This window comes from Diadema setosum, chromosome 2 (assembly GCF_964275005.1).
Source record: "Diadema setosum chromosome 2, eeDiaSeto1, whole genome shotgun sequence".
In the NCBI taxonomy this organism is placed as follows: domain Eukaryota; kingdom Metazoa; phylum Echinodermata; class Echinoidea; order Diadematoida; family Diadematidae; genus Diadema; species Diadema setosum.
This window is the reverse complement of record NC_092686.1, coordinates 48,638,880-48,760,775: the sequence shown is the minus strand read 5'-3', so window position 1 is coordinate 48,760,775 and position 121,896 is coordinate 48,638,880. Positions and strand designations below refer to the sequence as shown.

Here is a 121,896-nt window from a genome sequence, read left to right as displayed (position 1 = left end):
AAAAAAAAAGTACATTAACGGTCATTAAGCTGATGTCATAGATATTAAAAAAAAAAAAAAAAAAAAAAACAGAGACACGCAGAGAGAGAGAGAGAGAGAGAGAGAGCAATGTCTAGCCTGCACATCTATTATTATGCTTGGTGGTTATTGATGGTTCACAAACCTTAACATACAAGTTGCATCCTACCAAGGAGATCTGACCTGGAGAGCTATCATAGCCAGATTCTTGCATCTAGCGATTTGACTAGTATTAATTGATTGACATCAAGCATGATGAAACCACTGCAAAAGAAAAAAAGTAGTAAAACACTTTATTTTCTAGCTTAAAGGGCGTCTTTCAAACAGTAGCGTAACACAAAATAAGGCTATACCTTTTTTTATGTGAGACGTTGGCTTTTTTTCAGACTGTTTTCGCACATAGACGAATTCTCAAACGCCATGCTGATATCGCTGATATTGCAGACACCATGTAATGAAAGCTGTCTCGACCATCACATGGTCTGAACGTCGCACCAAAAGTGTTATTAAAAAGCAGCGTATTGTGTATACAATCCCAAATGAAAATGTGCAAAAATGAATAAAAAACCTCTCTGTATAAACATGATACGAAGGAATGCTTTGTGGTGGGCTAACACTTCGCCGACTAATGATTGAATAAAGATTGCCAAATGTTTGCATTCCAACCGGTGTTGACTGAGTAGGTAATGAAATGGCGTATTCCTGCTGACGGGCGAGACAAACTTGTGAGCGATAAAGGGATGCAAGCTTCTCCCATGGCAACCATACCAAATATTTGATGATTCTGAAGGAGGAGTAAAACAGACCACTGTAAAATTTGTTTCGACAATGCCAAGGACAGGAATATTTTGTCCACGAGAACGTTACCCGTTTGGAATTGTAGCTCAAAGAGCGCACTTTCACGAATCATATTCAGATGATACCTTATAGATGATCTCAAGGCATCTGTACTCTACCTGAAAGCGATATTAGAGTTTAATAATTTGTGTTGTGAGGCCCTACACTGCTTGACAAGCACTTATATTGACTTAACACTGTAGTACTATATAGGCTAGGTTTGCATTGATGGCACGACATTGTACCTATCCAAACATTGGAGTGCTTTTAGCAGCTGCTCTACCTGACACTTTGTGAGTTCACCTGTCATCCTACTATGTGAATTATTACCTCTCGCTTGGGATTTTTTATTTCTAATTGGACAGTGTTTTGGGGTGTCGTTTGTTTGTACGTTTGTTCGTCTATTTTTTATGAATAAAATCCATCTATTGCATAGGTAGCTGTCAAGTGAATTAGAGTGGTCGGTATGATGAAATACATGTAATGACGTACTAAAGCATGGAGATAGTTCCATGGCTCTAGGAAATACAACCTGATTCTCAATAGCGACCGAAAATTCCCTCCTCGTACAGTATTCCGCACTGAGACATAGCGTTCTATCAATGATATTCCAGCAACAGCAGCAGACATGATTAATCATCGAGCCCCGTGAAATGTCAAATGTGCTCCAAATTAGATTTACTGTCACCATGGATACGGAGGGGATGTATGTATCATTGAAAGGAAACAATGTTTGCTTTTGTTTAAATTGTTTCTTTGTTCGGCTGTAGGTTGAGAGTGATTTGTAAGGTGTGAAAATTCAACAGCCCTCTGTGATACGAGAGCTGCAGAGGAGGAGGAGGAGGAGGAGGGGGAGGAGGAGGGGGAGGAGGAGGGGAGGAGGAGGGGAGGAGGAAGAGGAGAAGGAGGAGGGGAGGAGGAGGAGTAGGAGGAGGAAGAGGAGGAGGGGAGGAGGAAGAGGAGGAGGAGGGGAAGGAGGAGGGATAGAAGAAGGAAGAAGGAGTCTCGAGGAAGAGGAAGATGAGGGGGAAATGACGAGGAGGAGAAGGAGGAGAAGGAGGAGGAGGAGGAGGAGGAGGAAGAGGAAGAGGAGGAGGGGAGGAGGAAGAGGAGGAGGAGGGGAAGGAGGAGGGATAGAAGAAGGAAGAAGGAGTCTTGAGGAAGAGGAAGATGAGGGGGAAATTACGAGGAGGAGAAAGAGGAGGAGAAGGAGGAGGAGGAGGAGAAGGGGGAGGAGGAGGGATAGAAGAAGGAAGAAGTAGTCTCGAGGAGGAGGAAGATGAGGGGGAAATGACGAGGAGGAGAAGGAGGAGAAGGAGGAGGAGGAGGAGGAGGAGAAGGGGGAGGAGGAGGGATAGAAGAAGGAAGAAGGAGTCTCGAGGAAGAGGAAGATGAGGGGGAAATGACGAGGAAGAGGAAGATGAGGGGGAAATGACGAGGAGGAGGAGGAGAGGGAAGGTTGAATGACAGATCTCATTATGCAGCCAAAATGTGCGGTATTCGTTTCGAAATTAACTCCATTGAGAGCTTGAGTGCGGGCCATATCGATCACTGTATATCAGCTCTGACCCACAATTGAAATGACCAAAGCATATGGATCATTTACTTACTATGTAAAAATGGACAAGCGTGGATTATCTCCGATTTTTGGATGGCCAAGGCGTAACACACTAACAGTTTACCAGGTGATTATTGAACTATAACAAATGACAAACTGTGCCGATGGGTTCACATTAATTATACATTTTATCATTCTTCATATCAGACTTTAACTCGAGATTTAAGACAAAAACAACAGCATTATACCATGTCTTCTATGAAATTCATGGTAGAAGGACACGGCTAATAAAACATAACTTTACATAATACTACAGGAATGTAAAACAAACAAAAACAGGTATTGCAAATAATTGAAACATATAAGAAAGTCTAAATATACGCATGTTTGTCGCAGTGCAAAGAAAGAAAATACATCGGCATTCTACACCAGGAGGTGTTTCATAAAGCTGTTCTTAAAGTTACGAACAACTTAAGAACGACTGGTGGTCAGTTCTTGTACTTAATTATTGAAATTCTGATAAGTATAGCTAATCAGAACTGATTGCCAGTCAATCTGAAGTCGTTCGTAACTTTAAGAGCAGCTTTATGAAACATGTATATTTGGTTGCTGTTTTTTCCCCCTTTTTTTAATCCACATATTTTGTCTCAATGGCAACGAAGACTTTTTTGGTTGTGATCTTTTTTTGGTTATTTCAATACCCCCTTCCCTAATATCAAATGAGGCTAATGAATATACATAATTTTTGATAGTGTTAACAGTTATAAATAGAATTCTGGTTGGTGAATTTTGTATTTCAAACAAGATAGGTGAACACTGTTCTCATACTCGCCGTTTGTTTTTGTTTTTGTTTTATAAGTCAATATGATGTCAATGCCATTTGTTTTTCCTTCTCTCTCTCTCTCTTCAAGCTTGCTTTTTTTTTTTTCTTTCTCCCATTGTACTGGCCAGGCTTATGGTCGCCTACTTGAATGTTATTTGTATATCTTCAAAGGTATAACCCTGTGAATGCATATTGATAATGTGTGTGTAAACGCTAGCGTGTGCTTTTACCCATGCGTGTGAGCTAGTGTCAAGCCCCTTGTATGTGTTCAGGTGCACTAGTCTACATCATGTGATTATAAACACACTCTAAAGAGCGAAAAGGAATGTGCAAACATGCATTGTCTGCTTGGGTGTAGATGCAAGTGTGTCCATAACGCCGGTAGTCAGCTGGTAGTCGTTTACGTATTGATTATATAATACCCTTTCGCAATTATCTCGGTTACGCTATGTAATGCGGAGTAATAATGTGTATGCTTGTGTGGGTGTATGAAAATATGTGATGTATGTGCCAAAGTTTTTGCCAAAGGGAGGTGTGCGCTGTATGTGAGGGGTAAAAAATGTTCGAGTGTGTTTAAGAGTTTAATTGTATCCGTTTCTATCTGCATTTATGAATGTTTTAATGTCTGACGGTTTTTATTGTTATTTCTGTATTTTGGAAACAGAGTTGTGAAACGAATAAGCCAATACTACAACGTTATCATATAACTATACCTGTTCAGTAATGAAAGACGTCAATGCCATTTTTTTTTTCTTCTCTCTCTCTCTTCAAGTTTGCTATCTTTTCTTCCCCTCATTATAACTGGCCAGGTTTATGGTCGCCTACTTGAATGTGTTTCTTCATCTTTAAAGGTATAACCCTGTGAATGCATATCATGTGCACTAGTCCACATCATGTGAGTATAAAAACACTCTAAATGAGCGAAAAAGGGAAGGTGCAAACATGCATTGTCAGCTTGGGTGTAGAAGCAAGTGTGTCCATAACGCCTGTATTCGTTTACGCATCGATTACATAATACCCAAACGCAAAATATTTGGGTTACGATATGCAATGCGGAGTATATAGATGTGTATGCTTGTGTGGGTGTATGAAAGTATGTGATGCATGTGCCAAAGTTTTTGCCAAAGGGAGGTGTACGCTGTATGTGAGGGGTAAAATTGTCGAGTGTGTTTAAGAGTGTAATTGTATCCGTTTTTATTTGTATTACATGAATGTTTTAATGTCTGACGGTTTTTTAATGTTATATCTATGCTTTGGAAATTGAGTTGTGAAATGAATAAGCAATGTTACAATGTGGAGGATCACATCTGTTCTGTAATGTAAGCTGTTTTTTTTTATAAGCAATTTTTATGTGATATTGTTATGTTATGTTGTATTACTGTGTAAACTACCTCAATTCGGCCTTGTTAGGCTGCCATGGTAGTTGTTTTTTTTTTAAACCATGAATGAATACATAAATAAATAAACCCCCTGGTTATTTACAAACGAATTGAAGAATGACCCAACTTTTTTTTTTTCAGAGATGCTCCTACCTCTTGCCTCCACGGGGACTGCGTGAAGGATCGTTGCATCTGTCACCCATGTTGGGAGGGGAGTCGATGCGATGTAGCTGGTAAGACGTGGTCATGTAATAAAAATGCACATGTCGATGTCAATCAAGTCATACACTTTTATTCTGATATTGCAAATGACTGACAAATCCAAAATTAACTAAACGCTGACTATTCAGTGTTCCGCCTTTTATTTTTGGTGGATGTCTTGTGTGTGCCATGTAGGCGCCGTTTCATGACCGATTTGGTTGAAATTTTGTACTTGGCAAGTACAATGTATAATGATGGTCAAATCTATAGACTTAAAATTTGTGGTGCTGCCCTCAGTGTCCCATCTTATGTAGGGTCAAAGGTCATATTTATGTTGCCGATTTATTTCTCCTCTTCTGAACACACTTTTTGACTGTTTTTACTTTTTATTTTTGCTATGCATGGTATGTATGTCCATCATGGTATACTCTTAAACCCCAACTCAAATAACCCTAACCTTTCCTTATTATACTTCCGTTGCGTATATAAACGGATATTTCTCGCTTTGTTGTATACGTTAGCGCAGCGTAGATCCATTTAATAACTAATCAATGTCACTCAAAGGGAAGTAACAAACGCAAACAGAAGGAAACTGACCAGAAATGAATATAATTTATTAGTAGAAAATGATGATTCGAACCCGAAACCTCCGGATTGCTAGCCCGCTGCTCTACCGACTGAGCTGTAGAAAGCCCTAATACAGTGTTCGTCCCAGAAATCCTTAGATACAATTTATTGACAAAATTTCTGTGTAGTTAACAGCAACATGCAACAGATGTCATAAAAACAGTTAATGCATACATACATACAAACATGCATACATGAAATTTCGGCGTGAACAAATGGAAACTCTGAAAATTGTGTTAGTCGAATTAAATGTTATCGCTTAATGAGTTGAAGCACTTCGTTCCCAAGGACTTCGACTCATGCAAAGCTTAAGGTATTCAGTGCTCGAGCGGTAGTCCTTAATGTCCATACATCCCTGTATGGATTAATGGATTACCTTTCATCGTTATGAATTATATAATACGAATTCCTGATGGCATCATTATATCAAAATTTGATTGGAAATACCACGCGTGCGTTAGCCCGTCGTGTCATTATTCTTGGTCGGTATTTAGGAATTTATTGGGCGGCATATATAGAATTTTTATGCTCCCTGTAGATGAGTAATTAAGTGATTTATACCCTAAGCCTGATAAAAGCCTGTCGTATTGCATCAAGCATTCCCAATATAATGGAATCTGTCCTTGGCTGCATTACTTATATGAACTGGTATATGAAACGATATAACGCTAACAATAAGCCCGGGGTAACTGAATAGATATTAGATGAGTTGCCATACAATTCCCACTACTGACGTCACTTGGGACCAGTGCCGATTGGATTAATTAGAGCGGACTCTATGAGTTATATTGACTGATGTCATTTGAGTGTGGGATGCGCTCTCAAATTTGTCATTCTAATTAAACAGTGGGGGAAGATATCGAGAAAGATAAATCACAATGAGTATTTGTTTGCTCGAGGCAAACGGAAACATGTTCGCGTTCACCAGTATGGTGAAGTCTACCACTTCTTTTAAAGGTTAGTCAATATCATCTGTTCATGAGTGATGATAAAACTTCAAAAATATCCATGTTGTTTCACAAGGAAGAAGAACAAGTCTGCACTATCGCTAGCTCAAAGCAAGAATGTTATAATGATAGCTTTCCAAATTTGATTAGTCTCAATGGTCAGCGTTAATATTAAACATAAAATCCCATTACATGAGAACAACTATAACATTCTGAACGTACTCATATTTCAAGGTACACAAAATAAATTGTATAGGATTTTACATAAGTTCATACACGCATTCTAATCCTTCATGGAAGGTAAAAAAAAAAATGGGTGAGAACGGGTGAACGATATCAGCTCTAAGACTGGGGAAAACACTATGATTTGTTTTGTTATTCATCTGACAAAATGGTCGGTGATTGGTACTCATATTAATCTAAATTATACCTGTTAAACTGCGTCACATAACATGGCTTGAAATCAGTTATTTGTATGGATACATGGTCATAATATCCCCCCCCCCCTTCTCTCTCTCTCTCTCTCTCTCTCTCTCTGTCTCTCCATGATAAATGACATAAATGATTTATTGTTCTCCGATGCTTTCCCTTTCCAGCCAATAAGCACGCACCCATCGTAGAAAAGATGGATGATATTTACATTAACCGTGGAGACATAGTGAGAGGACGGGAGGACAGAACGCTTGCTTTTGTCATGGCAACGGATGGTGACGCCGATATCCGCTGCAGGGAAATCACATGTGTGTGTGCCGAGATGGTATATAGCGTTCTTGACCACGACGGCAAAAGGAGTGCCGCATTTCAGGTAGCAGCCCCATCAATAACATGGCCTTATTTATGTTTTGTTATAATTCTGTCAGTTGTAAAATTGAGGTTTTTGAGAAAGAGTGAGATCGATGCGTGAAAATATAGATTTTCTGCATTGAAACGTTAATGAAATATTAACAGAGACCATGGAGTGGAAGTGAAGTACACAACGGATTGTTAATGACATTACCCAAGCGAGGACCGTGAATGCATGAAATTAGATCGAAAACATATTTTCCCTCTGGAGATGTTTGCAAACATCAACAAACTACTGTTATTCTAGCTTCTGCGATTTAACCTGTGCATATTTACCTCAGCAGTTAAGCTCCCTTATCATACGAGGTTTTTGAGAATTCTTCCAGAAGCCTTAATGGTTCTGCATACATAAAGCGTTTTCCATCTTGACCTTTCATAACGATTCAAACAGCAAACAAACAAAATTATAACAAGTTTAAACCGTCATTTCAGCAGGGTCCAATTACTGAGTCTGGCTTAACCCTTCATGATGTCTAAGCACTATTCATCTGGCAATCATTTTAAATTATGTAATATTTGCATCCCTAAGATCGACAACATTGGTGCCTTAAGTCTGCGGGATCCCATCCAAGTGTTAGAAAGCGACTATGTGGACTTCACTCTTACCATCCGTGTGTCAAACTCGGATGGGCAACAATTTACCGACATTCCACTCGTCGTGCACATCGTTGAGGATGATGACTCGATAGGACCGGAGGTCGAGCGTGGTCATCGAGTCCGTAGAGCGGTGTCTGACGATGTATGTCATCGTTCTTTATCATTGAGTACTTTTCCCTGGTTATAGGATGGCAAGAATTACTTCCTTTTCTTTTTTAATTCAGTCAATCGGTTTTAACTTAGTCAAGATTAGCTCAATTTATATGTGTGAATATTCTTTCATATTTTGTGTTTTAATAATATTAGATATTCTTCTGAATAAATGGGGTAGGCCTACTTTTTATAATCCTGGATTTATCCGTTCTTTGCTTTGACCCTGTATTTATGTCTTTAGAATGTTTTTGGTTGCTATGATCATGAGGATAATGAAAGCTTTCTCCAATGGCAGAAGTTGTTTGTAGTCTGAGCGTTGAAAGAGGTGGATGAATTTGAAGACGCTACTTTTATTCTGCTGATAATTTTATGTGTGTTTGGTGTGTTTTCTTTGCCATGCTGTTGCAGCTGACCTGGAATATTTTTCTAGTGATAATTTTTATTGAGATTGGTCACTTGTTTGTATCTTGAATTTTATCTAAGGACCTTAATGAGAACTAAACAGAATAAATTGCTCATGCTGATCAAGCATTCACGAGTAATTATGTTTTGATAAGATTTTTTTAAAGTAAAATCCATGAATTTTTCTTTGGCTGCAGGATCTCACACCAGTGAACGAAAACAATACCATCGACTTCACACTCACCGGTGTGTCCAGCGAGACGAACAGCAGCCAACTGAGGGCGGGCATCAAAGTTGTATTTCAACTGGCCATGACCGTCCCTGCCGCCACGTACACAGAAGACGTACGCGTCGAGTTGTACGCCGAAGAGAACGAGTTCAGCTTTGGTGTTCTGTGTCCGCCCAATATCACCCACGTCGGTTCCAACATCAAGAGCGAGAGTGCCACTCCTTCGTACGATTTCGACTCCGAAAATCCACTTCTTGTGAGTTAAACATAGAAAAAGAAAACAAATAAATCAATATGAAATGTGATATCATATGCATGTAAATCCGACAGAATGATAACGACACTTTAGGCGTGTGTTGCGACATGATGCCATAAACAATAACGATCGACAGTGACAATGAATGCAATGTTTGTTCCAATTCACTTTTCAATGCGATAATGGCATTAAGAAATGTATAATCTTACCCTACTATAAGATATTTTATTGTGACTTCATGACCTCCTGTGTGAGATCACGTGTCCGAACAGTGGTGCACACTATGACCGCCTGCTTAGACTTCTGAACTTGATTCAAAATCAAAACAATAATACGAATCATGCGACCAACCACCAAAGATTGTAAGCCTCCGTTATCTATAGAGCTGTGAAACGGAATTATATCTCTTATCAGAAGAATGATATATCTCTTTTCAAGACCTATGGTCACTAGGATAAACAGTCAAGGCAATGTATACTTGGATCTGTGGATGACGCAAGTATGTATGAGACTGTCGTTTCGTCAGCCAATAACGCATGTCCATGTTACCCCAATAACCAAGGGTTTTCAAACATGACTTTGATGTCATCGTCAGGACAGACGTTCAGAAACGTGTTTATTGAGAGTGCTCATGAAATAGAATGTTCTTAATATTATAAGTTTATCATTTCGTGTATGAATGATTACATAAAGATGATGCAGTCCAGTTTAAAATGACGAGAAGTTTATATGATGGATTATCAAAGTGCAATAAAGTAACAGTGCACATGATAATGAGCCGATAATTTAGCGATTTAAATGCCAAGTTAGCTTTATAGACGTTTCCAAAAAGCCGTTTTTGTTGCCTGACTGTAATGTTGACAGCATAAGATATGATTTATTTCGCAGTATTTCATTCATTGTCAAATTTTCTCGAAACGTAGTGTTTCTTAAAATCTTTTGATCTCCTATCAATACTTTCGATTACTGTGCTTGAACATGTGCTCTGATACTGTTTCTCATCGAACCCCTTGGATATGGGCAAAAAATAAACACGTCTTTTATTTATTTATTTATTTATTTATTGAAACATATTTATTCAGGATAGCTTGATCAGCATGAGCTGTTTTTCATCAAGGTCCTGAGATAGAGTCATCTTGTTTACTTTCAGAATTGTCATTGTACACCCTAAACTGAATAAATTGTTCATTTGGAATCTTTTTTTTTTTTCATTTTTCTACTCAGATAATCATTACATAATTCTCTTTGTGCAGAGAAATATCTTCTTTGACCAAAAATTGATCTATTTGTCTTTAATCTTGTATGATTTGTCATCCCACTTCTGCATTTACACGTTAGGCAACGGCAGCGTATCTGAACCTTGGCAACGTCACAAATAACAACGCGAGCTCTGCGACCGAAGATTCTCAGATCGTCATTGAGTTCGCCTTGACGGTACTCAACGATAGCCGCGTCGGTTTCAGTGACGATGAGCTCCGTTGGATCACGGCGGGAGTAGAGTTCGCCAGCGGGATCCTGATCTGGGTTGGCCAGCTGGGATATTACCTCCAGCCCGCTGAGACTGTGGTGTGTAGTCTTATACTCTTTGATGACACTTATTTCTACTGATTCCAGCAATCGAAATGATATCAATTGATTGATATTATCAGTTATATCATGACGCTAGAATTACACATAATTTTGGCGAATGACATTAACTTCTTCGAATGGTTTCTAAACAATAATCATCACAGACAATCATTGTAGACTTTTACTTTGATCATGGGAGAATGATATTTGAAGCATACGTAGGCATACTGATCAACAAGGACTACACGTACCTTGGATAAAACTGTACTTTTAATGATTGATGGCCTACTAGGTTTTCGAAATCATTGCGCATTAATGCCCACCTATCTACATTATTTTGATAATTCGAACCCACACAAGATCATCAAGCAGGAAATGAAAACATTTGCTGTTGTTTGTTCAAGAGCCTGGTTTCAGCATTGTGTGTTAAATTGGAAATCACCCATTTACACTAGCCTACAGACTATAAAGACCGTGGACTGTACTGATATGGCATTAATAAGCATTGTCCTCAGTAACTGCATATTCATCTTATTTTTCTTCGTCCTTTCCTGAATTTTTATTTGTTTGTTTGTTTGTTTGTTGTTTTGTTTTTACTCCAGAGTGTCAACGCGTCAGCAGTGTCCCTCACTCCTGGCCCATTGGATATCAACATTCTTTCTTTCGGGGTGTTCACACTCGATATGTACATTTACGACATGACGAGTAACGTCACGGTGAACGTATTCACCACGGAAGAGGGCGTGGCCAGTATCTGTAATGTGGGAATTCAGTCCACTGGAGGAGGCTACTGTCTCTTGAATTATGACGTAAAGGCGCAATACTCACAAGACAGCCGCTACGGCACGAATAATGCAGCAACTTTCCCCTTCAGTCAAATCATCAACGGAGGTAAAATTTATTTCTTCCTTACTGCCATCAAACATCCTTTTATTATCCGAATTTGTCTCAGTTTTGACGGTGTGAAGTTGTGAGGGGTGTTTCGTTATACACATTAGTTTATACGCTCACATCGCAATCCTTATCTCGATACAAGAGGTAGGCTTACATTCAATGTTTCAGTTTCTGTCTTTTGCATAGAGTACATTTCGTACTTTCATTGGTGCATGCGACGTATTCGCTTATTGATGTTACACCAAAGAGGTACTAAGCAAACCTCGTACCTCCTTGATTACATCAGCGCCTATAGACTCTGTTGCTTTACAATAGCGCTGGAGCTTAAACGAACCCTATACTCACAAATGTTCTAATTGTTATTGTAATGTTTTGACTCTTCCATTGTTAAAAGGAAACACTGTTCCATATTCAGAGCCATTCTAATAAAATGAGCTCAGTCAAACAGAAACTGATTTCGATGTTTATGGTCACAACTCTCACATTGCTTTGTACAAGCTTCAAATCTCCCACAGTGATGTATTTTAGTAATTTAGTTTAAAAGTAGTCAGTGGACAAGTGGAATACATTATGTGCAAAGATCAGAATTAAAATTTAGTCAAGATTTGTGAATAATATCATGAGAATCTTTTGAGGGTGTAACACCATTAGGCCTACTCACCCATAATTTGCATTCAGGAATGGTCAATGACCCCTCGGATAGTACTATCTCGATGGAGGTAGTGGTAAGGCTCCCAGGCAATGGGCAAGCTGTGGTTGGTTCGAGCTACAATCTAGGTGTGTCGGTGATTATTAACGACGACCAATACAACGCCTCAAGTCAGCTAAGAGCCCAAACTGAGAACAACGCAGTCGATGTAAGTTAAAGCCTCAAGTACTTGTCTCACATTACAAACTTGCACTGCAAAAACATCGATGTTAGATTTAACACCATGGGTGTTAAATCTAACACCGATCAAGTGTCAATAGAGGACGACACCCACAGGTGTAGAAAGTACGTTGTGATGGTGTTGAAGTGTTCACCTGGCACTTCGTGGTGTTAATTTGACACTGTAGCTGGTGATACTTTTGACACTGCGCTGGTATTAATTCAACAATGACACCGCATGGTGTTGATTTGATATTGCTGGTGTCAATGTCAATGGTATAACACCCGTCCAGCTTCAATATGAGACCACACCAACTGGTGTTACTATGGTGTAAATGTGTTCACACCTTTTTTTCAACAATCAATACTTTATCGGAAAATTCTTCATCGTCTTGTTGAAGTTCAAAATCAACAAGAAAAATAGTAACTAAGAGTTTAAAAATAAATTATATATAATCCAATCTTTTTAATGACACCCGGAGGTGTTAATCTAACACCATAAATGAGCACCGGAAATTTAACACCAACTCGGTGTTTCACATATAACACCGGACATTTGCAGTGTGTGTTAAATTTTTTTTTTTTTTTTTTTTTTTTTGTCCATGGGAATCGCAGTGTATGATCCATTTAATCCCAATAATCTCTGTGAAAAAAAAAATACATAAAATCATATCTCTACTTGCTTTTCTGGATATCTAATATGACCATCATAAAATTGGTATCAAAGTGTCAAAACTCTCAACAATGTGTGCATTCATTTATGTACTGCTTGGAAGCTATGAAGGGGTAGTAGGTCGTTTTCCGGTTACGCGGGTTGATTAAGCATTGTAAGGGAATTTGCTAATGCTTGGTCCAGGCAGCATGATACTGTATGATATCTTTTGAGAAATTAATTGGAAAATATGAGAAATCCTGACAACTTTTATTTTCACCGACAGACACCAAATGCAGCAGACTTTGAAATAACGAGTGTTAATCCGATGTGGAGCGAAGTATTCGTTGGAGGCGCCATTTCTTTTCGCGTGACGCTTAAAATACCGGAGGGAAAGTACAATTTGCAATTGGAGTCTACAGTAACGTCCCCGAGTGTGCTGGACGCTACCATGTGTCGTGCTGTGGTTAGTTCGTCTGGTTTCAACCTTCCCTGCATCTCATCCACTTGTCCAGACTGTAGTAATGACATCACAGCGGTTGACGGCCAACTAACAAACACACTCTCACTGGGCGCCATCCGTAACACCGGAAGTAGGTCTGAGGAAGGTGACGATCAAGTGGAGTGGGACGTTTATATAGGAATACCTAACAGCGCCTCCATAAACACGGAGTATGACGTCACCTTTAAATTGAAAGATGCTACTAACGGGGATCTCATCTCATCATCTTCATCGTTTACCGTCTTGAATACTGTCCCTTCCGACCAGGTGAGTCTAGAAAGACAGAGGGACCTTGATGACTGAAGACAAGATTTGAGAAACACAGACAAACAGGCGGAGAAAGGTTGACATGATTAGAGATCGATTATTTCGTTGCCGTCTTTCATTCATTTAATGTGCACGTATTTCAAATTCAATTGCAAATTTGTGGTTTGAAGGTGAGAAGGTCCAAGAAAAATAATTGGAAATATCACGCTCGACGAAAACGTCATAATACGTGTTTGAGAACAGCTGGTCAGTGTAAGATCAGATGTCAAATGCTGCTCTCATGATCATCTACCATGTCGGCATCAATTCTGTGATTGCTGTGATGTTTCATGCCTATTAATGGCTCATTAGGTTTTCAATATCCTCTTCTCGATCTTTGAGATTGAATTTGTGTTCTTCCTCTTGCAGGAGATTTAGGAAGAGAATGTTATAGGCCTCGGGTCCAAGTTTAAGCAGAATAACGGTTAAAGTATTAAATAATAACAAACATTTATATTGCCTTGCCAAAAAGATAGATCATGCCTCGAGTCACTTTTCGATCAAAGATATTTTGATAAAAGAATGAAGCAATATTGTCTTATCATTCAAAGACTCCAATTTCTTATTACTAAGATTTCTCTTATCACTTCTCGTCAACTCATTAAGGTTTCTGTTTTTTTCAATCAACTTCTTTCAATCTATGATAAATTTCCTTAGGAGGCAAGTCTTTCTATATACAATGTCATAGATATTTTACATCAGCTCAAGACAGCAATGACACAGTGTTCGCCCACCTTAAATTTGACGGTCATTCATCCCTTCCACTCGCCAGCAAACCGGTTCTCTTTTCTTCAACACAACGGTGACATGCGGCAGTGGCTCAAGTTGTCAGCTTCCCAACGGTGCCTCTGCCAAGGTCAACGTAGAGGTCGTCCTCCCCGCCGGTGCCACCTTCTCCGACATCAGTATCACGGTTGCGACGACGCTTCAAGACAACAAGGAACTGGTGGGAGTATGTGAGGGACGCGTGAAGAGCGCCACTCCGGGAATGGGTTGTTTTCCTTATAACTTGGAGAATGTCGATGTCACATCAACCTCATCGTAAGTAAATTGTAGGACAGACAGTCTGATGTGCAGGGGTGAGAAGGGGAAGAAAAAAGAGATAGAAGGGAGAGAAAAGTAGACCGATCCTTGTTGCTGTCATGGAGTTCATCACTTTATGGCAAAGCTCATCACTTTATGGCAAAGCAGCTGCCTTTACATATCATAACCATCGATTTCAGAAGTGTTGTGACAGTCTCCAACCAAACAAAAGATTTTACCTTAATCAGCCAATCTACACAATATTCATTTTGATGCAATATTTGGTTTGAGAGATTAGGTAGAGTTAAAGTGAGGGGAACAATCGTAGAAGTTTGATATCAGACTGAAATTGCAAAGAAATGCACATCGCCCTCTCTATAGCAAGTTTGCCATTGGCTTCTGTACACACGCGCAATCTACGTATTCCTCTTTTAAAAGGGAATACAGTTGTATAGCCTGTACATTTATTGTATGCATGCGTTTCCTAAAATCATTCAAGTGTTGTAATAACTTGGTATCGACTGTCTATACATGGGGGTTTGTTTGTTAGATTTTGACAGTCCTCTGCCAACACATAAAGTCAACGAATCATTATTACGACCACCCAATACAATATTTGATACAAATATCAAAGCAACGACAGCCAAACAAAATGCTAAACTGTTACTAGTCAATGCGTGCTTGACCAAACACAAATTACATCCTATACAGACAGGGGACGTATGTTCAGGAAGAGGTGGAAGTCAGCTCAGGCATCGTGTCCAACCTGAATGCAAACACGAGTAGTATCGAAGAGAGTTTCGTTGTCGAGTTCCTCATCAGGCGAGTCGTGCAGGATGACGCTGATCTCACGAGCCAGAGAACGATCACAGTATCGGCTTCGTATAACGGCGGAGGGAACGCAGTCCAGGAGACTTTTACAGTGGATGGTATTACCGACGTGACAGAGTGGGAGAAAAATGTACGAAGAATTTTCGTTGTACAATTACTTTAGTCCAAACTTACTTTAGCAGAACAAATCAATATTTTTTCTATTTACATAGACTAATCTTCTTCTTCTTCTTCTTCTTCTTTTTTTGATAATGTAGATACAGAGGAATCAATATCTGAACCTTTTATTTCATTTTAAGTTCTGACATTCTTGTTTTCATGAGCACTCAAATTTCAAGTTTGATTAAAATTAAAGTGTCTATTTCCCATCATCGATGTAGTCGTTATCCGCAATAATTATTCATCCCAAGCTAATCATAAGTTTATAAATGAATATGGCCACAACATGGACTCAGTCAACGTGCTTTGAAACACCTAACTATGTAACAGTTGTCACTGAACCGCAATTCACTTGTTATTTACAGTGTACGAACTGCATAGGATCCGATCTGACTGTCACCGAACCAGCAAACAATCTGGTGGCGCCTGGCACACTAGCTACCATTCTCCTCACCCTTACGTTTTCCAGCGATACCAGTTTGGCGTGCAGCGTTAACGTAACAGTGGCGGAATCTACAGTCAGTATATTGTCAATGGAGGGTGTGGTCGGGGGTTCTAACCTCCCCTGCGGCGATCCAATCTACAATGAAGCTTCGTATTCGTCCTTCGATGGGGATAAAACCAATCAACAGGCTTATCTAGACTTAGGAGTTATTAGCGCTGCTAGTAAGTATCGCCCCAAGTGAGTGCCATACCATTTGCCCTTTATCCCGGGCTCTTACACACCAACGCCATGTAGAATTGTTTTTGATGCTCCCCCTCTTTCGCTCAGTGTATGCTTGAAATTCTATAATACAATGCAGGATTTAGTACTGCACCAAAGTTACGTGCTGTCTTATCACGTGTGATAATTACGATTATGTTCTTGATTGTTGCTACATACTGCTATCATTTCCTTAAAGGGATGGTTTAGTATTGGTCGAGATGAGGATTCAGGTTTTATTTAGGATATCTCAGCCATTTCAAAACCAATTTCATCAAATAAACTTTGAATTCCTCTTAGAATTATCTCTTTCTCATATTTTTAAGAAGTTTCACATTATCTCCCAAAAAAAAAGAAAAAAAATAAAGAAGTTGAAAACCTGAAGCACCATCTTAACTGAAACTATACCATTCCTTGAACATCATAATCCCAAATCATTCACACAATAAGTGCCTATGGCACAAAAACAGAATTCAAATCAAGTATGTGTCTTAAATACACAAATTATCAGTCAGCAAATTGATGGCAATGTATAATAAATGTCACTCCTATTTACAGTGACAAGTTCGTCATCTATCAACCTGACTCTGACGGTCATGTTAGAAGGAGATCGAACCATAGTCAGTGACGGGTCACAACATTCCATCCGTGTTTCTGTTAGCTCTGGACCCTACACCGATCTAGCGGTCGCTGAAACCAGCATTACAGCAGATTACAATTCTGCCATTCCGATAGTGGTAAGTGCTTGTTGTTGTTTTTTTTAAGCCACAAATTCAACATTGATAATTCAAAATTATCTACATTTTCCAGGTATGTTGTTCCAGTGGCAGATCCAGGCGGAGGCGCACCGGGCGCCCCCCCCCCCCTTTATCTTTTATCAAAACAAAAAGAAAAAGAAAAATGGGGGGGGGCGTGCGTCCTCTTTAATTTTGTAAAGGCGCCCCTCTTTACGGAATTCCTGGATCCCCCTTTGTTGTTCATTTCACGTGAAGCAAATTGATGTTTTTAAATAAAGCACTGCGATGTTTTTGGGGGGGTTTTTTGATAAAGCACTGTTCCTTTTAACTATATCCACACACTGTGTGCACTATTTTCAATAGGCTACCTTACCCAACCATGAAGTTGACTTCGTGTCAGTGCTCGCCCAGGACGTCGAGATCGGTAAAACATCGTCGTTCATCCACTCAATCACGCTCTCAGCAGACACGTCGCTGGGTTATCGTCTTGAGTATGAAACAAACATGGCGTGGCTGGAGATCACTGACCTCACACTCACTGCCACCGGAAGCAGCATAGGGGGTCTGACGTCAGCAGACTTAGTGACAACATACGGGCAAGTTTGCTGACGTAGGAGTATCTTGTCATCAGAATCATTCCTCTTTGTCCTTTTGTCGTATTTGCATATACCGCGGAGATCAAACGTTTTTCAATCCAGTCCACCTTATGTTATATACCCCAGTACGTGAAAGTCTGAAAGAGTTTTCTTTAAATCACCTGGTTTGTCTACATGATCTAGGCGGTTGAAGTTCTAGTTTTTTGTGTTTGTGTGTGTGTGTGTGTGTTTAGTTGCTGTTGTTGTTCTCTGCAATCAAAGTTCTCATTGGAGGTATCTTTACACATGTAGATCGCCTGCAGATAAAACGACTGGACGATAGCCCTGTCGAAATAATTTAAAAAACTACTTGTAGAGGATTTAACAACGTAATGTGCTCACTCACACACACACACACACACACACACACGGACAAGTGGATTCGATTTGTTTTATCACAATATTTAGTATATCCTGTGTTTTTTTTTTCTAGCTCGACAGCTGTCTCAAACATAGGATTTGTGGCGTGTTTGGACGATGACTCGACAAACTGCAAGGTATAGGATGGAAGCTCTGTTCTCTACTTACAAGGCTTGCCTTTCACGTGATTATAATTACTCAAATGACATCAGGCCTGTTTAGAGCGGTCAAGAATGCTTTAGTGCCTCGGTTTGAAGGGAACAAAACGGGTGGAAAATCTGAATATAAAAAAGTCATAAACAAGTCAAAGTAATTAATCATTTCCTATTGCAAAAAGTAGTTGAGTTCACAAAATGAAACTATGAAAAACACTAGTGCAACTTGCGACGAGTTATGTTAGTGTTATCAATGATAACTAAAACGAAAGCAGTACAGATCCATGATAGCATCTAGCGAAATCCAATACTAGTACCAGTAAGTTATATGCCCTAACAAACAAATTTGAAAGTCATGGGACATGACATCCCATTGGTCACCTCCGTCATAGCCTTTTGTCAAGGCCCTCTCGCTGTAATGGGCGAGCGAAGCGACCCCAGCCGAGCGCGCCAGGGCGAGGGCCTTTTGAGATCTGCTTCACACATTATTATTCATGACACGTGAACCCTTCTGAATACTCATTTTAAAGGTAGGGGATACCTTTTACTGACCTCCCAAAATGCGGCAAAACATTAAATATGAACCTCAGGGGACTTGTTTAGGCCACTGCTGAGAAATTTGGAAGTCAACAGTTATCTACAATTTGAATAATGCACAACACTCAACTACTCAGTAGTTCTGTGTGTCAGCCACACTTAGGCCTTTTTGTTGCAGTCTTCTGTATTTTTTTATCTATAAACACAAATCTAAAAGGATAAGAGCTAATGTAATAACATATAGAGTGTGTGGCAAGAATGTATATAGAAATTTTGTAAGTTTTGATGAACTTTCTTCACAAAATATACATGATGGACAAAAAAAATTCAATTCAAAATCTAACCGTCAAAAAAATGTACTAAATGTTACCTTCCACTTTCAATACTTTGTGGGAATTTCTAAAATGATACTCTCTTCAACATACCACTGTATTTATACAACTCTTCATTTAAGGCATGCAAATGGGATTCCCTACCTTTAATGGTTCCGGTCAACCAATGGAATGGCGCGCTCCCCGCATCCTCATCCTTGGTGTTGTCATGCCTGTTCGCATGCATCGCTGACCACCCGAGGAAGTCTGCCACGGAACTCTACACACTCTGTGTGTTGAGTTCTGTTAGGTCTGCGGCAGCGGCGTGCATTCGCTCTATTCAAATCGGGTTCGAGCAGACAGACACGCTGATTGGTCGACTTTTGCTCCCGAAATCGGGGAGCAAAAGTCGGTAATTCAAAAGGCTAACAAAAGGATGCGAAGCAGATCTCAAAAGGCCCTCGCGCAACCCCACTCAGCTGGGCTCTCTTCACCATACAGCGAGAAGGCCTTGACAAATAAAGGCTACCTCCGACAAAGCAGCCGTCTCCAATAATACCAACGGGACTGTCTTGCCGTTTACTAAAAATCATCATCTTAGTGTATAGAGAATTCTACGATTTTCATTGAATTGAATGTCAAAATACACCTTTTTTCTTCAACGATGTGTGGTAGTTTTCATGGTTTTCTTTTAATCAAATGTCATAACGGAAACTTTCTTGGTAAAAAAAAGTAGTAGCATTTTAGGATAAAGTATACAGGAGTAGAATAGAAGTGATATCACTGTCACTTGATTAAGCAATTCTTTTAAGATTATAATTATAATAAAAACGGCTTATCAATATCCGCGCGTATCATTACGTTTCATTAAAGGTACTAGCCCACATTTGCAAACCCACGAAAATCAAAACTGCATAAAACAGGTCCAATATGACTTCAAGTACAAGTTATAACAGTAACATAACTCACCTGTTGCTCTTTGTCTATACCATTCGATAAAAGAGAGGTAATCATCGTTTTAAAATCAATTTTCAAACCGGGTCAACCCGACCCAAAATCAAATTACGAGCGCAGGCTAGCTACGTACATTAACTTACACATGTATCGCATGCATGTAGTACGTGCGTGGACCGGAGCTAGCGAGCGTTTTGCATTTTCATTTATTTTTATGAAAGTAATGGACTAATTGCAACGAATTTTTGCACAGGTGTTACTGCAATCATACCCAAACTCCATGCTAACTATGAGACCAATTGCTGCAGGTTTACAAATGTGGGCTAATACCTTTAAGACCCCGTTTACAGTGCGGGGCTGGGCCGAGCCGCGGCCGAGCCCAGCCTCAACTGCGAGGCCGATCCCCGCAATTTTGTCCGTTTACATTGCCGGGCTCGGCCGCGCTTTTGATTCAAACCTTTCAATATATTGTCGTAGTGGCGCTCGCTGCTTGTAAACAAACGCAATTTCGTATTGCCTGGTTTTCAGACCCTTTGCCAACTGAATTCTGTGGCGACGAAGTCGCCGTTCGGGCAAAGGCCTTTGCCGAAGGAAAAAAAAAAAGTCCTTTGCAGGACATAGCCACCATAAACTATACTAGTTTTCGACGTTGAGGGGGCTAATATCCTGAATAGCGAAATATGCAGGCAGAGGGTTTGGAAGCCAGACTAAAATTGGCCGCGCATTTGGCCCAGTTTGCGTTTACACTGAGAAAAGGCCGGGCTCGGCCGCGGCCGAGACCACCTCCAGAGCGAGGCCAAATGCGAGGCCAATTTTGGCCTCGCATTTGGCCTTTTGCGCGTTTACACTGAAATGAAGGTAGACTCGGCCGCGGCCGAGCCCGGCCTCAATTGCGCGGCCGAGCCTCGCAATTTTGTCCGTTTACACTGCTGGGCTCGGCCGCGCTTTTAATTCAAACCTTTCAATATTTTGTCGTAGTGGCGCTCTGCTTGTAAACAAACGCAATTTGGTATAGTCTGGTTTTCAGACCCTTTGCCAACTGGATTCCGTGGCGACGAAGTCGCCGTTCGGGCAAAGGCCTTTGCCGAAGGAAAAATCTTTTGCAGGACAAAACCACCTTAAACTATACTAGCTCTCGACGTTGAGGGGGTTAATATCCCCTGACTAGCGAAATAGTACGGGCAGAGGGTCTGGAAGTCAGACTAAAATTGGCCGCGCATTTGGCCTAGTTTGCGTTTACACCAAGTATTAAGAGGCCGGGCTCGGCCGCGGCTCGGCCGCGGCCGAGACCACCACCAGGGGGGTGTTTCATCAACGCTTGTCAGCGCCGACAACTGTTGGCACTGACCAATTTCAGCAAAATCCTTGGTTTTGATTGGCTGAGATGCTCTGGTCACTGACTGTTACTATGGTGATTCAAGTTGTCAGCGCCGACAAACGTTGATGAAACACCCCCCTGAGCGAGGCCAAATGCGAGGCCAATTTTGGCCCCGCATTTGGCCTTTTGCGCGTTTACACTAAAGCGGGGCTGGGCTCGGCCGCGGCCGAGCCTCGCACTGTAAACGGGGTCAAAGTTTATCAGGGTTAACATTTATCAGTCGTCTTTGTTTTAACAGTGACAGAGAAATCATTTTCGTCTGAGTTTTCTCTCCTCTAATATCTCTTCTGTTGGTTTATTTTACCACAAAGATTGATTTCACTGTGACTGTATCCGCGCGGAACGATTCTGGAGCTACTCATGGTGATGAGGCTAATGTGACGTCACGAGTGGTAGTGTACACGGGCGCAACGGAAGCTTCCGATTCTGAGTACTTGGAATTCTTTGCGATCAACGCTACCGAAATCAAGAATTATACCGTTAGTACACCCAAGTGTAACGTTATTATGTGTATTTCTCTTTGATTGATTGATTGATTGATTGATTGATTGATTGATTGATTGATTGATTGATTGTCTATAATGGGAATTTTTTGTACATTGGATATTACAACAAAATAAACATCAAATAAATCATAAGTACACCACAGACGTATCGCAAATTGCAACTGAAACTAACTTTTATTTAACATACAATGTTGCATACACCCAGTGGCGTATCTGGGGGGGGGGGGGGGGCAAGGGGGGCACGTGCCCCGGGCGCCACTCCTTGGGGGCGCAAAAAAAAAAAAACGAAAAAAAAACACCGAAGAAGACAAAAAAAAGAAGAAAAAAAAAAGAAAAGAAGAAGAAGAAGGAGAAGAAGAAAAAACTCGCCAGGAAGGGGGGAGGGAGAATGGTGGGGGAGGGGGGTGGCAGAAAACCAAATCAAACAAGATAAAGACAAAACATGATGATGACGCGGACAAAATGACAATTTTTATTGTGTTCACACAAGAATTCCATGTTCTGTAAGCTGAAATATAAAAATTTTCGGCTCGCTCGCTGCGCTCGCTCGCCAAAACTTTTATAAAAAAAGAAGATATAAGAACAAAACGTGATGATGACGCGGACAAAATGACAATGTCTATTGTGTTCACACATGTCATTTTATATTGAGGCAAAATATTTCACGGAGCAGCGGCTGCAATTTCTTTCGTTCTGAAGCGATCGCCAATTGGATCAAAAGAACGCGCCAACGGGGGGGGGGGGGGGGGGGGGCGCAAAAAACCCAAATCAAACAAGATAAGAACAAAACGTAATGATGACGCGGAAATAGGGCCTATACAAATTTCGGCTCACTCGCTCGTACTAATCTAGAGTATTTTTTTCAAGTCCTCAGTTTCTTGGTATAAATCGTTATCGATAAGGCCGTCACTATATCTTTATTAGAATAAATATTGTAAGATTTAATAAGCAAAAAATGACAAGAGTTCCATGTTTTGTAAACTGAAATACAAAAATTTTCGGCTCACTCGCTGCGCTCGCTCGCCAAAATTTATCTAAAAAAAGAGAAGATAACAAAACGTGACGATGACGCGGACAAAAAATGACAATGTCTATTGTGTTCACACATGTCATTTTATATTTAGCAGGAAAATGTTACATGGAGCAGCGGCTTCAATTTCATTCGATCAGAAGCGATCGCCGATTGGTTTTCGAACATAAGCTGAAATATAAAAATTTTCGGCTCGCTCGCTGCGCTCGCTCGCCAAAATTTATCAAAATTCATTACATTTAAATCACCCTCAAAAAGACCCCTTTCAAGTGCTTGAAAAAGCATATCATGTGGACTTTGTTATGTAAAGTCCCTACCGGGATGGGGTTGGGGTTGAACACTTTTTCAGAAATTAGGGGCGCAAGTTTCGCGCTTGCCCCGGGCGCAGTTTTCCCTTAGATACGCCACTGCATACACCATAACAACGTGATGCATTAACCCGCTTTCTTGGGAATTCAATCATTTGTCGTTGTTCCTTCTTTTCTCTTGTTATGTTTTTGTTTCATTATAACGAAATTTCCGAATCAAAGTATTTTGATTTCATGTGAGCTCTCATTTGTGCATATTGTGCATTTGCAGTGCATATCCATCGACAGCATACCATGTCGATTTGCCTCAGCTTTTGTCAATCTTAAAGGTGCAACTTGGATAAATCAAAACGCAAAAGTTTTTTAACCACAATGTAGTGTTCGGGGTTTTGTGTGTGTGTGTGCTTTTTGTTTTGTTTGTTTTGTTTTTTTTGTTTTGTTTTGTTGTTGTTGTTGTTGTTGTTGTTGTTGTTTTTGTTTTTGTTTTTGTTTTTGTTTTTTTTTGGGGGGGGGTGCAAATATACGAATGAGTTGCTAACTAGCAAGTGTTTTCTGCTGTTCTTTATAACTGGCACAGAGTACGTTCCAACTTGGCTGTCCCGACTCCATCGCCACCATGTCACCAGGAGAAAAAGAAACTTGTAACATCACAATCAATCTGACTGACCAGGACGTACAAACGTCGGTTGAGATCATCACTACTCTCAATATTTCCTACGTTGGTCTGGTAGTTCGAAGCGTGGTCGTCTCCCAGGTCGGTTCTAACATTGTCAGCAGCCTAGGCGACATCGTAGGACGAACAGCAACTTTTTCGAGTTACGTCAACCCAAGCAGCAGCCAGAAAGATCGGGCTAAGATGTCCCTCGGAACACTCTCTAATACCGGTCAGTTTTATTCACTACCTTAAAAAAAAAGGACCATGTCATAATACACTACTAGTTCGTTTGATTTAGTTTGCTTGTAAGGCTTTTTGAACGAATGTCTGTAAATCTCTACTTTGTGATGATTTTCAGGATTAGCAGAATTCACTGCTCTTTTTCTGAGGAAACGATTTTGGACACAGCCAGTTTGACTTTCTTTGATTGTTTGTGTATGTCTGAATTTCAGAAACTTCGCTTGATGCGGAGGCTAACGATATCGTGATTGAGTTGACAGTACAGCTCACGGACTCGCAAGAAGTATTTGAAGCCTCTCAGCACGTCCTGGCTTCCGGTGTGAGTTTAGACTCGGCGTATGTGTGGGTTTCGAATCTCTACATTGAAGCATCGCGAAATGGTGATGAGCAGCCAGACCTCAATGTCTCATACGCCATAGACAGTAATGATGACAATCTCCTTGTCGGGTACGGATGTCACACAGAATCCATTTATTTCATATTCATTTAGTTTAACTTGATTAGATTTAACTGGATTTCCAGACATCAAAATGTATTGCTAGATAACACACGATATGCAGTTCTGATTGACATATTGAACAATGACGTACTGATGATCGACTGCCCTGATGGTGCTGGCAGTGATGGCATTGGTATCTACCATTGTTAGTCTGATTCCATCAAAAGATCCTGCAAAAGGGCTCATAGCTTTGATATAGGGTAGAGCAGCATGTGAGATAATTCTTACATGGTAATGTGTGCAGAAAGTCAATGTGGAAGACGGGAAAGTTTAAACGAAGGCGTGCACTAACTTTTTTTTGGTTTTTTTTTGGTTTTTTGTTTGTTTGTTTTGTTTTGTTTTGTTTTGTTTTGAGAACCACACGACTCACGTTGGCTTTTGAGTGATGGGTAATGACAAAGCTATGATAGTTCACTTTTGCTTTGCTATGTAAGGGCATGTTTATTATATATATATATATATATATATATATATATATATACATATAATTTAATATACTTAAACTGTTTGATGAATGGACTGGATTCAGGGTCTGGTGTACACAGGACGTGTACATTTAAACCAATTATCTATTCAATCGAAGTGCGTCTATTAACCCTATAAAGCCCAAGCTATTTTGATCCCTTCCAGGCCCAAGGGGGGGGGGGGGCACATTGTGCCCCCCCCCCCTATATAACTTCTTTATTATATGATGTATGACTGTCATATTTGGCACGTGGGTAGAACAACTCATACTCTACATGACACAACATTCGAAATTTTCCAAGGTCATCCACTGAGGGCGCTATTTACCAAAATATAAAGAGATACATAGGAAATAAGCTAAAATCATGTTTTTTCTTTGTATTTCTTTATCCCCAGTATATATGTTTTTATTTTATATCAATCATTTTCATATTTACCACAAAGGAAAAGCAAGCCTACTTTCACTATTTGTTATGGTTGAAATTTCTCAAGGTCAACATGTGGGGGCGCTATTTATTACAATATGAAAAAATATATGAAACCTATCATGTATTGCTTGGAATGGGTACATAATATTGGCATCACATTTCATATTTCCAAAATATTGAAATTTTGAGTTTGAAGATTGATAATATGATATACAAATGATATTACCGGCAAAGCTTGTGTGAAAATAACACAAAATAAAAGGGTAGTCTTTCGAAAATGCTGTATTTTCGATTATTTCTATTATATCTATTGTTTGATGCCTATGTCATATAAAGAATAAAGGAAATAATAAGAAGACCATTTCGGGGTAATGCACAACCATAATTACTTCACAATTTGGTCCTTCAGCAAATTACAGCCAAGAAAACCACCATTTCATCCATTATTATATTGTTAACTGAACTTGGAATGGAAAATCATGCAAAATCTGATGAACATGGTTGTCAGTTTATGGTTGCCATGGCAACCAACAATATTGGAGATAGCTAAATTATACATCAAAATGTTTGCAATAAGATTTTAGGAAAAGTCACCAAATTTGGTTGAAATCGGGTGAAGGGTGTAGGAGTGGCAAACGAAAATATGGTAGGGGGGGCACAATGTGCCCCCCCCCCCCCTTGGGCTTTATAGGGTTAGGTTGTCTACGTGTGAAGTTTACTGACGCTACATCCAACGTGTCCATGACAATCATTAATATCTTATGAATTCATAATTTATCTTCTATATTGTTCTCTTCTTTGGCCTTCACGTAAAGTGACATCGTGCGGTACAGAGTAGTTGTTCAACACAAGGATAGCTCATCGGCCGAAGCACTCAACGCAAGGCTTCGCGTTTTTCTTCCACCTTACATGAACTTCGAGTCGGTGGAGGAGGACGAATCAACAAATGATGCTAGCTACCCTGTGACGGCCAATGACACGAATGGACTCCAATTTCAGGCAGGCCGATCATTATTAACAGCTTGTCCCTCTCTTCCTCTAGGCCTCTCTTCCACGGACAAAGAGAAAAACACATTAACCAACGTTATCTCACTCATTCCATCCTGCTGCCAGAAATGTTTATACACTTATTCAAAAAAGCACAAACATAAAGATGGAGCTCGTATATAACAAAGGTTCAAAGGATCATGTTAATAACAAGTGATAAAATATGATTTTACTTAAAACATTTGATGCTATGAATGTGACGGGATTAAGGCGACCATCCATAAACTTCGGTTCTGATCCAAAGAGTACTGTTGACATATATTGCATATATATATATATATATATATATATATATATATATATATATATAATACGTTTAGTGCTAAAGATTTGATGAGAAATATTGATGAAAAGAACAAAGCAAAACACCAAATATAACCAGGGTATGATAAGTAGCACCAGGTCAGAAATGTCGATTTTGTTTGTGATTAAAAAAAAAAAAAAGAATTTGTATTTAAAGTACACATGTATGATGAGAAATTACACATAATTTTATTGGAGAAGTAATGTGTTGTAAAGGAAAATAGTTCGACAGAAAACAATCAAGCCTATCTATTATGCCAAACATTCCTGAAAGAGTATAATAGACATGGTTGACATAACTTTTCCATATTTCATGTCAATTTAAACTGTTAAAAACATACATATGTTTTGTTTTTCATAAATCCCCTGTTGAAAGGAAGCATATTCAATGAGATCGGATTAAATTCTTCGATAGCAAGAATAATAAAAAAAAAACCAACAACAACAACCGATAATCAGGTATCAGCAAATACTATCAGCAAATCCTATACCAGCAAATACTATACTATGACTGGAAACCATGCATTCTGAGCAAATAAGGGTGACTGATTCCCTAAAGGTCACAAAATATTCTGTGTGATTTACTTTGGACAGTTCCCAAATGTGTACTTCACCGATGTGATCGCATTCCTGATAAACTGCTCCATTAGTACAAGCTACTCGTTCAAAGGCAAATCAACATGGCGTTCTGTCACACCAATGCAAACATCGTACAATATGCTCCACCGTGCTGGCAACAGTGTGCCGGACGGAGAAACGCTCTTCGCACCCATGGCAGAAGTTTCATACTCGTTCACCACGTCGTCAGCAACATCAAATAGTTAGTTCTCATTTGAATTGACCTAAGCAGAAATCGGAGACTGTAAAGGAACGTCATGTCTAATGTAGATTTATACCATATATTATTCGCATAAGATTACCACGTTCATAGCACGACTACTAATAGGCTCTTGAGTCTTGTTGGTTTCCTCATTTTCTCCCTATTAATTGTTTGATCAGTGTATGGTGATATTGAAAATTGATATAATCTGACCGTCATTCTATAACATGTGAGATAACTTTGTCATTCTTGAGTGGGCCCTTTTGCTAATAAAGGTGTAATTGGCAGTGCACTTGATACTAAACCTGACATATTCGCATTGGTTTTCTGAACAGAATTGAAAATACAAGGATTCTTGTTCAGTTCCTTAACAACTGCTAGATTCCGCAATGTTACTTTGGAAGTAAAAATAATCGTCTCCACTTTACATGAGGTGAAAATTCATCTACCTTTTTAATTTTGGTCATTCTCCTTGAGGTTACATTCCCCAAACGACATGCGAATCCCCGTCCTCTCTGGGTATGGAAGATGGATCGATTGCAGACTGTCAGATATCGGCATCGTCTGAACCAGACACAACGGCCGCTGCTCACAATGCTAGACTCAACACAGATACAGGTGAGTACTCAAAACTTCAACCCCTGAACTTTAACCCAACAAAGGTAAAGCAGGTGCACAAACTTTAACTTATCACGGGTGTTAGGGAGTGGCCGGGCGGGGCGAACTTTGCCTTAATACTAATTTATGTATTGAATTTTGATTGTATAGGCCCTATTATAGCAAAGGTGACGAGCACTAGATTGAATAGTGAAGCATTTGCTTATACTGCAAAATATGTACCATGCCATAGTACACGCTAGAATGTGTTAGCTGGATATGTTTAAGCTAGAGTTCGAAAATATTTCGCAAGTATCCAAAAATAAAACATTTTACATTTCACTTGCACTTCAGTTCATAACATCTACAAATAAATAAGACCTAATCGACATCTTCATGTCCCGTGCAGACAAACAGAAAGACAGAAAACTGGTCTAATTAAATGGCAGCACAGAAGACCTCAGTGGGGGGGGGGGGGGGGGGGTGGAGGTAGGGGATTCTCACATGTTACCTCGATACTCTGAATAATCTTCCACAAACCAACGATTATATTAGGACAGTTCTTGGCTCTGGAATCAAACAGAAATGATTACAAAAAAAAGTAAATAATGCATTGAACAAGTTGAAGCAGCACACCCTCATGCACCACAATATCGGGTTCACAGTTCGTTATTCCGAAGGTTTGTTAACCCAAAATGGAAAAAAAAAGTTCGTTATTTCGAAGGTTTGTTAACCCAAAATGGAAAAAAAAAAAGTTCGTTATTACGAACATGAAATGAGGTTCGCAATTCCGAAGGTTTGTTTGTACGCACTATCATTGAATTTTCAGATCAACGAACGTTATTTCATTTTTTTTTTTTTTTTATCATGGAACTTTTTTCATTTTCGGATTAATGGACCTTTCAAATAACGAACATTCCCCGAATATCGGCAGATGATAGTCTTATCTTTTACCAAGACAGGGTCAACTCCGCTCTGCAATGCTCTGCCTTGGCTTTCTGCCAAGATCAAATATACTGCATCAAGCATGGCAGCATCGCACGGTACCTACAGCTGGGGAGGAGGAATATTATTGTAAACAAAAATCATCGGGTGGAATTCTAACCCAAGATCTTTTGTTTCAGATCCAGTCTAAATAGACATTTCTCACAGAGTGACAGCTCTGAGTAATACATTGCATTATACAGTTGTGCTAAAATATGTGTGGGTTTTTTTTTTTTTTCTTTCTTATTACCTTATTCTTTGACGGATCCAAGGCTGGAAGACAGAAGCTCGTGCAGGGGATTTCCTATTCTCTCGCTACCTCAAGGTTGACCTCGGTCGAAGAGTTGGTCTGACCGGCTTGGCTACTCAAGGAGGGGCCAAGGTGACGGGTAGTGACCCTACGCCAGAGTTTGAGGGTGACATCGCCAAGTTCGAGCTGTTGTACAGTACGGACGATGTAGTGTACCGCAAAGCACAACCAGCCAGTAACGAGGTACACTATTTCTTCCACTATCCCTTACTGACTTATACAGGCGATGTTTTGCATGTCATTAATCTGCTAATTGAAACCAATGTTAAAACTTTAATTGACTATAACACAAATTGAATGCTCACTTCTTGGAATCAATACGAGAGATACTAGCTTGATCGAGTAAAATGACATTTTGTAGTTTGCACCCTATACATGACTGTATGACAGGGCAGAAATAATTGGCATTACTCAATTGCCCTTACTCAAACACTATCAGTTTGATATCTTCTTCATCACAGCTACGATACTGATGGCACGATCTTGTCTTTTTCCTTCAATTCCTGGTGATTTGTGTGGAATGATGGATGTAGTTTGACCACTCCACTGTGTATGCGACCCCTGATTCTAGTACCAGTCAGTACAATCGTGTTGCTACTCACAACTTGGCCTATCCGGTGGAAGCACGTTACGTCATCATAAGACTCGGGGAATATGACTTTAATGCAGCCAACCGTCTTTTCAACGTTCTCAGAACAGAGTTTTACGGATGCCCTCTCGAACCTATGCAAACCGGTATGTGCAGGATTTATCATCACTTACACATTGAAAATGAAATTGGATATGGCTGTTAAGCCTATATATGGATGGGGAATAACTAGATGCAAGTTTATCAAGTTCTTGTACCTAGATCTCAAACACAGAGCTTTGTGTACGTTCTGTCTGTACTTGATGGAACTCCCACAGACATTGCTTGAAGACTTGGCCTTTAAACGTACTGTCATAACCAGATAGGGCAATTATTCAAAGACGGAATGCATAATTTTGACAAGAATGCATGAAAATAGTCAGTGACACATACACTGTATTATCAATATTCATTTGTACGTGCAATGTTCAGGGTAAACCTGCTGTACTGCACGTAGATTGCCCTAAAGATTTAGCCATTCCTCGTGTTTGCAGACACATGCCCGCAGTCCGCCAGTCTGCCGGAGGAGTTCGAGCGAGGTGTACTGCCTGACGACCAGAACTCTCTCGGTTACGTGTGTGACACCCAGACTGATAAAGCAAGTGGTCTTCAAAGAGACCTCGATAGCGTCACGTCTGTCTTCAACAAACGGTGAGTAGAAAAGTTCTATGTGGTATTCTAGTGTAATCATATTTGATGTATGAACAGGTCAGGAGCTACATTAATCTATAAAGTGTGAACACTATTGATTGAAGCAATCACTGGCGATTCACTGCTGATGATGTGAAAGTTACTTACAGACATTGATACACCATTTGATTAATGCAGAAGCACAAGAAATTTGAATGGTTGCCATACCTCCTATACTAAGCTAAATACTACACGGATTCGAGGTATGGGGAAAGGGCACTCATACAAAAGATTGCCCCCCCCCCCCCACACACACACATACACATACACAACTCGCGTCAGTCTCTCCTTTCTCAGCCGAACCATTTCACAAAGTGCCCTGATTATACCAAGGAGGTTAATTATACTACAGCATAATGATATGCGTTTTTATAATTGATGTCCACTTGTTTCAATGTCATCCGTGCAGGTTACCAACTCGAAGGTGTACCCGTTTGCAAGGAGGATTGTCACTAGCCGCCAATGGTAAGACGCTACACAGGGACATGCCTTTCCGAATCATCATGAGATTAAATAGACGGGGAAGAAGTGATCTTTGGATTATACAGCTTCCCTGTACAGACTGCTTTGTACAATGATCAACAATTGCTCGGACAATCTAGATAACTTTTTAGTGTGGTCATTGTGAAAGTAGCATAATTTCAGCAGATTGCGGGGCATATCTGTCAGGCGAATACAAGAGGACAAACGTTCCAAAATACATGTACATCAATTCAAATTCTTTTCAATTCTTTCAATTCATTCTTTTCAATTCTTCCATTTCTTCAATTCTTTTTCTAAGGTCTGAAGACTTAAGTCTGGCACTTTCAGATGTGTTTTGTTTGTTTGTTTGTTTGTTTGTTTGTTTGTTTGTTTGTTTGTTGGGGCGGGGATATCACTTTCAAGTCTGCGCAGTGCAGTATGAAATTTATGACATAAAGCAGCTCTAGTCTAACTTTCCATCAAACGCGAACATTCCAACAGCGTTCTCATGAAGTACTTTTATCACAAATGTCTGCCTAAGTCTCTAAATCATATCAATAGCTAGGCCCACTGTTTTCGGCATTCCAAAGAGAGTTTCAAGCATTGCTAATGTTGATGTCATTAGATTTTGGTTCTATCTTTCTGACAGCTCTCAGCAGTAAAGTGCGTAACATTATTGGCCTTGATCCCTCGACCAACGCTCTCTATGGGATCGCTCGTGACTCGTCCGCACCCTACTACATCAGGAGTAGCGACTCGGGCCTATCCTGGAGCGCCATTCCAGACAGTAGTTGGACTGACGCCCAGTCAACTCCAGGGTTTGTCAGCTATGTAGACGTTCCAATGGAGTCGACTGAAGAACTAGTGATTTCTGATCTGGGCTGGCTGGTAAATGGTACGCTGGTTGCTTTATGTATTTCAAAACTATTCATAAATTCTGACACATATACACATTGTACCATGCTAACATGCTACACTTGCTTGAGCTGTCTCAGTTTGTCTATATTGATATAAAAAAATAAGTCCAAATCATCAAGTATTATACGTTGTCCAATCCCAAGTTTTTCTGTGCTTGAGATGCGGGAAAGTCATTTCATTTGTCGCAAAATGGGTATGTATAATATGTTATGTTTAATTGATCTTTTAGAATTTTGGTATATCATAGATTACACTTGGTAAGCTCCTCTTTTGCATCTGATTTAAACCCAAAAATATGAAATATCTGTACCTGGATTTCTACAGTGTTGCTGTACGATACAAACTTCCCTGGTGGCCAATGATGACATTTGCGCCAATCTTCAACCCAGCTGTTCCAAAGACATGATTAATGTGACTGTTTCACACAAAGAAAAAGAAGTGAGATCCTAACAAGTGACACTATGCTATGACCTCTTGTTTACAGGTGATATTGATGGCATAAAGAACGGAGCTATCAACTGGAATGGATGTTGTCAAAATGACTGCTTCCTTCAAGGAGACTGGACATGTGCTTAAATAACACTCGATAGGCATACCACCAAGGTTTGGCACAATCACTACCAAGGCTGATGTCAGTGTCACCAGACTACTGCCATGGCATTTCAAACTTCTTGTGAAATGATATGATTTGCTTCAAAGCAAAGATCAAATCTTTATGAAGATTTCTGCTGGTGAAAAGTGCAATATCAACAAAATAATCAGGCCAACAGAATTGAAATAATTGTAGATGATTTATTCAAGGCACATGAAGCCACACTCAATGTACAAAAAAAGATGTATATTAAAAAGAGCGAATTTCGTAATGTACGAGTAGTTTTCCAATCATGGCTTTATTTTCAGTATTGAACTGCAATATTAATTGTTATTAAAAGATCTTTAGATTGATGTACAATTATTTATATCTCCTTTGGCTTTGTTTTATGAAGTTGGTGAGCTTACCCTATAATTCACCTGAATATCTATCAAGCATTTAAAATTCTATTTACACCATTTAGCTTGTGTGTTGACAGCATATGTGCCAACCCTGAGACTTAATAAATCGGACAAACAAAGAAAAATTAGTTAAAAATCTGAACTGTCATAAATTTCATAAACTTTACTATTAACAAATATTTCCCAGAAATCAAAACATACTGAAATTAATGCATTTTCTTTTAGTGAAAATTAAAACTGAACAGCTGGCACGTATGTGACAGTATGAAGTCGCAATAAGATGTCTTTGAGATGAATTACAAATGCAGTTCTTTCAGCTTGTTTTCCACAATATCAATGGGACATATACATGTATGTTACCATAACAGATTTCATCACTGCATACATTAACAATGCTCAAGGAATGTATGTCTTTAGATGTATGCATTCAACAGAATTTACCCTCTGCAATGTATCTCAAGAGTCTTGAACCAAATCAAGCCAGTCACAGCAGACACTTCAGACTTAAACCCCTCCACTATTTCGTCGCTGGGGCGACAAGACCTCGTATCTCAAAAATGTCAAATGTTCAGAAGAGCCAAAAAACATGGCGGCCAAAGCACTATACTGAATGGGATAGCCGTTCCTTTGACATGCCGTGGTGGCTTCATTTTGGGGGTAAGACAGCTGGGATTTGGACAGGACATCACTTAACCGATTATTTGACCACTAATGCAAAAAAGTCATTTTCACCAAAATTTGAGATACAAGGTCTTGTCACCCCAGCGACGATTTGATTCATTTGCTTACTTTAATTCAAGCATATTCATTCTTTCTTTTTGGCAGGTTTTGTTTTGTTTATCATAAAATCAACCTATATTATCTGATAATCAATTTTTGCTATTAGTCTGTGACATACTTGTATCTTGTGATTATGTAAATTGCAGAAATACACTGTACATGCAAAGTCTACAATTCATGTGCCTTTATGCACAATTTAGACTTCTACAGAAAATGTAGCAAGTTGATTAATCATATATGTAATAGGTCTGTAACAACAATGCAAATGATGGGTATGCTTGCCATTGTATGAGCAATCAGTTAGTTACACGGCACAGCTTTTTGTACAGTTAAAACACGTAGGGCAATATTTCCCATATTTCAAACAATTTCTGCACGAGATAAGCCATGTAATGCTTAAAGAATTCTCACTTTGTCATGAAAGTACATGGTTTCTTGAGTAGTTTTATAAGAGAACACCCTTACTCAGGGTTCCCAGCACTTCAAGAAAACAAAATTCCCTGATTTTCCCTGATTTATCTCTGACGAAGTATCAAATTTTCATGGTAACTATTTCAACTCAATTTCCAGTTTCACATCCAATTTTCACCCAGTTTCATCCAATGAATGTTGTTTTGATATGCAACAAAATGTAACAAAGTCTTACTACTTTCAATTTTGGGGCAAATCAAAATTTCCTGATATTTCCCTGATTTCAGGCATTTTTTATCAAATTCCATGACTTTTCCTTGACTGGAAAAAAAGTAAAATAATTTTCCCTGATTTCCCTGATGGACTGGGAACCCTGCTGGCTTTCACAATGATTTTTCTCTTGATATTTCTCACAACTAATTTGTGAATGCTAAGTAACAACTGACTGCGTAGTGAAAAATTAACCTGACTCAACCTTTGGTTCACAATGAAAGCAACACTGCAATGCAATCTTACATTGAAGAGCTACACTGAAGAAAAAAGAACAACCAGAATTTAACCATTGATTCAAAGTACATGTATTAAGCATCTTAAATGTGAAGCGATCATTTCTGACATACATCTATAATTTTGGCATAGAAAAAAAATCTCCAGGAAAGATTACAGCTCGATATCACTTGTTCTTAAAGCTTCTAAATGACCAAATTTTCATGCATATGATAAACTTGAAATGTGTACATTTTGATACGGCAACATAAAAATGATCAGATATCTTTTACTGAAATCTACAAAGTAAGTATATATTGGAAATTTCATGTTCTGTATATATCTTTTGGAGGACAGTTCAGAACACTATGTAAATGGTTGAGAGATTAAATGTCAAAAGCATTTGGTAGGGCAAAAGTATTAGTTTTTCATACTAAACTGTATCAATAATTCTATTGCTGATGTGCATAGCACTTTGACGTCTTTCAAAAAGTAACTTCATGTCTTTCAGTTTATGAATGAACTTAAATATTATCTTGGTTTTTGTGGTAATGTCTTTCACGCAACTTCCTACTACAGACTTGACCTTGATGTTGAATATGTAGATCAGAAATTATGAAAAGTGAAATATCAATAAATGACAAACAGCCTATGTTGAAGACAACTTCAGTCTGTTCTTGTGGAACAATGTGTCTCATGGTGTTTTGTTCAAAGTGAAGTGTTCTATCAAAGAAGAACAGAACCATATCTCTTAGATATTTTGACATTTCATCACTGATAATGTGCAGATGGAAGCAATTACAATAATATTTATATGTATCATTATAACTTCACTTGCTAAGCAAACAGTGACCACATGCTTTCTCAATATAACTTTTTACTTTAAAGCATTCTTTCATTCAGAAGAATGCAACTGCTTCATCTAAGTCATTTTTACATTTTTTGCTAGTGCTGATGTTGGTGTTGCCTCCAAACAACCACACTAAATTGAGCAACACTGCCATGCTGATTAATGTTAAGTGAAACCAATTATTTTAGCAATCCCAAACACATGATGTTCTCTTTCGAGCAATGCAATGTTGGCAGACTAGCACTGGAAGTTCATGAAAAAGAAAGTGGTTACATTCGATTTACATCTAATAAGACAAGATTCAGCCATAAATGCTTTAATCTAGACAAATGATGTGGAAAGTGGGTTCAAATGCTACAAACATCTGAAGCTCTTAAAAATAACAAGTTTTGCATTTGGTTCCCACACACAGATTCATATTGTCATATCTCTGCCAATATTGCATAAGTACAGTATATGCAAATACACATCGTATGTACATGTTTACCAGTACAATGTGAGTAGGGTTGATACACTTGTATTCCTAACTAAACTGGAATATGAGTCTATTTCTTCTCTAGCCAGGTATATAGACAATTAAACACAGTACAAACTGTACTAATGATTGAATCAAAAGCTAATATCCTTTCAGGTTGATATCAGGTCATATTTTACCTCTGACACAAGGGAATGCTAACAAAATGTTTAACTTGGGAGAGACATATTCAATCATTCTGAATGGCCAGTGTTATGAAATAGGGAAAGCACATGTACATCAGATTCATCTATCACAGTGAACCTCTGTTCAGACTTCACAAGACAACATTTCACACTTTGTCCCTCTAGCTATCACACTATGTCAAACAAATTTGAGTTGTACCTGCTGGTAATGACTGATTTCAAGGACCATCACTACTGCAAGTGTTGATGGCAGCACTACTAGGGTCATTGTACTTGAAGCCACATGTTAAGGAAGAGTTGATCCAGCTCCTGTTGCTAGGTGATAATCCTGGAGATCAAAAACTTTCACTGCAGGACACTTCACTGTCTGACTGGTTGCCTTTTGCTGGAGCAGCCTCCTCCTGTAACATCAACAGTAATTTGATGATAACTACAATATCAAATGCTTCTACAGACTTTTGTTAACCTGTAGAAGACGAGTCCCGAGAATACTTGGGCAGGTGTCTATGGGAATTGGGTGTTATAGCAAAATCAGTCTGTCCTCAACAGGTTAATAGGGAGCTTCATCAAACATCAGAGATACATGAATACATCAACAGAGGGTGTTGCATAACAAAGCACAGACCACAGAAAATAGAGAATAAAAGTGAGGCAAACATTGTGTTTGAATGGCCCTAGTGACCAGTATTGTGATGATATGATTATGTGTGCCGCAGTTTTCATCACCATGTTTTTTGTGTTTTCTATAATTAATTATGTTTTGCTTTTTTTATGTATGAGTTTTGTTTTTTGTTTGTTTGGTTTCTTTTTTCATTTCTGTATATCTATGTTGAATTTTATCCGCACGGACCTGCGGAAGAACAGTCTTCGGACTGAAGTATGTGCCGTGCATAAATAAATGAATGAAATGAAATGAAATTAATATAACAATTTAGGGATACTTGAAATAATAACAATGACCTTCATTTGAAAACTTTCTGGGTCTTTCAATTCAATGCAAAGACTATAACAAGATAGGAAATAAATTAGATGCCAAGTTTCAAGCACTTCTGTATCCATTTATAGAAATACAAACAGAATTTAGTTTGTTTCAACAGTACAAAAAGTAATAATCTCACAGTCATGGTAGTCTTAACCAACAGAGGATTAGTCTCAAGTATACTCGGGCAGGAGTCTACGGAAAACGTGTTCTAGCTATTTAAAATCAGCTCGTCCTCAATGGGTTAATCTAGGAAAAAATTACAGAAATATTCATGTCTTTTTACCAATACTAGTATGATTATCACCTGAGGAGGAGGACTCAGACTTGGTGGTTCCAGTACTCACTTCAGCATAACAGGCTCAAATACAGAACACTAACATCTCTCTGGCTGCATTCAAAATTTGATCGATTTTACTAAAGTTTGGAAAACATTTTCACTTTTCCAAAAGATTATTTTCTAACTCCATACAAAAGTAAAACTGGCCTTTGAAGGAGAATATAGAATATGACAAAAATCTCAATGGGTTTTTTGTAAAGACTAAAGAGTAAAGACTACATTACATATGCTACACAATGTCATTCAAAATCAGAGTATTTCCACTTATCTCTTCGCCTCTATAATTCTAACGAAAAGTATCCCATAAGAATGATGCATTCTAAAACAATATCTGAACTAAAGGGTCATGACAATTAGTAATTTAAACTTGATCATGCAATAAAGAAAATATACCTCATGCAAAATTTCCCACATGACTTTCTACAGACCTCTTTGTCGCCTTCATCATCGCTGTCATCTGAAGAGAGTAGCTGACTTCCCAAATCGCCATCGCCATCCTCCTCCTCCTCCTCTTCATCTTCCTCTGTGTCCGCACGCGACATCTGGGACGGAATCTCATCTCCCTGTGTTTAGAGTTTCATACGGGGAAACAGAAGATATATAGCAAACACCTGTCTGAATGATGGAAACTGAAACACAACTGGTTATCAGTTAACTCAAAGCATTGTATAAAACAATGAAACAAAAACAAAGAGTTTAATGAGGGAAAGAGCACAAGCCTTAATTTCAGGATGTCCTTTTTTTTTTTCTGTTATCTTTGCTCAACACCCGTATCTTTACTCTAAAAGAAAAAGAAGAACTCTTTAGAGAGGATGAAATCTACCGAGTCTTAGGCATCCGACAGGGGAAAAATCCATCAATCAACGAGTACCTCACATGACCTCACTATACCATTGAGAAGAAAGATTTGTAGAATTTTAGGGACATACTGTACCTTCAAGTCTCTGTTCTTTAAATTGCCGACCCAAAATGCATCGAGACAGTTGTGAAGCGTAAGCATGGCTTTCACTCGGTACACGAACTGCTCCAGAAGTTTCTTCACTTGTGGCACATGGCTAGTCAAAGCAATGTCCTTAGCAACCTGATGTGGGCAAAGAAATTCAGTAATGACACACACAGCATAAAGAATAGCACTATCTCAACAACCTGATGTGGGAAACAAAAACTCAATGACAGACAGTATGGAGAATGGACCTCCTCTGTAGCCTGTGTGCATCAAACAGGCATGCATGGTTCATCATGTATTTGGAAGTCAACATATTTAGAGTTAATGAAAAGTACAAGTTCATTCTTTTCCAAACAAAAATCTTTGAAAATCCACATACAGCATTCACAGTCATAATGCCATTTTGCAAAGTAAATTTTGCAATATCTTAAGATGTACATTCTGGGGAATATAGATGTTACTATAAAAAACAAAGGGGAAAAAAAGTCATTCAAGTCTGCTGATTGGTATTTGTCATGTATGATGACCAACGTTTTATCTAATTAGCACTCAAGGTTCTTGGTTCAAATCTGGAGATAGAAGTACAATTTTAGATAATGATATATATCTAAATTTGTCCTACATCATACATTACATAATATCATATATATATATATATATATATATATATATATATATATATATAAAACATTGTGCCTATTAGCAGATCCTTCATATGTTGGTATAATAAATGCCTTACCTTGGAGTGACTGCACACATGCTGCAGAGATCTCGTACCCTGCTGCAATATTTTCAGCAGCGACTGAACATCATCCCTCTGTGTCCTGAACAACTTATCCATGAGGGGCATTCCCTGTCGGAGGAAAACTTCCAGGAAGACACGCCCATACTGGGAAGGAGGGCGTCAGGAAAAGAAATGTTATGCCATCTCAGCATACTTTACACATAAGTGGGGAAAAATCCAACTAAATACAGCTATATACAACTCTCCACTGAAGTCCAGTAATTGGTATTTATTCATCACTTCAATGACTTATAGTTTCTACAAATTTCACAATAAAAATCATAGCAATAAGGTTAACATCAGGCAACACTGTATAACTACCGTGTGTCATCTATGGTGCTACTAGAGTTGAAGGTGTCAAAGGTTTATCCTGTAATACATAAACAGGTGCAAGGAAAAACAACAAAATCAAACAAACAAATATATCTATGATTCATGAGTCAAAGACCATTACCTCACTGAATGCAGCTAAATGACACCAGCATACAAACAAGACTTGAGACACATTGTGATGAGTCTACCTTTAGGAGTGACTTTAAGTTGGTCCTCATATCAAAAGCCTTGATGATGCCAACCAGACCTCCAAAGACCTTGACCGCAGACCTCCAGCGGTCAAAGACTTCTCCCTGGTCATCAGCTGATGACTGTAGAGATGGCTGAAGATGCTGGACATTGGAGACCAGTTCCTTCAGCATGGTGTGATAATAACAGCTGAGTGAATTCCTGATGGGGGGAAGGGAAACCATACAATCACTACAAATCGTCATAACAGAATCAAACTTTTTGATATATTCCTATTTTCCCTTCTATAGCACAACAGACTGAAACATGCTGTAACATTATCATGTAGCTAAAGATGTTCATACTTCCCATTCATTCTTTATTTTGACATTTAATGACAATGTCCATCTTTTACAGTCATTCACTTTGAATCAAGCTAAGAGTCTCTTGTGTAAAATGTAAAACGGTAATGATTACTAGGTATGTGCCACAGGAAATACAGCATAAAGGGAAACATCCTTTGTCAAGGAGATCAGTGATGACTACAAAATAATCAAGGGGATTCTCTCAACGTTTAAAGAGGCTTATTTTCTGACAAGCAAATAGTAATGACAACAAAAAAAAAAGAAAATACACTTAAATTGATCTTAATTCATTATCAGATATGTCATGATGAATCATTTATAGTAAACTTTAAAAAAAAGAGGGTGCCATGATTTCCCTGCATGACAGATAAATACCTTTATCCACCTATCCTCCTCCCCCCCCCCCCAAAAAAAAAAAAAACCAACCCAACAACAACAAACAGGGTGGGACAACTGATACAAAATACATGCACACTAAATAGATGAAGCTTATTTCCCTTTTAATTATGAGAACTATTTTATTGTTCATCTACCTGTTGAGAGTAGGGAAGAGTGCTGATACTGTATTCTTATTTCCTTGGAGTAACTCTGGAATGGCTTCAGTGGTCAGCATCTCAATGGTGGACAACGGGTCGTCCACATGGTGTAGATAGGTCCTGTAGGAAACACATAGAGGTTGACTCACATCAACAAGTGAGTGGTACACACCTTCACACACTATCAAATTGAAGCGTTCTAAAACGAAAACACTGATAATCTATAACTGTGGCCATAGCACAACTTCTCTACACTATTGCAGACAATGGTTAGGAAGAGCATGTTTTTTATTCTTATTTCATTTTTTTTTTTTTTTCATTCTGGATTTATTTCATTCAGTGATATCAGAATTCCTCAGTTGAATAATTGTGAGAAGTAAGAGAAGCTGAGAACCAGATAGACATTCATTTTCTACAACTTCCTGCCATATTCATTGTCTATTGTGATCTCTGACTGGCCACATGACATATCTGACTTTAACTTGTTTTGATATGACACTCAGAATGCAATCTGAATTGATTCTAAAAATAAATGGGAGGCATATAAATCAAATTTATGATTTCCCTGAGAAGCGCAATGAAAGCTTAGGATATGTTTGAGGTGGAGAAATGAATATGTATCTTGTAACAACCACATGAGAACCCAGCCTAAATATGAACAAGAAACATTAGCTACAGGCAACAAGTAATGAAAATAAAACATAATTATCAAACTTATGACAAGCACATCAAATAAACTAGAAATGTCGCTACGGCGACTGGTGTATGCCTCCGCCATAATACATGGTTCTCCTAATAGGTCTATAGTACAATGTTTTGACAATGTGTTATGACACTTTCACACAATTGGCAAAATATTAAAATGACAGGTTTGCCACAAATGTGCTGAATGTTCACTTTCCTAGAACTAGGTTCAATTGGATGAATGATTAAAACGTCAGAGTGCAGGTATTTGGGGGAACTGATGATTTTCACTTGACTTTTGACCCTTTTACAAGTTTATGCATTGAGTAATTTTCAAGGTATTGAGAAAAAGTATAATTTCAGTATCAAATGGTAAAATAGTATTATCGAAACCTGGCCTTTGACCTTTGACCCCACAGTTCCAAAGAGAATCACTGTTAGGTAGAACATGCATAAATATGTAAGTTTCATGACAATACCTTGAGTTATTTTTGAGATATGGAGGAAAAAGTGCAATTTAGCACTTTCACTTGACCTTTGACCTTTTGACCTTTGACCTTTTGGCAAGAAACTTCCCACAGAATATATATTGGGTTATACATGCATACATCAAGTTTTTAAAAAATCCTTCAGGCATTGCATAAATATAAGGAAAGTAGTTATATTTTGAGGAGTTGACCTTGACCTTTGACCCCTGACCTTTGACCCATGACCCCCAACTTCCCTAGATAATCACTGCCCATTGGTACAAGCATATATACTAAGTTCCATGAAGATACCTTGAACCATTTGCGAGATATGGAGAAAAACATGAAATTTCAAATTTTTTTTTCACAAAATAACCTGTGACCTTTGACCTTTGACCCTGTGACCCTAAAATCCACACAAAGTATCATCCCCCAAGGATATACCCTCATACCAAGTTTGACGCAAAACCACCACACGGTTCTTGAGATATCGACAAAAACAAAACGGGACGGACGGACATACGTACGGACGTACGGACAGACGGACGGACGGACGACCCGAAAACATAATGCCTCCTGCCACTTCGTTGGCGGAGGCATAAAAAATATATATACTTCAGACAAATGAGCTAAACCATAGACAATATTTGATAATATACTTGTACTTGATATGCCGAGACTCACTCCAAGACTTGCTGCAGCTGTTCATTGTGCTCTGCTCCTTTCAGTGGAAGTCCATCTTCAGACATCCAATCTCTCTTCAACAGAGACTCGGCCAAAGAAGCTAAAAGAAACACAGACTTTTGTCATCATGCATGGTCAGTTGTGATCTAGAATTCTTCAAAAATATGCATTCAAAATCACAGGAAGAATAGTGCTCTGGTGTGACAGACTATGCAGCAAAATATGCATCACGTGAAGCAATATCCTCTCGTCTCACACATGTACACGTATACTTGTTCAAACTATAGCAACATGAAGACCAGAGGCAATGTCGCATTGGTACAGTGCACTCCCGTGGTTGTAACGAACATGGTTATAACAAAATTCTGGATATAACAAAGTAAAAATTCAGACCACAACATTATCCGCTGTTTTTTTATTGTTTATTTGTTCAGTTACCTCAAAATTTCAATATAATGAAAGAAAACTGCTGGTCCCAAGGACTTCGTTATAACAGGAGTCCACTGTAGTCACAAAATCAACTGATAACCAATCCTTCAAGGTGCCATTATACAAGCACAATATTTTGCCCCATTTACATCGAGTCCCTTATCCTTTTACATAGCATTTATAAATCATGGAAGACAATGCTTCTAGAGGTATTGTATTGAAATATAAACGCTTCAGAACATGCTTGGTCCACTGGCTTTGATCTTAAAAGCATGTGAGACTCACAGCTATAAGTCTTACAGTTTGACAGAATTTTACCAACATTTTATTACTTTACCAACTTTTTATTACTGTATAGTTGTATGATCTCAAAATCTAACGTATGAATATATCTTAATCTATCCCAAATGCTTTCACTTGATTACTTTAATTAACCATGTTTTTCACTTCACACATGCACTTGTACTCACCTTATACTCCCTTGATAGTTATGTGTATTATGATTCTAAGGCCAAACAAATAACAGTCTGACTGACAAACACCCACAAATGCCTCTGACTTCATCAAATGATGCAGGCACAAGAGTAAACTTCTTTTATTTTTCATCAGTAGTAGAAGTCATTGCCATCCACTCTTATTCTAGCATGTTTCATTAAAGAGAAGAGGATGGAAGAGTGATAATGAAGTGGGTACTCAAAGAGAGCTAACATTGACTGACCTATATTCTTGCTTGCCTTGCTTGTGGTTCCCCTCTTGTTCAGAGTCATAAGAATGGAGAGAATGGTGACTCCAATGCCAAGCTTTGGCACAGTACCAGAGAAGTTCTCTATGTAGTGGAAGGCATTTCTGGATAGACATGGATACCAGGTTAAATACCATCATTGAATCTTAACAACTCTTATGACAACTGAAAAAAACAACTTTTTGCTTTATTGTACAAGCATCATGAGCTTAGGTCGGGCAGTGATGTGGTTAGTGTCTACATGTTGGAAAGATGCATCAATATTCCAAGGTGATCTTGCCATATGAGTGCACTGTGTTGGATCATGCATGACATGTAACCATGGAAACTATTGCATACAGCACTTTATCCACATTAAATCTGTTCACAGGAAACAGCAATATAAAGATCAAAAGTATGAGATAAATCCCAAATTAAACCTTTAAAAAAAAAAACGTGTCAGCAGCAAAAATGCAGTGTCATGCAAGGTATTGCCAAATAGAGAAAAATCTTGTTATTTCACTCATCAGTCTGCTGATTTCATAGGAACTGCACTCAACAAAGGTTTGTCTTCCACTTGTCCTCTTACATAATGGTGTTGTATTTCTTACATTGATATCTTGATGTTTATTGTCATAGATTTCACTTTCTCATATTTTGTTTTGTTATGTCTATTTTGTCAATATTGATGTTTCTTTTCATCATGTTACGTACCTGCAGATTAATTCACTTTTCATAGATTTTTTTTTTTTAATAAATTTTATTTTTCTCTGCCTAAATATATGCAATCATCATTATTCCATAAAGGTTAATGTTACATAAAAAGTAAAAACAGGGGAAAATATGACATACTTGAGAATCTCTGCTTCTGAGAAGGTTGTCTTCCCTGCATCAGCAATGCGAGAACTCAGTGTACTCAGAGCTTCCTCTATCATACTCTGGTTCTCTGATGATACAAAACCACTCCTGTAAAACAGTCAACATTCAAACATAGAAAGATCATTGTAGACAATCCTAAGATCAACTGTATAATCATACACAAATCTCTCATAACAGAGCACTCAATGCCCTCATTCTCATTGAGTAACTTCTATCTCCACTATCATGGGAAGCACACAGCATCTTGCTTGTCTGTAGACTTGAAGTTGAATGCATCACATACTGTTTCTATTCACTCAAATGGTTGCAAAACGTAGCAACTTTCAAAATTAAATTTTGTAACTCTTAGTCCTACAGTACTCATAACTATACTACTCTTAAATGGATCTAGGATTGGAGTTTTCAGCTATTTAGATGTATCACTAACAGTTAATTAATAGCAAATTGGTTCTCTCTTTTCTGGCAGAGCAATAGCAGAAACATGTTACAGATGACATTTGTTTTCAGTGAATTAATTTTGCATTTGGTGGGTTTTCATGGAAGGATAATCACAAAGACTGAGGACCACAAACACAAAGAAACATATGGTCCAGTAATGCTAAACAGAATTTTTCACAAATATATGTCTCACTTAATAATATGCTCAATCATTCCATAATAATTTTTCCTCTGATTTGTTACTTTTTCAGTAGGTAAGGACCTGGGGCTATGTGTTACACTGACTCAAGAAGCCAATATATTGTAGATAGTGTTCAGTGAGTCTCCTATGAGGCTTGGCTAGGGTAACCTTACCATGAGAGGATGGTATGGACAGCCTTGAGCAACAGGTGAAGACATCTTCCCATCTGACCAGCCTCCTCAGAGTTCCATCCTGGTCCATCAATCATTCCATCATTCTCAGCCATTAGGGCCTGGTCAATTATCCAAAGCAGATATAATCACAGTCAAGATATACAATGTTTTGAATCAGTCATTCATAGTCCATATTGATGAGCAAATGTGCATTTAGCACTGTTCATATAATAAAATGGTGATATAGATCCTGATCACAAGACTGACTGACAGCTATCATCAGACTAGTCTTTTACTTAGTCTAAAGACCACAATTTACTATTCACTGAGCATCAGTATGCCAAAGAATAATATGAACAACTGCACGTCTGCACCCAGCAGCATTGTCTGGGTATTATAATCACATTGTAATTGTTTATGTGTGTGTTTAGTTAGCTTGAAGCCAGGGCTGACCTAATGAATGTTGTGAAAATGGCTGCCGTGGAATTTATATCACGTCACTGTTTTATGTAAAAATAAGGAATATCATAACTGGTTCAGGCATTAGTAGAATTAGCAACACTCCAAAACTTCTGCACAGTATCAGGACAATTACGCACTGAGGACAATTACCCCCAGCTAAATACAAATCAGTGATAGGGTTCGAGTAAAGATTGAGTTTAGGGTTAGGTTTGGAGTTAGAATTTAGGTAACGGTTAGAATAAGGGTCAGAATTAGGACTAGGGTCAGGGGAAGGGGAAGGGTTTGGGATAACTGTCCAGGGGGCAGTTGTCCTAGAACTCTTTTGAACAGTTCAAAATACTCTCAGCTGAATTTTTTTTTTTTTTTTTTTTTTTTTTTTTTGAGGGGGGGGGGGATCAAAAGTCTCTTTCTCTGTCATGATATTGATACAGCTCAAGTCCCAATAGATATCACATGATAAGAGACAAAGATTGCAGACAGACCTGAAAGAAGCCACTGGTTGTCTCAAGATGTTGACAGAGCAATGGAAGCATCTTAACAGCTTTCTTGGCCGCCTGACACGGAGTCAGCTGATCAAGGTGAGAGAAGCCAACTGTCTTGTCCCATTTGGCCTAAATATGCAGATAAATTGTGTACAATGAACTGAACACACACAGCATGACATTACTATCGAAAAATCTAGTTCCTTTCAGGCATGTAGTTAGGTACTTTTAATATCATGAGATGCATAGAAATAGCTTTAATCAAAATCAAGCAAAATATTTCCATTTATAAACAAAGTATTCAAAATTTTCTGCTCAATTCAAAATCAAATCAAATCTCGGCAACAACAATGGAGTCCACATAATTATAATGTCTGATCATTAATACTGTATCTCCATACAAATGTTGAACTGGTTATCCACATATTCAGATCTCCAATGAAAAAAAGAAAAAAAAATAAGAATTGGTGAATGCATGCTGGGAAAAGAAAATACTAACACTTGACAAAAATGCAAGAGCCAGCAGGCCCTCAGTATATATAATTTCTAATTAAACATCACAGTATATCAGGCATTTACCAAAGGTGCAATGTGCTACTGTAAAAGTTGATGATATTTTCGCGCAAGTAATTTTTCGTGTTCAGCCCGGTAAGATGGATTTCTTGAGTTTTCAATTCCATATGGAATCAGGACTTTAATTACTGAAATAAATGGCATGCAAAAATATTCTCGCGTTTTATTTTTGCGCTAGCATCTGATTGTGCGAAATGTGCGAAAATTTCCACTGCGAAAAGTACCACTTTTACAGTATTTGGGAGAAAGCAAACAGAAAAGTAATGACTTAATATGTTGTGAATATGTATCACCACGCAACAGGAGCCTTTCACAGTTGTCTAGTCAATTATTAAGCTTCCTTACTTACAATGCTGCTAACATTCACACATACAAATGAGGAAGATTCGACTAGACCAGACCAATCCTGTAGAAGTAGAGACTTGGCAGCTTTTTCCCTGCAAAATAGTTCTGGAAACAATCTTGACTGTTAAACATTAACCAAAGAAATTTGGTAGACCATTCAAAACAGGGTGAATGATAATGCAATCTTCATGAAAATATAAAACATCTTTTGTCTCCATAAAACCTGCCTTAGATTAAATACTTACCTTGAGAAACGTCCTCCTACCAACTGATGCTGGAAGAGCATGGTCCAGTTTGGAGTTCAGATCTTCCAGGAGAAACTCCAACTCTGGCGGCTGAAGCTGGAAAACTTGCACATCCTGAATAATATTGGTATTAGTGAAATTTAAATTTTTTTACACCTTGAATCCTTGGTACTTGTAAACTATTCTAATCTGCACTTATGACAGTTTCTTTTTTTAATGTCTCTATTTAATGACACTTCCTTGACATATGTATACCAAGAAGCAGAATCAGATGTGGAAAAAGAACAAATTTTGAAAAATACATGAGGATGAAATTGTCAGTGTACCATCCTAATTCAAAAGACTCTTAGAGTTGCAATAAAGCATAAAACAACACAAGGACATGAAATCACAAACAATAATAAAATAATATATTACTTTATCTTGTCAGAGCTTTAACGCTCAATTCTGGTTGATAAATTTGTTAATTTTAGTGCAGAGCTATTAGTTTCTACACCTAATTCTCAGCACATCATCTCATGAAAGAATAAGCTATGGGTGTGATCCCACTTGACACATTATGACACAATGAAAAAAAAAAGAAGTAAATACTTTTATACTGATGTTTGAACCTTAAAACTTCTGTTTGCTGCTATTGCTACTGGTAGTGAAGCAAGTATAGAACACAAGCCAAGGGACCTTGGCTAGTGGGAACATATCTGTTACCAAGGCAGCTTTTTCAGGTACCAATAGAGCACTTTTACTGACATTCACAAAAGGTATAACTTTGCTATCATTTTCTCTGCATTTGCTTCAATGAATAATCATCAAGTTGTTTCTCTGTCCCTGATTACATATAAGTTAATTTTCTTTCTAAATGTATCCTCCTTAATGATAAACATTCTTTTCTACTATGGGGCAAAAACCCAATATAATGATAAACATCACTACTTCACACAACATTAGAGCTTTCTGATTACAGAGATTCACAATAAGAAGACTGTTAAACTCAGTATGTCAGTTGAGTAATGCATCTGAAGAGTCTCTGGAAAAATGGTAAGATATGACAGGCCTCTATGTTAAATGCTTGGTACACAAATTGATAGTTGCTGTGCAGTGAGGGATGACTTACCTTGGTGTTCATTTCAGTGTCTAGAATGGTCTTGGATACAAGTCCACACCCAAGCACAGAGAACACATCAAGATCCATTTCTCTCAAGAAGGCCCTAGACTTGGACCAGTCTACGACAACACTGGTAGAGTCACGTCCATCTTTTTTAGCTCCATCTTTGTTTGGTGAAGCATGTTGGGTGTCGGACGCCTTGTTGTTATCCTGGGAGATGTAGTCATACTCAGTGAGGATGGTGCTGTTACAGGTGTCATCAGCTTTCTTTTTTTCACTGTGTAGGAGAAAGACGCATGCAATATGAAAAGTCTGGTCCAGTAATGATGTATCATTTCACAGCTTCAGATGGGCTCTAAAAAGTGTTTCACCAGCAAAATATACTCACTAATTTGAACAAATATTATGTCTTTGAAGCTGAGCTTGTTCTGCCTCTAATGATTAGGTTGGCAAGATGGTTCTTGCTTTGCCCAATTCATGGCAGCGGAGATACATAAAGTCAATATGCACAACAGTAGACTCCCAATAGGAACTTTGACGAAGGAAAATGTGAAAGTTAGATAACTAGAAATGACATAGAAACTTTTCTTCAACAACAAACAAGCCTGCATCAAAATTCTATGAATGTAGCATAACTTGTGACATATATAATACAACACATTACAAGCAGAAGTTTTCTCTGCATGGAATGAGTGTTTCTTTGCTCACTGAAGATTTAACTCATTGAAGACTAGTCCAGAGTATACTCAGGCAGGTGTCTGTAGGAAACATGAGTTATAGCAAAATCAGCACGTCCTCAACGGGTTAAGACACTTATTTACCTCTTGGATTTCTTGCCCTTCTTGCTACCTCTGGCCTTGCTTGATGAAGCTCCACTGGATGCAGTGAGAGTCACACTCATCTCAGGCTTCTCACAGTCAAAGTTTGCAGGAGGAGGCACAAAGTCTGGTGTGGCTACAACCAGCAAATTACACAAGCATCAACTATCATCCAAAGTTTGTGTCATTTGAAATCATATGTGATGACCATAATGAATGATCAAAACGTGTAAATCTGTATTACTGCCAGAATGTGTACATTTTTCTTTACTAAACATTTAGAGATTCTGCCATGAAAACAGAATTATATCTTCATGCGCTACACAAATCTATGATCATTATTTCCCTTTTCTTTTCTTTTTTGAAAATCCCCAAATAAAAGTATCAAAATACTTAACTGATCAAGAAAACCTTTTATCGATACTCATACACTTTCATTGTTGTGACTATAATTCTTTCAGTAGAGTTGGAAAAGAATATCCTCCAAAATATATTTACAATATATATCATCTCACTTTTTTTTCACTAAACTGATTCTTTTTAGACCACTCCAGACCATTATTTCTAGCAGTCATGGATACTGTTTGACAATCACATGCAAATAAACCCTGCCCTTATGCCCTCGCTTCGAAGGCATTTAATCATATAACTTTAGACAATTCCATCTATCATCTCAACATTACGCAGGATAAAAGTTAACAGTGTTAGCATCAATAAGTATTGCAATGTATGATATGTCCAGATTTTTAAAGTAAATCAGTGACTACAGCCATGTGACAATGCCATAAGAGATGATTGGATGAAATGCATCTAACAAGAGACCAGTCTCCTCAGGACTGGTCTCTGGGAGACTGGTCTCTCCCTCAGGAGGACTGGTCCTGGGAGACTGTTCTCTCCCTCGGGAGGACTGGTCTCCTGGAGACTGGTCTCTCCCTCGGAAGAACTGGTCTCCGGTAGACTGGTCTCATCAGGACTGGTCTCTTCCTCAGCTGGACTGACTCACCATGGAGACATGACTGGAGGAGAGACTGAAGGTGAGTGATGTGTTGGAGTCTACCAAGCACCTTGCTTCGCATCTCTGCATCTTGAAGGGAAGCAAATCCATTGATGGCCTGATGGGGGAGAAAAAACATTACTAGTAGTCACATCAACAGGGCTCTTCATAAAGGGTGGTGTGATTTCTGATTTGAACCATATCATATCAGAACAAGTCAGAAAAGTTATTTCCCAAGTTTATGCTGGGATGCATAACATATATACAAATATGGACGTTTAACAGATGTCTTATGTTGAATGAAGGCAAATTACTGTACATGTCATATATTTAGCGAGCCTAATTTTTGGCGTATCAGGACTTTATAATTTCGCGAGTGGTTAAATTTGCAATCATGGAGTTTAGTACTGAACATAAAAATGTATGTGTGCACAATTCATGTCAGGATTAGGAGTTAATATTTTTGCGTGTTTTTGAATTCACTTATAGCATCCAACCTGAAAAATTCACGAAAATAAAAAACCTTGTAAATATATGGTGTATAATATAATTCAGGCAAAAAGTACAGTTGTAGCACTCTTCAGTTTCAACAGTGAATCATAATTACTGTAACAAAAACATTTGTTCTAACATTAACAGCTAATGAGTGAGACATGCAGAAAGCCTGCTTACATTGCCTCCATACTACAAATTTCAGAAGAGATCACCATGTCAGAGCACAACAATCAAATATTTTTTTGCTGAAGTTTTCAAATTGTTACTCAGTATGGATTTATGTATCCAACAATACTGCAAGTGCATCACCTTTACACAATAGCTAGGAGGGTGGGTGAGTTGATCTAAACGTCACTGACCTCTCTGAACCAATTAAGACAGATGAAAAGGTTTGAGCACAGCATCTCCTTTTCTTGAGCTGACAGTGAGTGTATCTTAGCAACCACATCCTCCTTTGCAGAATAGAGAGGGCATCCAAGGAGAGCATCAATTCCCTCTAGGCTGCCATCATGTTGGGCCTGCTCACACACCCTCAGCAGGCGGAAGTGTGGAGCCAGACTTGTCGGTGACACAAACCTGGTAATAAAGAAACAGACTGTAATACCAAAAATCTGTACAACATATTCTACACAAGGCTCTTTGCTCACTCAGAGCCACATACATCTACTTGACTGTTTGAATCTCCGGACAAAAAATCAAGGGTGTATACCCTCATAAAATGCAAATATCAAGACCACATACCGTTACATCCTGGACAAGTAAATCAAAATCATAATATGATTCACTTGAATCCTACAGAAATACAACATGTGGATTGGAGCATAGTACCAACCACCATTCTCTGTTCGACATAGTCTGAAGATGTCTAAATCCCATTTGATTGGTTTAACCATGATCTTCACTGATGACCATAAAAAGTAAGCTGAAGTGCTAGCTATGATTCCACCACAACCTCACCTTTCCTTCTTTCTGCCCTTGGAATGCCCATTGGCCTGCAGTCTCTTGGCCTTGTGGAGGAGTGGCAGAAGATTGATAGCCACGCCTATCTGAGACTCCTCCCCCTCCAAGCTGTACTGCTCTCCCATTGGCAGACCAAAGTCCCTAGGGGAAATGTGGGTAGTCATTAGTAACACCCCTCTATCACCACACCTCCATGGAGATAGCTACCCTGTATATCTGTGCAACAAACTTCTTTGAGCATGTTGATGTTTTCTCGAATAAAATGCAAACAAGTTTTAATACGTAGGTGTTTGTTTGCTTTTTGAGACACATATCACCAGCCTGATGGATAAATCATTTCTCTTGTTTGATGTCACGCATACGTAAAGCATATCTTAAGAGAATATAATGGATACAAATTATGCAATAGGGTCATAAGCTACATGATAACTTTAGTGTATGGAAATATGAATGCAGTATTTGATTTAACTTACAGCTGAATATCTATCAAAATTAATACTTTGAATATACAACTGCTGCTGCCATATATATGTATTTACTTTGCTTTAAATCATCAATATCTCTTTTCAATTTAATCATGGCAATACTGTAAATACTCCTTGATAAACAAGAAAGCAGTGATCAAGATACCTGGTCAGTATTTCTGCTTCGATGTCGACAATGAAGTCAGACTGAAAATCCTCCAAAATATTCTCCCCTATTGTTTCCTTAGAACAAAGAAAAAAAGGGAAAGAAGGGAGTGAAAATTAACTGAAAATGTCAGAACTTCTTTCATGAATACATATCAAAACTTGTGAAGGAAACCTTGCTCTTGTCTGGTTTGGCTGAGAAAAAATCTAAACATTCATGTATTGCTGAAATAAATGGAAAAGATAACACTTTACCACATTTGACAATCACCTAAAGTTTGGTGTGGTTTTGCCTTAGTGGTAACAAAGATTACTTGCTTGTATCAAGGGGACAAGAGGCATGATTTTGGCTAGAAGGTTATAATGATTGCACAAGCAAACTGATTAAACAAAGAGAGAATTCCTGATTTCAAGATAACAGGTCTCACATACATCCTATGTCTTGATACATTTATCCAATTTACAACCAAATAATGAATTTCATATAAAGTGCACATCACTCACAGAAAGAATCTCTATGCACTTGGAAATCTCCACAAATCAAGGTAGAAGGGGAAAAGGATTGAACAGAATAAAGGAAAGAAAATATAAGAACAGGACTGAACTAGTGATGAAATTATCAACATGTAAACAAAGGATTTCAAAAGACGTTGAAATGTTTATAGTAATAAGAAGCTTACAAATGCTTTTCAATTGCTTATTCATTGTAAGGAATCTGCTACAACATAAAGATTTCACGCTATCTTAACTGTCATAATATGAGGTGACCCAAGGGTAACAGAGTTTTGAGGATACATCCAAAACGTATGCCTCGATGTCCATGACTTGCAAGGACCAATAGAAGATACTTACGAGGACCTTGGGATGTAGCTCTCCTTTCTGGATAATGTTGGCCATCTCGTCATAGAAAAGGCCAATTGCCTCTGGGGAGTGGTTACTGCTGGACTTGACAAGGTCCAGGAGACTCATTACCTGTTTGAGGACATCTTGTGGCAGGGCCGGGATGGTGTGGGTGGAGAAACGGCTGTCAGGTCTGGACAACAGGTGTAAACAACCATCAATAATAGTATTTATTGGGAGACATTCTACTCATCTTCCACAAGTGAAAACAGTTGCAGTAAATTGAAGAAAAATACTTTTGGTGTCTGCTGAAAATGCAAAAGAATTTTTATGTCTGTTTTGCCATGGTGAATTAAGCAGGATGCTTACTTCATTGCACTCATTGGATGACATAAAAAGAAGGATTGATATAAATCTGAAAGATTGATTTCAGAATTTTTTGAACACTTTAACACTCCTTCACTCTCATTTGAATATTGGTGGTGTTGTCCCAGTGCATTGATTCACTGAATTTGATGTTGTTGCCCACTTAGCAAATATATCTACAAAATGTGAATCTGTCTTAACTCAAACTAAAGGCTACTGCAACAATGCTTTGACGCACTCAAAAGACATGTGGTTTAATGACTACATCTACAACCTCGTTGACTTTGCTGACACTTTGCAATCTGTTCATTTCTCTCCTACAGCACCACACTTGAAGTAACATGAGTATAATGTAGTTTTCATGGGAGAATACGTATTAGGGTTGTCCAATATTTCTGACAGCATCTTAACATTATGACATTATACAGAACCATCACCGAGACTTGAAAAAGTATGTTGATCCTCAAAGACGAATCGATAAATCTTATGACACGGTTATGTGAAGATCACTTTGACGTATCATAATATATTGGCCTACATACTGTATCTCTGATTCAGGTCAGTTTAAGTTCTTGTCAGTTCTATTAAGGTAATATGACCCCAACACACCTCTTGCTTGCCATATTCTTGATAACCATCAGAGCAGCCACTACACCAATTCTCTTGTACTTTGGACTGTTACTTGTCAAGTTCTTCCTGACAACAATGTGTAGCTCATCCTGGGAGAGGCAGAGGAGAAAGACATGAAAGTGAAATGAGTACCTTGAGGTACATGTGTAACATCATTTCAAACTACAATTTACAGACTGGTAGATATCACAGTGGATTTTTCTTTATGTTTCGCAAACCAAAACTATGATATCCACTGTCAGTGCAGTCATACACTAGAGGAGTAATACATCATTTCTAACTCAGATTTCACTGACATGAAATTATGTTGGCTAATATACAGTATGACAGTTTTTCATTGATATCTGAACACAGACTTAACATGATCATAGCAGATATTTAGTTTCTATGATAAGATACCATCTACAAATTCAACTTCAAGGGAAGGCTCACCCACACCTCTTCAACATGAATAAGTTAATACTACATATGTAACTCATACCTTAGCACACAAAGCCTTGGGGTGAATAAAGTGTGCACTTTGTTACTTGTGTGCTCTGCAAACCACAAAGTGTACATATTATGCAATAATGGAAAAAAGGTTCAGACAAAACTGGACAGAGCACAGTCATAAATATTTGGTAGACAATGCCCAAATCTTTGGCGATGCAACAGCTGGAGCAAAGTAGATGTGTGCTGTACCTGAAGAGTTGAGCCAACTTGTCCTCCTGTGTAAGCCAGAGCTGCAAGCACTGAGAAAAGTTTCTTGACTTGACTCATTGTCAGGTTGTCTAGGTAGTCCAACACTCCCTGGTTGTAGGGAAAAGGGAGACATGGACCATTAGGAATTAAATTGAGTACAATCCTCGAATAGGATTACTGATAAAGTGGGAACTTTCTCACAAATAAATTTGTGCACTCCGTCGGGTAAGACAAACCTCAAATTTTTAATTTTACACACAGTTACAACAATTGAGCAAGCACTACCAACAGCTCTGCCACTGCAGCTAAGGCTTCAGCAGCACATATTATATACTGTAAAAGATACCTAGTCCACATTATCATAGCTTCACTCACATCGCTAACCTGCAGAAAACTACAAATATAATACAGCAGTTATACCCCTACAATATACCAACCTAGAAATCAAATATTTAAAACAATATTACTTACAACAAGCAAAAAAATTTTTTTTTAAATACATGCTTTCATTTCCATGATAGTTTCATGTTATGTGTGTTATGTGATATGAGAAGTTTCAACCCTATGAAAATTACCATTTTTATCCTATTCTCCAACACTGATAGGCATTGAGTTGAAATAATGGGCCGAATGCATAAAACAAGCAATTGCTTGTAAGCAATTGCTTCAAGCAAAAGCAGAAGCTCGTCTAGCAAAAGGTCTAGCTCAAGCAATTGCTCAAATCCATATGCATAATCTTTTGCTTATGCCAATACCTTTTGCTTGTCCCGCACAAGCAATTGCTTGCGTTTTCAACAAAAGGGATGTCACGCCTGTGCGAACACAAGAACAAAGGCGAGTGTGGCAGCATGTATTTGAAAGGGCATGTGTGTGTGTGGAAACATTTCCTGACATAGCAGAAGAGCTATGAAATGCACACACAGACACATACACACACATCTATACACACACACGTATTACTGGCTGATTCCCATCACTGCAGCTTACAGCAGCCCGGATCTGCCAGATCGCACGTGGAGAGAGGTCTCCTCGCTCTCCACCGAAGTCAGACATCCTACCTGTTTTTCATCACATTTTGCGTGCTAACCACCGGACATTCTCGTTGTTGAAATGAAAAAGTTTATTACACTACTTATGAGTAATTTCTTGTAGATTTATACCACTCCTTCACAAGTGTGGTCTTTCTTTCATAAATATGAAAATGATACTTAAAAGGGAACGTTCCGGTTCAAGCAAAAGCTCAAGCTCATTTTACATAGCTTGGAAAATCGTAAGCAATTGCTAGCAAGAACTAGCAAATGGTATGTTTTATGCATACGTTTTTAAGCAAATGCTTGGTCTCTAAGCAATTGCTTGCGGGCAGCAAGCAATAGCTTGTGCTTGCTAGCAAAAGCTTCTGCTTGCAAGCAATTGCTTGTTTTTATGCATACGGATTCGAGTAAAAGGCTAGCACAAGCAATTGCTAGCGTTTATGCATTCGGCCCATTATCATTCTCTAAATCAACAGCAGGTTTGTGACTACAGAGCCATATGGTAGTAAATAAATCATATAGAAGACAAGAGTGCCAAGAAGAAAACTATAGTCAAGATTCGGTCACATCCTGTAATTAGCGGCACCACTGACCTTAATAAACACAGCAAAAGGAGCAAGGTCACTGGTGTGTCCAGTAGCCAGAGATGTCAAGATGTCCAGTGCCATGTCCATTTCAGCTGACAGACCACTACCAATGTGGGTCACCAAGGCCCCTATCACCTCCTGAATTAAAATATAGTCAGTGGAAGAAAAAAAAAATCATCAAAATGTATACAATGGGAATGAAAACCAAGTTGGGATTCAGTAAAAAGACTGATTTAGAGATTTTAGGAATGTTTGGTAATGTATGTGAGGAAGTCAAAGTTATTAATACTACAGATAAGATCTGTCATGGTAGAGATGAAGTGCTGTCAAAAAGCTGATAGTCAATTTCTCAAGTCAGAAGACTGGATGACATGATAAGCAAGCCAAAGTTTTAAGTTATGTAGTGGTAAGTTGGCCATCACTATTAACCCTAAAGGGGCCGGGCTTTTTTGGCTATGCTCAGACCGGGGGGGGGGGGGGGGGGGGGGGGGCGGATTCCGCCCCCCCCTGAGATCTCGGCCATCGGCGGTGCGATCACGATGAAATTTTGCATGCGTGAGACCCGCGTCATAATCTACAAGATTGTGTTATAAGATTTTTTGAAACAATCAATTTCTGATTTTAATTAATTAATTATGCAAATTAAGCTCAAGGTGATATTTTAGCTTAATTAAAAGCATTGAGAGTCTATTTTTTGATCTGTAAATCTGTTTTAGCATATTCAACAATTGTACATCACAAAAACTTCCAAAACTCATTTAAATTCTTATGTATTTTATTGTTTTCAGAATTTCTTATGTATTTCTTTGTTTTTCAACTTTTGTTTTTTTCTTTGTTTTTTCATTGGAAATTGTCACTGACCACTTTTCTACCATAATTAGCACAAAATTAATCAATGAAAGTGATTAATTGTAAAAATAATCAGGTTTTTATGCCTTTCATGACAGAGCACTGTTTTCCATAGGAAATGTACACAAAATCACAAAATTGTGCCCGTTTTGGAGCGACATTCCGTTACAAAAATGGGCGTGGCTTCGCAAAAGTATGCGCGGACGTGGCAAATTTGGTCTCAAAAGTTGCGCGAGACTTGAACGAAGAAAGTCAAGAAGCCTCGCGATGAGGCCTTCTCGCGTTACAGAATTATAGCACAAAACGTCGAGGGGGGGGGGCGGATTCCCCCCCCCCCGGCCCTTTTAGGGTTAAATCTGATCATTACCTGTTTGCAGTGCATGTCAAAGGCAAGGAATGCTGTTTTGTAGACCGTCGCACCAAACTGGCTGACTTGGGGCTCTGGTGACCTCAAGAGCTTCTCAGCAATGCACAGCAGAGACGACAGATAGCCTCTGATGACCTGAACAAACAAACAAACAAACAAACATGACAAAACATGTGCTTGAAACATGACCAGGATGTTTTTGTATTGTCTGGAGTAGTCTAAAACTGAATATGAGCTTATAAGCACGAGCAAATGAAGTACAGTAGATATTCTCATTTTTCTTAGGGTAAGAAAGCTGCAAGAGGAGAGAATGGATAGTGACATGTGAAGCCAACTGAACAAATTCTTTCAACTGTATTTTAGGTATATTTTCTACCATTTGTCACCAATATAATCTTGCCCTGGTGGGTATGGACGGGGCACAGGAAGGGAAAAGAGGGTGAAAGGCAAAGATTTCTGATGTTGAGTGACGTCTAACTACTACCTTGGAGTGAGATGTGAAGGTGGCTTGGAGGAGTTCCTCAGTGAAGTGACCTTGTCTCACTTTCTTCCTGAAGAGTGCCTCAACAGACTTCTTGCGATTTGCTATGGCATGAGAGATGAGAAGGACAAAGATGTCCACCACTTTGTGCTCAGCTGAACTAGAAACATTCTCAATGGCCTGGAGAAAATAAGAGAAAATAAAACAAAGCAAGCATTACAAGCCTAAGATTCAGATTCATCACATGATCTTTGGGAACAAAAACTTCATCAAATATTTAGCAAACCCCTCTAGAAATTATCAAAAACTAAAGTCAAGGTACCACGGAAAAAATGGGAACCATGACAGGAGAAGCATCTTCTGTTTATCTTCTTTCATGGCCAGTTTCTTATGAATGCAGCTGTCTGAACATGAGTTATACCTCTATAGTTCTTTTCATTAAAGTCATTCTTATTACAAAATGCATGACCTGTTGTGAATGTGCAACACTACCAACCATTTTGAACATGAATTGTGTGTTTTTAGTGCATACAGACACAGAAATACAGCACTGACACTCTACAATAACACATTTGTCATCTCAATATCAATAGGGAAGGGGGACAGTGATACAGTCAATGTGAACTCTAAACTTATTGACTGTAACATCAAATATTTAATATTTCAACACAGGAATACATTGAATAATTGAAACAAAACAATCCAGCCCAGTCTGACATATTCTCATTAAATTACAAATGTATGCATTTTTTTTTCCTGTACACTGATCATGTATAAATAAACCATGTTGTACTTTCAATATCATTTAATTTACCTATGCCAGTGAGGGTGAATTTCTGTATCTTTAAACAATGAATATTCTAGAATTTTGAATGTAGAATCTTGAAAAGCTTTGTGTAAGGTCTTGGCAAGTTTTACTTCACAAATGACTATAAAACAGACTGCTCTAGTTTCTTCACCTTCTGCCAGCCATCAGCCAGTACTTTGTTGAATCGGATCGTTGATTTGATGGTATCCAGAATCAGTAACTCACTGTCAGCTGTCTTCTTGTTGGTCTTCTCATTGCTGTATGTCAATCATCAAATTGGCAACATCTGTCAAGCAGCTACAGTCCTATATGACATATCAAGCTACCAATACTTCTCAAATGTGTTGAAGCAGTACATCTATTATATTGTTAAAGTTGTGACATCTCATATTTCAGTATATCAAGGATATAGATTCAATTTCATGAAAAGCATGATGTTCTGGGGTGACAAGACTTTGTATCTCATTGGCATAATATCAAAAAACCTCCTTACTCAATTTTGAATGTAAAATACTCTGATTTGAGTCTTAAAACAGCACACTTACTAATATAATCCAAATGATGTTTCTACAACATTGATGTTATCTTGCTGAAGTGTTGCAAAAAAAGAAAAAAGAACAGGTTCTTTCACTTGACTGAAAATCATTAATGATTTTTTTTTCTTTTTTTGAGAAACAAGTTCATGTCAGCCAAGGGACAATGCAATGAAGTAACATTTATGGTAATAAATGTTAAAACTAGCACCATTCATACTCACAGATCATGGGTGATTGCTAAAGACTAATTTATTGATCTGTAGTTATTGCAACCCTTTCAAACCCTCATACAAGTGAATATATCAATACTAACTTCGTACCATTTCAAAATATGGACATGCATATGCATGAACATTCCTCACAATCTCATCAAACAAAAACTAAGGTGCACTTAATAATGGGCCTGCAGATTACTACATATATAAACAATGATGTGTATCTGAATGCTATTAATAGGAACTAAAGAACAAGGTAAAAGCTGTTTTCTTTGCAAGCATTTTCCAGTGAATTAAAGTTCATTTATGTAATAAAAGTAGACATTCTCAAAGTGTGGTCACTGCATATACGAACACAAATACAGCATAATCAAGAGATCACATACAACACTAGATAAATCTGTGCAAACTGATGAATTCATTGAAGTTAAGGATCATTTAGCTTAGTGATTTACTGAAAGATGTTTTAACAAATAAAAGGGCCAACGACAAAGTACTTACCCAGGTCTTGTGGATGAGGCAAATGGAGTGGAGGTGGAGGGTGAGACATTTGTTGTTTGGAAGTCAAGATTCTTTCTCAGTTGACTGATAACCTAGTAAATGAATAGACAGATGTATTTTATTTATTCATCTATTTACTCTGTATTCTTTATCCAGAGTAGCCCCATCAGTGGTTTATACACTGTTATTCTTTGGGGGCCCTGCAACAGAATAATAAAGTACAACAATCAATTAAAAATACACAAAGTAACAAGTCAAGGACATTTTCCTTCACAAGATTCAAATAATACTTTAGAAGAATTAGTGCAACAAATCATTGACGAGGTAACCCAAAAAGGCATGTGATTTCTCGAGTATTTCCTTGAAAAATTGAAAGGAAAAAAAAAAACTAACATTAATTTTACCAAACCTGCATTTCTTGCTTTCTCATCTCATCAAAACTTTAAATTAATCCAGGTTACTAGTATAAAATGAAAATAACTTGCAATTTCAATGAATTATGCATGATTTCTTGACAAGAATGGCTATTCAGATTTAAATGATTCAGTCAGATCTATTCCCTGTATATAGTTTTTTTTATAACATAGTGACAATATGCATTATGATTCCACCATTCTCAACCTGCATTCTGCTTTTGTTTGCTAGTATTCATTTGTGCAAGCAACCTAAAGAAGTAGAAAACGTCAGAATGTTAAAAAAAAAATTAGAAGAATCTCAAGACATGGACAAAAACAGCATTGTGGGACAGATATTACAGTCTCTGCTACGCTCATTAGCACTCTTACCTCTAATGCATCACTGGAATTTACTGATTGGAGAATGAACTTGATAACCACCGGAAGATCATCTAGATCAGCAGAAACCAAGCTCTGTAATGCAGATACCCGTACCTGTAGTCAGCAAAAACAAGTTACAAGGTATTACTTTCTTTTTTCCATCAAACAAGATTTCATGTCTGCCTTCAACAATTGCTCCCGTGAAATATTTGCACACTAAGCCAAACATAAATTCTACCCACAAACATAAACATAACCCTCATTCTCATCCTCACATCAAACTAAACCTAAAACCCTATCACAATTCTAACCCTAACACTAAGTCCTCAGAGAATTTATGACCACAGCAATTGTAGCAGGAGCAAATGTTGTGTCACCCTACCAGCCAAGCTGGACATTTCAGTACAATGATCTCAAGAGTGCCTATCATATTATCATTGCATGAATGCAAATATACAATCACACATCTAACCATCAACACCCTGGACTCCACGGATTTTCTAAGAGAATATGAGGATCAGTCAAAGTAAATATAGCTCTGGCTTGGTCTGGGGTCACTCAGTGATACATGAACTATTATGATAGTCACAGAGAATTGTATTCTAATGGTAAAGATTTATTTCATTCATTTTTTTGGAAAGTTCATAAAGCTATCCACTTTGCGATCTCAAATAATATCCTTCTGACTTAGAACTTTATGACCTTTCTCCCTAAAGTATACTCATCATTTTCTCATCTGTGACTTTAAAGTTAAATTTGAATAAAGACATGAAACACTGATCAGAGATCTATGAAGTGCATATCATTACAAAGCAGAGTATAATCATAATTAAATGATGAATCATATATAATTATGTGTCTTAATTAATGCATGCCACGTTCTCCTAGTAAGAGTGAGAGAGGTGTAATGTGTAAACATTAAAGTTGTAGAGAAAGTGGAAAAGTTATTCAAGCTTGCCATGAGCAAATGTGTCAGATTGGCCTTTCTCCCAATACATTTCTGTATCACTCCCTTGCAATGGAATAAAAGCTATCAGAATTCAAGTGGTAGAAACATACTTCTCTGACGAGTTCTGGGGTCAGGTTGAGATTGTCCAGTGCATCTATGATGGGAACTGTGAGCTGGGTGTTACACTCTAGCATGTTTCTATGCACGAAGACAACACAGACACATCAAGAAATTGTAGAGATCATGATGAGAAATCAAAACAAATCACTCAGTCATCTTAATATGGAATATAAAACACTTCCCCAGTCAGTTTTTAAAGGGATCGTACAGTTCTGGTTAAGACCTAATTTCCGGTTTCTACCATTTTCAGGTGGGATAATGAGAAATCTCATATAAAATATAAAAGAGCATGCAATTTTATGAGGAATTCAATGTTTATTTGTTGAAAATTGGTTTTGAAATGGCTGAGATATCAAAAAAGAGCGATTCCAATAAAGTGTGGGACCCACACTTTGTAACGATCGCTTTGTTTTTCTTTGTTTTTGAATGTTTCAGTTATTCCAAACCCGATTTTCATCAAATAAACTTTGAATTCCTCTTAAAATGGTATGCTCTGTACTATATCATAAGTGTTTTCTGGTATCTTGCAAAAATTTAAAAGCTCAATTTTCATCTCAACCAAAACTGTACTATCCCTTTAACAGTTGATGACATACCAGTATGGTGTTCCAAGAACACATGGAACACTAGCATCATAGCATATACTTCAATATAAAAATCATATAATCTGACAAAATTTAGAACATTATTAATTTAGGCAGTGTAGTGATTATAAGAATATAATCATAGTCAGAAGATCAAACTAGAAATGTCGCTACAGCGACTGGTTATACCCCCGCCAAACAACATTTCATAAGCTTTGGTCAAAACAACATTTCATAAGCTTTGGTCAAAAAACTGAGGAAGTAGTTAAATCCGCAAGATCTTTCCTTGATCATCTGCCATTAATATGCCGTTACCATGGCAACGTACTTTCGGGTACTGTCGAAAAATGCGTCTTGCACATCTACAACCAAAGGCACACATCTGTACCAAGTTTCATGGAAATTGGGCAAAAACTGAGGAAGTAGTTTGCAACACAAAATTTTCCATCATTTTGGCTCATAATATGTGAGCTGTTACCATGGCAACATACTTTTTGTCACTGTCAAGAAATGTGTCATGCTGACCTATATCCTAAGACAAACATTCCATATGAATTCCATGAGAATTGGAAGAACACTGATGAAGCAGTTTTGCCATGAAGCATTTTGCCCTATATTTTACCAATAACATGCCGTTACCATGGCAACGCACTTTTTGCCACTGCAGAAATATGTGTCTTGCACATTAACATATTCAGATGAACATCTGTACCTAATTTCATAAAAATTGATCAAAAACTGTGGGAGGAGTTCGCGACGCAAGATTTGTACCCATTTTTGCCCATAATATGCCGTTACCATGGCAACGTACTTTTGGGTACTGTCAAAAAATATGTCTTGCACATCTACAACCCAAGGCACACATCTGTGCCAAGTTTTATGGGAATCGGTTGAAAACTGAGGAAGTAGTTCGCGACGCAAGATTTGCAACGGACCGACCGCCCGACCGCCCTACCGACCGCCCGACCGACCGCCCGCCCGACCGCCCGACCGTCCGCTGATTCCTATATACCCCCTTCAAACTTCGTTTGGCGGGGGTATAACTAGGGGTTGAAATTTTTATACAGCTCTCACTGAACTAGAAGAGTCTTTAAGCTTGAAATTCTCAGGGAATATGGCCATATTGACAGAAGTTTGCCATTAGTATTTATATGAACTTAATATGACATACACGATTATGATATTCATATCATATTACATGGCTGCTCTAATTAAGAATAATTCATGTTGTTCTCTATGTTTATTGTGTGGGGGTTGTGAGGTAAGTTGTGGATATGATCACTCTGTGAAAGTGATATTATGACCCAATATGTAGCATGGCTGTTACCAGTACCCTTCTCATAACTTTAGCCATAATCTAACTACAGAGGGCTCACTTCAATCTAGTAGTGACCTCATGATGCTCCTGGTCACTGACCACCTCTGGGATGCAGGCAATGATCTCCTGTTGGACAGACAGGGATGAAATCTCCACCATCTCCAGCATTTTATCGGTCATCTCCTGGATCAAATAAATGAACCAAAGGCAGGGACAGATGAATATATAAATAATTTTTAGTGCCTGATAACTCTACTTGGAAAAAAATAAGACTCTGTCAATCACATGTATGATTCAATTCCACCTTAAATGGAATAAGGAAATAATAACTCTGTGATAATATAATAATATCATTCTGCAGCATCTAACCCAAGTAGACAAACATTACTAAGCTATCATTATCTTTGAGGAACATCATGATGCACATTTGCAGTTATTAGTAAATGTGTCAATGACTCGGTAAACGATAGCTGATTCCAACAACAACATATACAAACTAGATATATCGCTACAGCGACTGATATGCCTCCGCCATAATGCATGGTTCTCCTAATAGGTCTATAGTACAATGTCTTGACAATGTTTGATGACAGTTTCACACATTGGTAAAATATTAAAATGACAGGTTTGCCACAAATGTGCTGAATGTTCACTTTCCTAGAACTAGGTTCAATTGGATGAATGATTAAAAATGTCAGAGTGCAGGTATTTGGGGAACTGATGATTTTTACTTGACTTTTGACCCTTTATAAGTTTGTGCATTGAGTAATTTTCAAGGTATTGAGAAAAAGTATAATTTCAGTATCAAATGGGAAAATAGCATTATCTAAACCTGGCCTTTGACCTTTGACCTCACAGTTCCAAAGAGAATCACCGTTAGGTTGACCATGCATAAATATGTAAGTTTCATGATGATACCTTGAGTTACTTTTGAGATATGGAGGAAAAAGTGCAATTCAACACTTTCACTTGACCTTTGACCTTTTGGCAAGAAACTTCCCACAGAATATATATCGGGTAATACATGCATACATCAAGTTAAAAAAAAAAAAAACCTTCAGGCATTGCATAACCATAAGGAAAGTAGTGATATTTTGAGGAGTTGACCTTGACCTTTGACCCCCTGACCTTTGAACCATGACCCCCAACTTCCCTAGATAATCACTGCCCATTGGAACAAGCATATATACTAAGTTCCATGAAGATACCTTGAACCATTTGCGAGATATGGAGAAAAACATGAATTTTCAACCTTTTTTTTTCACAAAATAACCTGTGACCTTTGACCTTCGACCCCGTGACCCTAAAATCCAAACGAAGTATTATCCCCCCAGGATATACCCTCATACCAAGTTTGATGTAAACCACCACACGGTTCTTGAGATATCGACAAAAACAAAATGGGACGGACGGACGGATGACCCGAAAACATAATGCTTCCGGCCACTTCGTTGGCGGAGGCATAAAAAAAATTGGTCACGAAGCAAGGCCAGCGTCGCACACACAAACAGACCCTGTTAAATTTACTTTGTCATGTGTAAAGACGGAACAAGCGAGGGCACCATCACCAAAAACAATAGGCGTCTTCGTTTTACCATAACACACCTTCATGCCAAATTTGAAGATGATCTAAGAAGAACTGCAGCCAGTAGAGTGCTCACAAGAAAATCTCTGCGGCGGACGCGGCGCAACGAGGCCAAATCCATAGTATCCTCCGAACTCTGTTCGGGGGATACAATGAGTGGATGACCTATATGTCAACACTCAGCATACTTTCACACCCCATGATAGCATACTATGCAAATGATATGCAAATGAGTCCATTATGCCCATTGCATATGGATATGAAAGATTGAAAATACTGAAAAATGTGAAATACATACACTTTGTATGACTACGTTCCTCATTAACTGGAACATTTTCTCTGTGTGTACAGCTATAATTGTCATCTACAGAAACATTCAAATCCAAACTTCAAAACGTTACCTATTCCTCTCACACTGAGGACTAAATTGCAGTCTATAATGTTCGGAACAATTGTATTCTTTATCTGGTGTTTGTTGTTGTTTGCCATTTTCTTCTCTGTTGTCATGCTTGAACATGTGTTATATCTATCTTTTCGTTTATGAAGCGCCATAAGCACTAAAAAGCGGACCTGTGCGCTATACAAGTAGCCACTATTATCATTATTATTATCATTGCTACTTCTACTACTATTACTACTACTACTACTACTACTACTACTAATAATAATAATAATAATAATAATAATACTAATTGAACTCTGCAATACATCTTGTAAAACTATGTCTGCTGATTCTTTAACTCCTTTACATGTACAGTTGAACCTCTCTTGTCCGGCCTCCCTTTATCCGGATCTCTCTATAAGCCAGTTCGTAATTAGCTCATGTACACCTTGGTACAGATAACCTTTCTTTTTTCTCAGTTGGTTAGGCACTTCACTCGTTTTCAAAGCGGTATAATGCATAAGCTTGCCCGACATAACAATTTATGGAATTCGTGTTCAAACAAAGTATAAACTTGTGTTTAGACCAGGTGACCAGAATAGTCCGTCAGTGGACACTTTAGCAAGCATCTAATTCATTGTTTCGTATTGAATGTAATAACAACCTTTTTCTTTTGATATTGCCTCATACCAGGCTTGCTGTCAGGTGGATGTGCTGGCAAGCACTATTTAGATAAGGATCACATGAATAATCATCACATCACAGATGCTTATCTCAGTGAATTAATAAACCAAAATGCCTGTTGGTACAAATGACCTTTTTCTGCTCATGCGCAAAGTGGAATTACGAACTGGTCTATTATACGGATGCAATCTCACCGTGATTTTTTTTAATAATTATGGGAGGAAAGGGGGATTTCCAACTCAATCTAACAATGGCGACCTACAGTCGACTTTGCCGAGTACGGTTTATTTTCAAGATCTACTTGATACATTTCTTAATAATTATTTAGGTAAATCATTCCAAGAATTTATAAAAGAAAATGATTTCATTCTTGCAAATACGAACCTCTATTTTGGGGTCTGTTACTGAGTGTAACAATGAAAAGGTTGCAGTATACACATTACTACATGTGGTACACATACTACAATGGGCTACATCAGTACATGTGTATGTATATGTACATGTATAAAGCATTGAGTCTCCCGTATCCGGCCAAATCCCTTATCCGGATGAGCCCCGGTCCCGACTTGTCCGGATACGAGAGGTTCAACTGTATCAGTGTTTTTTGTGAGTGAATATATGCTACTGTCATACATTGTATAGTACATGTGTGAATAATGTGTACAGCTATTAATATTTACCAGGTACCATATTTTTTCCTTTCATTGATTTCACATTTTTCACAGAGGAAGACATTCAAAACTACAGAAGCACTCTGAGAGCGCAGACCTCCGCCAAGCATGCAGATCATTTCCACCACTGATCTTGTTCTTCCATAGAAGTGATTTCCACCCATACATACTCACAGCATTGTGTGCTGAAAGTCGCCCAATTTCCCAATATAGAAGCCTTTGTTACGTCATAAACCCTCAGCTGCACGGCGCGCCTCGCCCTAGCAGAAACTAGAGCATGCACTAGTGCGCGCATGCAAACCTCAAATACGCGCAGCCTGAACTCCCAAGTTCATTGACCCTACCTGCCAAAATATAAAAAATTCTTCATAAATTCCTCCAAAATTCTCAGATCACTACCAAAATTTGATCATCTGTTACTTGTATCAATCTAAACCTTTCTTGCAAGTTTCATCCAAATTCGTTACCTACTTTTTGAGTTATTTTGCACACAGACAAACTAACTAACAAACAAACAAACAAACAAACCAACGGTAACGAAAACATAACCTTCCCCCTGGGCGGAGGTAATAACACAGTAACAGCAGATTTGTGACAGAAAAAATTTACTTTGATTATCCTATCATTGTTTTGATAGCAGAAATTCTAAAGAATTTGATAGGGTTGGGGTTTTAGGTGGTATGGAATTGTTAAATGGTATTGTTAAATTCAAGTATCAGAATGGCTAATCACTTTCGACATCCAGCTGAATCCCTGCTTCGCAAACTGCTTGGCACACTCTCTTATTGCCTCAAACTAGCATTAGACTAACATGAAAACATATGAGTGGGACTGTAAGGACAGCAGCAATTCTGCTTAACCCACCACCTAGGCTTCAGTTTCTGTACCCGTTCACATGGGTGAACCGACATTTAAGAATTTTTAGCTGGCAGAAATGTATCAATACATTGCTTTGAAAGTGATTGCTATACAGAATCAGAGCGTATGTGAGTTTTGTCCTGGCAGCTCATATTACAGGATATAACAGTAGTTGTTGAATTCATGTTCATGGAATACAGCAGTGAACACAGAAATGTACACATGCACGTTACATGATCAGGAGTTGATATTTTCACATGTTGTTAGATTTGCGAATAGTACCCAGATCGGAGAATTCCCACAAATAACCCCAGGAAAACAGGTACGGTATGAAGTCTCATTAACTCTTTATGTGCCACGTTCGCACGTCCGGCTCAGTCGACGGCGTGCCAACTTCGCATATTCTGCTCAACAAACAAAGCCGCCAAAACCGATCGATACATCACTAATCCCACGGTACAATCAAAGCGTTTCTCGCGCTTTTGTTCCTCTCACATACGGCTTGCATTCTATGTGGTGATTGACTATCAAGCGGTGTTCCCAACTAGATTTGCGTGTACATTCTAAGTTTCTGTCACTATTTTATGTGCAAAAGTCATGCCTTTACAGTAATGTAGCAACTGGTAATTCAAAAGAAAAATTGAAAATAGAATTCTTATACATTGTATATGGAAGCAAAGTTTGGCATTCCTCTCTAACTTTGCTCACTATTATGTCCAGCTTAACAGAAATTTGAAGAAGTTATACAAATTGGAAAAACAAAATTCTTTCTCAAAGCATGACTACCTTCGTGCCTCAGAGAATAAAGTGGCACACAGGGAATTTCCTCCATGGCACATAAAGAGTTCATAAAGATTGTCTTTGATGCAGTTGAGGTGACAAAAAATGATGGCAAGTATCAAAACTAAATGCAATCGTAAAATTTGCTTTGTGTTTACTCTGTGTTGTGGGCTGCTCAGGTGCAGCCCTGTCGCGATTTATACAGCGACTGGGCTGTGTATAGTTAGTGTACAGTGTATTTACATAATATGCACAGCCCTGTACAGTGTATTTACATAATATGTGTATGCACAGGCCTGTCACATCATTATCACAGCACGTCATGACTGTGTATAGTTAGTGCACAGTGTATTTACATAATATGCACAGCCCTGTACAGTGTACTTACATAATATGTGTATGCACAGGCCTGCCACATCATTATCACAGCAAGTCATGACTGGTACTCTTAGTGGTCTCAGTCTGGTTGCCCCTGGCTGGGCCCCCTGCCTTGGGCCAGCACTTGGGCTCCTGGCCTCGGCCCGGCCTTGGGCCCCGTGAGCCCAGTGGGCCCCTGAGCCACTGGGCCTGGGCCCACTTGGGCTATGGGCCCCTGGGCCTGGGCCCACTTGGGCTCTGGGCCCCTGGTTCCGGGCTAAGGCCCGTGGCCTTGGGTCCGGCCTTAGGCCCCGCCTTTGGCCCAGCTGTACTTTGTACATGGTCTATGTGAAATCAGGCTTGTCTGTAACTGTATAATTACAAATAATTACAAATAATCACAAATGATCAACAGGTCCATACTACATACAGGCCAATATGAATATATGAATATATGATTATATGAATATATGAATATATGAATATATGAATATATGAATATATGAATATATGAATATATGATTATATGAATATATGAATATATGAATATATGATTATATGAATATATGAATATATGAATATATGAATATATGAATATATGAATATATGAATATATGAATATATGATTATATGAATATATGAATATATGAATATATGAATATATATAATGTATGTGAATATATATATTGTTATATATGAATATATAAATGTGCTCAGGCATTCTGTTACGGTGTCAGATCTGCGGTCATTCATATGTAGCAAATTTTATGCATGTATAAATGGCATACATTCATGTGTACAGTATGCTACTTGATCGAACCAGCCAATGGAGAAAGATCACACCACTGAACAATACCTGAAAGACATGTACAGTTCAATGACTAATTGCTTGTTATTATGAACTCTGTAGAGGTATGCAGCCCTCTTCAGATGGAAAACATACAGTTGGCTATCAAACAGAGCTTGCAAAACCATCAACAATTTATTGAGTTGGATTTGTGTGTGTGTGTGTGTGTGTGTGTTAGAGCTATTTGGCTTGTTTCATCACAAATTCCCGAAGTCTGAATAAAGTGAAACCAAGACCTTCATATAGATGTGCTGCATTGTAAGGTGCTGGATCAGAGCACTACCATAAGATTGACACCATGGCGGGAATTGTGCTAACAGTGTACTATCCTTCCTGTGCATTTATGTTAAAGTGTACCAATACCCTGAAAATCACATTTTAAACTAGAAATGTCACTATGGCGACTGATACCTCCACCATAATGCATGACTCTCCCAATAGGTGTATAGTACAATGTCTTCACACTGTGTGATGACAGTTTCACATAACTGGCAAAATACTGACATGACAGGTTTGTCAGAAATGTATTGAATGTTCACTTTCCTCAAACTGGGTTTGCTATAATTGTCTAAGAGTGCAGGTACACATATTTGGGGGATTGAGGATTTTTACTTGACTTCTGACCGACCCTGTTATAAGTTTATGCATTGAGTACTTTTCAAGGCATGAAGAAAGAGTGTAATTACAGTACAAAATAGGTTTGTTTTTTTTTTCATTTAAACCTGACCTTTGATCCTTAACCTTTGACCTCTGGAAATTTCCCGGAGAATCTCCATTAGGTAATACAACATGTATATATTAAGTTTTAAAACTAATAATGCAAGCATTGAATATACACTGGTATATGAGGGAAACAGTAAAATTTTGAGGAGTTGACCTTGACCTTTGACCCCTGACTACATACTGACCCATGACCCCTAAATTCCCTAGATAATCCCTGCCAGTCAGTACATGCATATGTACCAAGTTCTATGAAGATACATTAAACCATTTGCCAGAAAAGTGAAATTGCAACATTTTCACCTAACCTTTGACCTTTTGACCTTTGACCTTCTGACATGAAACTCTCTCTGGAGAATCTTTACGCAGTAGTACATGTCTACACTAAGTTTCAATAAAATACCTTCGGGCATTGCATAGATATGGGGGAAATAGCAACATTTTCAGCATTTGACCTTGACCTTTTGACCTTTGACCTCTTGCCAATGTCACTAAAATCTCCTCAACTAATTGCCCCATCATACATCATCCTTGGACCAAGTTTGGTGAAAGCTACTTCATCCAGTTTTGAGTTATCACGTAAACAGATAAATTTTAGGATTTGACCTTGATCTTTGACCTTTGACCTCTGTCCGATTTCATTAAAAAAACTATCATGTAATTGTCCCATCAAACATCATCCTCAGACAAAGTTTGGTGAAATTTGCTCAATCCAGTCTTGAGTTATCGCGTAAACGGATACAATTTCATGATTTGACCTTGACCTTTGACCTTTGACCTTTAGCCGATTTCACCAAAAAATCTAATCAAGTAATTGCCCCATCATACTTTATATTTGGACCAAGTTTGGTAAAATTCCAGTCAATATTTCTCAAGTTATCGCGTAAACGAATGCGGATGGACAGACGGACGTACGGACGTACGGACGTACAGACGTACGGACGGACGGACGGACGGACGGACGGACGGACAACCCGAAAACATAATGCCTCCAGCACCACTTCGTGGCGGAGGCATAAATATCAATAACAGCATATGAATCAAAATACTGACAGGACAGAGTAAGAAGGTAACTGAAAAAAATGAAACATATAATTGCCATTACTTGAGGGATCAACTGAATTATTTTAACAAGTGCATTATTTCAAAATATAAGTAAATTCAAAATGGAAAAAAAAAGTCCAAGGCTCAAAATGCTACCAAAAAACACAGAATGAATAAATATGATGACGTAGCAGAATTAACATATGTCTTTCCACCCTCACACATCGCAACTTGCCTTGCTGTTGATGACTCTGTCAAGCCAGTGGAACTGGTTGAGAATTAGTTTTGGAAGGTCCACTGCTTCACTGTAGTCAAACATGCTACTGCTCACAGGTTGAACATAAAACAAAAAGTTAGAGTAGAGAAATACTTCTTGAGGCTTGGCATGGAATTCACACTAAATACTCATAATAAGGTAGCACACAAAGAAAGTCTCAATCTCTATACAGTCGAATATTAAAGACACTAATCACTGCATTTACCCCCTAAAAGCATGCCATATGACAACAAAATGAAGCATGAGCATTGCACTAATAGATGACTGATACTGTTTACATACAAAAAGTTGCATTTTAAGATTGGAAATGTGACAGTAATTGAGGTGTCCGACATGATGTAGACAAATTGAAAGGGAAGAGGATAAGGTTCTCTTGTATAAAGCAATACACTTACTCTTCTTCCCCCATGAATTCTGGCAGCTTTTCAAGGAGCATGTTGACCAGAGCTGGCTGAAATTGTAACGGATAATAATATGACTCAGTGAGATAGATGGTTCAGTAGATGATTCATAAGATTGTTCACACTAGAATTCAAGAAGTATTGCAGAACTTATGATCATCAAACACAGGATCATGTCATATGGCAGTTTTCTGTTCATGAAGTACCTACAACACATGAGCAAAACAAATTATAATGTACAGTCTGTCTTCTGATAAGCAAAGAAGTGGCAAAGCAAATTCTGGCTTCAACAAATCTCACAGATTTAGGCAGAAGAAAAAAATCCACCGCTCTCTCTCTCTCTCTCTCTCTCCAATTTATATCACAGAACTTGAATATCTCTGGCACAGTTGCAATGGGTTGAGAATAGATGTGTCTCCAGTACATTTATGCCTCAAAATTGTTTAAAATCCAATAATAAAACAAAGCTTTGAGAAACAGGCATTTGCAAGTGAGTGGAAAGGACAAACATGTTAATAGGAATAGAGAATGAATGCTATGGGGCAAAACAAACAGTAACACACAAAAACTAAAATTGCAATAATATACATGTACGTAGGTAATGACGAAGACATTGTAGAAAATCCAAAGTAAACTTACCTGCATCTCATCCACCCCAAGAAGTAGTCTGATCAAACTATCTTGATTGCCCCCTCTAGCACTGCAGTAATGGTCAGAAGTCAAGACACACTTGCCATTTCACAAAAAGATTTCAAACTTTCAGTGGAAAGCAATGAAATATTTGCTTCTATTGACTGAACAAAATGGTGTTAGAATTAGGTAAAATGTACACCTATCAAAATCCCCCCCCCCCAAAAAAAAAATGTCATTTGTGAGTGAAGTATCAGTCATAAAAGCTAGCAAAATAGAAAATGTGTATTTGGAGACTCATCCCTCCCCCTTGTTTGTTCATATTGTGCCATATGCAAAAGTGTATGCCCTACAGAATAACCCTACACTTTATGCATATGATTATATAACAGAACAATTGATGATCAAATATTACTAAAAAGAATGTGAACTGGGATACCATTATATAATTTGGTGGGGGTTTTACCATTATGACATGAAAATGGAAGCAACAACTATAGAGAGGATTTGTATCATCATTAGAGATTCAGAGGAGATTTTCAAACTTATAAATTGTAATTATTACAGTAAAGTTTGCAGGTTAAGTCATCATCACAGCACTGATAATTTGTTTAAAATATTTTCAATTGCTGAGGTTTGATACATGATAAATGTGGTCAGTTGTGAAAGTTTGATAGAATCTGGTGTGCTCACCTCTCACACTCTGCAGATGACATGGTTGGCAGCAAGCTGTACTTTAATCTGTGGAAACATTCAATTTGTAGTTTGCTGTTGGTTAAGTTCTTCTCCATATCACTCGCCTTACCTGTCTGCATTTATAGTAAGTATACAGTCACACCATATCTTTTCTACTTCACAGTCCATACTACTAGCATTTTGTCTGCTCTGAATGAATTTGATTCATTCTGAACTTTTGTGTATCTCTGGGTAAGATAAACATAAACATGCTTTAACCGTTCCTCCCGCAATTCTCTGAGAGCCTTCAATGCCCCCAAACAAGATTTTTTTTTCCTCGTCGACAAAGAACGAACAGGTTGGTAATCCACATGTGAGAAAGAAGTCAAGCGGTACATGTATCTCTTCCTTTCCACGGTGAATTACATGTCCCATCGTACAATGAAAATATCAACCGGGTGCGAGGTATCAATTGAGCGTGTGCTGATGGGCTAGCAGACTCTTTTGTTATACTCAAAACGAGGCACCTAAATGGGGTCAGCGAACACCAAAACCTACTGAGCTCAGCCGTGATTGCTGTGTACATTTTCACACGAGTTCTATAGCAACACGAGCGCAAACTACATCATAAAAAAAGTAGATACTACTGATATACGCAGTTTTCCTACAGAAAGAGAACACATGCTGATAGAAGAAACTCTAATCTTTCTATCAAAGCCATTTTTATGGGCAGTATAAATCGTATAAACATGAATTGAGGCCACAAATGCAGGCACTCTTGTCTACATTTTGATACACCAGGTTCCCTTAAGGAACCGGTTAATATAATATGATTTAACAAATAAATACAGTATGAGATCCCACATAACTGCACATCACAGCGTGATAACATTAATGCATTTAAGTGAGGTTTTTAAATTGGAAAATGCAGGAGAAAGCCATCTCTGAAGTAACACTAGAAGACAAAAAATGTTCAATTACTGTATATCCCTTTCCAACACTGAAACCATATCAGTGAGTATTTCAAAAACAGCCAAATATGCATTTATAATAGTGTATGATCTCAATACTTCTATTTCCATAGTTAGCTTGTATCACTTGTCAAATGAGCTATTGCATCCTTAAAATAAATGAATGAACAAATAAATAAACAAATAAACAAAAATAAATAAATATATAATTTATGTAACAAAAGCCAGCACAATTTTTTTGCTGATAAACACTGCTGGATGATTATATTTCTGCTCTTTGTTAAGCTTATGATCAGCAGACTCTGAGTACTACATGAGTGAAGCCTGTTGACACCTGAATACTGAGAAGCAATGGTTTGACATACCTCACCGAATCTTCAATGTGGTTCTGTAAGCCGGTGATAAATTCTTCAATGGTCTGTTAAAGACATAAAATATATGAAAACATCTTTCAAAGATCAAAGAACATTCCCTGTTCATGTAGAATTTTGCATAAATTCTGCTCCTAGGTCTTCTCTCTCCATGCAATACACATTTTATGTCTGTCAAATATAGCATAAGATTCAAGGCCTGTCAACCCAAAGGAATTATAAAATTACCAAATATTAGTATGCTAATTACATTCTCTTGATTCTAAACTTTCTTATTATCATACTTTTGTCTCAAATATTTGAGAGATCTCACAATTTTGCATTTTTCATCAAAACCACCCTCTTCAAGTACTATTTTTTTTTTTTTTTTTTTAGGGGGGGGGGGGTTATGTCTGTGACTTGACAATAAATATCACACTGATGACATAAAAATGCTTTCAAGTAATTTGCAAGCCTTGCTGTTTACACATGACTTTGACAGTTAGTGTATGAATGTTTACCTTTTCCAGATTCATGCTGGATTTCACAGCTTTTCTGATCTTTTTCTGGAACATAACTTGATCCACACCTAACAGTTGTAAAAGTAAAGTAGACAAACAAACAAACAAACAAAAACTTCCAATTAATTATACAAATGGATGCACAGGACGCTAAGGTAGCATGTTCATATTAAATTGCACAGTGAAAGTATTCAATTCTAACTTTCACACATCACATACATTGCAACTGCAGAGAAATCAATCTATATTCAGAACATCAATGTGATCTACAGTACATCTGTATATTGATTGGGTCTGATGGCAAAGAATATGATATTGACCAGATACAATCTATTATGACCAACTAATTCAATTCAAAAAGTAATTTTATATGTTTTCACTTAAAACAAGGTCCATTACTCCATGATTATCATTTCAATCTAGAATGTCACTTCACAAAATGTTTTCAGTTGAAACCAGGTCCATTACTCCATCATGATTAAACACACACACACACACACACACACACACACACACACACAAACAAACATATAACCAGGGCTCCACACTAACTTTTATTTTTGGTGGCCCAAAGGCATGGGCAAACATCCGACCCTTTTTGGTGGCCCGATCAGGCCACCAAATTATTCATTTCTGAAATTTTGGTGGCCCGACGTGCGTTTTTGGTGGCCCCGGGCCACCGTTAGTGTCGAGCCCTGATATAACATTATATAGATGATGACTGGCGGGGGAGGGAACATACCCAATGTTCCACCCGAAGGGTTTGAAATGCTATTGAGGGACTTATAGCCTCCCGAAATAGCATTTCAAACCCTGAGGGTAGAACGTTTGGTACATGTTTCTGACAACAAAAGTCATCATCTGTTATATCATATGGGTTAGTCAAATTATCACATTTTCATATGCATTACAATAATCGGTCATCTGCTTTTTCACATTGTATGGAATAGACAAATTTATCCTATCGATTGCGTGAAAAATATGATCGTTCAATCGTTTGGTATCGTTTGTCATTTGTTACGTGAAAATGTTTTCCCATGGGAGAACATTACAAAAATGTTCTGCCCATGGGCGAACATAACCAATGCGCTTCCATCACGTGACTGTGTTTAGCCAATCACTAACCGGTATTTGGCTAACCCATCTGATATATAAGACATAACATATACTTGTAGCATATAACATATAGCATATGATATATAACACGTTATAACCATGTTATAACAGGGTGCATCACTCTGACTCACTCAGCTGGTTTGGGTGATCTCCAGCCATGAGGTGAAAGCCAGCAGACTTTACCATTTGGCCAAAGGTAGATTTATCAACCAAAGGGACTGCCGTTTGAGGCTTTGCGGCACCAGAAGTTGTTTTCCGCTTTTTGGCTAAAATGGAGGAAATTCAGAGGAGTACAACATGAGGTACAATTGATCTGCTTCTAGATTGTGACATGAAATTTTCCTCACTGTATACATTCTACAACATGTTTACCAACATTCATACAAGCAAATGAAACATGATGTTCAATGCATCATGAAGTGGGAAGGTGACAAGCCCTTCAGCTACACCATGGAACACCCTTATTTTCATTTCATGAAAATGAACATTTCATGGCATGAAAAGGAAAATGAACATTTCATGAACATTTCATGGAAATAAGTGGCAGTGCTTGACTACCCTCCTCCCCCCCCCCCCAAAAAAAAACCAATCATTACTGGTTTTATGAGATATACATTGTCGTGTAGGTGGCTGAGGGGAAAGGAAAAGATGTGCTTGGCAGTGATTCTACACAGTTAAGAGCATAGGGCATTGTATACCTCAAGTTAAATAAGCCTACTTAACTCAACCTCCAAATCTACCAAAACAAACTCTTGCAGAAATAGTGATATCACAATAAACAAAAGCTAGAGGAATTACATATACTGATTTTCCTTTGGATGGTAAGCTTGTAGTTGCTTGATGTTTGTACACAGGATGTATAAACTTTGACCCATGAATAAACCAAATTTTATGTTCTTTTACACTACAGTAGCAAAGAAACCAAGAATCTGTGTGGCATCAAGAAATTTTCAGCAAAGAGTGGCTGTATTTGAGGGAAGGATGGCATAATCATCTTTGATAAAGATAAGATTCTTGGTAGATGGGTGGAATATGTTGGAGACTTGTTTGCTGATGATCCTCCGCCAAAAGCAGAGGTAACTGAATGTGAAGGCCCAGCCATTCTAGAATCAGAGGTTATAAATGCTTTGAAAGAGATGAGAAACAACAAGGCAGCAGGATTAGATGGGATCCAGGATGAAATGCTTAAAGCTTTGGATGATTATGGTGTTGCTCGGTTGACTCACTTATTGAACAGTATGAAACAGGATATCTTCCATCAGGCTTGCTGGAATCTGTGTTCATAACACTGCCCCAAAAACCCAAGGCAATGGAATGTGGTGACCTCAGAACTATCAGTCTCATGAGCCATATCATGAAGATCCTACTCAAGATCATTCTGAAGAGGAATCAGTTTGTGCTCAGTGAGAACTCTGGAGAAACCCAATTTGGCTTCAAGTCGGGGTCTGGGACACACAATGCCATATTTACTATGCGCATCATTACGGAGAAGTGCTTGGAAAAGGGAAAAGACCTCTATGTATGCTTCACTGATTATGCTAAGGCATTTGATAGAGTCCAGCACCAGAAAGTTTTCGAGTGTCTCCGCAATACCGGGATGGACAGTAAGGATCTGAGAGTGATTGCAAACCTGTACTGGAACCAAAGGGCATGTGTCAGGATTGACAATGAATTTTCCAATTATGCAGAAATCAAACGAGGTGTTCGTCAGGGATGCATCATGTCACCTAGTTTGTTTAATCTATACACAGAATACATTTTTAAAAGCACTGAAGGCATACCTGGCATTAACATTAGTGGAGTAATGATAAATAATCTGAGATATGCGGATGATACTGTGTAGCTAGCTGATAATGAACAAGACCTGCAAACAATCATTCAATGTCATATACTGCCAAAGTAAGGCATTTGGCTTGGACATGAATGTGAAAAAGACCAAAACTTGGGTAAACATCTCTATCAGCAACACTCTCCTGGAACAAGTCAGTGAATTCACATATTTAGGACAAAATGTTTATGAAGATGGGAAGAATGGTGGAGAAATTAGGAGAACAATTGGAATGGCTAAAACTAAGTATATCCAAATGAGTATAAAGTGTTAACATCAAGCAAGATATCTACTGCAACCAAGCTCAGATTAGTAAAATGTTATGTGCATTCAACTCTCCTTTACTGTTGTGAAACATGGACATTGTACTTGGATGATATGAAAAGGCTGGCTGCATTCGAGATGTGGATATTCAGATGCCTACATGTAGGCCGTATATCATGGTCAGACAGGAAAACAAATCAGTATGTTCTAGATCATCTGAATGTCACAAAAACCTTGATGAAAGACATTAAATCAAGAAAACTCAAATATTTTGGCCATGTTAAGAGACATAAGAACATCCAAAAAAAGTGTACTGGAAGGGATTATAGAAGGCAGAAGATGCAGAGGACGAAAGTGCAGTGTGTAGTGTAACAATTACATAAAGGAGTGGACAGGAAAGAGTGCGGCTGCATGTAGTAAGGCGACCATGAACAGAACAGAGTGGAGGTCCATAGTCGCCAACCTTTGGACTGAAGACGGCACTTAAGAAGAAGAACAAATATAATGCATTCATCACATTCCTTGTGGATGCTGTAACAAAAGTTAAGCTGTATGAGTAACAAGTTATTGTTTTCACTAGCTTCAAAATGAGCTTTGATACACAAAATTTTGAGACAGAAATATCATGACTCACCTGAATTTGTTAAGTTTGATGCTGCTGGAGTGTTGTTAGGCAGAGAATCTCTCTGGCGTTTCCCTTTTGCTTTTGGCATGATGAATACTGACCCAACTGCTAGTAAAAGACAAGAAAATATCAAAATGATGAAATATGAACAACACATCAGCCAAAATAAGTGGAGAATCATAGACAAACCATACAGGCCGTGAGTGTCAGCATTCCATAGAGAAAGCAAGATCAGCAGTGGAGCAAATATTAATAGCACTCACAATTCTACTCTATGGAATTACATGGATTACATATACCTTGAAAATCTTGTTGCTGGCAGTCTCAAATATTTTCAGATTTACTTGAATTAATAGTGTCTTATCCCAAAGTCAAGGAGAACATTGTGGCATTGGGGCAGCACACAAGACTTCTCAGCCAGTTTCCTCCACCTCTCCCTCTCCTCTGATTCTCTTTGTGTCTCTTTCAACCTTAGGCCTGTCCAGTCTTGTATGTTGTCTTCCCATCTCTTCTTTGGTCTTCTTCTTGCTCTTTTTCCTCTCACTTGGCCTTCAATTGTTTTAGCAAGCCCGTTGATGTCATTGTGAGCCTATACCATTATTACTGGTTTTAACATGTAGATCTAGGTCTATATGAAATGAGACAGGTCCACTGTTTCTTGCTCGTTGCCGTATTCATGACAACAGAATATCCTGTTCAAAATATTCTACAGTTCTGACAGCTGTAGCAATCTACTAAAGTAAAACCCTACTTCTCAACTGATGGGCCATGAACCTCTCTCAGATGGCCTGCGATGTCAGACAAAGAGGAAAAAAAAATAAAAAATTGAATTAGAGTCTACAGTATCTATTTGTATTCTAATTGGGCTTTGAAAAACTTCGAGCCAAAGTAAGCCACAGGTTGACAAAGGTTGAGAAGCCCCTTAGGTTATTAAAGCACATTTTCTTTTATTGCAAAAGGTGAGTTTTAGGGTTGCATAAATAAAATGCAAGGTCAAATAGAGATCTAGCGCCTAACCTATAGGAGGGCTAGTGAATTAATGTGAGGCAGTCCTCACAAATTTGAAAAAAAAAAAATGTTATGTTGTTATTGGTATCTCTACTCTAGTGAACAACTTTCACCAAAAAAAACAAAAGAACTTTCAAATCACCAAACAAGCGCATAGACATTGAAAAGTGTGAATCTGCAGTGGTGAATATGCTATTGCTAATGAGATGAGCATGACGAGGGAGTATTAGCGGAAGATCAGACAGACGTCACTGATATGCCCAACCATGGCATGTTTCGCTCGTTATGCGTACACTCACGAGTGAGATTTTGTTTTCCTTTTTCGTCCATCTCAGACCCCCCAAAAATTCGTGATCGTTTTGGGGATCTGAGAATAGATGTAGGCAGAGATCTTTTTACTTGCACAACTGCACAATGAGCACATACCGCATATATATATTAATACATGTACACTCAAAGAGCACACAAAGCACAAATTGCATCCACTGCCAGAAACACCACACCACAACCCCTCATCATGCTCATCCAGTTGCTGAACAGGCTTTGATGAGAAGCACCATAGAAGGAGAAGTAAAAAATGAGTTACCAAGAACAGACTTCACCTTCATACCTGTGGCTTAGCCTGACCAGACCGCTGTGCAAAGCACAGCGACAGCGGCTGCGTGTAGTTAACCTGTGGCTGTGCTGTGGTTAATACACACACAGTGCAAGGCAGATTCTAGTACAATTTCAAACAGCTTTATATACGTCTCTGCATGCAATAAGAGAAAGAGCAGTAGTCTTGACTGCCGAGGTGACCAGGTAGGTGACGTGAACCGAGATCGTCTCTCACCTCCCTGCTCAGCTCATTCTTTATCCTTTCACTACTGAACTGTTCCGGATAATCATGATAATTACAAAAATTTAGTACATGGTAGATATAGCTATACTCAGTAATATATTTATAGTTCTAACGTTAATTTCGGGACAGTTTACCGTCTATCAAGTAGGAGCAAAGCAGGAGGCCCGGCAGCGCGCGGCCCGGCAGGAGTTAAGTAGGCGTGGCGGCAGGGCCCAGGCGGCGCGGGATGATGATGATCGATGGGCAGGATACACTTGCACTAATGTATCCTATCAACCCACAATTTTATTTTGTACTCGTCTACGTCTCAAACGCCATGTAATTCAACAGATCGATGTTCGTTTGTATCAAAGAGCGTCTTGCTGTACTGTGTCCAAAGAGGTTCTATTACATATAGTACCTCTTTGACTGTGTCGAGAGATGAGGTCCGTTGATAAACGAGGGCATGCACCGCACTACAGGCGTTTAACACACGCACAGCGCACACGGTCACCCACCACCAAAGAGGTTACAACCTTCCTCTTTGACCACCACCCAAATGAGAAGCCAGCGCGCGCGCGCTGCATTGCAAATTTCCCGCTGGACGAGCCTGAAATAGACGTGACGTACATGTATTTTCCACTAAATTATGAAAATGCCAAAATATCGTGTTTTAACCTTATGATAAATACACACTTTAAAAGCGTAAATTAATTAATCATCTACTGGAAAGTTTAATTATTTTCCCCTCACACCGCCGGTTTCATAATCTCTCGTTGAAGAACACTATTAGTGGAACGATATTAGTTTACCACACTGAGTGAAAACACGAACACGAACGAAAATGGAGCTGAATTCTGAGGAGAAAAGAGGCGTCTTTGAGTGCTCTTTATGCAGTTTCACCTGTCCATATGACTACTATGGGAGGAAGCCAGGATTTCTCAAATCAATTGTGTAAGTGTCTATTAGTGAGATATGCAGAAAATGATGTTTTGCTCCACCACTGCACCCGGCATAGGTCACCTAATTACAAATTAAGGAAGGAAATGGTAGGTGTGCATGGTGTGCATTTCTACATGATTACCTAATAATTTATGTACTAAAAAATACCAGTGAGACGAAAGGGGAATCCCCGATCCCCGACTGGCTGCCTCCCTCTCGCCCTCGCGGCGGCGCGTGGCGCGGTGGTGGCAGTGGTGCCTGGTGGCTTTAATCAGGGAGGTGGAAGATCTCTTACCACCTTTCAGCTTTAATGGTCAATAATGTTATGCCTTGCTTATGTCAGTGGTAAGAGAGCAGAACGTCTAGAACTTCAGCAGGTTTGTTTTCCTTTTTTCTTGTCTGTACAGGGGTCGCACTCGCACTTAACTTTTTTTTAAACTAGCCAGGCGGACTACTTAGAATCAATTTTGAGACTGAAGCAATATTTTGGCTAGCCAGACGGACTAGTAACTTCAGAATTTTTCGATTTTTAGCTAGTTCGACGTGATTTCGGGTGGCCAATGGCCAGCGGACTATCGCCAATTTTGAACCCTGCGACAGTGGACAGTGAATATTAGATTGATACAATTTAGAGACTTCTTTGCTGCAAATTTGCTTACTTGTGAACATGCATGGTCATCACTACAGCTTGGCAGTCACATCATAAAACAAAAACAAAAAAAAAAACTCAGGGTAGCAAAGACTAGTAGAAGCTTTAATATGAACATTTATATAGGGAAATATTATGCAACCTGCTTGGGACCTCTGAAATTCCCTTATTGTACTGAATAGTTGTAATATAAGGGATAAAAACAAAAGAATATGGAAGGAATAGAACCTGCAAAATTAGTTCCTCATATCAATATCTTGTGATATCCAACTTTGTAAACTGTAGTAAGGAAATGCCACTGTATCTTGCTGATACTACTTCACATCCTATCCTTGCCAATGTTTCTCCATACCCAGACTTCTTGAAGAGGCCTATGTCATGAGGGATCCATTCACACCAGAGAATCGCCATTTGACTGTAGGAGGATGCTGCTCAGTGTGCAACAGGACAGTCTGTGTAGGCAAGGTCAGTTGAGCTCGTTTAGACATCTTTATAAGTAAGGTATATTCCTCACTGAATTATTGCCTTACTTGTACATCAAATCTGTTGATCAACATTGCAGCACCTACTACTTGTGAAATGAAATGAAAAATTAGGAGTGTGAAGTAATTTGTGTAAAAATGTAACCCACCGATATGAATGTATTTTCAGTGACAATCGTTCGTGTCTGGACAGTGAATATTAGACTGATACAATTTATTTGTAGAGTATTTACTGCTTGCTAGCTTTTAGATGTGGTCTTTAGCTTGGTAAGTCACTCTTTTGCTATGGTATGCTCCTTTGACCTATGAAGTTTTGGGTCTTAATACTGATTCTCCTCTCTCACAATGTAGTATTTTCTTCATTAGATGTCGTCACGTTTGAATTTTAGCTGCATTCATCTATTAGTATATATATACTGTTTGATCAGCATTTATTTGTGTTCATATTTATTTCCACTTTGAGTTTACAGAAGTATGAAACAAACATAACTAAGTTACAATGATTATTTCAATTATTACTATACAATATTTTGTCCTTATTTTATTTTTTTTAAATGTTATTCCTGAAATGAACATCAGTTCAAAATGTAATTCCTGAAAAAAAAAAAAAAAAAATGTCATTCCTGAAATAGCCTTCTCATTTGTTTCAACAATTTTTAGGACTGCAGTGTATTCTACACCAGGCGATTCTGTGTGGACTGTGTGACAAAAAACCTTGAGGAGTTTCCCAAGGAAATATGTCAGGTAGGTGAAATCATGTACGCATGGGTAAAGATATTACTTGTATTTGACACATAGGGTTACTGTTGTCACTAAAGGATTATGATAACATTATTAGTCTATGATAGATAGATAGTTGATAAGCATTTGTTGGATTCAGAAAATTTCCTATTAACACTTGCAAATGTCAGATTTTTGTAGTCATTGATATACATAATGATATGTCATGTAGTGTCACTATCAACATGGGAATGAGTGATTTATTACTACCTGTCTCAAATTCTACTCAGTCTGTTAAAAAAACATTTTTTTTTTCATTTTTTGGCATGGAAACAGTAGATAAAAAGAGATGATTGCACAAGAGCATTGATCATTACTTTTCTCTGTCATGGAACTCAAGAAGTATTAATTAAAATGGAATGCCATTGGTAGAGTCATATGGACAGTAGGTGTCATAATTTTGACAGCTTAATCAAGATAACAGGCAGGTGATTGTTGTTGCTCTCTTTGTGTTTTCATTACAGAATCTGTTGGCATCTTTGACTCATTGAAAGTAATATATATATCACATATTACTTCCAGTGAATGTTATTGTCATCCATTATTATCATGTATGCTTCCTGACTAGGATTTCTGCAAGAAAGACAAGGGATGACTGATTCCACATGTGATGTCATTCTGCTTGGTAAGAGTCATCTCACATTTTCATGCATGTACCTGGTACTTAGTGTACAGATGAAAACTGTTCTTTTATATGTCTGTAAGTCTATATGTAGTATGCCATTTAATTTGAGTTATTTATATATTGTATTATATTTATATTTATAACACATATTCCTAAATTGTGAGCCGTTGCAACAAAAGGATCCTAAAGTCTCTGATGGCTGAGCCGAGAAAATCAAGTTTGAAGTCAGATCATCAAAATCGGTTAAAACTCTCAGTTTTCTGTTTTTTGCATAATTTTGTAGTCTAATGTATCGTCTATCATCTGCCGAAATTTCGAAGCTAAATGGTCAAAGGAAAGGCAAGAAAATAGCATTTTTCTGGGCCATGATTTTCCGACTTTCAACATGTTCAACGGAACAGATACGTATCCGAAGATTTGGATTTAGCGCCGCAGCTAGACTCCGCCCCTAGCAACGAGGGAGTGATCTTATTGGTCAGTGCGTGGCATCCTGGTTACTGATTGGTCATGCATAGACCGCTGGTGCTAAGCTTGAATGAACATCGTTGAGGTTGCTAAGAGCATACCTTCTATTGTCAAGCGGTGAAGACTGTCTTGCCTCCCCTTGATCATGGTAGCGTCGGAAGGAACACTTTGAAGGCGGTTTTCTCGAAATCCTGATTTCCTAAACCACTCGATATGTGCTGATAAAATCATCAATATCTCCGCAACAGAGTCTTTTCATGAGTCGTGTTATATCTGAAATAAAAGTGGAAGAGCAAGGGAAATATATCCTGTCGTTTTCAGAAAATTGTCCTCCCCCGACTTTCGGATCCTTTTGTTGTAGTGGGTCACAATTTAAGATTTTCGTGAAAAACTGTTCGGTTTTCACCACAGTTTGCTTGGTTGTGGTAATCCTGTCAAGTTTCAAGTGTACTGAACGCAGTCCCAGGCATAATTTTTTTTTTATTTTCAGTGCGCTTGTAACAATTTTAAGCAGGGTGACGGTATTAGGACCCCTGATGAGGTGCGGGCACCTCACTATACATGGACATGGTAGACACACAAGAAATATACAATATCAACATCAATATCAGACATCAATATCAGAAGATACAAAAAACCTCAGACATCCATACTTGGAATAGAGCACAGATACAGGGCAATGAATCAGTAATGTTTACAAGCTCGATGACATGGAATTCTGAGATCCTGCCACTAATTCCTCAATGTCTTACATTGTTACTGTGCTACAGACTCTGTGAGGGAAGTTGTTCGGCAGCTATTGCTCCCAGAGATGGCTGAGATTCTAAAAAAGATGGACTGATAACCACAAGATGTTCTGACCCTAAGACGCCAGGCCTGTGGACGCAACATGAGCATGGAATAGAAGTTGGTCAGCCTGTCTGTATCATAGCTGTCAGGACGGACTGACAGTGTTTGGTATGGAAGAAATATTGTCATGCTTCTACGCCATCAAGGTCTCCTAGATAGATGGCATATAATATGGCAGACTAACCAGATTGAACCTTTTGTAGTCTGATGGATTGCACCACGAGATATATCCCTTTTAATCTGATGGTGAGCTAACTTCAAAATTTTCAACTTAACTGCAAAGGTAATGTCCTTTGCATAGCCTTTACACTTTATTTACAGTGGACTCCAATTATAACAAAGTCCTGGGGACCTACAGTTTTCTTTTGTTACATTGAAATTTCATTATAACCGAACAAACGAACAATAGAAATACATAGAGCTGATCGTGTTGCTGCCTGAATTTTTACTTCGTTGTTACCAGAATTGTGTTATAACCATGTTCATTATAATGGGATTGCACTGAATTGTCAAAAAGGAGACCAAGAAATAAAGTTACTTCTAAAACTCAAAGCAGCAGCAGCCCCATTATATTATTCTTTATGGACACGATGCTCAACATGTTTATTGCCATGTCAAAAGGAATGTAGTACTTGTAGTTAACCTTACCACTAGAGTTTGTGAAGGTTATTGATACTAAGCCCAAGTTTCTTATCACAGTGTAAGGTAATCCAACAATATTCTTTTCTGTTGCAGTCAGCTGTGCAAGAGATGGACATAGAGCTTTAGTAAAACAGTCTGAAGGAGTATTTTGGTTTTTAAGTCCAGTTAGTTTCAGGAATCACCAAATAACATGCAAGAAACCCATAAAACCCACCCTCCCCTTGATGATATATGCATGTCATTATCTTAATACCACCAGCTGTCACCGTAGCATCATACTTTGGATTACATTTCATTCATTTGATATCGAAATGGGACTGATGTATTTTCCCCTTGCAAGTTATGTACATGTATTGTATGCATCTGCAATATTCAGATATTCAAATTGCAGTCTTGCCCAGTAATTGCAAGTTGCATAATTGTTGATCTTTCACAAGAGAAAGTTATACCTGTGCACTCAGTTATTCTATAATTTGTATACAACTCTTGCTTCAATACATCTGATTTCATGTGAAGTCATTAGACAAATGTCTACACCCTGTGTACATTTCAGGCTTTTTCCAAAGCTGTAAGAAACATGTACCATACGTGAATATGGGATTGATATGAATGCTTCTAATGAATGTCAATTTTGATATTACTTTTTGTTCAAATGTAGATTGTGGTAGCTGCCTCAGTTTTGGCTGAGTTGTAATGAGTATTCACTGCAGCTTCTCAAATGTAAACAAGCTACAAGGGGGTTGATTCGAACACACTCCTTTAATAAACAAACAGTCACAACAATAAGTGCAGTTCCAATCCGTTTAATCAGCGTTTAACATAAATAGTCATAAGCGTTGTATACAAATTCCGCGGAAGAGCTTAATGAATCTGCAAATTTATTGCATTGATCAGAACATTAACGTGCATAAATGACATATAACTTGGGAATGTAATTATTGAATATCATATGAAGTGTAAACATGGAATATAATGTGCTAGTTGTGTGTCATATGGAGTGGAGTGGAGTGGTTCGCAGTTGTTTGACCTCTGGGTTTCCACAAATTCTCGGTATAAAGGTTCCAAACATGAAAAATGATGTTAGCCGTTGGACTTTTCTTTGTCTTAGTGATTTGGCTATAGTGAGGAGTTGGCATCTCCCACCAGCCTTGGGCTAATATGCATGCTTGCCCATGGTGTTATGCAATGAGCAAACTATTGCTATGTGGATTTGGCCTTGCTATGATAGGCTCGACCAACTGTAGGCCTATCTCACTTTGGGGGGACTATTACCAAGGGAAAGTATGAGCCTTGGACCAATTAGGTCTTCTCTGTGTCAACTGGATAATTTACAGAGACTCATAGTTTTAGTCTTTTAATTGCAGACCCATTTGATTCATGCTGCAACATACCGACCCCAATGAGCTAACTATTTAGATCATTCCTAAATTTAGCTAGCGGCATAAATATTAAATCTGATTGCATTAGTTCATTAATTCGTACCTCATCCCTAGCGTAAATGAAATTCAGTGAACATTGTAACATGCAGAAATATAACAATCTCAAGTACTATGATTCATACCACAAGGACTCTGTGTCAATTATACACTTCAATACACTTGATCAATTCTGTAAGCGATCAATTCTTGGATCCTTCTTCTAGCAGGTACAGTTTTACTACAGGCCTCCTAAAGTATTTGTGGCCAACTCTCACCTCCACCTGTCTCACTCTCCCATCCCTTCCTGGGAAACCTCCACAACCTGCCCCAAGGACCACTGTCCACATGAAAGGTTGTCGTCCACAACCAAGACCAAATCATCCTTGGCGAGATTTCTCTGGGGTCGAGTCCACCGTTGCCACTCTTGAAGGAGGGAGAGGTATTCCTTGCGCCATCTTCTCCAGAACACAGAGGCAATGTATTGTGTCTGGCGCCAGCGTCTCCTGCCATACTTGTCCTCTTTTGTGAAGGTCCCTGGCGTCGTATTTTGGTGTCTCTTCATCAGTAGCAGATGGTTGGGGATGAGTGGTTTGTCATCAGTGGCATCCATGGGGAGTTTGGTTAGTGGGCGTGAATTGAGAATCCACTCGATCTCTGTTAGAGTGGTACTGAGTATTTCTTCACACAGCACATGGTCACCTAGGAGACTTTGTAGGATCCGTTTGACGGAACGGATCATTCTCTCCCAGACGCCACCCATGTGGCTTGCTGTTGGTGGATTGAACGTCCATTCAGTCCTCTTGGGACACAGGAAGTTTTCAACCTTTTCATTGTTGAGAGATTGCAGGTTCTGTTTTAGCTCCTCCGCTCCTCAGAAGTTGGTTCTGTTGTCACTGTAGATCCGTTCAGGAGTCCCTCTCCTGCTCATGAATTGACGAAGGGCGTTAATGAAAGAATCTGTGTCAAGGGACTTTGACAGCTTGATATGTACCGCTTTCATCATCAGGCATGTGAAGATGCAGCTGTAACGCTTCACATGACTGTGCCCTTGTTTGATGTAGAGTGGTCCAAAGTAGTCTATCCCAGCATAGGTGAATGGTGCTTTGTCAGGGGTGACTCTAGTCTTTCATCAGGCAACTCCACCATCAGTTGGGTTGCCGGTTTGGCGTTCTGTCTCTTGCAGGATAGACACTTTCCTATTATGTGTCGGACTGCTGCTCCGCCTTTTTACCACCCAGTAATGCTCTCGAAGCGATGACCACGTTATTCCTGTGCCAGAGTGACCTAACAGACGGTGATGGTGTTCGATTATCAGTCACATGACATGATGACTGTGTGTTAGGATAATGGGATGCCTGGAGTTAAAGTTGGTGGGGTCTGTGCTGATGCGACCACCAACTCAAAGAACTCCATCCATTACTTGTGGATTTAGCTTCTCCAGTGTCTTGTTCCAGGACTTTCCTGTGAGCTCAGAGGGAAACTCCTCGCATTGCACCATCTGGATAATCGCTTTCTCTGCAGCACGTAGGTCTCTCAGCTTCAAGTTTCCTCTTGCTGTTTTTGGTTCTCTATTTGCCTTCTTTTGTAGGAACTCCTTGAACTATAGAATCCAAGCTACACCTCTCTTGGACATGTCCCACGAGGAGTATCTCATCAACAACTCGTATACGCTGTCAGGTGACATCACTGCATTCACGTTGGTCCTATTCTTTTGACCTCCACATCATTTTATGGGATGTCCTGCAGAACTTCAGGAGGGGATGGTCAGTTTTCTTCATCTTGCCACAGGAAGTTCAGACCCTTCAGCCAACGTGGATTTTTCACCATCTCCATTGCTGTCATGCCAGGGGATCCATCATCAGCTGGGTCAGATGCTGTGTCCACGCAACACCATTGTAATGATGTGGACGCATTGTGGATTTTAGCGATTCAATTTGCCACGAAGGTCTTAAATCGTCTGCTCTCATTCTGGATGTACTGTAACACCAACGTCAAGTCAGTCCAGTATGTTGTGTTCCTGACCTCGATTGCATCCAGTTTGTCCATTCCCTTTGTTCCTCTTCAGAGATTGGCTCATCCCATGATAGGCCTCTTCTACATAGTTGTTGAATCAGCACTTAAGCCGTGAAGACAAAGGACGTGCTACAAATCTTAGCGGGTCGTAGAGGGAGCTCGTAATGGAAAGGATGCCACGTCTTGTTGCAGGCTTCTCCTTCGCACAGACCTTGAATCCGAAAGCATCCATTTCAACATTCAGGCAACTCATCAAGTTCAAGACTTGTCACCGATGCTGCCCTGTGAGATTTCGCAGCGAAAACATCATGGTCATTGCTCAGCCACTTGGTGAGCCGGAAACCACCCTCTTGTAGCAGCTGCTTCAGGTCTTCCACCAGTTTCATTGCTGCCTCTTCGTCCTTCACTGACTTTAAACAATTGTCGACGTAGAAGTTCTTCTGTACTGTGTCGACTACAGGTCTGGTTGTACTCACTCTGGTGGTCTTTAGCTATCTTTCGAAGTGCAAATCCAGCACAGCTTGGAGAGGACGTTGCACCAAACAGGTGCACTTTCATCCTGTTCTCCTGTGGTTCTGATGCAAGATCCCCATTTTTCCACCAGAGGAACCATAACGCATCGCAGTCTCGTTTGGGGACCTTCACTTGGTGAAACATGGCTTCCACGTCACTCACCACTGCAATCAGTTCTTGTCTGAATCGCAGCAGTACTCCCACCAGGTTGTTTGTGAGGTCCGGTCCTTGCAAGAGTTCGTCATTGAGAGAAGTACCCTGGCATTTCGCCCCACAGTCAAAGACAAACCTGATCTTTTCAGGCTTCTGTGGATGAATGACAGCATGATGTGGGAGGTACTATATACCCGATGTAGGTTCCTCAGCATTCTTCTCTGACTGCTGATCTTCTTGTATCTGAGTTGACAGCTTTTCTGTGTACCCCTTTGTAACATAGTCTTCGATGGTTGCTGTGTACTTCAAGTGGAGCATGTCGTCCCTTTCAAGTTTTTTCTTCAGGTATCAGAGTCTTGCTTTTGCCAGATGTCAGTTCAGCAAACTTGGGGGATAGTGGCGCCATGGCAGACCAACCTCATAATGACCGTCAACAAAGGTAGCACTTTCCTTCATTATCTGCAGTGCGTGTCGGTCTTCAACAGAGTCAGCTATTTTCTCGTCCTCCAAGTACCCTCCATAATCCGACTCCCAGAACTGCTTGAGTTGATTCTGGAGAGAATCCTCTAGAAAGGTGAAAATGACGCTCACTGAAGATCTTTCCCCTGTTGATGTTGGTCCCATCAGCGTCCAGCCTAGAGGACGCCATATGGCGTAGGGTTCCTTCCTCTTTCCCCTTCTTTGCTCCATCACCCAGAATGCTTCTGGGGTGTCCCCACTGATTAGGAGCGTGATCTCTCTTTGGAAGGGAAGGTTATTCCCTTCAGATGATCCCATCTCTCGATGCTTTCTTTGTTTGGGATAAGGCTGTCCGAGATGGGCAACGTATCCACTGTCCAGACACATGGTAGATCAATTTCCTCTTTGCCAGTGAGACTTTGGATGGTGAAACCCACTTCGAGGCCATCCTTCTGGATGTGAGCCTCGTTGACCGTCATTAACTCAAACTTTCTCCTTTTCCCCTTGAGTCCAAGCTCATCAACCAGGCTTGCATCGCATAGGGACACGTTGCTCCTTTCATCAAGCAGCCCCCATGTCTCCACCATCTTGGCACCGGCATGGATTCTGACCGGTATGACCCGTAAGCACACCTTCTGCTGTGTGGACTTGCTGCTGTTTGAGTAGTTGTTACCCTTGGATTCTCCAGCTTGCTTTGGTTGTTCACCGGCCCCAATAATCACATGCTATTCTGATGATTTGGCACCATGATTCGTCATTGTGCTCGATTTCTGCCCTTGTGGCCCTTCATGACTGCTCTTTGAAACGTGGAATTGAAGGAGGATGTGGCGGGACATTTGCTTGAATCGCTGGCATGATGTCAAGCTGTGTGACTGAGAGCAGCATATGCACCTCCACTGCGATGCCTGTTTTGGTGATTGCCCTTGCATGGTTAGTGTTGTTCATTTGACACTACTCGTGAGCTTCATGCCATCCGTGGGGGTAGTCATCTTGCCGATGCCTATATTCTGACTGGACATGTTAGAGGAGAGCTGGGCACACTCTTCAATATAATCAGCCATCATCAAGAAGGTCGGTGACACCCTCTGTTTCATCATGGTGTGTGCTCGTTTTGCCCACTCCACCTGCATATATGCCTGGGAAGGAGCTGTTGGATCCGCAGCAGGTTATCTGAGCTGTCCGTATCAGCCCGGAATCCCATACGCGACAAGACCATCTCACATCGCCGCATGGCCCTGGTGAGGTCCCACAGAGCAGCTCCATTGTTGGGTCTTATTTGCTGACGACTCAGCACCTTCATCACGTGGGCAGTGGTCACCAGGAAGGGCTGCCCAAACTGGTCATGAAGGATTTCCCTGGCCTTTTTGTACCCCTCTAGACCTAGAAATGTGCAGTTCTCAATGCTATCTCTGGCCTTTCCTGCACAGAACTGTATTAGGTACATCAGTTTTACTTTATCATTGCCTGGTTTACATTCAATCATAGCATCGAACTTGTTAACAAAACTACAATATTCTAATGGATTGCCATCAAATTGGGTCAGTTCAGACTTGGGCATGTTGATGGCCAGATCAACAGCTGAGATAATATCAGGCAATGTAGAGTTATTCACGTTACGGTTTACAGGGGTAGGGCTTATATCAACATTTACCTGGGCATTTGACTGATAATTTGCATTCCAAACACTGGCATTAGGATTTACTTTCTTCTTTTGAATACATCTATGTTACGTACACTATGTACTCTGGAGGCACTCGCCTCACTGGCACAATTACCCTCAATTTCTTCTTGTAGAAATGGAGCCTCCACTTACGTCTGTTGCATTTCATTTGCCACCTCTACAGCAGCAAGTTCCTGCTCAAGTGTTATTTGAGCAATCTTGAGTTCTTGTATCCTTTTCATTTGTTTGAGCTTAAGTTTTGCCACTTCGGACTTGATCTTAGCATCTCTCAGTCTGGCACTGGATGTGGTGCTCGTTGAGCACTGGGATGACCTACTGCTCCTGGTCGTGGAAGACTGCAGTGACATGTCATCGTCGTCCCCGCCTTTGTCCAGTTGCGTCATCTTCTGCACACTCTCGTTGGCCTTCGCCATCCAGCCCGCCAGCCTGATGTCAAACTCTTCCTTCTTCCGCCTGGATTGGAATTCCTCTAGTGCAGATTCTGCTTCCTGGCCATTTAGCCGTGCATGATACTCCCCAAAGCATTCTTTATATGACTTGAAGGAGTTATCTAATTGGCCAGCCTTATTTACAACAGCCTCATAATTGTCCATGCTTAACATACAGCTTTCCAGTTCCTTGAACCTTCTTATAAGGCTGCCGGCATAAGCACAGCACGTCTGTTTGAGGGTCGTGACATTATCATCACCTTGGTCGTCATCACATTGGTTGTCATATCGCGAATTCAGTTCTCACTTTCTCACGAAGTAAACACTACAACACGTGAACTTTTGAACAAGAAATTGCAAACTAGAGAGCACAGATCGCAAACTAGAGTCCCGAATTGCGAACTAATGTAGCTTCTCAAACGTAAGCAAGCTACAGGGAGGTTGATCCAAACGCACTCCTTTAATAAACAGTCACAACAATAAGTGCAGTTCCAATCCGTTTAATCGTCCTTTAACGTAAATAGTCATAAGCGTCTTATACAAATTCCACGGAGGAGCTCAATGAATCTGCAAATTCATTGCATTGATCAGAACATTAACATGCGTAAATGACATATAACTTGGGAACGTAAAGGTTGAATATCATACGGAATGTAAACGTGGAATATAACGTGCTAGTTGGGTGTCATGTGGAGTGTGGAGTGGAGTGGTTCGCAATTGTTTGGTTTCCACAAATTCTTGGTATAAAGGTTCCAAACATGAAAGATGATGTTAGCCGTTGGACTTTCCTTTGTCTTAGTGATTTGGCTATGGTGAGGAGTTGGCATCTCCCACCAGCCTTGGGCTAATTTGCATGCTTGCCCAAGGTGTTATGCAATGAGCAAACTATTGCTCTGTGGATTTGGCCTTGCTAGGATAGGCTCAACCAACTGTAGGCCTGTCTCACTTTGGGGGGACCATTACCAGGGGAAAGTATGAGTCTTGGACCAATTGGGTCTTCTCTGCATCAACTGGATAATTTACAGAGAATCATAGTCTTAGTCTTTCAATTGCAGACCCATTTGATTCATGCCACAACATTCACCTCTGTCCGTGTCAGGACTAATGGGTGTCAGCAAAATCTTTCAGTTTAACTTATGTTTGAGACAAGTTGCAAACTTTTCTATGTAGGTGAATACTTGATTAAAGTCCTTCCATTTTGCAAGTTCAATCAGTTAGTAGATGTAATACGGTATTATGTTAAACAGTATAATCATCATGTGCATGTGTATCTCCTTCACAATCAAACACAATAAGGGAGTTCACGGTTGCGATTTGCGCATGTGCAAAATAAAGGTCAAATGAGAATGTTTGTGTATTTGCCATTGACTTTCAAACGAAAAGAATCCTCAGGCGAATGAGGATTTGGAATGTTAAGTTGTGTGTTTCACCTTGTTAGAACGCACAGGTGAAAGTGATTCATCAATAATGTTTAACAAAAGCTGCACACGCATTTCATTGACATTGATTACAAAGGTGGCATGCTTCAACAAAAAATGCTCTGTCACAGGTCCTTTCCATGATATTTGAAAGTCTGTGGTGTAGGGGTCAAATGAGACATGCGCTGACCATGAACTCCCTTATATTGTCTTATCAGATTTTAAGTGTATATATTTTTCTTTATTAAGGATGTAAAATGTACAGTCAGTTTGAGTGAAGCCTTTGTTTCAAAGCAATGTTAAGGCATTTGATTAGCATTTTGTACAGAGAAAGATACTGGGGCATGAGCAAGAATTATGTAGTTTATCCACAAGATCACGGAAAACTATACATAATCATCAAAATTCAAATTTCAAAAAGTTTTACAGCCACGAGAAGCTCAGATTTCATTATAAGGTGGACTCTCATTATAACAAAGTCCTCGGGACTAGCAATTTTCTTTCGTTATATTGAAATTTCGTTATAACAAAATAAATACACAATAAAAATACATAGAGTGAATGGATAATGTTGCGGTCTGAACTTTTACTTCATTGTAACCGGAATTTGTTATAACGTGTTTGTTAAAACATGAGTCCACTGTATTTTCAGAGTGTATATGTATTAGATATATATCATTTATCTCAGCTGCATGAAGTCTTTCATCCCTCTCTCTCTCTCTCTCTCTCTCTCATATTTGGGTTCAAACTACCATCCAGGATAACGCCACTTTTCGAAAAATGATGTAATTTACCTATATTTGTATTGCTTTTCCTTGGTGATTATTCTATTAAATGATTACATCGGTATCCAAATCTGCACTGTCGCGATCAGATTTCACAATGTAATAAAGTTTGTTCAAGAGGTACATGTAATGTTTTTCACAGGCATCTTTTACAATTATGATGTAACGAACACAACATACAGACACATACAATGTAATAAACAGTATTATAATCATTGCTGCCTCTACAGTACATTTCCAACCCAGGTCCTGGACGCATGAAATTTCCTGCGCCACCTGCTCATTTTATGATGCATCACAACTACATACCTGGTTCTCTTGAGCACAGTTTCTCTTCATAAACTAGTTAATGCTTATACATTTGTACATTATATTACCGATATTGCAATTTTAACCCACCCTCTACCAGTATCTATACAGTGATGTGTTGAGAACTATAAGTAATGTACCCATAAAATCTCCGACAATGTCAGTATGGAATATAACGATGGAAATAATTTTAAGCAAGCTGATTTGCCATACCTCCAAAAAACAAACAAACAAAACAAAACAGTAGTCGACAATCTTTACCCTGTCATTTTTCCTACACCCAAAACTGCATGAAATTTCGTCAAAACACAGTAAATATCCAGGATCAAGAATTATTACATTCTTTCTGTGCCTTCATATAGGTCGTTCTGAATTTATGCTGCTACAACGAAATTTTCAACATAACGAAACGAAACTGCCGGTTCCGAGGATTTCATTTTAACCAAAGTCGACTGTAAAGAGAAGAAACCATTGATAAATTAATATACATGTACAAGTATGTTTGTATGTTCTTTAGCTGCAACGGTCAGACGCAGCCTCCAGTTTGTTCTCTGATTATTTATAACGGAATTGTTACAGGAATGAATGCAGTCATCCAAAACCAAAATAGTGCAGTTCAACTTGGTCGTAATGCATAAAAAAAACTGCCATTTTTATCCATATGCTAAATTCCCACAACTAAATCTTCATAAGGCAGGAAATTATGTGTGCCGTTCAAAGGTTACATTTAAACAGAACACAAATTGATATAAACATAATATCTTTAGTCACAACATTGCTCACTCAGCCTTTGGTCATGATTGAGACTAAGGGCTGGATGTCTTCAAAGACTCAGTCTGTGGTAGCGCCCTCAATTGCCAGATATGTGTCAGTTATTTAAAACAACAACTCACAAGGCACGCGCATGAATTCCGAAGGATGCTAATGCCGAAAAGTTATGGCAGTCTGAAAAAAGATCGCCAAACCGACGTGGATGTTCGGAAACGTCGTCAGCTGTTCGCGGGTCAAAGAAAAATAAATTGTGGAAATCTTTTTTTCAGAATCCCTGGTCGTAACTTTGTTCTTGAAAGTGTAAGCTTTGTCATTATGCGCAAGACCAATTTAAAAGTGCGCGATGTTGGCAAAGTCTTCCTGAAACCTCGATCCCTACAGTTGGAGAATGTCTTGCGTTATTGTCCGGCGAAAACAGCGAAGTTCATTTCTCAACCAATTTTGGAACATAAGACATTCTTACGAATGTTTGGCGCATGTTTACCACTCGACGTGTGACTTCTAAGCACTTGACTGAGGTATCTATGCAAGAATGGTTTACGGCTCTACTATAGGGACGCATTCATTTGGACAATTCTCTAGTTAAACAAACGGAACTTTAGAAGTGTCACCAAAATTTGACTTTTCCTTTAGAGCAACAATATTTAGTATAAATCTTATAGGAAGTGGTCATCATCTCACTTGAATCCCTAATTCGTGTGATTTTGACCAATATCACAGCACTTGCGAGAACGTAATCTATATTGTGATTATCGGATTCTATTGAAACTAAGAATGTTATGCAAGTTACTTCAGGTTATTCTCTTTCCAAAGTCAGTATGGAGATGGAGTGACATTTTACTGTAAATGGCAACAGTTTAGGTATGCCAAACTTAGTCAAGATAACACTTACTTTTTGCTACACTGCAGCAACGAGAAATGCAAATACGAAATATAAAACGTACAAAAGTTCTTCTTACTTGCATGCCATGGCATTGCGTAGAGCCGTGCTTTCCAGACTTAAACAGCGTGATTTCGCATTGCGATCATTCAATTGCTCATACGAAATTTTGTCCCAATTTATCTATTTTGAGAGGTAAAGTAATCATATGTGCGATTAATGAAGCCGTTCCGTACCATTTCATATGACCGGCTCTTCGTCCGGCTCTTCGTTCATCTGACCGTACTTTTCAGATGCCCATTACACATCTCAAGAGACCGGGCATTTTCCTCTCTCGCTCCACGCCTAAGGAACTCCCTCCATTCTTTTCTCCGTGAAAATGACAATCTGGAACACTTCAGAGCTGCACTCAAGATTCACATTTTCGCCAGACATACACTTACTAACTCTCTTGGAAGAGTCTGCGACGTTGAATGTTTGTTTTGTTTTTGATGTTTTCTTTTTTAACAGATACATGTTGTGAGCCATCATCATCAACCCAGGCTTTGAGAAAAGGTGAAGCGTGTAATCTGGGCTAAATATTAACAGTATCACTTACCTTGAGTGCGTCTCAAAGAAGAAATGACAACCTGCCAGAATTTCTACCTCTCGTGAAAGTTTCATGAAAAGAAGACAAACAAGCGTATTCGGTCATCTTCATGCCCTGCTTGGTAATCATCTGTATAAATGGACACCATTACTCCCCGGATTTCATTAGTCTACAAAGCAAATCTGAGACACAAAGAACCCTCAAGTTATGCGTCTTGTATAGCATGGCGCTGTCACGAAGAATTATCCTCATAGCATTACCTGTTGTTAATCTACTGCTATCAGAAATGTACGCATTGAAGCAAATGTCAGGCGATTTTCCTTCAGGACAGACTAGTTTATATTGGTCTAACGATAGCAAAGCTTTAGTCACAACCAATATCGACAGGGTTGTTATTTCTACAAGCAAGAATGGGACCTGTGCAGTGAAAACAGATGAAGTGCACATTGCCGAAGTCATTAATGGCCAACATCCTGCAACAGCTCTTGGCAACGATTCCTCCAACAATTTGGAAGATACAAATGTTAGCAAAACTTATCAAACCAAACATGGCAATGCCAGCGTTTCTTACGATGAATATGAATTGGTTGGACACACATCATCAGCTAATGTCGAATCCCAAAGAATGGGTGGCAGAGGTAAGATTCGCACCAAGTCACCTCTGACTCAAAGAGGCAAATTGGATGCACATGATGGGTATCAAGCCACAAAACAACACGTCAAGATTGTCGAGTCAGCTCATCTCTCCACTCCGGTATCTTCTATAACTCTACTGCAGGAGGAGAAGGAGGACACCATGGACCCTTTCACTTTTCTCGTCACCCCTAGTAACTACACATCAGGGAAGTCATCGATGAGTAATACTACAGCTAATTCCACTGTATCACCTGAAAGGACAACGAAGAAAGACCTCGGCATTATGAATATTTTTAAACCAGGAACCAGAACCACCATCAGCACATCAATACAACCCTCTCCTTCCTGGACAGCTGAGTACAGACATGACAAGCGCCCCCTACAGGAATTACTGATTGCCTTACATCAGGTATATGGATTCAGATATATCAGTCATCAACTTATGAATTCATAGTGTGCATGTGTGTGTGTGTGTGTGTGTGTGTGTGTGCGTGTGCGTGTGTGTGAGAGAGAGAGCATATCGTTTATGGCATGAGAAGTGATGCATGGCGCGGAATGGAATGACGATGCTGCTTGTGATTATAAATGAACGTAATTATGTCGACGTCACCACTCCTTGTTCAGAGCATTTATTCTTTGAACAATATTTTTGTTTGCTATTATTATATGCAACAAGTTTGTCAAAAATGAACTTTTATAAGTCGCACACGTGACAAAATGGACGGTGGCTGTACGATATCCTTTCAGCCTCTATTCAGTGATCTGTATTAAACGTGTCGTCAGTGTTTTTACAATCTCAGAAAAGATTATGTAAGCCCCATTCACAGTCTTTTACAAGTATAAATTCGTCATTTCATTTCATTTATTTCATTCCTTCTTTCTTTTTCGTCAAACATAACACGAAATGAATCAGAAGATATAACATAGGCATGTATTCGACTTTACATGGTAGATAATGGTTAACAATTACGAAATTATACCTGCATACCGGCAAAATACAAAGTTATGTTTGGAGGGGAAAAAAAGAAAGAACTGAGAGGTTCACTGAAAAGCATGCTTGTAAATTGTTAACCACTCAAAGGATTCTTGTGAATACATTATTTTTTTTTATTTTTTTTTTTTTACAAAGACAGGAGAGAACAAGACAGTAGAAACACAACGACATTACATGACTTTACAGTAGGGTATACCATGACAGTAATAAAACACAAAAGAATAATGGAAAGAAAGGAGAGAAAGAAAACCAGGTGTGAAAGGAAATGAAAGGAAAAGCCAACACGCTGAACATCGGGATCAGAAGAGGGAATTGAGGTGTTTCAGCTCGATCAGCCGAGCAAAGTTTATACAAATAAGATAATGTGAAAAATACACAATGATGAGATCAATGATTGACGATGAACCCTTAGGCTGTAAAGACCAACTAAGTAATGAATCGTATATATCTTAATATGAGTTCAACAAAAAAAAAATAACTTACGCTTAAACGAATTCAAAGATAAAGAATTTTTTATATCACAACTTAAAGAATTCCAAAATCTAGGGCCAGTGTATATAAATGTATTTTGAGCCAATAACGTTCTCAGAAGGGGTAAATGAAACTCATTTGATCGCCTGGTGGGATAATTATGAAAAGATTGATTTCGTGGAAACATTGAATCAAAAATGCTGGGAAGTGCATTTGTGTTATAATTAAACATAAACTGACCCAGCTGAAAGAAAAACAAATCTTTGATTTTTAAAATCTTATATCTAACAAATAATGGATCTGCATGGGAACATGGAGAAACGCCACAAATAATACGAAGTGCCTTTTTTTGTAATAACAATAATCTATCTAATAAAGTTTGATGGGCACTACCCCATGCTAAGATTCCATAATTCAAATAAGGTAATATTAATGAAAAATACAACGTCAGCAAAGAAGACAACGGGATATGAGATTTAAGTCTATTAATAATACCAATGTTACGCGAAATTATTTTACTAATATTAATAATATGAGGCTTCCACGAAAGTTTATCGTCCACTGTAATACCGAGAAACTTTGTATGAGATACACGCTCTAAGTGAACGTCATCAAAGATGATATCTGTGCGTAAAACTTCTATAGACTTACTGAATAACATATACAGCTGTAGTTAGTTTTCTGAAGTTCAGTGATAATTTATTGGCTCTTATCCATTGAGTCACTGTTTTTAATTCAGAATTAACAGTATCGACAAGAGTGATTGGATTTTGGTGGGGGAAGAAAATATTTGAATCATCGGCAAAAAGTATAAAAGAAAGTATATCAGATGATCTACAAAAATCATTTATGTAAATGATGAAAAGTAAAGGTCCTAATATACTACCCTGAGGGACGCCACATTTAATAACTTCAAGACTAGAGCTGTGCTCGTTCAAAGATACATATTGTTTTCGGTTTTGCAGGTAACTCCTGAACCACTCCAAGGCCTTCCCTCGTATACCATAATGAGACAATTTATGAAGTAAAATTTCGTGATTAATTGTATCGAAGGCCTTATAGAAGTCCAGGAAGATACCAACAAGATGGGAATGGTCATCTATAGTATGTGCGGCGTTATCAATAAACTTCAAAAGAGCATGAATGGTGCTATGTTTTTGACGAAACCCAAATTGAGAATTCGTAAAAACATTATAATAATTAAGAAATTTAATGGTTCTTGTAAATATCAATTTTTCCAAAACCTTAGATAGGGATGAAAGTAGAGAAATAGGTCTATAATTACTTATATCAAAACTGTCTCCTTTTTTGAATAAAGGACACACCTTAGCAATTTTCATACAATCAGGAAAAACACCATGTATTATGGATTTATTAAAAATATGAGAAAGTGGATCAGCAATAGAAAATATAATTCCCTTTATGATAAAATTACTTATATCATCATAACCGGCACTTCGTTTATCATTCATTGCAGTAACAATGTCTATTATTTCATATTTCGTAGTTGGAGCTAAGAAAATAGAACTGGGATTGGATTGACCTAAAAATTTTGCAAAATGCGTATCGGACTGCGGTACTTCTTTTGCCAGATTCTCTCCAATCATTGAAAAATAAGAATTAAAAATATTTGCTATATCACCAGGATCTTCAACAATTTTATTATCAAATCTTATTTTTGTAATATTCAATTTCTTTTTTGATATATTCATGGCCTGCTTTAATATCTTCCATGTATTCTTCACGTCATGTTTATATTTTTCTATCTGAATGGCATAATATTTCCGCTTTTCAGATCGTATGACCTTAATCAAAATATTCTTATATGATGTATATTTATTTTTTGACTCCTCAGTTTTTTTCATTTTGAATCTATAATACAACCTATTTTTCCTGTTAATTGAACGGAGGAGAGATTTCGAAATCCATGGAAGTTTAGGTGTTGTTTTATAGTTACTGACTTATCTTTTAATTTAGGAATATAATCATCTAAATGCTTATTGATTATCTCCATAAAATTATCAAATGATACATTAACATCATCAGTATCACAAACACTTGATCAATCAACCCTATCTAAACAAGAGTCAAGACTAGCTAAATTTTCTGGTGTGGCTCTACGTCTAAATGAAGGAAAATAATACTTATTAACCGAATGTTTAAGATCACAGCATGTTATAATTGGAAAGTGATCGGTCATATCGGATAAAATTATAGAAGAATTCAAAACTTGTAAAGAATTAGTAAAAATATTATCAAGGAGGGTGGCAGAATGATTTGTAACACGTGTAGGTTTGGAAATTAATGGCAAAAAAGAGGATGACAAAAATAATTCAAGAAATTCTTGTGACGTATTATCATCACTCTTAATCAAATCAATATTAAAGTCATCCATTATATAAATGCATTTATTAACAAAACGAGGGCTTTTTAATAAATTTGTGATACTATCTAAAAAAAATCTTTAGAACAGGAGTTTGGGGGTCTATAAACAACACCAACTATAGTATTTTTACTTTGAGGGATGGAAATTTCAACAAACAAAGACTCTATTATATCATTCATTATATTTAAATCATCACAAGTATCAAACTCAAATTCATTAGATAAATAAATCGCAACCCCGCCGCCGGTCCTATTCACTCTATTATTTACAATCAAATCATAACCAAGGGCGCCGGAAGCGGGGGGGGGGGGGGGGGAGCAGGGGTAGCACTTGCCCCCACCCCCCCCCCCCCAAACAAAATGTTGGGGGGGGGGGGCAAAACGAGTTTTTGCCCCCCCCCCCCCCAAGTGCCCCCTGTAACAGATAATTAATCACTGATTTAAAGACTAAAATGAACAATAAAGGCATATTTGTCGTCTAAATGTTGTAATTTCATAACTGAAAATGCAAAAATTTTCGCCCCTAACGGGGCGAAAATTATAATACACTAACAACATACATTATTGTATCTATACACTAATAGTAACTTATGAGTAAATTTAGTGTATAGATCGTAGCCTCGTGTTCTCGAGTGTGCCCGCTGAAACATACCTTTAGTAAACCTTACACATTTCATTTTCTTCTTTGCTTTCTAGCAGCATAAGAATATTTTTTTATTGTTCGAACGATGCGATCACGTTTAAGATTTTAATGAGTACATTTCAGATAAATTGCAAAGTAAAAGTGGCTCGCTCGTTCTGCCCATACTTATTGTAAAATGAAAAGTTTTCATAAGTTATTATCATAGTCCTTCGCAGTGATTTCTTTTACTTATGTTTAATTCCTCAGGATCTCACACCATCACATAATAATTATACCCCCGTATGTTAAGATCATAGTCCTTCCAACTGATTTTTTTCAATATGTTAATTCCCTAGAAATTTACTATGAAATGTTCTATAAACGCGACTTTTATACTCTGTTTTTACAAAAAGTCCCTACCGTGGGAGGGGGTATCCCCCCTCCCACACCCTCTCCCCGCTTGGTCGCTTCGCTCCCTCGCCAAGGATCTCACACAATCACATTATTACGTACTCCCGTATGTAATAATCATAGTCCTTCGCACTGATTATTTTTCACTATGTTTAATTCCTTAGAAATTTGCTTTTAAATGGTCTATAAACGCGACTTTTGTACCCTGTTTTACAAAAGCTCCCTACAGTGGGGGGGGGGGGATATCCCCCTTTTCACACCCCCCCCCCCCCCCCCCGCTCACTCGCTTCGCTCCCGCGCCAAGGATCTCACAAGGTCACATAAATGTGCCCCGTTGAGATTTTGCCCCCCCCCCCCCAAAAAAAAAAAAAAAAAACAGAAGTGTTCCGGCGCGCTTGATCATAACCATTCAATGCATACGGTAAATTAATATCAGATGATAACCATGTTTCTGTTAAACCTATTACAGATATTTGTTGTTTATTTTGATTATCTAACAATACCTGTAATTCATCAAAATGCTTATTCATACTCCTAATATTCAAATGTACTATAGAAAATATACTTTCTGAAAAATCTTTCACAAAATCTTTAAATTGATCAACCGTAACATATTTGGAGGAGATTAAAGTGGAATCATGTTCAAAGTCAAATTCATTAAACAAATCATTAGAAGAAAAATTAACATTATTGGCAACGAGGTTTTCAAAAAATGCGGAAGAACGTGAATTGATCTGACTTCTTGATTCTGTAGGCGAGCGTCTAAACAAATCAAAGAGTTCATCGTCATCAAGGGAGTCAAATGCTGCGTTGAGTCGATTAGCCATAACGCAGAACATAAAGTATATGAAGGCATGTCAACTGGCAAGGTTGCAAAAGAATGATATATGTGGACGTAAATGAAGCACAAACAATTCCCAGTTTGGGGATAGTACAGCGTGTAGGCAAAAACATATTAACATAGAATTCAAGCGACACAATCAAAGAACACAGAAGACATAAACAACACAAGTAGAAAGCGTTTGCCGTCAACACTGTAGGTTTTCTTTTTCTTTCTTCTTTTTTTTTTTGTATGCGACTGAAGTACATGTATTACGCTTAACCCCACCGTGATGGTATACAGTATAGGCGTACATCTGTACGTGGTCATACTTTGGAGAGCCAAATATGTGTATAGTGTGTGTGTTGGGGGGGGGGGGAGGAGGGGGCTGCAGCCCCTCAGCTCCCCGCCCCACCCCTCTTCCCTTGTGATGGATAGGACCCTACTTCTGTTTACCTCGTCTTTATGATTATGCTTTTTCAATCACAAATTGATTAGATATCTTACTCCATTACGATGTCATAATTTCGGAGATATTATAGGGCTAGTTCTGCTGATGTGTTGAAAAGCAATTTCTCAAATTCCCCCATGACGCCGTTATTTCAGTCCATGTGGCTAGGTTGAAGTGACATACTTCCAGATAACACTCGGCTATAGGGAATTACACTTCAGAATTGTACTGCTACTCATCTATCTAAAACAAATTGACATGCAGGGTGACCGAAAAACCAGGATAAACATGCTTTGCTTTCAATATTAACTTACTATGATGACTGAATTCAGTGGTTGGTCAAGGTTCAGATCACTTTTCTGCCCTAGTCCAAATTTTTATGATTTTTTAAGTCGATGGTACAAACCGTGATATAAATAGTTTTTATTGATAGGCTTAAAGAAAGTGTTTCCTTCGTGCCTGTTATAAATCCGCAATAATTTGGGGCACTGTGTAACAAAGTGCATGATGCTCTTGACTTTAAATCGGAGGTCCCAAGTTCGAATCCAGTCAAGTGACTACGTCCTTGGACAAGATTGTTTTGTTTGTTTGTTTGTTTTTTTGTTTTTTTGTGTGTGTGTTTCGGGTTTTTTTTGTTTTTTGTTTTTTGTTTTTACCCGCCGTACTCCTCGCGACCCAGAAGTATGCATATGTAGAGGGTAAAGCTGGGGTAACAATAGTGGCGGAGCCCTACAGTAGAGCAGTGTCAATACTAAATACCTTGGACAAGGAAGATCAGATTATCATTATTATCGTTGTTATTATTTTCTATTTGATTTGATTATCAAACTCTGTTAAAAAAAAAGAACAAGACAAATGGACATGCTTTTCAGCTTATACACCACGACTGCATTTCATCGACGTAGCCTTTGTTCGTTTTCATTTACTACCGTTTTCGTAAGATGACACCGAACATGCTGAACCTCCCGGAAAGCATTTTTTCTTTGTTTATTTCTTTGACATTTGAATCTCTTCCTGTCATTTCAAAGTGCAACATCGAGCGACAAGATGTAACCGAATCAAAATTTTCTGTCAATATTGATATAATTGTAGATTAAAAGATATTTGAACAGATATATCAGTGTTCGTATGTGCAATTAGTGAAAAATCCTGAAACTGCTTAAATCTGTCACATGACATGTAACATTTCCATCTGTACAAAGTATCTTTGTTGAACAAGATTATAGTGATTCGACAGTCCAACACGTCAGAATGAAATATTAGTCACACTGACAGAAATTCGGCTCTCGGCGCTTACTGAGTATTTGATGAGAATTTGTGTGTGGTTTACGTGCGTAGATATTAATTCATTTCAAGACATGTAATCCCTTTGATAAGAAATACGGCGTTCATGTTGTATTCTAGTCAACACCTTGTATCTGAAATCTGGGGGCTGCAGCTGTGGACCGGGGTGTCAAGGATAACGCTTGTCGTTGGGTCAAGGTTCAATGGTTACCCCCCCCCCCCCCCCCCCCTTCGACGGGAAGAATCTCGAGGCGTAACCTGCATAAGGTCTTAGGTTTCCTCGTGATGTTTACATATTCTTTTTTTGTAAACATTTTCTTTATCCCCCTATTCCCCTCCCGACTCCCCGGCCCCTGCGTTTTGTCTGCATGCTTCTGACTCGCCTACTTTTCATTCTTCTGAGAATCACGTAAACGTGTATGTCCGCTTATCTCCTTTGGTTTCAGATTGTTATTTACTCACCGCTTTCAATAACTTCAACCTTTGATGTTTGCACCGAATTTACCGCCAAACACTTCACTCATCGATCCCTCGTAAATACTGGTTCACAGACTCTAGAAACCCAAAGGCGTACATTGCCCATTTTGCGTTTACAGGCGGAAATTTGTGGCGTTCATATCTCGCTCATGACTGTGCTGTCGATAATGCCAGGCGCTATTTTTCGCATAAACAGTAAACGGGGCAACCATATTGGCAACTGCATGTACAAGAAGATTTTTTCATTTTGATCATAAGCGGCGACCTTCAATCAAAGAAAATGTCTCTCCGCAAAAGTTGTTACTTGTGGTATATCGTGACTCTTGCAGTAGTGCTTCATCATCAGTTCTTACTCACATCATCAGTGGAAAACACGGTGGATAATTTGCATGAAGCCGTCGCAGAAGACGTGCCTGATGTTCTCTCAGGAGAGATTTCACGGAGAGAGCCCAGAGCAGTAGCCTTTATACTGGATGAAACTTCTAGTCCTGTTTATGACAGTACAGATGAAACCACTTTCACCCTTATTGCCAAAAGTGATGAGCTGACAACGTTAGTTTCTCCATGCTCTGACTGCTCGACAGTGGATGTTACAACTGTTACAGATGGGAGCACTTCGAATGATTCAACCACTTCAAATGATTCAACCACTAGCGGTACCCCACCTGCAACTGGTAGAATATCACCTTTAACGGAAACGGTGTCACCTGTTTCTGAAATAACGTTGCCAGTGAGTGATGCAGTGTCACTTAAAACTTTACCTGCTGAGACGCACGACCCCACTAACGCATCGACACCAACAAATAGCACTCCTACTGTCACTACTGATTCGTCAAATACGTCCAAAACTTCCTTAAAGACGTCATCTTTAGATCCCACAACCTTTGGAGCAAGCACATCACCGGTCATGGTATCAAAAGATCTGACAGAAAGAATATTTACCGAAATTGTAAATGCCACCACTGAAAATTGGGACACAACAATCAACGCTACGGAGTTGATTACGGGCGTCAGTACTGACTTCTTCACTGATTCAAACACTGAAGTTGTTACGCAGAATGTCAGCGAAGTTATCACAGAAAATGTGACTAAAATTATTACAGAAAATGTTACCAAATTCGTCACAGAATTTACTGAAATCATCACAGACAATATAACTGAGAGCACCACAGAATTCATGACATTGAATGTCACCGAATATGTCACAGAGAATATTACCGGATTTTTCACCGAAAATGTCACCACATTCGTCACAGAAAATATAACCGAATATGTCACATATGTTACTGATATGGAGACAGAAAATATAACCGAATTAGCAACAAATTCCACCCCTACACTGGCGACTACAAGTGAGTATAACTCAGCTGAAATCCATACTAACGGTAGTGTTCCTTCTACGCAGTCACTACACCTACTTAAAAAATTGTAATCCGATTCTATTTTGGACATGGTATAGACCCCCAAATGCTGTAATGGATGTATTGAAGATGTATGATAAATGTTTACAATATTTTGATGGTTTGAAGATGGATGTAATATTGATGGGTGACATTAACTGTGACATATTAACTGAGGTACCTTCTTCCCAAACTAAAGCATATGCTGAAATAAATAATATTTATGCATTTGAACAGATGAACACAAATGAGCCAACGAGAATTACTAGTCAATCTGCTACTCTTGTCGACCATATGCTGAGCAACTGTAAACACCGGGTCATTTTACATGGAGTTATCCACATTGGACTCAGTGATCATTCGATTACTTATGTAGTTTTACGATCCAAACTAATTGCTCCTCCATGTGTGATTAAGTTTAGGAAATATCATGACTTTGACATTAATCAATTTAAAGATGATCTTTTAAATCAATTAACCATGGGAAAAATAAGAGATTATGAAAATATTGATGATGCAGTGGAAAAATGGCATAATCTTTATATGGCAATTATTAATAAACATATGCCCGTTAAAACAAAAAGAGTAAAATCCCGGCATAAACCATGGTTGAATTCAGATATATAATTATGCACTAATGAAAGAAAGGGATAGATTGAAGCGTAAAGCTTATATGAAAAAGGATAATGAACTTATGTCACAGTATAGAAAGCTCCGTAATAAGGTCACTTTTGAAATACGAAATTTAATTCATTTTATGCAAATGTGGGAACAGTTTTGGCTGATCAAATTCCACATGTCAACCATCCTTCCGATGGCATGGATGGAGAAACATCTCTCAATAGCAAGTTTAACTTCTCATCAGTATAATATCTATAGAAAAAACAATTAAATTAATCAGAAATTTGAAAAATACCAAATCAACTGGTCTGGATGACATTTCAACCTCTGTTTTAAAATCAAGTGATATTGAAATTGCCCCTTCTTTTACATATCTGATAACAAATCATTGAATGATGGAAAATTTCCAAATCAGTGGAAATTAGCCAAAATTGTTCCTGTCCATAAAAGTGGTGATAAATCTTCTCCAGGAAATTTTAGACCAATCTCAATATTGTCTCGCGTATCGAAGATTTTAGAACGAGTTGTTCAAAAACAATTGCTCGGCTATCTACGTGAGCGTAACATCTTATGTCGAGAACAATCTGGCTTTCGGCCGAAGCACTCAACAACTTCTACCCTCATTAAAGTCACAGACGACTGGTTAGAGGCCATGGATAATTACCAGTACACTGGTGCGGTGTTTGTCGACCTTAAGAAGGCCTTTGATACTGTGAACCATTATTTTGATTCTTTTGAAAAAACTTCGAAGTGTCGGTATAAAAAAACTCTTCAAATGACTGGTTTCGAAGTTTCCTTACTGGCAGAAAATGCAAAACCTTTGTAAATTCAGTGTTGTCAAATGAGGCAGTAGTAAGCTGTGGTGTACCGCAAGGTTCACTGTTAGGACCACTTTTATGTATTATATATATAAATGACCTGAAAAATAATACTGAATTATGTAATTTGAATTTATATGCAGATGATACTGTTCTTTATTTTTCTGATTCATTTATACATAATATTGAAAATGTTTTGAATAATGATTTACTGCATCTATCTCACTGGATGAATACAAACAAACTCAGTGTAAATTGTGATAAAACTGTTTGCATGTTAATAGGAAGTCGATATATGCTGTCTAAAGTAAGTGAATTGAATGTTACTTTATTTAATAATAGGATTCAGCAAGTTGATTATGTTAAATATCTGGGTGTTATTTGTGATGAACAGATAAAATGGGACATTCATATTGACAATATGGTGAAAACAATTGGGAAAATGATAAGCTACTTGGGTAGATTGAGAGGTGTCCTAAATGAATCTATATTAAAGTTAATTTATAATGCTGTTATTTTACCGCGTTTTGATTATGGCGATGTTGTCTATGGCTCTGCTTGTAAACTGCATATTGATACAGATATTACAAAATAGGGCTGGCCGGTTAATACTTCAGATAAAACGGGAATCTCATGTTTCGAACCTGGAGATTCACAATGCTATGAAATGGGACACTTAAGTAGAAAGAAGAAAAAAATACCTGATGACATGTTTGTTTACAACACTCCATGGTATGACCCCAGAATACCTGTCTGAATCTTTTGATTATCTTTCTCACCCTTATTCTTTGTGTTTCGGAAACAAACTTAGTTTACCCAAACCCTATATTGAATTTCTCAAAAGATCATTTACATATCGAGCGGCATTTATGTATAATAACCTACCACCGGCTGCTCGATCAACTTTAAATTTAAATGTTTTTCTAAGGATATATACAAATTTATGAATCCCAGTTGCAATGTAGTTTGCTGTGACAGGATAGCCGGGTTTAGTTTGTTCTGTTCTGTTATGTAATGTTTGATTATGTAATGTCATGTATGTTGTAACCTCAAGCCCTGTATTTTTTTTTCTCAATCTCTTTCCAATTTTATCTCTATGTGTCATTCTGCCTCTTTGCATATTGTAAAGGCTTGTTGAATTATTATGTAGCTGGACCCCATGGAAGACCAGTGGTGCCATGGCGGCACCGCTGAATATGGGCATTCCAGCCGTTTTAAACTGTATATATTTTTTGTATATGTTCTTAACGGAAATAAATACCTACCTACCTACCCTACACCCAAACACAGACACGCCTTCGACGCCGGTAGCTGTCACCTCAGATGAACTTACATCAACTGCAATACCCACCTCCTCTTGGTCAACCAATGCAACAACGGACTCTTTTCAGACAAGGGAATCCTCAACCCAAAACCAAACCAACCAAACTACGCCACTCCTGTCGACAACAGAAGTGAAGTTTGATACCAACACACCAACATCGAGCAATGTTACGTCCACACACACTTGGATCCCCAGATCAACCATACTGTCCACAACTCAAACCAGCAACCTTACTACATTTGTTGCTTCAACCTCTCCAACGACAGACATTGTTGCGACGACTAACTCAACAAACTCATCGACCTCTCTGACAACAGAACAAACCCAGAGACCTTCTACTAATCTATCGACAACAGCCTCAGCTACAACTGCTGTACCAACATCGCAAACACAATCTAGTACTCTTCCTACCACTTCACATAGAACAACTGAAGTTGATCCATCTATAACAACTCTTCGCACAACAGAGACAACACCCACCATCCCACAAACCGACAGAGTCACGACCAACATTCCTTCAACTCTTGAACCAACAACACTTTTTCGAACAACAACATTGGCAACATCAAAACTTGCTACAGAGTCTTGGATAACTACGATGCCAGCGACTGAGCGGCCGGTGGATGACGAGTTGAAGGACCTCTTAGAAGTACGTATGGCAACTTATTCAAGGCTGAGTACCGTAATATCTGGTTAAAAAAAAAAAAATTGTCGAATTTGCCGTTTTTTGCAGTGTACCCGAATGACGGCCTGGTCTGTAGATTGGGCCAGCCAAGCCAGTAGAGAAACACTAGAATGTCTTCAGCAAAGCGAGGATTGATTTACTTTTTTTTTTTTTTACAAGGATCATCTCAATAGACAACCTTCTCTCTCGTGCTTTAACCCAGCTGATAAATGATGATACATGTATATGAGTCGATTGCTGAATGATTATGAGAGTAGTGATGATAAAATGACTGCGATGATGGTAATGAGAATGATACTAGTGATCATGGTGATGGTAATGATAAAGATGACTGTTTGTATTATTTTTGTCTCAACCTGACTCAGTCTTGTTCATTTCATTACTTTGGTACACATCAGGAATACTCTTAACTGGTTCGATTCGCCGAGAAGTATTTGAATGTGCAGTGTGTGTGTGTGTGTGTGTGTCCTCTCTCAGAAGTCTTCCAAACATCACAGGATCGTTCGAAGACGTCAGCTATCATAAGATTAATATCAGCATGACAACTTTCCAAACTCTCGCAAGCACACGCAATAAAAATGTTCAACCGCCATGTCCACATCTTAGGATGTGGTCAACTATTTCGTTGTATAGAAATAACCGAAAAACAACATTATTGTCAGTGGATATACCAGGTGTAAAAACAGAAGAAATTGATACGGGAAGAAAAGAGATTACCGTGAGACACACCCATCTTATCATGCTTATCATTTAATAAGAAAAAGAAAGAAAATTATGTTTGCCTAATTATTTGTAATTTACTATAGCATCATGCAATAAATTGTTCATTTCGAGATACATATCCTAGTCGTGTGACTGTAAAGTCGTATCCTACGATTTTTGGTAATTTTAATTATTTTTAACAAACAGCAATTCTCATCACTGAACAAAGGAAGTTATGTTTGATTATAATTGTGATGTTTCGTAACAAGTGATATTGGAGACCTTTACCCTTATGCTATTCTATATATTTTTGAAGGGGGAAGGGACCTGCTGTAAGAAGAAAACACCATGACGTCACTTCCTTTTGAATTGAAACATCTTTGTCAACTGCCCGTATAATATCTTGATCACTGAGTACTTATCACTGTTTACTTCCATGCCACCATGCCCTCACCCAATTTGAATTTCATGTCGGGTCCGTGTTAACTGTAAAATAATGCAAAACTTATTTATATTTTGATGAGACTTGAATCACGTTTTCCATAAGATAGTGTTGATAAGGCTCGGCTGTATTCAACGCAGCGTGCAATAAGCCAGTTCGGAGTTAGCTCATGGGCACATTGGTCCGAATGACCTTTCTATTTTCTCAGTCGGTTAAGGGGCTCTTCACTCGTTTTCAGAGCGACGTAATGCATAAGCTTTACGCAACGATTTATTGTATTCATCAATCCTGCTTAAACAAAGAATGAACTCGCATAGACCAGATGGCCAGAATGATCCGTCAATTAACACTTGGGAAAGCATCCATTTCATTGTCTTACACTGAATGTAAGAACAACCTCTTTCTATCGATATTGCCAAATACCACTTTTGCTGTCAGGTGGATGTGCTGGCAAGCAGCATTTATAAGGTTTACATGAATGATTATTATACATAATAATACATCACAGACGCTTATCCCAGTGACTTTAAAAACCAACGTGCCTGTTGGTCCGAATGACCTTTTTTCTGCTCATGCGCAGAGTGGAACTCCGAACTGGCTTATTGGTGACATAGAGGAGAAATGCAAATACGTAATGCCGCCAGAATGCAATACAGTTATTAAACACAATGTAAATTATTAAACTTTCTCGAGAGTTTGATATATAAAAGCAAGTGGAGAAGCCTAATTACTTTTTGACGAGTATATAGTGTCTCTTCTACGTTCGCTATGCGATATTCTTCAGCAAACGAAAAAAAAAACTCTTGGAAAAAAAAAAAACATTTCGAAAGCACTGATAGGGTAGGTCGCTCTGCAACTTTCGTGAGATAGTCAGTGCGGATTTTTATCATTGTCTTCGCAGCCAAGTTAATTATTCATTTGTCTAAAAGTGCGCTCTTGGCAAGACTACGGAGGAACATTTTTGGTTAAAAATTTTCAGTGCGTCACGTGTGGAAGGGACTTACATGTATGTATACAACGCTTATAACATGTATAAAGATTGATGCTACCCGATTGGTGGACTATTCATCACATGACACTTGATATTAAAGACCTGGCAGCGTGGGGATGGCGTGCAATAAAGCCAGTTTGCAATTAACTCATCTGCACGTTGGTAAAATAATGACCCTTTTTTTTTCTCAGTTGGTTAAGGCCGCGTCACATTAGAGTGTATCGAGACAACGAATGCCAAACGAATTCGAAAATTTGAAGATACGTGTGGGGTTTTTTCGCATCTGTTGCTAATACTAGAATCGTAGATAGAATAGAATAGAGTAGTACATGTTTGACGTTCTTTGTATTCATTAGCTATTCGTAGGGATTCGCACAGATACGCTGGATCGGAATTTAATTTTGGACGTGTTCTAAAGAAAATGAGGCCTGAAGTCTTGTGGGAATGTGATGGGATTATAGGAAACTGCAGCACGCGATATGTCAGAATTGATCTGTGATATCACAATTGCTTTGTGACGTCATTGCACAAATAGTGTACTATTTGGAAAATGTCGTAAAAAGTGACGCCATTTTTCAAAAAGCATATCATGGAGTGTTTAACTGGCCAACTTGACATAGTAAAAATACAAAATAGTCACATAAAGCTCTTTCAATCAATCACTAGAGGATATGTTTTTATTAAGCCAAAATATGAATACATGTATGTATGTACTATGACGATTGTATATAAACATGAATTTAAACGTGCTTTTGTGAATTAACACAAAATTCTTTTAGCGATATATTTGGAGAAAAAGACCAGCAGTGATTTAGGTTGAATCACTGTAGGCCTTACTTATATTTCCAAAGGCAGTCATGAATTATGATCTTCTCATTTTCTCGATCTGTCACTTTGATATCAGCAGGATGAAAATTTTAAGTACAGTAAAATTGTATCGTTTTTATATTATGCCTGCATTGTCCTTATGTTTGATCATGATGACACCAGAGAGTTCGTTCTGTTACATCCGTTTAACTACTTTCCCTTCCGTATAATTTCCTCGTCACGTTTCGCCAGGAGCCGATTACGGAGGACAATGTTGAGGAGGTGGCGGAGGAGTTGGCTGAACTCACGGAGGATTCCCAGGATATGACGGCTGACGGCGTGGACACTACAGCTGAGATTCTGGAGAATATTACAGCTCTTAATTCATCTGAACCACAGGTGAGAGGAGATTATCATGTCGCATAGCGACACAGACAACCTGGAGAAGATTAAGTGGATGAAGGAGTAAAAATAAGAATAAGATAAGAAAATCATTTCATGCATTTTCTTGTTATTTTCACCCAAATCGGTTGTGTAATGCGGATGCTTTAATGGTAGCCGGGAACAAACTAATGCAACTTGATCTCTGCAGAACGCCGTTGCCATATTGACACAAGATAAAACTCACATTAACGCTTTTGTTTCCTTATCATGATGCAGATTGAATCATATTCATACGTAGACTCATTACTAGCAGCTTTGAGTGGATTTTAGTGGAAGTATGATGTGAATCAGATAGAGTCAGAAAAGAAACAGTTTCTCTCCCCCTGTCCCACCAGTCTCTCAAAAGCAATCTCCTATACACGATGTCATTATCATTGCTCCCTAGGAACTACCTTGAAAAAATCACCTCGAGCTCTTTACTCGGCCTGGGAGCCAAATATTAGTTGAGAAACCGGACGAAAGCGGAACATGAAGCGTGATATTAGACTCACTGTCATCCATTGCGCCGAGAGATTTAATCAGCGACACATACTAGGTTCTGTTAATTAATGTTGAGACCAATTATCTTGTCAAACGGTGAAATATGTCGATGGCAATCACTGATGTTTTATTGCTTCATATTTTGCAATTGAACAGCGGGACGGTTAAAGTGTAATATGGATCATCCATTTATCTCATTAATCCTTATTTCATTTCCTCCTTGCAATACTCACCGTATGGAATTCAAAATGATACCAAAAAAAAAAAAACAGATTTCATGAAAGGTGATGATTACATGGAACTGAGCAAAATTGAATATAACATTATTTTACTGCATCTGGATTACTGGTTTTTTTTTTAATTCCGAGAACAGTTTCACCTGCGATCTTGGACGCTTCAACAGTTTGTTTCTTTGTATCTGGTCCTTTCTTTTCTTGTTGCTTACTTACAAAAGCAAGCAAAGTATCACAGCAGGATTACAATCTCTAGGTCATTTACATTACAATATATTTTATGCATGCAGAGGGTATTATTATTATTATTATTATTATTATTATTATTATTATTATTATTATTTATTCGGCATTTGCAAAACAATACAAGTGATAACAGAGAAACAAAACAAAACACACCAAAAAAAATTCTTGTGTCACACAACGTTTATTTGGGCTCGCGAGTGTCCTAGTGTGTGTGTTTTAAGTCACTATGCACCTTACAAAATGAGAGCATTTCTTTTTTCTGTAACCTGTTAGCTTTAAAAAAAGAAAATGGTTTAGGTTTGCAACATGGGAGAATGTAACCCGTTTCTGTGTAACTTATCCTTGTTGGATGGAGATATAAATATTGCAAAATTATTCATATTACGGACATCGACTGTCATTATTTTGCCAGAAATCCAACCATTATAATCAATGTTCTTTTGATTCTTTGAAGTCATCACGAGTATATCACATGCTTATAGGAATTGCAATTGTTCATCATCACGTATATCACATATAGGAATTGCAATTCCAATATGTGATATCACATATAGGAATTTCAATTGTTCATGTTTTCCATTTTTCGAATCTTTCCCCGTGTCTACGGAAGCTGGAATGTTTAAACCCTAACATTATGTCGTATTCACAACATCACTCCCATGTCAAAGTTGCTATTAGAGCAACTGCTATAGTGTGCAGCATGTGGTTACTTGTTCTCATTTTATCACACACATACATATAATATATATGTGAGAAGAATCTTCTGTACCCCCGAATATTAATAGTCATTCTCTTTTGTTTATCCTTACTTTTGGTCTTTAATTTTTCCCGTGCTCCTCATCCTGTACCCCACACTAGGCTTTTATTGGGACCTACACTCAACAAGCTTTGCTTTTTAGTAGGTGTCATCGTATTTCTCTTTGCATCCTTTACTTTGATTGAAAATGACGCATCGACCGCTATGTATTATGTTTGTATTCCTATTTCTTTATGTATGTATCCAAGCTGGACATTCTGTATTATCATATTTTGTTATATCATGTATTCTTCATCGAGAAATACGAAAATGAAACTGAAAAAAAAAATTGAAATTGAAAAGTAATGGAAACTATCAAGCTGCGGCTGAGGCTCTCAGATCCACCTCGTAAAAACGTCATATACACTATATTCAAGCAAGTTTCTGATTATTCAAATTCATGAAATTCGAGATGTTTTCATTGCAACTGATTGACAAATTGCCCTAGTACATCGACGTAAATAAGCACTGAATTGGTCACTGTTTTAGTAGTAGCCATGATTAAAAAAAAAAAAAAAAAAAAATCATGGGCGTACATACTCGAGGTACGCCCATGATTGTTTTCATGGCTACTACTAAAATACTGATCAAATCAGTGCTTATTTACGTCGATGTGGGGCAATTTGCCAATCAGTCATGTCAGTTGCAAAGTTTCTGATTGTTATATATCATACAGACTTATATCCAAGCAGATTTGATACCCTCGATGTTTCCTCGATGTCTCCTTGACACAGGTGACTACGGCTGTGGTTGAGACTGTTAGCAACCTGATGGCAGTGAACGAGGAAGAGCTACAAGCAGCTGCCGAAGACGGGGCTACCAATAGGGCGGTGCAGGCCCTCGAAAGCCAGCTGATGTTTGTCAATGTATCCGCTACAAATGGCACCTACAAAGACGTACAGGAAAACGTTGGAGTGCAGGTAAGCCACTGCTTAATCATTCAACTTTGCTTTGATTCTGGTCACTCAACCGTAACAATTTTATTCGTCAAAACTATATCCATCCCATTTGTTAGTTTGACGCAAGGTTAGGTTAACCTACCCGCGATTAACCAGGCTACAAGTAACAATAATCTTAAAGTTTACCGTAGATTAGTCTAAGGGCTAAACGATGTCACATAACTTCAATACTTCCTTGGGGATTGTTTCTTCCCCAGACTGCCGCTTCTACATCATTCTCCCATACCCCATTTACTCCTCCTTAGGTTACAGAGTATTCACCAGGCGAGTTAGACGCCGGTCTTACATTCCTCTATGCCACTAATGATCCGGATGGACCCCTGAAGCCGGATGAGATAGTGGTGATTCCTGCAAATGAAGAAAATCTGACAATGAGTGAGGCAACAAACCAAGCGCGTTTAACCCTTCCATCGTCACTTGGTAACAGGATCGATGGCAATATTACCAGGGTGTCATTTGTGGTATACCGCACGACATCAATGTTCCTGTCCTCTTGGTATTTTGAGTACAATGATAACAATCCCGACTTCATGCGGAATCCAAACACGCGAATCATTTCGGCCACTGTCAATGGAGCACCTATAGCGAATCTCTCGGATCCCGTGGAGGGGACATTTTTACCCCTGGTCAACTCAGACGGAGAGGTAAGCTTATTTCCATTCTAGCCGTCCTTCGTGAATTCCAATAGCTTTCTGAAAAACCTCAGAGGGCCCTTTCATTACCACATCCTTAAGTGGTTCTCACTCTACATCAAGGGATTCGTGGGAGCATCGTGCCCAAATAAGGGAGAGATATCGCCGTTTTATAAGTCCAGAGCCTAATCCACAATACCTCAACTCTCCCTAAGGAATGGAGTGTGCATAGCGGCTATAGTGTAGACCAACTAAATAAGATTTCTGTGATAATCTGTACCAATGGGAAAGGATACATTCAGGTATTGTCATGTTCCATCACTTTTTTGTCTAGAGTTGTATGAGAGCGTTACACGTATTGTGTATCTATTTTTTTTTAAATGAAGGACAATAACTATGATGTTTGCTGATCGTGGTAAGAATACATTTCTCATAGCCCAGAAAGCCAACCGCCATCACCATAATGATCACGTAGGTTTTGTTGTAATCGCCTACGTGTTCGTGTGCTAATGTTAAATGCAGAATGTCACGAACGTCACAAATCCTTTATGCGTCTCCTGGGACTTCGAGGCCGACGATGGCCGAGGGAACTGGACACAAGAAGGATGCTGCCTGGTCGAGTCAGACGACGTTGACGAGCTCGTGTGTCATTGCAATCACCTCACTAACTTCGCCATCCTCATGGTAACATGAAACAATAAAACTATCATTTTTGTACAAATCTAAGATCTTTGCGCTTTGCTTTTGAGGGCAGATCACAAGTTCGTAGAAGTAGCTGTACGCAGTTAACTTTTAATTTGCGACTAACAACCGTCTCGCTGTATTGCTCCTGGTAATAAACTCACTGCTTATGTGTTCATTTCATATTCATGAAACAGAAGACTCAAATCAAAAGCATGTGCATTATGTCGAGAAGAGCCCATCTCCGTATGATGGCTTCTGTCCGTGCAATGACTGAAGGCTTTTTATGACATTACGGAAAGGGAGCCTATTGATTATCACAGACCACATCACTTCAGGTTATTCTATACTCAGTGTAGTCTAAATGCCATGTTGAACATTACATCCCATCTCGTAACAAACTCGTTAAGATATGTCATAAAGTGATTCTGAATTCCTTAGACTCCATATTCATGTTTAAGGTTCAAAGTTCAGTCATAAATTATTGTGTACACTTCCGGATTCAGTTCAGTGGTGCCCTTAATATGACGTCATGTTTTACCCACTGCGTTGTGTGGCTGTAATAATCTATGATTGCAAACTACGCCCAGGGCAAAGTGTCTTCTGCATCACGCTATCAGTTTAATAAGCCATATATCATGAATTTGAAGTGCTTCGTCTTTGTCTGTTGTAAATCAGGCGGCATGATAAGCCGTGGACATTTTATGAGGCTTAATCGTCTCTACGCATGGCTAACATGAAACTAAACTTTACGTACAAACAAGTTTTAGATAAAGTATGCTAATGTTATCACAAAGTATTCGTCCCTTGTTCACTATGTGGCTCTTACTAAAGGTTAAATAGGATGAATTATGGCCTGAGGCAACATATGTGGTTTACGGTGAAGATAACTATAAATTACACGTTTATTTAAGATGACATGGTTTATATCTGTTCTACTTTGTAAAGGCTATTACACTTTCGTTTTGCAAAGATGTCTCCCTTTAGTGAAATTGTTCTCCGATGATATCACGAAATGTTATTCTTTCTGCCGCAGGACATCCACGGAGGATCTAGCTTGACCAGCTATCAAGATTTCGTGTTGGAGGTCATGAGTTATGTTGGATGTTGTCTGTCTATTGTCTGTCTCATCGTTACCCTGGCAACGTTCCTCACCACAAGGTGCGTTTGCCATCCGTTCTCAATAAAATATGATTGATTCCTCTCAAAATTTTTCCATCGGTTTGTCCATTCGAAAGAAAACGAATATATCACACTCTTGGAGAGTATACTGTCGAAACCGAATTTTTTTGACTTCCTGATATTGATTGCATACATAATATTACCCAGTTATACATGTATGCGTATTAGCTTCTTTTAGGCGAGCAAAGGTCTCTCGAATGTGCGCAAAGGACCAAAGTCGAAGAGCGGTTAAAAAAAAAAAAAAAAAAAAAAAAAAAAAGTATTCTCTGTTAGTTTAGGGAAACCCAAACTGGTGGAGCAACACACTCAGTTTAACACAAACATGTCAAGGTTGTCGCCATGTCACTTTCCGTTGATACCATGTCATTATCTACCGGTACCATGTGACTATCAACTGATACCAAGTCATTTTCAACTGAAGCCACACACTGTCCACTGATATGCCATGTCATTGTCCACTGATAACCCCACACTGTTCAGTCATACCACAAACTGTCCACTGATTCCATGTTACTGTCCACTGATATCACACGTACCGTTCTCCACTTGTAACATCTCACTGTCCACTGATACCCCACAGTGTTCATTCATACCACACAATGTCCACTGATATACCATCTCACTGCCCACTGATACCACACTGCTCATTCATACCACACACAGTCCACATACCATGTCACTGTCCACTATAAAGCATGTCATTGTCCACTGTTGTTGATTCCTCCACGTGTTATACATTTATTGCATTGCATCTTGCATGATGTAAGTTGCGCTCACGTAATGTGTGTATGTCTTTTTATCTACCCTGTGGAAATAAATGAAATGAAATGAAATGAAATGATATACCATCTCACTGTCCACTGATGCCGCACATTGTTCGCTGATACTCTGTCACTTTCCCCTTACTGAGTATACCATACATTGTTCCCTGAAATCAAGCATTGCGTGTATTCTGGACCAGTGATATATTCATAGAACTCGTCATTGGAGACTTTTATTTCACCTCGCTAGAGTCCTCAAAGTTATCACTAATACTGTAGTAAAGTAAATTGCATTTTATGTGATGGTAAAATCGGTATTTTAAAACCGATCCGTCAAATGTTTACTTTGATGTACTTATTGTAGGTATTTATGAATGAGCGACTGTAAACAGCTACCCGGAATGCAACGTTTATTTGACGAAATCATTCTTCTAAGTTTATAAAGTATAATTATTTCAACGATTTATGGTGGAGACAGCATGGACGGTTTGTTTGAACGGCTGAACGTGAT

At 38.6% G+C, this 121,896-nt stretch overlaps 6 protein-coding genes across 6 annotated transcripts in view; 3 read left to right on the top strand and 3 right to left on the bottom strand.

The window, feature by feature from the left end:
* Positions 1-1,544: 1,544 nt before the first annotated feature.
* Positions 1,545-32,910, top strand: LOC140245950 (uncharacterized). The gene is made up of 27 exons (XM_072325413.1): positions 1,545-1,561; positions 4,757-4,848; positions 6,987-7,195; positions 7,763-7,972; positions 8,583-8,870; positions 10,209-10,438; positions 11,044-11,330; positions 12,012-12,184; positions 13,140-13,622; positions 14,434-14,702; positions 15,396-15,645; positions 16,040-16,340; positions 16,936-17,114; positions 17,478-17,710; positions 18,183-18,246; positions 21,756-21,923; positions 23,866-24,172; positions 24,396-24,630; positions 26,391-26,574; positions 27,520-27,745; positions 28,223-28,363; positions 29,599-29,819; positions 30,170-30,371; positions 30,759-30,915; positions 31,364-31,419; positions 32,066-32,311; positions 32,819-32,910. The coding sequence occupies exons 1-27, from the start codon at positions 1,545-1,547 to the stop codon at positions 32,908-32,910; spliced, it is 5,520 nt and encodes a 1,839-aa protein (XP_072181514.1).
* A 220-nt stretch (positions 32,911-33,130) lies between these two features.
* LOC140245941 (Fanconi anemia group D2 protein-like) lies at positions 33,131-80,039 on the bottom strand. Its single transcript, XM_072325407.1, has 37 exons — positions 79,961-80,039; positions 77,366-77,500; positions 76,119-76,186; positions 75,613-75,665; positions 74,295-74,342; positions 73,611-73,671; positions 72,966-73,021; positions 72,529-72,616; positions 64,424-64,548; positions 62,454-62,541; positions 61,404-61,508; positions 60,619-60,710; positions 59,518-59,623; positions 58,562-58,738; positions 58,078-58,212; positions 56,868-56,999; positions 55,244-55,351; positions 54,542-54,651; positions 53,579-53,759; positions 52,728-52,804; positions 52,095-52,238; positions 51,497-51,713; positions 50,652-50,760; positions 49,652-49,784; positions 48,840-49,107; positions 47,729-47,842; positions 46,566-46,694; positions 45,622-45,740; positions 44,803-44,916; positions 43,948-44,075; positions 42,801-42,900; positions 40,963-41,085; positions 40,085-40,286; positions 39,519-39,668; positions 38,768-38,914; positions 38,262-38,396; positions 33,131-36,915 (listed from the first exon to the last, which is right to left on the bottom strand). The coding sequence occupies exons 1-37, from the start codon at positions 80,037-80,039 to the stop codon at positions 36,850-36,852; spliced, it is 4,422 nt and encodes a 1,473-aa protein (XP_072181508.1). The 3' UTR covers positions 33,131-36,849.
* Positions 80,040-82,606: 2,567 nt separating this feature from the next.
* LOC140246096 (cysteine-rich DPF motif domain-containing protein 1-like) lies at positions 82,607-88,266 on the top strand. The gene is made up of 5 exons (XM_072325545.1): positions 82,607-82,733; positions 83,727-83,835; positions 84,513-84,596; positions 85,201-85,257; positions 86,493-88,266. The coding sequence occupies exons 1-4, from the start codon at positions 82,624-82,626 to the stop codon at positions 85,225-85,227; spliced, it is 330 nt and encodes a 109-aa protein (XP_072181646.1). The 5' UTR covers positions 82,607-82,623; the 3' UTR covers positions 85,228-85,257; positions 86,493-88,266.
* A 651-nt stretch (positions 88,267-88,917) lies between these two features.
* On the bottom strand, positions 88,918-90,129 carry LOC140245928 (uncharacterized). The gene is made up of 2 exons (XM_072325399.1): positions 90,052-90,129; positions 88,918-89,430 (listed from the first exon to the last, which is right to left on the bottom strand). Exons 1-2 carry the CDS (start codon positions 90,127-90,129, stop codon positions 88,918-88,920), a joined length of 591 nt encoding a protein of 196 aa, XP_072181500.1.
* A 2,733-nt stretch (positions 90,130-92,862) lies between these two features.
* LOC140245917 (uncharacterized) lies at positions 92,863-93,327 on the bottom strand. Its single transcript, XM_072325392.1, has one exon. It carries the CDS (start codon positions 93,325-93,327, stop codon positions 92,863-92,865), a length of 465 nt encoding a protein of 154 aa, XP_072181493.1.
* A 14,134-nt stretch (positions 93,328-107,461) lies between these two features.
* Positions 107,462-121,896, top strand: part of LOC140246095 (uncharacterized) — a 16,796-nt gene continuing 2,361 nt past the window's right edge. The window contains exons 1-7 of the mRNA XM_072325544.1: positions 107,462-108,596; positions 111,323-111,993; positions 115,224-115,370; positions 117,905-118,090; positions 118,375-118,773; positions 119,284-119,445; positions 120,479-120,603. Coding sequence (XP_072181645.1) covers positions 107,462-108,596; positions 111,323-111,993; positions 115,224-115,370; positions 117,905-118,090; positions 118,375-118,773; positions 119,284-119,445; positions 120,479-120,603 — 2,825 coding nt within the window. The remainder of the gene's footprint in view (positions 108,597-111,322; positions 111,994-115,223; positions 115,371-117,904; positions 118,091-118,374; positions 118,774-119,283; positions 119,446-120,478; positions 120,604-121,896) is intronic.

What these genes read in the sequence shown, in the direction of transcription:
- LOC140245917 (XM_072325392.1), bottom strand. Translation starts at nt 93,327, where the DNA reads ATGCCCAAGTCTGAACTGACCCAATTTGATGGCAATCCATTAGAATAT.
- LOC140245941 (XM_072325407.1), bottom strand. Translation starts at nt 80,039, where the DNA reads ATGCCAAAAGCAAAAGGGAAACGCCAGAGAGATTCTCTGCCTAACAAC. An exon ending in AAGAATATGGCAAGCAAGAG is followed by an intron (nt 53,760 to 54,541) that starts GTGTGTTGGGGT and finishes CCTGTTGTCCAG; the next exon opens with ACCTGACAGCCGTTTCTCCA. An exon ending in AAGGGCAGAAAGAAGGAAAG is followed by an intron (nt 51,714 to 52,094) that starts GTGAGGTTGTGG and finishes CTTTATTACCAG; the next exon opens with GTTTGTGTCACCGACAAGTC.
- LOC140246096 (XM_072325545.1), top strand. Translation starts at nt 82,624, where the DNA reads ATGGAGCTGAATTCTGAGGAGAAAAGAGGCGTCTTTGAGTGCTCTTTA. An exon ending in GGACAGTCTGTGTAGGCAAG is followed by an intron (nt 83,836 to 84,512) that starts GTCAGTTGAGCT and finishes AACAATTTTTAG; the next exon opens with GACTGCAGTGTATTCTACAC. An exon ending in TTCCCAAGGAAATATGTCAG is followed by an intron (nt 84,597 to 85,200) that starts GTAGGTGAAATC and finishes CTTCCTGACTAG; the next exon opens with GATTTCTGCAAGAAAGACAA.
- LOC140245950 (XM_072325413.1), top strand. An exon ending in CAGTCAAATCATCAACGGAG is followed by an intron (nt 11,331 to 12,011) that starts GTAAAATTTATT and finishes ATTTGCATTCAG; the next exon opens with GAATGGTCAATGACCCCTCG. An exon ending in TGACAGAGTGGGAGAAAAAT is followed by an intron (nt 15,646 to 16,039) that starts GTACGAAGAATT and finishes TGTTATTTACAG; the next exon opens with TGTACGAACTGCATAGGATC.
- LOC140245928 (XM_072325399.1), bottom strand. Translation starts at nt 90,129, where the DNA reads ATGGTGCAATGCGAGGAGTTTCCCTCTGAGCTCACAGGAAAGTCCTGG. An exon ending in TGGAGAAGCTAAATCCACAA is followed by an intron (nt 89,431 to 90,051) that starts GTAATGGATGGA and finishes CTGTGTCCCAAG; the next exon opens with AGGACTGAATGGACGTTCAA.